This window comes from Moschus berezovskii, chromosome X, assembly GCF_049115385.1.
Source record: "Moschus berezovskii isolate FMDL1 chromosome X, NW_MosBer_1.0, whole genome shotgun sequence".
Lineage (NCBI taxonomy): Eukaryota > Metazoa > Chordata > Mammalia > Artiodactyla > Moschidae > Moschus > Moschus berezovskii.
Window position 1 is genome coordinate 53,717,132 of NC_142488.1, and position 144,179 is coordinate 53,861,310.

Below are 144,179 nucleotides of genomic sequence, written 5' to 3' on the forward strand. Positions count from 1 at the left end.
CCCACAGGAGACTGAGCCCACAGGAGGCTGAGCCAGACTGGCCAGTGAGTGTCCAGGAGTCTACGACAGAGGCGTGGGTTGACAGTGGCCTTCTGTGGGGTCAGGGACACTGAATAAAACAGTGCTGGCATAGTCCTTTTAAGGGAGGTCGCCATTAACAAATACCCCTACCAAAGTTTGGCCTCAGACCAAACAACAGGCAGGGAAGACAGCCCTACCCATCAAGAGAAAATTGGATTAAAGATTTACTGAGCATGGCCGCACCCATCAGAGCAAGACTCACATTCCCCCACAGCCAGTCCCTCCCATCAGGAAGTTCCTATAAGCCTCTTACCCTTATTCATCAGAGGCCAGACAGAATGGAAACCACATATTACAGAAAACTAACGAAACTGATCACTTGGATCATAGCCTTGTCTAACTCAATGAAATTATGACCGTGCCATGTAGGGCCACCCAAGACGGACGGGTCACTGTGGAGAGTTCTGACACAATGTCGTCTACTGGAGAAGGGAATGGCAAGCCATTTTAGTATTCTTGCCTTGAGAACCCCATGAATAGAATGAAAAGGCAAAAAGATATGACACTGAAAGATGAATTCCCCAGGTCAGTAGGTGCTCAATATGCTGCTGGCGGAAGAGTGAAGAAATAACTCTGGAAAGAATGAAAAGATGGAGCCAAAACTTGTGGATGTGACTGGTGATGGAAGTAAGCTCAATGCTGTAAAGAACAATATTACATAGGAATCTGGAATGTTAGGTCCATGAATCAAGGTAAATTGGAAGTGGTCAATCAGGAGATGGCAAGAGTGAACATCAACATTTAAGAAATCACTGAAATAAAATGGACTGGAATGGGAGAATTTAATTCAGACGACCATTATATATACTACTGTGGGAAAGAATCCTTTAGAAGAAACTGAGTAGCCCTCATAATCAATAAAAGAATCCGAAATGCAGTACTTGGGTGCAATCTCAAAAATGACAGAGTGATCTCTGTTCGTTTCCAAGGCAAATCATCAATATCACAGTCACCCAAATCTATGCCCCAATCACTAATGCTGAAGAAGCTGAAGTTGAACAGTTCTATGATGACCTACAAAACCTTCTAGAACTAACAGCAAAAAAAGATGTCCTTTTCACCATAGGGGACAGGAAAAAGAAGGAAGTCAAAAGATACCTAGAGTAACAGGCAAGTTTGGCCTTGGAGTACAGAATGAAGCAGAGCAAAGGCTAACAGAGTTTTGTCAAGAGAACGCACTGGTCATAGAAAACACCCTCTTCCAAGAATAAAAGAGATGACTCTACGTGTGGAAATCACTAGATGGTCAACACTGAAATCAGACTGACTATATTCTTTGCAGCTGAAGATGGACAAGCTCTATACAGTCAGCAAAACAAGACCAGGAGCTGACTGTGGTTCAGATTATGAACTCCCTATTGCAAAATTCAGACTTAAATTGAAGAAAGTAGGGAAAACCACTAGACTACTCAGTTATGAACTAAATCATATCCCTTAAGATTATACAGTGGAAGTGACAAATAGATTTAAATGATTAGATCTGATAGAATGCCTGAAGAACTATGGACAGAGGTTTGAAACACTGTACAGGAGGCAGTGATCAAAACCATCCTCAAGAAGAAGAAATGCCAAAAGGCAAAATGATTGTCTAAGTAGATCTTACAAACAGCTGAGAAAAGAAGAGAAGCTAAAGGCAAATGAAAAAAGGAAAAATACACCCATCTGAATGCAGAGTTCCAAAGAATAGCAAGGAGAGATAAGAAAGCCTTCCTCAGCAATCAATGCAAAGAAATAGAGAAAGACAATAGAATGGGAAAGACTAGACATCTCTTCAAGAAAATTAGAGATACCAAGGGAACACTTCATGAAAAGATGGGCTCAATAAAAGACAGAAATGGTATGGACCTAACAGAAGCAGAAGATATTAAGAAGAGGTGGCAAGAATACACAGAAGAACTATACAAAAAAGATCTTCATGACAAAGATAATCACAATGGTGTGATCACTCACCTAGAGCCAGACATCTTGGAGTTCGAAGTCAAGTGGGCCTTAGGAAGCATCACTACGAATAAAGCTAGCAGCGGTGACGGAATTCCAGATGAGCTATTTCAAATCCTAAAAGTTGATGCTGTGAAAGTCCTGCATTCAATAAGCCAGCAAATTTGGAAAACTCAGCAGTGGCCACAGGACTGGAAAAGATCAGTTTTCATTCCAATCCCAAAGACAGGCAATGCCAAAGAATGCTCAAACTATGGCACAATTGCACTCATCTCACACGCTAGCAAAGTAATGCTCAAAATCCTCCAAGACAGGCTTCAGCAGTACAAGAATTTCCAGATGTTGAAGCTGGATTTAGAAAAGTCAGAAGAACGAGAGATCAAATTGCCAACACCCGTGGGATCATAGAAAAAGCAAGGGAGTTCCAGAAAAACATCTACTTCTGCTTTATTGACATGCCGAAGCCTTTGACTGTGTGGATCACAACATTCTGTAGAAAATTCTTCAAGAGACTGGAAAACAAGACCACCTTACCTGCCTCCTGAGAAATGTGTATCAGGAAGCAACAGTTAGAATCAAACATGGAACAATGGAATGGTTCCAAATTGGGGAAGGACTACGTCAAGGCTGTATATTGTCACCTTGCTTATTTAACTTATATGCAGAGTACATCAAGTGAAATGCCAGACTGGATGAAGCAGAAGCTGGAACCAAGACTGCCCGGAGAAATATCAATAACCTCAGATATGCAGATGCCACCACCCTTATGGCAGAAAGCCAAGAGGAACTAAAGAGTCTCTTGATGACACTTAGAGAGGAGAGAAGAGTTTTTCTGGCTTAAAACTCAAAATTGAAAAAAAAAAACAAAGATCATGGCATCCAGTCCCATCACTTCAGGGCAAATAGATGGAGAAACAGTGGAAACAATGACAGACTTTATTTTCTTATGCTCCAAAATCACTGCAGATGGTGACTGCAGGCTTGAAATTAAAAGATGCTTGTTCCTTGGAAGAAAATCTATGACCAACCTAGATAGCATATTAAAAAGCAGAGGCGTTACTTTACTGACAAAGGTCCACCTAGTCAAAGCTATGGTTTTTCCAGTAGTCATGTATGGATGTGAGAGATGGTCCAAGACCATATAAAAAAGCTGAGCACCAAAAAATTGATGCTTTTGAACTGTGGCTTTGGAGAAGACTCTTGAGAGTCCCTTGGACTTCAAGCACATCAAACCAGTCAATCCTAAAGGAAATCAGACCTGAATATTCCTTGGAAGGACTGATGCTGAAGGTCCAACACTTTGGCCACCTGATGTGAACAATTGACTCATTGGAAAAGACCCTGATGCTGGGAAATATTGAAGGCAGGAGGAGACTGGGACGACAGAGGATGAGATGGTTGGATAGCATCACCACCATCAACCAATCACCATCCACTCGATGGACTTGAGTTTGAGCAAGCTCTGGGAGTTGGTGATGGACAGGGAAGCCTGGCATGCTGTAGCCCATGGGGTTGCAAGGATTCGGACATGACTGACCGACTGAACTGAACTGATGAAGAAATTCCTTTAGCAATTCTTTTTCACAGGGTTTGCTTGCTATGAATTTTCTTAGTTTTCCTCTATTTAAAATTGTGTTTTAAATTTTACCTTCATTCCTGAGGGATATTTTCTTGCTGTATATCTGAACTTTTAAATCTTTCAACACTTGAAAAACTGTTGCTTCTTTGTGATCTAGAGTTTCTGATGAGAAATATGCAGTCATTCAAATAGTTGTTCCCCTATGTATAATTCATGATTTCCCTCTAAATGTTTTCAAGATTCTTTTCTTTATTTTTTGGCGACTTTCTTATGATGAATTTATATGTGTTTCTTTTGGCTTATCCTGGTTGGAATTTACTCATTTCCTTGAATCTATAGTTTGGAGTCTTTCACCAAACTTGGGAATTTTTCAAGCCACTGTTTCCTCAAAGACTTTTTTTTTTCCAGCACCACTTCTTTCTCCTTTCATGGGTCTCCAGTGGGCTTGATGATAGACCTTTTATCACTGTCCTATGTGTCCCTAAAGTCCTGTTTATTTTTCTAACCTTTTTTCTGTTGTTCATAGTGCATAATTTTTATTTACCTATTTTAAAGTCTACTGATTCGACAAAGACATACTGTATATTAATGCGTATATATGGATTTTAGAAAGATGGTACTGACACTGTAAAAGCAGTGTTAAGGGGAAGGTTCAGAGCAATACAGGCTTACCTCTAGAAACAAGAAAAAAGTCAAATAAATAACCTAACTCTACAAGAATTGATGCTTTTGAACTGTGGTGCTGGAGAAGACTCTTGAGAGTCACTTGGACTGCAAGGAGATCCAACCAGTCCATTCTAAAGGAGATCAATCCTGGGTGTTCACTGGAAGGACTGATGCTAAAGCTGAAACTCCAATACTTTGGCCACCTCATGCGACGAGTTGACTCACTGGAAAAGACTCTGATGCTAGGAGGGATTGGGGGTGGGAGGAGACGGGGACGACAGAGAATGAGATGGCTGGATGGCATCACCGACTCGATGGACATGAGTTTGAGTGAACTCCGGGAGTTGGTGATGGACAGGGAGGCCTGGCGTGCTGTGATTCATGGGGTTGCAAAGGGTCGGACACTACTGAGCAACTGAACTGAACTGAACTGAACACCAAAAACAACTAGAAAAGGAAGAAATGAAGAGCCCCAGGGTTAGTAGAAGGATAGAAATCTTAAAAATTAGGGCAGAAATAAATGCAAAAGAAACAAAGGAGACCATAGGAAAAATCAACAAAGCTAAAAGCTGGTTCTTTGAGAAGAGAAATAAAATAGACAAACCATTAGCCAGACTAATCAAGAAACAAAGGGAGAAGAATCAAATCAACAAAATTAGAAATGAAAATGGAGAAATCACAACAAACAACACAGAAATACAAAGGATCATAAGAGACTACCATCAGCAACTAAATACCAATAAAATGGACAACTTGGAAGAAATGGACAAATTCTAAGAAAAGTAAAATTTTCCAAAACTGAACCAGGAAGAAATAGAAGATCTTAACAGATCCATCACAAGCACGGAAATCGAAACTGTAATCAGAAATCTTCCAGAAAACAAAAGCCCAGGGCCAGATGTCTTCACAGCTGAATTCTACCAAAAATTTAGAGAAGAGCTAACACCTATCTTACTCAAACTCTTCCAGTAAATTGCAGAGGAAAGTAAACTTCCAAATTCTTTCTGTGAGGCCACCATCACCCTAATGCCAAAACCAGACAAAGATGCCACAAAAAAAGAAAACTACAGGCCAATATCACTGATGAACATAGATGCAAAAATCCTTAACAAAATTCTAGCAAACAGAATCCAACAACACATTAAAAAGATCATACATCATGACCAAGTGCACTTTATCCCAGGGATGCAAGGATTCTTCAATGTTCACAAATCAATCAATGTGATACACCACATTAACAAATTAAAAGATAAAACTATATGATTATCTCAATAGATGCAGAGAAAGCCTGCATCCATTTATGATAAAATCCCTCCAGAAAGCGGGCATAGAAGGAACATACCTCAACATAAGAAAAGCTATATATGGCAAACCCACAGCAAATATTATCCTCAATGGTGAAAAATTGAAAGCATTTCCCCTAAAGTCAGGAACAAGACAAGGGTGCCCACTCTCGTCACTACTATTCAACATAGTTTTGGAAGTTTTGGCCACAGCAATCAGAGCAGAAAAAGAAATAAAAGGAATCCAAATTGGAAAAGAAGTAAAACTCTCACTGCTTGCAGATGGCATGATCCTCTACACAGAAAACCCTAAAGACTCTATCAGAAAATTACTAGAGCTAATCAATGAGTATAGTAAAGTCACAGGATATAAAATTAACACACAGAAATCCCTTGCATTCCTATACACTAACAATGAGAAAACAGAAAGAGAAATTAATGAAACAATTCCATTCACCATTGCAACGAAAAGAATAAAATACTTAGGAATATATCCACCTAAAGAAACAAAAGACCTGTATATAGAAAACTATAAAACACTGATGAAAGAAATCAAAGAGGACAAAAATAGATAGAGAAATATACCATATTCATGGATTGGAAGACTCAATACAGTGAAAATGAGTATACTACCCAAAGCAGTCTATAGATCCAATGCAATCCCTATCAAGCTACCAACGGTATTTTTCACAGAACAAAAAATTTCACTATTTGTATGGAAATACAAAAAACCTGGAATAGCCAAAGCAATCTTGAGAAAGAAGAATGGAACTGGAGGAATCAACCTGCCGGACTTGAGGCTCTACTACAAAGTTACAGTCATCAAGACAGTATGGTACTGGCACAAAGACAGAAATATAGATCAATGGAACAAAACAGAAAGCCCAGAGATAAATCCATGCACCTATGGACACCTTATCTTTGACAAAGGAGGCAAGAATATACAACAGAGAAAAGACAATCTCTTTAACAAGTGGTGCTGGGAAAACTGGTCAACCACTTGTAAAAGAATGAAACTAGAACACTTTCTAACACCATACACAAAAATAAACTCAAAATGGATTAAAGATCTAAATGCAAGACCAGAAACTATAAAACTCTTAGAGGAAAACATAGGCAAAACACTGACATAAATCACAGTAGGATCCTCTATGAACCACCTCCCAGAGTAATAGAAATAAAAGCAAAAATAAATAAATGGGACCTAATTAAACTTACTTTTGCACAACGAAGGAAACTATAAGCAAAGTGAAAAGACAGTCTTTAGAATGGGAGAAAATAATAGCAAATGAAGCAATTGACAAAGAATTAATCTCAAAAATATACAAGCAACTCCTCCAGCTCAATTCCAGAAAATAAATGACCCAGTCAAAAAATGGGCCAAAGAACTAAACAGACATTGCTCCAAAGAAGACATACAGATGGCTAACAAGCACATGAAAAGATGCTCAACATCACTCATTATCAGAGAAATGAAATCAAAACCACAATGAGGTACCATCTCACGCTGGTCAGAATGGCTGCTATCCAAACATCTACAAACAATAAATGCTGGAGAGGGTGTGGAGAGAAGGGAACCCTCTTACACTGTTGGTGGGAATGCAAACTAGCACAGCCACTATGGATAACAGTGTGGAGATTCCTTATAAAACTGGAAATAGAACTGCCATTTGACCCAGCAATCCCACTGCTGGGCATACACACTGAGGAAACCAGAATCGAAAGAGACACGTGTACCCCAATGTTCATCGCAGCACTGTTTATAATAGCCAGGACATGGAAGCAACCTAGATGTCCATCTGCAGACGAATGGATAAGAAAGCTTTGGTACATATACACAATGGAGTATTACTCAGCCATTAAAATAAATGCATTTGAACCAGTTCTAATGAGGTGGATGAAACTGGAGCCTATTATCCCAAGTGAAGTAAGCCAGAAAGAACACCACCAATACAGTATACTTACACATATATATGGAATTTAGAAAGATAGTAATGATAACCCTATATGCGAGACAGAAAAAGAGACGGATGTACAAAACAATCTTTTGGACTCTGTGGGAGAAGGTGAGGGTGGGATGATCTGAGAGAATAGCATTGAAACATCTATATTATCATATGTGAAACACATGGCCAGTCCAGGCTCGATGCATGAGATAGGGTGCTCAGGGCTGGTGCAGTGGGATGATCCAGAGGGATGGGATGGGGAGGGAGGTGAGAGGGGGTTCAGGATGGGGGACACATGCAAACCCATGGCTGATTCATATCAATATATGGGAAAAACCACTACAATATTGTAAATTAATTAGCCTCCAACTAAAAAAAAATAATTTTTTTTAAAAAGAAGAAAGATGGTACTGATGGTTCTACATGTAAGGCAGCAAAAGAGACACAGACATGAAGAACGGACTTTTGGACTCAGTGGGAGAAGGCGAGGTTGGAATGATTTGAGAGAATAACATTGAAACATGTATATTACCATATGTAAAATAGATGACCAGTGCCAGTTCGTTACATGAAGCAGGGCACTCAAATCAGGTGTCTTGGACAACCCAGAGGAATAGGGTAGGGAAGGAGGTGGTAGGGGGTTTCAGCACTGGGAAAGACACATCACAATATTATAAAGTAATTATTCTCTAATTAAAATAAATAAATTAAAAAAATTAAGTCTACTGACTCTTTCCTCTGACATTTTACTTCTATTAAGCCCATCTGGTGAATTTTTTTTAGTGTCAATTATTGTATTTTTCAGGCTTCCCTAGTGGCTGAGTGGTAAGAAAAAAAATCTGCCTGCCATTTCAGGAGACACAGGTTTGATCCCTGAATCAGGAAGATCCCCTGGAGAAGGAAATGGCAACCCACTTCAGTATTCTTGCCTGGGAAATCCCATGGACAGAGGATCCTGGGGGTCTACAGTCCATGGTGTTGCAAAGGAGTCAGACACAACTTAGCAACTAAACAACAACTGCATTTTTCAATTCTGAAGTTGTCACCTCGTTTCTACTCCTTTATATCTTTTATTTATCTGATTAGGCTTTGTATTTTAACATTTGTTCCAAGAATGTGCTATCCATTTGAATCTTTAATAGCTAAGTGACAAAGTCTTTTTCAGTTAAGTGCAACATCTGCATCCTTTGGTTGTGGCTGTTTTTTTTTTATTATTTTTTTAATTGTAAATGTATTTATTTGCCATGCAACTTGAAATCATTGTGGTTTTTTCTATGCCTGATAATTCTGGAGTATATCCTGGACATTTTAGATATTACGTTATAAAACTCTAAGTATGGAAAGCATTTATATTTTTGCTTTAGCAGTTAATCTGATTAGATTCAGGACATATGTTCTTACAAGCCTGCTGTTTGCTGATGGTCCAATGTCAGTTCAGTTTTCAAATGTTAACTCAGATTTGTCTGGTATGTGTCACTAAGTGGTCAGTCTGGAATCTAGATAAAAGTCAGTTATCTCAGTTCTTTGGTATGTTCATTGGGATCTAATCAACATAGGCAAGGGTTAGTGGTGGGTATCCAGGAGCTCATTAACAAAAAACATTATGGGGTCACTTTCCTGAACTCCTACCTCTCCACAATCTCACCAGTGCTACCCTGGGATTTCCCTTTCAGGCCTCCAGTTGGAAATTGTTCACTTCTGCAATTGTGCCACATCTGGAAACAAGCAGTGGGAAAACAGAGAGATAAAAAAAAGCAACAGTAAGTGTTTCTGCTCTCATGGCCACAGCTTCATCAAACAGAGACTAAGGGTTCCCCTCTCCAAAAGTATTGGTTCCTGACAGCTTCACTGCTGCCTCTGTGGCTGCCACTGCATGATTGCCCGAGGGCTGGGACTTTCCCCCTTCTCTCACTTCTCAAACAAGAACTAGAGGGCTTCTCCTGGAACTCTGACTGTACTACAGTAATCACTTTCACGTTTCCAAATGGATTAAGTTCAGGTTGAAGAATGGGGTAGAGGGAGTGGGAAACTCACCACTGGTTTGTTGGATTCTCAAATTCTGATGTTCTTTAATCTTCCCACAGCTATTTACTTTTCAGTATTCTCAAACAGCTGTGTCGTGAATTCTGTCCAGGTTTTATGACTGTGTTCAGTGATGGACAAAGAATAGCAAGTACTTAACCATCTTACCCAGAACTATAATCTAGAATTGGATTTTAAATAAATCACTTTGGTGATTATATGGAAGGTGAATTTGAAGGGAACAACACTAAAGATAGGGAGATCAGTTAGGAAAGTACTATATTAATCTAGATAATAGATGAGATCTCAAATCTGGGCAGTTGGTAATAGAGATGATGATGAGAATGCCAATTCAAGAAATATTTGGGAGGTAAAACTGATTAAGACTCAAAGAGGTGACCCTCTTACAAGGCCATAATTGAAACATGTAAGAAATTCAAAGTGGTCAAGACTTTTTAATGGCTCCATTAAGAAATACTTAGGAATAAATATAACAATAGAAATATAAAAATTATACTCTGACAACTGTAAAACACTGTTGAAAAGAACTACTTCAATAAATGGAAAGACATATCATGTTGCAGTCCTGACATTTGGATTTTCTCTTTTTTGTAATGCAAATGTCTGACTTAAGCCTTGATTGCCCAGACATCCACTTCAAAGAGTCACCCACTTCAAAGATGGCAACCTCAAAAAACACATTGCTAGCCACCCCCACCCCAGTTCCTATTCCTTTGTTACAGCAATCTTGTTTGATTTGATAACTGACCATTTGGACTGCGTATTTTTTTCTCTTCTCTGGCTTCAAATTCCACTCCTGCATTTTAAAATTAACCAATAATAAGAGAGACCCAGAAACCCTAGGTTCCCACCTTCATTCTCTGTCTCTGTCTATGTGTGTCACTCTATCTCCCTCTCTCTCTCCTCTCCTTCTCTCTCCCCAAACCCTTGATCTTTCTGTGTGGCCCCAGGTGTGATGTGTATTTTCCAGGTGGTGGTGGTGGTTTAGTTGCTAAGCTGTATCCAACTCTTGTGACCCCATGGACTGTAGCCCACCACTACTCCTCTGTCCGTGGGATTTCCCAAGTAAGCATACAGGAGTGGGTTCCCATTTCCTTCTCCAGGGGATCTTCCCAACCCAATTGCCATGACAACCATCAGAAAAACCCATACAAGGACTAAAAAGAAGTATTGCCTCAGTTCTGGTGCAAACCACACCCCGGATCTAAGGTAAGTCAAGAATATCCCTCCCTCTCTTACCAATTACCCACCTTTTACATTGAACTTTTAATATATATGATGTCTCTGCCCAAAGCAGGTTGAGAAGTTGATTTGCAAGCTAAATTCCTGCTTCTCCATTATTCAGCCATCAGATAAAGCTTGTGCTGTTCTAGTCTTGGGGCTTCCCCATTGGCTCAGACGGTAAAGAATCTGCCTGCAATGTGGGAGACCAGTTTCAATCCCTGGGTCAGGAAGATCTCCTGGAGAAGGTAATGGCTACCTACTCAAGTATTGCCTGGAGAATCCCATGGACAGAGGAGCCTGGCAGGCAATAATCCAAAGGGTCGCAAGGAGTCAGACATGACCTAATAACTAAACAGCAGCAGCAGCAGTTCTAGTCTCAGAATTGGTTTCATTATTAGCTGTGCAAATCTAATCAGAAAAAGAACCTCTCTGGCCAAGACAACAGGTCTGAGCCCAGGCTAGGACCCAACCATGGGCCCAGGCAACCAATTCGGTCACATGTCCACATGCAGGAAAATGAAACTGGATTCCTATATCACACCATATACAAAAATTAATTCAAAATTGATTTAAGACCTAAATATAAGAACTAAAACTATAAAACTCCCAAGAAGAAATAATGCAGGTAAATCTTCATGACCTTGACAGGCCATGGTTTCTTGGATAAATTTAGACTTCAACAAAATTAAAAACTTTTATGCTTCAATTAACACAATCAAGAATGTGAAAAGACAATTCATAGAATTAGAGAAAATATTTGAAATCATAAATATAATCCCAGATTATGTAAAGAATTCTTACCATTCAATAATATAGAAGTAAATAAGCCAAATAAGAATGGGCAAAGAATTTGGACTGATATCTCCCCAAAGAGGATACATAAATGGCAAATAAGCACAAGATAAAAACGTCCAACATCTTTAGTTTTTATCTTTTTTTTTTTTAAACTGGAGGTTAATTATTTTACATTATTGTATTGGTTTTGCCATACACTGACATGAATCTGCCCCGGGTGTACATGTGTTTCCCATCTTGAACCCCCCTCCCACCTCCCTCCCCATCCCATCCCTCTGGTTCATCCCAGTGCACCAGCCCCGAGCATCCTGTATCATGCATTGAACTTGGACTGGCGATTCGTTTCACTTTAGCCATTAGGGAAAATCAAAATCATAAGAAGATACCACTTTCATGCCCACAAGAATGGCTATGATAAAGATAGATAATAAAAAGTGTTGCAGAGGATGTAATGAAATTGGAACCCTCATACACTGCTGATGGTAATGTAAAGCAGTAACATGGTCCAGCAATTTCCCTCTTCAGTAAATATCCATGAATAATGAAGACATATGTGCACACCAAAACTTGTACATGAATATTCAAAGAAAATATGCTGTATCTATACAATGGAATGGGCTTCCCTGGTGGCTCAGATGGTAAAGAATCCGCCTGCAATGCAGGAGACCTGGGTTCGATCCCCAGGTTGGGAAGATCCTCTGGAGGAGGGCATGGCAACCCACTCCAGTATTCTTGCCTGGAGAATCCCCATGGACAGAGGAGGCCTGGTTGGCTACAGTCCACAGGGTCACAAAGAGTCAGACATGACTGAGCACAGCACATGCAATGGCATATTTTTCATCAATAAAAGGAAATGAAATACACGTGATACAACACTGATGAATCTTATGTTAAATGAAAGAAGTTAAACATAAAGGACTACACACTGTAAGATTTAATTCATATGAAATGTCCAGAACAGGTAAATATACAGAGACAGAAAGTAAATCAATGGCTGACTAGTGTTAGGGGGTAGGGATGGAGTGGGATGGGGACTGACTGCTAATGGGTATGGGGTTTCTTTTGGGATGATGAAAATGTTCCAAAATTTGACTGTGATGATAGATGTACAACTCTGTGAATATACTAAAAACTATAGAATTGTACACTGTAAGTGGGTGAATTATATGTCAATAAAACTGTTGAAAATGCATAAGGTTCAAAGAAAATCAGTTATATTGAACCAGAGGAATCAAAAGATTAACAAAAAATCTTGATAAAGAAATAGATGTGATTCTTTAGTAAGGCATTAAATAACAAGATCCAAGTCTAAGAGCTAACTTACTTTTGAAGTAGTGATGAGTGTAAAATAAATTTTGAGACATGTGCAACAACTACAACAAAAATGATTGACAGTTTCATTAGCATCATTAAAGAACAACAGAGGTGGAAAAAAGGAGGGAAAGTAAAACAGTCAATTGTTTCCCCTGATGAAGCTGCAGGATTAAAAAGTGCATACAGACCAGAGATTTCCTTTTAGTGAGGCTGGAGATTTGCAAGACGGCGTCCAGCCTAGTGCTTTTAACATGTTTACACAAAATTGGCTGTACCAGCTAAATCACTGCCAAGCAGCTTGGACCTCTCTGGCTGTACCCTTCAGTCACTCTGCAAGGCAGTGGGAGGGGACAGGTGTAAACCTAATGATACTTGGTCACCAAAACAAAGCAAGCTGGGACACAGAATGGAAAATTAACACAATGGGTAAGAAAGCACTAAGGTAAGAAAGCATCTAAGGCATGACATGCTCTCCCTCCTGTGTCCAACTCATCAGAGAAGGAGACGTGACCAGACTAGCCTGGGGACTCGGGTGAGAATTGGAGAGACTTCAGTGACTTCCCCTCTACCAGATACCTACCTCCAGGACTAAATTTCAAAATATTTGACAAGTGATAATCGGCCACAGAGCAATCACAACAATTGCCAGTCACAATACTAGAACAGAGCCTTGGAGGTCTCTTGCTATGACAGACATTACCTGATTCAGTTGCTAGATTGTGGAGAGGTCCTAGAAGTCCTACAGGCAAGACAGGCAGTGGCTCTTCATCAACTGGCACAGACGATGTCCAAGTCCTCTGTTAGTAACTGAAGTGGCAGATTCTTTATCATCTGAGCCAGCAAGGAAGTGCCATATCAGTATACCTCACCACAAACATAGGATAGAGAGAGCAGAACCTCCTGAAAGCTTTATGAAGGAAGGATTGAGCAAGTGGTTGATGCTTCCATTCAAGGGACATCTTGCAGATTTCACCAGTGGAAATCTCTCCTCTTGACTGAAGGACCAAAAGAGATTTCAGTGTACCACACCAAGATTTTTTTTCAAATTTAGACTCTAGAAAGTCACCTAACTGCAAAAGTAGGGGTTCATTTCAGTGAAAATTCTTATCCCTACCTTTTCCTCATGTAGGAAGAAGCAAAGAAAGCAGGCAACCTTAAAAGGGAACTGATGGATATTGGGCCACACATCCTGTTGCCCCAGATCTGAACACTGAGGCCTGTCTGTGTGTAAGGGGTCTCTCTCTCTCTGGACTGCCTCTCCCAGCACCAGGGTGCTCCTTCTACAGACTCATCCATCAATGTACACCTAGCTCAATTCCTCTTCCTTTGAACAGAAGGCCTTCAAATAGAGAGGGAAACTAGATAAGCCAGACCCTGAGGCACAGCCTTTACTAGGCAGGGGAAAATATATCTGTGGGCTACGTTTGGGGCTCCTGAGCAATAAAGGGGAAGTGAGTCATTTTAACAACAACAACCATCATTTTTATTAAAGTTATAATGAAATATTACAACAACTTCTTTTCTTTTGTAAAATAAAAACTTAAACAAAAACTTAAATATTTACAACATTATCAGTTTGGGAAAAGACAAACAGTATAAAAATGAGGAAAAGTGATGAAAAGACAAATCCAAAGACAGAATAAATACAGCCTATTTATGCACCTGCCCAGCCCTGGTGGCTGCTGCCAGAGTACCAGACCCTCGGCCTCAGAATTAGCAACACCTCAAAATTTTGTCCAGTGTCAACATGTCCAAGGGTGGGATTTTGGTGACTTCAAAGAAGATCCTGCAAAAGGAAGAGGGGTTTGCTCAGTGTGAAATAGGCCAAAGCAAGGAGGCTCCATGGAATAAGTGGGACACTGGCCCTTGATTCCCTATCTTGCTTTAACTCTGGAACAGAAAATAAGGTTAAAAAAGTACCTGAATCCTTCCTTCCCCTTAAGTGAGGTTAGTCTGGGCCTCCCCATGATGAAGCATAAACCCAACCTCAACTGGAGACTAATACTTACTCGTGTGAATACTTGGAACGTACAGTCTTGAGCCTATTGCAAGACTGAAAAGTCAGTAGGATGTTCAGTTGCCTGACCAAGGCGTGAAGATCAGAAATCTTGTAGCCACTGTAATACTCCAGGATAGGAGCCTGGAAGAAGCAACATGAACAGTGACATTTATGACAGGAAGCAGACCGTTCCTGTCTCCAACACCCAAGTCCAAACCTTCTAACCATAGTACAGGCAGGGAAGATAGTCAAACAATTCAGACTCATACAGTACAGATACCGGCCAATAATTATAGGGTTCTACCTACAAAAATATGTTCTATCTGCAAGCTAGTGGAATGGCTATATCCATATGTACCAGATGGATACAAGGCCCAGTCATAGGTATTTAAACTGAAATCCACTAAGAATTCAAGGAACAGGACAGACTGTAACTTATGCACTATCAGGTTAAGAGCCAATGGCTAGGCAAACCTCAGGACAAACTTGAGGTACCAACAAAACAGTCAACAGGAATTTAAGGTTGTTCTTCCTCTCTGGCTCGAGCAGCTATCATTTCATGCATTTATTTTCTCATTCAACTTTTAAGGATGCCTAGCATGTGGCAAAAGGAGTATAGCGGAGTGTTTAAGACCAAAGATTCTGCAGGCAAGCTGCTAGAGTTCAGATTCCAGCTCCACTTACAACATGACCTTGAACCAGTTACTTAACTTCTTGGTACTGCTGTTTCTAAATCTGCCAAATGGGGATCATCACAGTAATTACATAATAGGATTAAATGAGTTAATATACATAAAGCACATGAAATAGAGTCCAGCATATGCCCATACCATATGAGCTAGGATTAATATTAACCAAGCCTCATATACAATGCTGGGAATACAAGGATGACTAAGGCTCTTGCCCTTGAGGAGTCTGTAGTCTAGTGGGAGAGACAGACATTTACACAGAGAATTACAAAATGTGTGGAAAGTGCTACCAGGGAAGGGAACATGGAACACTAGAGGAAGAGAGCTGTAGGACCCATGACTTTTGTCTGGGAGAGCCACAGAAAGCTTTGTAGAGAAGCATACATCTACAATAGGTGCTAAAAGTCTAATGGAAGTTCCACAGGTAGAGAAAGGAAGATTTATTATTCTGCAAAGCAGGAGTTTTCTTAAAACGTCTTAAATTATTCTCCCTGAACTCATTTTTTTTTTCAAATATCTTACCTGGAATTGGGGGCAGGGGATAAGAAGTCCACCAATTTGGATCCCTTTCCCTTTTACATGCCCCTGAGATACTTCTGCAGGAATCTCAGGGCTCTACTGAATATTGGAAACCACTGCGACAGGCAAAGGGCAGTCACTGGAATGCTGCTTTCACCTCTCACCATTCCCTGTTAATATGTTCCCTGCTCTATCCATAGGAAATATCTTATCTGCCTCCCCAAAATCACACTGTTTCCTTATTGTCTTCACGTCTTTTCAATCATTCTTCCCTCTGCCTAGAATGTCCCTTCTCACATGTTCCTACTCATCTTTCAAGACCCAACTCAAAAGTAACATTCTGTGTGGAGCCTTTCTCATCTATAGCAGTATGTATATATATTACACACACACACACACACATACACCTTTCTCATCTATAGCAGTATGTATATATATTACACACACACACACACACACTGTAGAGGACTGTCACACACACACACACACACACACAGACACACACACTGTAGAGGACTGTGAAGCCAGACTACCTGGGTTCAGATCAGGACTGACATTTAGCTGATGTTAGTACATCCACATCAAATATTAAAATACAGAAATATTTCTATGCTGGTTGGCAAGCAGTTTGCTGCCCTGAGCCTCTCAACCGTCCTCCCTGAAGACTACCAACCTTCCCCAGGATCCAAAGCCTGGGTCAGCATAGGGCCTCCAGGATCATGACTCCAGAGCTATGGCCATAACCATTCTGATTGTAGAGTAGGTATATACTTTGAACAGACTCATAGTTCTCAAAGTCTAGCTCTGCCTCTCATTAGCCAAACATGGGAACTTATTTCTTATCTGTCCAATAGGGATAATACCGTTGATTTCATAGGGTTGTTGTAAAGATTAAGTGAGTTAATACATAAAGTGTTTAGACCACCATCTAAGCATTCAATAAATGTTAACCATTATTACATATTCTTTTTCATCATCATCACTGCCATTTACTGAATGTTTTCTCTGTCTGTCATTTCAGGGCCTTGTCCAAGTTCACACAACCGCTTTTAGGGTTCTTTCTCAGCACACAGAGGTTCTTCCATCAGCAGTGGTGCTAGAATTTCTAAGCTGGAGGGGCCTAGGGGAGGTTGGGAAGAGTATGCTCATTTGTGAACACACTCTTCTACTTGGATTTCATTTACATCGCAAAAAGTTCATAGTTTTCTAAAGTTGTTTTTATTCACAATTTTTCATAAAATTAAGAAAGCATCAAATATACATTTTGTTTGTATTGGGGAAGGAGGCTGTGGAGGCCTTCCCCTTCAGAGAAGAGTACTACAGTATATGTCTGAGTCCCCTGTTATGTACACAGACAGTTACTTTCACTGCTCTATTCTCTGGGTCAGTACTTGCCAAATCCTGTTCCAATGAGCTCTCCTGTAGGGGGCCAACCTTGCTGAGAGGACTGCAAAGAGCAGGGGTGGCGTAGGGTAAGGCAAGAAGTGGGTCTACCCCACCCCCTGCCATAATCAAAATAATTTCACATTAGTCTGTTTTGTGATATTGGGCTTTTAGGTAAGCTGTCTTTAGAACAAATGGTACTGTGACAAAGAAAAATGAAATAAAATACTTCAAAACCAGGGCTACAGAAAAACTTTAGGCAGCCAGGCCTCTAAGAGGTCAAGATGTTAAAGGATTCATAATAGCACATATGCAGCAGTTTTGTCACAGAGTTTCCCACAACCCTAACTTATACCTTCCTCCAGAGCTGACCCTGTGCTTTTAAATCCCTACCCGGTCTTCCCCACTGCCCACAAGTGCTTACCCAGTGTCCGAGCTGGTTCATGCAGAGGGCCAGGAAGAAGGAGGCAGCAGCGAGCTTGGAAGCCCTCTCTTGGACATAGTCATATTCCAGCAGGGTCAACTCACAGATGAAGCGGGACAAGGTCAGTGTCTTCATGCTGGCATAGACACACTAAAGGCAGGAAGAAGACTGACTCAGCAATCAATTCAGAACACTGGCACCAAGCAGATGACCCCTGCACTCACTCCAGTTATCCTACCTTGGGTCTAAATGGTTCTCTGCCTGAGCGATGTACTTCTGCCACCATGATTCACACTAAGGACCCTGTCCCTAAAGCACAGAATCTTTAGGAGGGGGGATTCTGAAATCAGCAATGGTATTTGCCATCTTTAGGGTCTTAAGCCAAAATACCAACTGTGCTTGTGGTACACTCCCACCTCCCCTTTCTGTATATGCCATCCTTTGAAAAGCCAAAGGCCTCCAACTACAATCTTTGCACCAGGTTCCAGGCTAGAAATCTTTTCTTGTTTGAATCTACACACACACACACGTATAATACATACATATATATTATATACATACACACACACACATATACACACATATATATATTTATGGGCTTCCATGGTAGCTCAGATGCCATGATCTTGGTTTTCTGAATGTTGAGCTTCAAGCCAACCTTTTCACTCTCCTCTTTCACTTTCATCAAGAGGCTTTTGAGTTCCTCTTCACTTTCTGCCATAAGGGTAGTGTCATCTGCATATCTGAGGTGCTTGATATTTCTCCCAGCAATCTTGATTCCAGCTTGTGCTTCTTCCAGACCAGCGTTCCTCATGATGTACTCTGCATATAAGTTAAATAAGCAAGGTGACAATATACAGCCTTGATGCACTCCTTTTCCTATTTGGAACCAGTCAGTTGTTCCATGTCCAGTTCTGACTGTTGCTTCCTGATCTGCATACAGGTTTCTCAAGAGGCAGGTCAGGTGGTCTGGTATTCCCATCTCTTGAAGAATTTTCCACAGTTTATTGTGATCCACACAGTCAAAGGCTTTGGCATAGTCAATGAAGCAGAAATAGATGCTCTTCTGGAACTCTCTTGCTTTCTCCATGATCCAGCGGATGTTGGCAATTTGATCTCTGGTGCCTCTGCCTTTTCTAAAACCTGCTTGAACATCTGGGAGTTCACAGTTCACATATTGCTGAAGCCTGGCTTGGAGAATTTTGAGCATGACTTTACTAGCATGTAAGATGAATGCAATTGTGCGGTAGTTTGAGCATTCTTTGGCATTGCCTTTCTTTGGGATTGGAATGAAGACTGACCTCTTCCAGTCCTGTGGCCACTGCTGAGTTTTCCAAATTTGCTGGCATATTGAGTGCAGCACTTTCACAGCATCATCTTTCAAGATTTGAAATAGCTCAACTGGAATTCCATCACCTCCACTAGCTTTGTTCGTAGTGATGCTTTCTAAGGCTCACTTGACTTCACATTCCAAGATGTCTGGCTCTAGGTCAGTGATCACGTTATTGTGACTATCTTGGTCGTGAAGATCTTTTTTGTCCAGTTCTTCTGTGTATTCTTGACACCTCTTCTAAATATCTTATGCTTCTGTTAGGTTCATACCATTTCTGTCCTTTATCGAGCCCATCAAAGATCATGGCATCTGGTCCCATCACTTCATGGGAAATAGATGGAAAAACAGTGGAAACAGTGTCAGACTTTGTTTTTGGGGGCTCCAAAATCACTGCAGATGCTGATTGCAGCCATGAAATTAAAAGACGCTTGCTCCTTGGAAGGAAAGTTATGACCAACCTTGTTAGTATAGTAAAAAGCAGAGACATTACTTTGCCAACCAAGGTCCGTCTAGTCAAGGCTATGGTTTTTCCCGTGGTCATGTATGGATGTGAGAGTTGGACTGTGAAGAAAGCTGATCGCTGAAAAATTGATGCTTTTGAACTGTGGTGTGGGAGAAGACTCTTGAGAGTCCCTTGGACTGCAAGGAGATCCAACCAGTCCATTCTAGAGGAGATCAATCCTGGGTGTTCATTGGAAGGATGCTAAAACTGAAACTGCAATACTTTGGCCACCTCATGCGACGAGTTGACTCACTGGAAAAGACTCTGATGCTAGGAAAGGTTGGGGGCGGGAGGAGAAGGGGACGACAGAGAATGAGATGGCTGGATGGCATCACCGACTCTGTGGACATGAGTTTGAGTGAACTCCGGGAGTTGGTGATGGACAGGGAGGCCTGGCGTGCTGTGATTCATGGGGTCGCGGAGAGTCGGACACGACTGAGCGACTGAAATGAACTGATGGTGGCTCAGACAGTAAACAATCTGCCTGCAATGCGGGAGACCTAGGTTCAGTCCCTGGATTGGCTCCTTGAGAAAGGAATGGCAACCCACTCTAGTATTCTTGCCTGGAGAAATGCAAGGACAGAGGAGCCTGGTAGGCTAAGTCCATGAGGTCACAAAGAGTTGGACACAGCTGAGTGACTAACACTTTTCATGTATATTTATATGTACATACATACACACAAATCCTACTGCAAAACACACTTGTAGAATAAGTGAATAATTACAAAGTGACTTTCCTTGTAAGCAATATTCAGGTGAAGGAAGAGAACTTTGCTAGCATCTCCTCTAAACTTCCCATGTGTCCCTTCCTGATTAAAGAATCTTCTTCCCCTCCCCTACTCTGCCCTCACCTCAAAACTTTACAGGCATACCATGGAAATCTGCAATTTTCTCTGCCCACCACCACCACCACCCTCCATAAAGATCGCCATTCTAGGAGGGTATCTTGAAGAAACTCCCCTATCCTCAGTTGTCCCTTTCCGTACCACTCAGGGAACCACTCTGGGAGTGGAGGGGACTAACTCAGCAGTGGGAAAATGAAGATGTGCTTCCTCCCTCTTACCCTAGCATATCTGCGCAGAAAATGATAGGCGATGGGAATGTTGATATCAAATTTGAGGATTTTCAGGATGCTGGCTTCCATGGCGAGCAACTCTTCTCTCTTATAAATATCATCGCAGATGTACAGGAAGTCATTCACACTAGGTGGAGAGTGCTCCTATGGATGGAGAGGAGAGGCAGTCACAACCAGGCAAAGACAACCCATTCCTCCCTGCTTGGAGATGAAAGGCAGGGGAAGAAGGGGTGAATGATAGGAGGTAATATAACATTCCCTGGAATAAACGTTCAGGGTAGCTCTGAGAGCCAGCATCTGGTTGATGTGAGCAGTCCATCTGAAAAACAAAATCAAAGACATAAGAGGAGAGAGGACAAGGCCTTTTGGGGTAGATTCTTACAGCACTGGAAGTGGCACAGCACAGCACATGGACTGGAAGCACTGATCTCTCTTCTGATGAGTGAGAGCCAGGAATGGGAAATCTAAGGCCTGCTCTGAGGGCAATGGAAGGAAAGAGACCACAAAAAGGGGAGCGAGAGATGGAAAATAAGCCCACACTTTGTTTCCTAGTCTAAGAAATGAATAAGGATGTTTGGGAGGGGGCACTGTTGGGGTAATAGGCACCGAAACAGAGACAGAGAGATGGGCACAGAGGGAACCCAAGCAGAGACTGAAGGTGGTGGGAGGATATGCAAGGGGGGCTAGGCTGGGAAGATGCAGGGCAGATGGAGGGTGAGAACAACACCTCTCTCCCCATTCAGGAGCACTTTCCCATGTCCTGCCCTCTGCAGGTTGAAATTTAGCTTTGGGGTGAGGAAGAGGAGGTAGGAAGACCCCTGAATCTTTTCTCCAGCTGCACCTCACTGCCCACTCCAGCATTCTTCTCACAACTTTCTCTATATTCAGATCACAAACTGGACCAATCCTCTGGGTTTGCAGACAAGGAAAATGAGGCCCAGAGAGAGAAAGAGACTTGCTTGAGGTCACACAAGCACCTAGTGACAAGTCCAGAACAAGAAATTCTCCCTTCCACTGCTCTACTTACCAGTGGCTCCTTCCTTTTTCTCTTCTCATGGCATCTCCTTACCTCCCCTTGCAAAAGTCTTTCTGTACTTCTCAATCTTGTGAGGGGAAGGCACTTCTGCTCCAAAAAACCTAGTGGGGGTCCTTTGTTTTGACAACCAAAAGACAGGTACTCCTGGTTCCAAAATTTTATAACAAGAGCACTTTGCACTTTCCTCCTCCCTCCTGTGCTTGGCTGGCCAGGGGTCCCTAGCTTCTTTTTAACCCTCTTGAGGCTGAGGCAGGGAATACTTGCTCAATCCACAAGGACATCCCTAGGTAGGCAGAGGGAGGAGGAGGGAGAGAGAGAAGGAAAAAGAGAGAGGAGGGGGAGCAAGGGAATGAACCAGGAAGCCAGTGAGCAGGGAAGGGAATGAGCTAGCGAGGGAAGCAGGGAACAAGGGAGAGAGTGAGAGAGGAGGAAGGGAAAGAGGAAGAAAAGCAAGAAGGTTAGGAAGCAAGAGTAGGAAGGAGGGTGGGGTAGGAATGAGGGAAAGAGCCAGGGAAAGAAGAGGCCAGGGAGGAAAAGAGGATGGAGTGGAACAAGGAACAAACCTGAGTGAGAGGGAGTTGAGCAGAGAGGGAGCAAGAAGAGAGGGGGAATAAGGGAACCAGGGAGTAAGAGAGTAGGGAAGGAAATGAGCCAGAGAGAAAAAACATCAGGAGAACGAGGGAGGGAGGTAGAAGAGAGAAAAGGAAGAAAAAGAAAGCAAACAGGGAAGGAGGGTGGGAGGAAGTTAAGGTGGTGGCGGGGGGGGTGGGGCAGTCATGATGCCAGGGTACCATGGAGCAAGGATGGGAGATAGGAAGGGAAGGAGCAAGTGGGGAGGGGAGACAAGGAACCAGCAGAAAAAGAAGGGGGAGAAGAGAAAGGGGTAAGAGGGGAAGGGGGAGGGGAGAAAGAGGGAGGGGAGCAGGCACCAGCAGAGTGACAGGAAGGAGAGAGAAGGAAGAGCAAGAGAAAGAATGTGTGACAGAAGGAAGAGAGTTAGCTAGGGAAGGAGAGGAGAGTGAACAAAGGAAAGGGAGGGAGGGTGGAGCATACGATGGAGGGAGAAACTGGGTGGGTAGGAGGGTGGGAAGGTGGTAGGAGGGAGGGAGGCATGGAGGAGTGAGGGATAGAACCAGGGTAGGAAGCAGAGGATCATGGAAGGAGGGAGCAAGTGAGGAGGGGAGGGAGTAATTGAGAGATAGAGAAAAGGAGGGCTGGAAAGAGCAAGAGAGTGGGAGGGTAGATGCAGGGAGGGAGGGAGCTCAGCATGGAGTGAGTGTTCAGAGCATGGACTGAGGGATCAAGGAAGGAATTGAAAGAAGGCTGGAGGGAGGAAGGGAGCTATGGAGCAAGGGCGGAAGTATAATGAGCACAGAAGCAGAGTAAGGGCGGAAATGGAGTGAGAGGCAGGAGCGGGGATGTGGGCCAGAACTGGCACAAGAAGGAAGCAAGTAAGGAGCAAAGGAGGGAGAGTTCGAATTAGAGAGGGAGGTACTGATCGAGGTAGGAGCTACAAGTGAAGAAGAGAGTGAAGAAGGGATGGGAAAGCTACTTAGGGATACAGCTGAGGAGGGAACACAAAAACAAATCCACAGTTCTAAAGGTTTTTGCACTCAGTAGAAGTTACTACTTCTCTGTTCCTAAACCATAAGGTTTTATACTATTAGCCTATCTGAAGGAAAAATGAGAGTTGAACAAGACCATTTAGTACCTGAGGAAGAGGAAAGAATCAGATAAAGTAGTTAGATGGATTATGGCCAGCTACTTGCTTTTATAATACTACTTCAAAAGTAATTTACATGGACTCACTACCATCTACGGTAGGCCATTTTCTCTTAAATGCTTCCAGCACCTAGATTTGGAAATGCTTCCTTATACATGTAATTCAAGTCTCCACCAGAAGGAGATGGAGTTGCTGGAAGAAGAAAAGGGGACAACGACACAAAATTATGGTCCAGAAGAAAGCTTTAAAAAGAACAACTTATTTAACTAGGAATATGTCCACATACACACATTTTCAAAGAGGAAAAGAAACAGGAGACTTTGTTGATGCCAGAAAACAAATACACCACCATTTGCACCCAACACCAGCTTCCCTGCTATGGAAGACAGACAAAAATTTGATAGGAAAACTTAATTGTGTTCATGAATATAATTGTATACACACAGAGATACACATATATGCAAATGTACATACATGCATACATGTGATATACATATATATAGTATATATACACATGCATGTTATATACATACACACATACATACATATGTAAATGTACATATATACATACATACATGGCTTGGACAGAAATTGATTAATTTTCTCCAAGTCCCATGGATTTGGGCTCACCTCAAATTTTGCTGCAATCAGAAAAGCAGTGGAACCAAGGAGTTGTAACTTGTCCTTCTCGCATATTACCTTCATAAGGTAGTGATCTACCAGCTTCACTGCCAAGTACAGGGTCTCATGATTCATCTCAAAGGCCATCTGGAGGAATACATAAACAAGGCAGGAATCTGCAATGTTGTCCAACTCCAAAGCCATATCCAGATGGATCTAACTACCTGGTCTGTGGTATTGAGGACATTGTAACTACAAGGCCTAGCCAGCTGAAACTGCTATGAGTGCAAGACATGCTTCAGCTAGGTGCCTGGCTGTATCTCTAGTGCCTCTGAGGACCCTGGCAATACCTATCCCTACACATTTGGGTAAACGACAAATCTTACATCAGAGGGAGATGCTCTGCCTTCTCTATGAGCACCCTGAGTGAACACACCCTCTCTCTTCCATCTCCAAAACTTAGATTCTTGCTCTCCGCATTTGCTAATTTATAGTGTAAACCCTAAGCATTGACGTTTTGTAATGCCAGCGCCTGGCTTAAGTTTTGATTGCCAAAGTATCCACTTCAAAGAGACATCTACTTCAAGAATGGCTATGTCCAATGAATACACTGCCAGCCACAAGATGAGATAATGTGCCAGGCCACCTTCCCCACTGAGGCTTCTTTGTTTTAGAGATCTTGGTTGGTTTTGATAACTGACCATTTGGAATGATTTTTTTTTTCTCTTCCCAGGCTTTAAATTCTTGCTCTTATGTTTTAAATTTGCCAATAAGGAGTGAGCACCAGAAACCCTAGGCCCCCACCTCTGACCCAGTAAAAGCAGAACCCCCTGGCCTGCATGTTTACGTGTGTGTTGTTTCTTTCTCTCCTTCCCTCCAACCTCAACCTCAGCATGTGGACCCAGCTGTGCTGTGTAATTTCCAAGTCCTGTAAGTAATAAACCTGTATTTTTTCAAAGTTTCCTATGGTTATTGCTGAAGGGTGTTTCGCTATCATAATACGAACCACAGAGGGTAGTCCAGCCATGACATTAGTTATTGATAGGCTGAGACCAACACAGAAAACACTATTACCTCATACAATGAATTCCCAAAAGAGATGTTTATTTAGCTCTGAAATAAAGGGACTTGTTTATTAGTTTATTCATTGATTAATTTCTCTTCCCAACTAGATATGCGATTAGAATACATGGACTGGGAGCAAGTACCAATAGCACAGTTTGTAAGTGAGCTGAGGGGCTAAAGAAGCCAGAAAGAGATTAAAGCATTAGTAGCATAACCTTCCTTTCCTTCTTTCTCTTATTTATCCTTATTCTTGCCTTCACCAACTCCAAGAATCTGTCTCCTACAGGCCTAGTCCCACAGTTAGTGCTAGCCCATATGGCATCTTTGTGCAAATTAGAAAAAAGGTGTCTCTCTGGGTGAATGCAGCCCTACAGGCACACATCAAGTAGACAATATTTTTATATAAATTAGCAAAAGGTGCCCTTGCCACAGGGCATAGCAACCCCATAGTCAGAATGCACAGCTTAGCAAATAAGGATATTAGCTGGATTCCATGCCTGCTTTTACCTTGCCTGGAAGCTGTGTGTAGGCACAATTTGCACTCATGGTGGTCCTACACAATCCTCACTGAGGCTTCTTCCTCACAATACCTTGGGTTCTTAGGATTCGAAAATAATACAATCTATACTAGCCCTGTAATACGGAATAACAAATCTGACTCCATGTTGGGTCTGTTTCTTTTACTTTAACCTTTGTATTCTATTCCTTATTCTACAAGTTGATTAACTTGTAACTTGTTAAGAGATGTTGCCTATAGCTTAAAGTATACATAATGGCCCATCTCCAGGAATCCTGCAGCCCTCCCAGGCCTGAATGTTGAACTAAAATAAATTCAGCTCAAAGGAAACATCCTGACTCAGCCCACCTGTGAATGACCACCAGAAAGAAGAAATTAACATATCCCACCCCCCACCCCGGGCAGAAACCAGGAAATATTTGCAACATCTTATGGCCTTTTACTTTACCTCTCACCTCCCCCACTTATGGCCTTCTACTTTATCTCTCACCTCACCTACTCTTTGTTTTATAAAAGAAATTAGCATCCAGACCCTGGCAAGATGGTTCAGACTTTCAGCCTTCTGAATAAAGGTCACTATTTCTTGCCCCAACACCTCATCTCCCGATTTACTGTATTGTGCAGCAAGCAGAATGAGCTTGGACTTGGTAACAGTCTAACACCTTAATCAATGTGTGAATCCCCTCTAACAGTTTCTCCACCAAATAGTTACTCAGTTTCTGCCACAGAACCTCCAAATATAACCTGGCTTTAACAGAAACCAGAACCTGGTTTTAACAGAAAATTCTTTCTACTGAGTAGAAATCGCCCTTAATGTAAGCTTCCTTACTTCTTTGGGCCTCCTTTTTCATTGGCTAATATTATTGACAGGAGGCTAGATAACCAACTGGAGGTCCATAAAAAGCACTGGAGAAATGGATGTATAACTGGATGGGCAAATAATTACCAGATAATGGCTGAATACATTGGTTCAGCGATAGATACATTACATTTCTGAATAACAGAAATACCATGAAGCTTTTCTTATTGTTCCTGGGATATGGCCTGGATGTTCTCAGAAATCTGGCTTTATTAGTTTCCAACTGCTTCTGCAATAAATTATCACACTTAGATGGTAAATAATCCACCTGCAATGAGGGAGACCTGGGTTCGATCCTTGCATTGGGAAGATCCACTGGATTAGGGATAGGCTACCCAATCCAGTATTCTTGGGCTTCCCTGTGACTCAACTGGTAAAGAATCCGCCCGCAATGCAGGATACCTGGATTCAATCCCTGGGTTGAGAAGATCCCCTGGAGAAGGGAAAGGCTACCGACTCCAGTATTCTGGCCTAGAAAATTGGACACGACTGAGCAAGTTTCACCAGTGGCTTAAAACAATACAGATTCATTACCCTACAGATCTGGTGGTCATAAGTCCATTGGGCTTGCTGGACTAAAAAAATCAAACTGCAAAGTGGGGCAATATGTTTCATTCTGAAGGTTCTAGTAGAGAATTTTTTTGAGCTTCTAGAAACTGCGCATATTCCTTTGTTTGTGGCCCCTTCCATCTTCAAAGCCAGCAGTGGCCAGCGGAGTCTTTCTCATATTGCATCACTCTCTTCCTCTCTCTTCCACATTTAAGAACACTTGTGATTATAATTGGGCCCACTTGGATAATCTAGTATAGTCGCCCTACCTTAAATTCAGCTGATTATAATCTTAATTCCATAGTCTCATTTCCCATTGCCATATAAGGTAACATACTCAGATTCTGAGGGTTAGGATGCAGGCATTTTATTCTGCCTACTACATTTTCTGAAGGAACATATAAGAAAGGGATGGGGAAAGTTCATGCAGATGAAAAGTAATGACTATCACCTCTAAGTGTCAAGAAATTGAGGTCAAATAATTACAGGAAAAAAAGTGTAAAAATGAAAAACAGCAATTCTCTGAGGATGCCTTTGTGAGCAAACAGCAAAGCTAGTGGATGCATAGCCTCCTTGCAGTACCTCACATAGGCACCTGGCCACCCATCCAGTACATCATTATCAAATGATAACATCAAAGAGTAGGTAGTATCTGAATGAATTGTTGAAATGTGGACTCAATAAATATTTAAATTAGCAGCTGTGTCAGTTACAGCACTCTTGCTTCCTTGAATGTGAGACAAGACTCTTCTAACATAACTCTACCACTTGGGACTACATGGAACAAGTCCCTTCTTGTGACAGCCCCTCAGCTACTGTTTTAGTTATTATGTTTCCTATACATCTTCATTCTAGACCAAATAACGACTTCATTTTTCACATGATACGATTTTTCTGACTGCTCAGAATCAGGCTTCAAATCAGGAGCCAAACTTTGTGCCAGTTAGAGAAGAGTGGGTAATTCCAACCAGCTATACAAAATGAGGACAAGAAGTGTTTCATCATAGGAGCAAGGTTCTCTCCCTCACAACTGCCTTTGTCAGGCATTTCCTTCCAATTCTTCAAAAACAACTCTTTTCCATATATGGAAATGGATATGAAGAATCAAAAGGAAGTGATAAATCAATCAAAACTAGAAAATACAAAGATTACTCTTAACGTTGAACTTAATATATGTTTAAAATATGTGTGTATACATTCATATATGTGAGGAAGCATAAATTCATCCCAAGTTCCAAAACTCAAACACCACCTTCTATAAAATGAATAAACAGAGAAAATCTACCAGATATATGAAAAAGAACAAGTAATTTTTCAAAGAGAAGTGCTTTGAGGAACCAGAGCAAGTGTCTATCTATTGAAATCTTTTCACTCCAAAGATATAGAATAAACTTTTTAAAAGTAAACTCTCAGTGCACCAGCCCTGAGCACCCTGTCTCATGCATCAAACCTGGACTGGCGATCTATTTCACATAGGGTAATATACACGTTTCAATGCTATTCTCTCAAATCATCCCACCCTCACCTTCTACCACCAGTTTGTTGTTTACATCTGTGTCTCTTGCTGTCTCGCACTGGGATGACCCTGAGGAATGGGATGGGGAAGGATGTGGGAGGGAGGTTCAGGACGGGGAACACATGTACACCCATGGCTGATTCATGTGAATGTATGGCAAAAACCACCACAATACTGTAAAGCAATTAGCCTCCAATTTAAATAAGTTAATTTTTTTAAAAAGTAAACTCTCAACTAGATCTGAGAGGACACTGAATCTATGAAAAGAGAATACTCCAGAATCTATAAAAACTAATTTCTAATGAAAAAGTAGCTACATAAATAAAATGCAATAGAGGCAGTGAACAGTATATTAGATTATGATAAAAACCAAATCAATGATTCAAAGGTCATTTATAAATTCTTTAAGAAATTCTCCCAGAACTGAGAGGTAAAAGAAAGTTGAGGATAATGAATAAAAACTTGAGACTCAAGGAGAACAGATTTTGGAGAGACACATACACACACACGGGAAATTAAAATGAGAGAAAAATAATAAACAGAATTTTCTCTGAGCCAAAGAAAGACTGAAACTTTAGAGCGAAAGGACCCACAATATACCAGATAAAATTAAGGAAAACATATCTACATATAGACATGTAAAAATGATTATTTATAGGGAAGGTAATATATTAAATAATCATCTGAATCTAAAAGTCTAGACTGCTTTGACTAAAGACAGGAGAAGAAATAAACTAAAAGTATACAGGTTATCTTATCTTTCTTGAGGGTCAATTAACAGATCAGGTCCAAAGGAGCTGGTTAAGTAAGCAACAACAATATCCATATGGTAGAATATTATCTAGCAGTTTAAAAGAATGAGGTAGGTCTATACTTATATGGGAAGATCATTAAGACTTATTAAGAGAAAAAAGCGAGTGGCACATGACCTATTCACGCAACAAAAGATACCAAAAAACCCACACTCAGTAAAAAGCTATATTTTTATATATGCATGTATGTATTATTCATGTATTATTCATATAATTCAACATTTTTAAAGAAAGGATAGTCAAAAACTTAATAGAAGTGATAAGACAAAAAAGATACATTCTAAGTTATTGTTATCTCTGAGAAATAAGGATAGAGTAAAACAGTTGTTTTTGTACATACACAAACATATGAATACACACATATTTTAAACATGTATTAAATTTGTAGCTTAAAAAATTGTATAGAACAGAGTGGTTAAGGTAAGATGGAGGGGGTGAAGAAACGCCAGGATAAATTAATTAAACAATGATTATGGGTGGTTATCACATTGCTCTTAGACTTTGATAAGTTAAGCAGAAAAAAATAAATTAGCATATAAATTATACAATAATAATGAAGCCAAAATTAATTGATATAATGATTCTTGTACCCTAAAGAGAATACATATTTTCTTCAAACATCAGTGAACTATTTACAAAAACCCATTATATCTGAAGCAATGAAGAAAATCTCATTAACTAAAAAAAAGCAGAAATTATCATTCAGGTCACATACTCAATACAATAAATCTAGAGATTGGCAATAAAAGGATAAACCAAACAAACTAAAGACAAGCAATGTATTTGAAAAAATCATAAGCATTATTCTTAAAGAAAAAAGCCTGGCTCAAAGGGAAAATAAAAATTGCAAATTATTGAGAAAAAACAAGATAGCTACAATACTATCTTTCAAAACTGGTAGGATATAGTCAGAACTTTATTTAGAAAAAAATATATAGTTTTGGGCTTTTATTATGAAGTCAGAAAAAATTAAATTAGACCAAGCACTCAATTTAAGATGCCAGGGAAAAACAGCAAATAAAACTTAATAAAATAAGAATAAAATACAAAAGATGAAAGCAGATGGTAATGAATTTCATTAAAAAGAAAGAGTTATATATTTATCCATGAGCTGGTTATTTGACCAGAGGACTGAATCAATCTTTTTTGAGGAAAACTGAGGAAAAGGCATGGAAATACATGGGAGAGAGATAACACATCACACACATTTTGAATGAGAAAAGAAATAATTACAAAGGATTGTAAAAAAATACTGTGTGCAATCTATAGTAATATCTGTGAAAATATCCATGAAATCAATGATTTTTAAGGAAATATAAACTACAGAAATGACTCAAGAAGAGTAATAAGACCTTAGGTGTGCAACTTTCAAGATGGCAGAGGAGGAAGATGGGGAAATCACCATCCCCCCCACAAATGTATCAAAATTACATGTGCACATGAAACAACTCATACAGAACACCTTCTGAATGCTGGCAGAAGACCCCAGACTTCCAAAAAGGCAAGCCAATCTCCTCAGAATGAGGTAGGGCAAAAGATAAGATAAAAAGAGACAAAGGAGTTTGGAACAGGGACCTGTACCCAGGGAGGGAGCCATGAAGGAGGAGAAGTTTCTGCACATTTGGACACCCCAGCATGGGTGGGGATGGGGGGAGCTTCAGACCCTCAAGGGGAATGCAGCAATAGGTGCTCAGAAGGCAAAACAAAGAGAATTCACCACAGAGATGTTGCCAGCCAGCACTTCCCAGCCAAGAAGCAGCTTGTACACCCACCATGGCAAGAGAGGGGTTGGGTGCTGAGGTTCAGGTTTCAGGCACCAGGGAGAGAACTGGGGTTGACTGCTATGCAGATACTCTGAGGGGCTAGTACAACACAGCTGAGGGAGTCTAGGAAAAAGCCTGGGCCTCCCAGAGAGGCAAGAGTTTGTTGCCGCAAGAACCCCTAACTCCCCAAGCTCACAGATCCCAGGAACCCCCCTCCGAGAATGCCATAGGTGGGATAAGCAAGGGCTGTGAGCTGCCTGACCCCAGAGGAAGGTGTGCCTGGCTGCCACCAAAGTATCCCAAGCCAGCAAGAGTGCCAGAGGTGGAACTAGATGTGACTGCAATTTACAATCCCAGAGGGAGAATGCAAGCTGACTGGCCACTAACAAAGCCTCAAAGCCAGGGGGAGTGCCTGAGACAGGGACTAAATGCCACCACTGTGGTCCTGACCACAGAGGTAGTAGCTGCCACCAAGCCATAAGCAGGCAAAGGTTACGGCCCACACCTTCCAGGGAGCCTAAACAGCTTGGCTTTGCCAAGGGACATACAACTCAAGGCCAATTCCTGTGGGAGAGCACATGACCCGCCTCAGACTTTAGCAACTTCCTGCAGGCCTAAGTCCCAGCAAACACTCCCCAAACACCCCAACTGTGGCTTCCATAACCCTGCCTCTCCATAGCCCAACTGAGCAAACGAGCCCTAAAAAGCTGCTACCTTTGCCCCCACTAATTTGGGTGAGGCACAGACACAACAGGGAGGCCTACAAGCAGAGGCAGGTCTAAAATCAAAGCGGAGCACCAGGGGCTGTATGAGCAAAGAGGAGGGAGGGAATAAACTCCTGCAGTCACAGCTGCAGCGGATTCAGTTCAGTTCAGTCACTCAGTTGTGACCGACTCTTTGCGACCCCATGAATCACAGCAGCCAGGCTTCCCTGTCCATCACCAACTCCTGGAGTTCACTCAAACTCATGTCTACAGAGTCGGTGATGCCATCCAGCCATCTCATTCTCGGTCGTCCCCTTCTCCTCCCGCCCCCAACCTTTCCCAGCATCAGAGTCTTTTCCAGTGAGTCAACTCGTCGCATGAGGTGGCCAAAGTATTGGAGTTTCAGCTTCAGCATCAGTCCTTCCAATGAACACCCAGGATTGATCTCCTCTAGAATGGAATGGTTGGATCTCCTTGCAGTCCAAGGGACTCTCAAGAGTCTTCTCCAGCACCACAGTTCATGGACGCAATTAAACTAAGACTGTGGAATTTGCAGGCAATTGTGGACTTTGGGAGTAAGCACAACCTAGAGTAAGGCCAGATCTGAGACTGAACTGACCGCACAGCAGGTCCAGAGACCTTCCTAGAAATATTGGAGGACTTCCTCAGTACATAGACTGGCTGGTGTTCACTGTGTGGAGAGGACAATGGAGGAATTAGAGCACATTCTTCTTATTACCCGCCCCCTATATATATACATATATACACACACACACACATATATATATGTGTATATATTCTTTTTTATTGTTCTAATGTTGTTCTTTATTATTCCTTTAATTATTATTTTTATCTTTTTCCTTTTAAAAACATCTTATATTTAAATACTTATTTTATTTTTTCCTTTTTTTGCAGTACTCTTTTATTTTGCACTTTTTCCATCTTTTTGATTTTATATTTTTGCTAGCCTAGTTTTTAGTATTCTTTTTCACTTATGGGTTTGTTTATTGGCTTTGATTGCTCTCTCCTTTTTTGATTCCTGTTTTTATTCTTTTTTTCTCTTTTCTCTTTATAAGGGAAGTTTATAGCAATACAAGCCTACGTCAAGAAACAAGAAAAACATTAAATAAACAACTTATACCTAAAGCAACTAGAAAAAGAAAATAACCCAAAGTTAGTAGAAGGAAAGAAATCATAAAGATCGGAGCAGAAATAAAAAGAAATGAAGGAGACAACAGCAAAGATCAGTAAAACTAAAAGCTGGTTGAGAAGATAAACAAAACTGACAAACCATTAGCCAGACTCATCAAGAAAAAAAAGGGAGAAGACAAATTAGAAATGAAAAAGGGGAAGTTACAACAGACAATGCAGAAATACAAAGGATCGAAAGAGACTACTATGAGCAACTATATGCCAATAAAATGGACAACCTGGAAGAAATGGACAAATTCTTAGAAAAGTATAATCTTCCAAAATGATTCACAAAAAAATAGACAACATGAAGAGAACATAAGCACAGAAACTGAAACTAATCAAAAATCTTCCAACAAACAAAAGCTTCACAGACAAATACTACCAAAGTTTAGAGAAGAGCTAACATCTATCCTGCTCAAATCTTCCAGAAAATTGCAGAAGAAGGAAAACTTCCAAACTTATTCCACGACACCACCACCACCCTGATACCAAAACCAGACAAAAATACCACAAAAAAAGAAAATTACAGGTCAATATCACTGATGAATATAGATGCAAAAATCCTCAACAAAATTCTAGCAAACAGAATCCAACAACACATTAAAAGGATCATACATCAAGTAGGCTTTATCCCAGGGATGCAAGGATTTTTCAATATTTGCAAATCAATCAATGTGATACACTGTATCAACAAACTGAAAGACAAAAACCATACGATCATCTCAATAGATGCAGGGAAAGCTTTAGATAAAATTCAACACCCATTTATGATCAAAACTCTCCAGAAAGTAAACATAGAAGGAAAATATCTCAACATAATACAGGCTATATATGACAAAGTCACAGCAAACATTATTCTCAGTGGTGAAAAACTGAAAGCATTTCCTCTAATATCAGGAACAAGACAAGGGTGCCCACTTTCATCACTGTTATTCAACACAGTTTAGGAAGTCCTAGCCACAGCAATCAGAGAAGAAAAAGAAATAAAAGGAATCCAGTTTGGAAAACAAGTAAAATTCTCACTATTTGCACATGATACGATACTATACATAGAAAACCCTAAAGATGCCACCAGAAAATTATTAAAGCTAATCAGTAAATATAGTAAACTCACAAGATATAAAAATACACAGAAATCCCTTGCATTCCTATACACTAACAGTAAAAAATCAGAAAGAGAAATTAAGGAAACAATCACATTCACCATAGCAACAAAAAGAATAAAATATCTAAGAATAAACCTACCTAAAGTGAGAAAAGAGCTGTTCTCAGAAAACTATAAGACACTAATGAAAAAAATCAAAAGATGACACAGAGAGATATAACATGTTCTTGGATTGGAAGAATCAATATTGTGAATATGACTATACCACTCAAAGCAATCTACAGATTCAGTGCAATCCCTACAAACTACCAATGGTATAGTTCACACTAGAACAAAAAATTTCACAATTTGTATGGAAACACAAAAGACCCTGAATAACCAGAGCAATCTTGACAAAGAAAAACAGAGCTGGAGGAATCAATTTTTCTGACTTCAGACTATACTATGAAGCTACAGTCATCAAGACAGTATGGTACTAGAACAAAAACAGATATATACACCAATGGAGCAAGACAGAAAGTCCAGAAATAAACCCACGCACTTACGGGCCATCTTATCTTTGACAAAGGAGGCAAGAATATACAACGGAGAAAAGACAGCTTCTTCAATAAGTGGTGCTGGGAAAACTGGACAGCTATGTATAAAAGAATGAAATTAGAACACTTCCCAACATCATACACAAAAATAAACTCAAAATGGATTAAAGACATAAATGTAAGGCCATAAACTATAAGGCTCTTAGAGGAAAATATAGTCGGTACATTCTTTCGACATACATCACAGCAAGATCCTCTTTGACCCACCTCCTAGAGTAGTGGAAAGAAAAACAAAAATAAACAAATGGGACCTAATTAAACTTAAAAGTTTTTGCACAGCAAAAGAAATAAGAAACAAGTTAAAAGACATCCTTCAGAATAGGAGAAAATAATTGCAAATGAAACAACTGAAAAAGGATTAATCTCCAAAATATATAAGCAGCTCATAAAGCTCAATATCAGAAAAACAAACAGTCCAATAAAAAAATGGGCAGAAGACCAAAACAAACATTTCTCCAAAGACGACATGCAGACAGTCAATGAACACATGAAAAAATACTCAACATTACTAATTATTAGAGACATGCAGATCAAAACTACAATGAGGGATCACCTCACACCAGTCAGAATGGCCATAATAATAATAAAAAAAAACTACAAACAATAAATGCTGGAGAGGGTATGGAGAAAAGGGAACGCTCTTGAACTGTTGGTGGGAACATGAATTGACACAGCCATTATGGAGAATAACATGGAGAGTCCTTAAAAAACTAGGAATAAATCTACCAAATGATCCAGTAATCCCACTACTGGGCATATACCCTGAGAAAGCTACAATTATAAAAGATACATGTACCCCAATGTTCACTGCAGCAGTATTTACAACTGCAGCAGTATTCCCAGATATGGAAGCAACCTAGATGTTCACTGACAAATGAATGAATAAAGAAGATGTGGTACATGTATACAATAGAGTATTATTCAGCATTAAAAAAAAGAATTTGATTCAGTTGTAGTGAGGTAGATGAACCTAGAGCCTGTTACACAGACTGAAGTAAGTCAGAAGAACAAATATTGTATATTAATGCATATATATGGAATCCAGAAAAATGGTATTGATGAACCTATTTGCAGAGAAGGAATGGAGGCATTGATATAGAGAATGGACTTGTTGACACAGTCAGGGAAAGAGAGAGTGGGACAAATGGAAAAAGTAACAGACATATATACACTACCATGGGTAAAACAGATAGCTAGTAAGAAGTTGTTATACAACACAGGGAGCTCAGCCTGGTACCCTGTGATGACCTAGAGGGGTGGGATGGGGGAGGGGAGAGAGGCTTAAGAGGGAAGTGATATATGTACAACTATGACTGATTTGCATTTTTGTATGGCAGAAACCAACACAACATTGTAAAGCAATTTTCCTCCAGTTAAAAAATAAAACCTTAGGAGGCCAATAACCATCAATGTTATTAGAAAAAGTTATCAAAGAGTGACACACACAAATGGCATCACACCTCAATGAGTTCATGAGCAAGTTCTTCAAGGAAAATGTAACTCCTCTGTTAAATTTAATACTGTAGGAAAATTTCCCTAATTAATTAATTTCCCTTATTAATTAGTAAGCTAGAGTGATCCTGGTACCAAAACTGAATACAGATAGCATCCTTTACACCAAAAACTTATAAAGGAATCTCTAGGTGGCGGTAGTGGTAAAAAAAACCCCTGCCAATGCAGGGGACATAAGAGACGTGGCTTTGATCCCTGGATCGGGAAGATCCCCTGGAGAAGAGAATGGCAACCCACTCCAGTTATTCTGGCTAGGAGAATCCCATGGACAGAGGAGCCTGGCAGGCTGCAGTCCAGAGGGTCACACAGAGTCGGACATGACTGAAGCAACTTAGCATGCATATATGTGTGATTATAGAAGCAAAATTCTAAATGAAGTATAAGTACATCAAATCCAAGAGTAAATTAAATAAACCATGACTAAGATCAGCAGAGTAGATGAACACAAAAAAAATGTAGAAAAAATTAATTTCTTTCTTAATTTGCTAGCAATAAATTTTTTAATTAAGGAAAAAAAGATAGGAATTCCCTGGCAGTACAGTGGTTAAGAAGCCACCTGCTCCAACCAAAAGACAAAGACTGGCTGAATGGATACAGAAATAAGACCCCTATATATGTTTTCTATAAGAGACTCACCTCAAAACAAGGGACACATACAGACTGAAAGTGAAGGGCTGGAAAAAGATATTCCACGCAAATAGAGACCAAAAGAAAGCAGGAGTATTCATATCAGATACTCATATCAGATAAAATAGACTTTAAGACAAAGGCTGTGAAAAGAGACAAAGAAGGACACTACATAATGATCAAAGGATCAATACAAGAAGAAGATATAACAATTATAAACATATACGCACCCAACATAGGAGCACCGCAATATGTAAGACAACTGCTAACAAGTATGAAAGGGGAAATTAACAATAACACAATAATAATGGGAGACTTTATTATCACACTCACATCTATGGATAGATCAACTAAACAGAAAATTAACAAGGAAACACAAACGTTAAAAGATACAATAGGCCAGTTAGACCTAATCGATATCTATAGGACATTTCACCCCAAAACAATGAATTTCACCTTCTTCTCAAGCTAACACGGAACCTTCTCCGGGACAGATCACATCCTGGGCCATAAATCTAGCCTTGGTAAATTCAAAAAAATTGAAATCATTCCAAGCATCTTTTCTGACCACAATACAGTAAGATTAGATCTCAATGACAGGAGAAAAACCATTAAAAATGCCAACATATGGAGGCTGAACAACATACTTGAATAACCAACAAATCATAGAAGAAATCAAAATATGCATAGAAACGAATGAAAATGAAAAGACAACAACCCAAAACCTCTGGGACACTGTAAAAGCAGTGCTAAGGGGAAGGTTCATAGCAATACAAGCATACTTCAAGAAACAAGAAAAAAGTCAACTAAATAACCTAACTCTACACCTAAAGAAACTAGAAAAGGAAGAAATGAACTCCAGGGTGAGTAGAAGGAAAGAAATCTTAAAAATTAGGGCATAAAAAATGCAAAAGAAATAAAAGAGACCATAGCAAAAATCAACAAAGCCAAAAGCTGGTTCCTTGAGAGGGTAAATAAAATTGACAAACCACTAGCCAGACTCATCAAGAAACAAACTGAGAAGAACCAAATCAATAAAATTAGAAAGGAAAAGGGAGAGATCACAACAGACAACACAGAAATACAAAGGATCATAAGAGACTTACTATCGGCAATTATATGCCAATAAAATGGACAACTTGGAAGAAATGGACAAATACATAGAAAAGTACAACTTTGCAAAACTGAACCAGGAAGAAATAGAAAATCTTAACAGACCCATCACAAACACGGAAATTGAAGCTATAATCAGAAATCTTCCAAACAAAAGCCCAGGTCCAGACGGCTTTACAGCTGAATTCTACCAAAACTTTAGAGAAGAGCTAACACCTATCCTACTCAAACTCTTCCAGAAAATTGCAGAGGAAAGTAAACTTCCAAACTCATTCTATGAGGCTACCATCACCCTAATACCAAAACCTGACAAAGATGCCACAAAAAAAGAGAACTACAGGCCAAGATCACTGATAAACATAGATGCAAAAATCCTTAACAAAATTCTAGCAATCAGAATCCAACAACACATTAAAAAGATCATACATCATGACCAAGTGGGCTTTATCCCAGGGATGCAAGTCTTCAATAACCGCAAATCAATCAATGTAATACACCACATTAACAAACTGAAAAATAAAAACCACATGATTATCTCAATAGATGCTGAGAAAGCCTTTGACAAAATTTAACATCCATTTATGGTCAAAACCCTCCAGAAGGTGCGAATAGAAGGAACACTCCTCAACATAATAAAAGCTATATATGACAAACCCACAGCAAACATTATCCTCAATGATGAAAAATTGAAACCGTTTCCCCTAAAGTCAGGAACAAGACAAGAGTGCCCACTCTCACCACTACTATTCAACATAGTTATGGAAGTTTTGGCCACAGCAATCAGAGCAGAAAAAGACATAAAAGGAATCCAAATTGGAAAAGAAGAAGTAAAACTCTCACTGTTTGCAGATGACATGATCCTCTACACAGAAAAGCCTAAAGACTCTACCAGAAAATTACTACAGCTAATCAATGAATACAGTAAAGTGGCAGGATATAAAATCAACACACCGAAATCCCTTGCATTCCTATACACTAATAATGAGAAAACAGAAAGAGGAATTAAGGAAACAATTCCATTCACCGTTGCAATGAAAAGAATAAAATACTTAGGAATATATCTACCTAAAGAAACAAAAGACCTATAAACAGAAAACTATAAAACACTGGTGAAAGAAATCAAACAGGACACTAATAGATGGAGAAATATACTGTGTTCATGGATTGGAAGAATAAATATTGTGAAAATGAGTATACTCCCCAAAGTAATTTATACATTCAATGCAATCCCTATCAAGCAACCAATGGTATTTTTCACAGAGCTAGAACAAATAATTTCACAATTTGTATGGAAATACAGAAAACCTCGAATAGCCAAAGCAATCTTGACGAAGAAGAATGGAACTGGGGGAATCAACCTGCAGGATTCAGGCTCTACTACAAAGCGACAGTCATCAGGAGAGTATAGTGCTGGCATAAGGACAGAAATATAGATCAATGGAACAAAATAGAAAGCCCAGAGATAAATCCACGCACCTAGGGACACCGTATCTTTGAGAAAGGAGGCAAGAATATTCAATGGAGAAAAGACAATCTCTTTAACAAGTGGTGCTGGGAAAACTGGTCAGCCACTTGTAAAAGAATGAAACTAGAACACTTTCTAATGCCATACACAAAAATAAACTCCAAATGGATTAAGGATCTAAATGTAAGACCAGAAACTATAAAACTCCTAGAGGAGAACATAGGCAAAACACTCTCCGCCATAAATCACAGCAGGATCCTCCATGACCCACCTCCCAGAATATTGGAAATAAAAGCAAAAATAAACAAATGGGACCTAATTAAAATTAAAAGTTTCTGCACAGCAAAGGAAACTATAAGCAAGGTGAAAAGACAGCCTTCAGAATGGGAGAAAATAATAGCAAATGAAGCAATGGACAAAGGATTAATCTCAAAAATATACAAGCAACTCCTGCAGCTCAATTCCAGAAAAATAAACGACCCAATCAAAAAATGGGCCAAAGAACTAAACAGACATTGCTCCAAAGAAGACATACAGATGGCTAACAAACACATGAAAAGATGCTCAATATCCCTCATAATCAGAGAAATGCAAATCAAAACCACAATGAGGTACCATTTCACGCCAGTCAGAATGGCTGCTATCCAAAAGTCTACAAGCAATAAATGCTGGAGAGGGTGTGGAGAAAAGGGAACCCTCTTACACTGTTGGTGGGAATGCAAACTAGTACAGCCACTATGGAGAACAGTCTGGAGATTCCTCAAAAAACTGGAAATAGAACTGCCATACAACCCAGCAATCGCACTCCTGGGCATGCACACCGAGGAAACCAGAATTGAAAGAGACACATGTACTCCAATGTTCATTGAAGCACTGTTTATAATAGCCAGGACCTGGAAGCAACCTAGATGTCCATCTGCAGACGAATGGATAAGAAAGCTTTGGTACATATACACAATGGAGTATTACTCAGCCATTAAAAAGAATACATTTAAATAAGTTCTAATGAGGTGGATGAAACTGGAGCCTATTATCCAGAGTGAAATAAGCCAGAAAGAAAAACACCAATACAGTATACTAACACATATATATGGAATTTAGAAAGATGATAACGATAACCCTGTATACGAGACAGCAAAAGAGACACAGATGTATAGAACAGTCTTTTGGACTCTGTGGGAGAGGGTGAGTGTGGGATGGTTTGGGAGAATGGCATTGAAACACGTATATTATCATATGTGAAACGAATCGCCAGTTCAGGGTCGATGCATGTTACAGGATGCTCGGGGCTGGTATGCGCGGATGACCCAGAGGGAGGATAAGGGGAGGAGCGAGGTGGGATGGGGGGTCAGGAGGGGGAACTCATGTACACCCGGGGCGGATTCATGTCAATGTATGACAAAACCAACCAATATTGTAAAATAATTAGCCTCCAATAAAAATAAAAATTAAAAAAAAAAGATTAACCCCCCAAAAAATGTAAATCAAAACAAATTCCACTGGCAGTCTTCTAGAAATCTCTTTCTTGTTTGGTAATGATCAGCAATATTTATGATCAATTTTACTTATGTAAGATCTACTCAGATTCTACTTTATCTAATTTACAATTTTTCATCATTTCCATAGAATGATATTTTCATGCTTTGCTGATGTTCAAATATACCATGTTTACCACATTTCCCTGGTTTGTAACTCCAAAGTGCTCTAGTATTTAAAGGATACTTAATAATATTACCTTTTCTTCTGCTGACCACAGACTATGCCTTTTATTTCCTTGCAAACTCCAGAGCAACCCCTTTAATTCTATTCATTCAACAAATATTCACTGACACCTACAACATCCAGGTACTATCACACCTTCATTAGTATAAAGTAATATTTAAGTATTTAAAACAATATTCCCTCAACAGTCAACTCTGAACTAACAGCCATCTGCCCTGTTTGGGGCTATACTGTCCTTCCTATTACTCATCCCATCCAAAGCTTGAAAGACTTTGTCACTGACCCTTATCCAATCACTACATATACTTTTACAAGATTTTGAGAATGACTGAACTACCATACCATGATTACCTTTTCTAGGAATCTCTCTCCTTCCACTGGGTTCTCATAGTGTCTTATTAATAGCATTCTTATATTACTTAGTATATTCTACTTTGTATTATTCTTATCTGCCTGCATGTCTTATCTTGTCCCCTAGGTCATAAGCTTCCTGAGGGCAGGAATCCTCACTTATTCAGCTCTGGAGACCCAGTAAATTTTTACTGTGTTTGAGATCTGGCAATGCTGAGTGAATAATCAATAAAGACAATAGCAGCCCCTTAAGGCAGCAGTTGTCAGGCTTACCTGCACCTCCACCATCCAGTCCACAAGAATGGCCCTCATGTCACTGGTGATATCAGTCTGCCTGGTCATATATTTTTTAAGTATAAACTTTTCCTGGCAGAAAGAAAGAAATATTAACAGATAAACTCTTCCTGTCGTTCAAAATTATAACTTAGGAAAAACTATATGCAACTAATATCTAAAAACAAATTATACCTCAACATAAGTAATTTCTTCACAGTTCTAACTCACTATTTTTAGCTGGTATCAGATAGAGGCAGAGCAAAGTATCCTTTCCCAGACAAGGTCAGTTATCCTTGGGAAATGAACACACATGATATTCAAGTGTCAGGGTAGATATTGAGGAGTCTAGCAGAATATGAAATATAGGCAGGAATACACATATGACTGTAGATGAATACCAACAAGATTCGGCCCCTTCTTTGTAATTCAATCAAAAGCACGATACCATGCTGTATAGAGAAGTCCTTCTCAAACTTTAACATACATATTTGAAAGATACTTGAGGATCTTTAAAATTTAGAAAATCTGGGGTGAGCCTCAGTTCAGTTCAGTCGCTCAATCGTGTCTGACTCTTTGCAACCCCATGAATCACAGCACGCCAGGCTTCCCTGTCCAACACCAACTCCCGGAGTTCACTCAAACTCATGTCCATCGAGTCGGTGATGTCATCCAGCCATCTCATTCTCTGTCGTCCCAGTCTCCTCCCACCCCCAATCCCTCCCAGCATCTGAGTCTTTTCCAGTGAGTCAACTCGTCGCATGAGGTGGCCAAAGTATTGGAGCTTCAGCTTTAGCATCAGTCCTTCCAATGAACACCCAGGATTGATCTCCTTTAGAATGGACTGGTTGGATCTCCTTGCAGTCCAAGGGACTTTCAAGAGTCTTCTCCAGCACCACAGTTCAAAAGCATCAATTCTTCGGCGATCAGCTTTCTTCACAGTCTAACTCTCACATCCATACATGACCACAGGAAAAACCATAGCCTTGACTAGACGGACCTTGGTTGGCAAAGTAATGTCTCTGCTTTTTAATATGCTATCTAGGTTGGTCATAACTTTCCTTCCAAGGAGTAAGCGTCTTTTAATTTCATGGCTGCAATCAGCACCTGCAGTGATTTTGGAGCCCCAAAAAATAAAGTCTGACACTGTTTCCACTGTTTCCCCATCTATTTCCCATGAAGTGATGGGACCAGATGCCATGATCTTCGTTTTCTGAATGTTGAGCTTCAAGCCAACCTTTTCACTCTCCTCTTTCACTTTCATCAAGAGGCTTTTGAGTTCCTCTTCACTTTCTGCCATAAGGGTAGTGTCATCTGCATATCTGAGGTTATTGATATTTCTCCCGGCAATCTTGATTCCAGCTTGTGCTTCCTCCAGCCCAGCATTCCTCATGATGTACTCTGCATATAAGTAAATAAGCAGGGTGACAATATACAACCTTGACGTACTCCTTTTCCTATTTGGAACCAGTCTGTTATTCCATGTCCAGTTCTAACTATTGCTTCCTGACCTGCATACAGGTTTCTCAAGAGGCAGGTCAGGTGGTCTGGTATTCCCATCTCTTTCAGAATTTTCCACAGTTTATTGTGATCCACACAGTCAATGGCTTTGGCATAGTCAATGAAGCAGAAATAGATGTTTTGGTTTCTGCGTTTCTAACAAGATCTTAAGTGAAACCAATACTGCTGAGCTAAGGCCCACACTTTCAGTATAGCAAAATTATCTCTTGCTTCTTCCAAGATATACTAGACAAAGTACAGGTTCTGGAGTCAGTTCGTCTATTACCATGTCTCTAGAGAGAAGATGAGACATTCATCATTCCTCTTATGAATGGCCTGCTAAAATTCTAGTTAGTACATAAACCTGGTCCCATCTGTTCCACTGAGAGAGAGAAGAAAATCTGGAATTGATGAACATTAGTGGTAAAGGAGACTGGCAGATTTGAAAGGAGAAAGAAAATTTCACCAGGTTGTAGAGCTGGAACAGAGTCTGGTTTTATATGCAATGCCAGAAAACTGCATAGAGAAGGGGAAAGATCTCTAAGAGGAGTCACTCAGAAAGAGCTCGCTTGACAATGTTTGTGTCTGAGATTACCTCCTAAACAATTAGAGGTGTGGGCTTATGGTAATCAGTCTAAGGTAATCAAACTAGTTCATATCCCCAGATCTACTACACACTAGTTGTTTTGACTGAGTAGTTTCCCCCAACTATAAAAAGGAGAAAATAATACCTACCATCATGAAGCTATTGGGAGAATTAAACAAGATAATGTTTATAAATCCTTTAGCACAATGTTTAACTCAGAGTATGCTACCAGGAGACGTCAGTTGCTACTGTTATTATTTTCCTCATCATTATTTTCTCCCCCTTTAAAACTGCATTTGAAGGATGTATGGTAAGGAAACAAGAACTGGAAAATCATTTCCCCTCACCCCCATCCCCTACATACCTCTCTTTTCTTCATGTAACTGAAGATATCCTTAGCATATACTGAGCTGAAAAATGGGTCACTGTGGTCTATGTCAGTATCCCCCAGTGGGATCATCTGCTTGGAAATCATCAAAAAGACATATTAGGAGAAAGATTCCTAGAGAAGCTTAGTACACACACATAAAAAATTACTCCTTTTTCCCACTTTTATCTTCAGCTCAAGCCTTTGCCCTGTAATTCTCATACTGTTGAGTAACCAAGAAATACTTAATCCTTATACACACCTGCTCTGCCCTAAGAACCAGGCACTATTATTACAGGTAAGCACAAGATTCTCCAAGAAAGACATTGTGATCTTACAGTCTTCCAGCTTATGTCACCTGTTATGTTTCAATGTTTTGATTGGGCCCAGTTCATCTTTTTGTTAGCCTTTTCCTCCATTCTATACCTTTAACCAGGTTATTTTGCCTACATCCAGGTTGTTTCTCCTCCCAGATACCAAATCTCATCTCATTTTCCTTCTAATTTACAACTTATAAGCCATCTTCCTCGGAAGATGCCTCTGTGAATTTAACTCATCTTTAGCTAAGATCCTATGTAATGCAGATTGCAATTACTAAGAAAGGCAATTTCCTGAAATTGTCTAACCACTACTGAAATACACACACACAGAGTATTCCAGACCCTTGAGGGTGTCCCTGGAATAAATACTTTCTATTCCAATCATGAAGTCAAGAGACTCTACAAGGCCAGTTTGGTTTAATATCACTTACTATATACAACTCAATTGCTTAGGAAGGCAAAAAAATCTCTGCTAGCCACCACCTCCAGGACAACAAAGAACACTTCATCTAATTTAAGAAGAAAGAAAGCAGAATACCTCCTGCTGTGATCTCTTGTTGCAAGATGAGAAAGGTTTATTGGAATTGGATTCACAAGTACTGGACTTGCTTATGGTACTGCACGACATGGTGATGGTGTTGAACAAGCCTGTTCCAGATTCAGAGGTGGTGGTGGACACATCTGGGTTGGTTTCAATTTGGAGGGTGAAATCTTTGAGAAAGGTGTCTTCTTTGTGAGTGAGAGTCTTTTGCAAGGCCAATGGCTCCTTCCAGACAGCCTCCTTCTCAATCATGGAATTCTCCTGCAAGGCCAAGGACTCCCTCAGAATGGTCTCCTTTTCAATGTTGGGCTTCTCCTGCAAGGCCTGTGGCTGCTTAATAATGCACTCCTCTTCACTGGTGATGTTCTCTTGCAAGGTTGACTGCTTTTTCAAGAGGAACACCTCCCCCTGAGCAGTGGGCTGCTTCTTAAAAGATGATTGTCTCTCTATGCTGGCTGCTGCCTCAGGGGAGAGCTTTTCCTTCAGAACCAATGGTTTCTCAAAAAAGAATTTCTCTTCAGTGGTGCTTTTCTTCTGCAAAGCCAACGGAATCTTCAAGAAGTCCACTTCCGTATCAGTCTTCTGCAAGACCAAGGACTTCTCCATGGTCAACAGTTCCTTGATATATGATTCTTTAGTGGCGATATTCTCCTGTAAGGTCAATGGCTTCTTTGAGAGGGACGCCTGTTGCAGAGAGGTATGTTTCTCTTTCAATACAGATGGATCCTGGAAGAGGAGCCTCTCTTCAGTTGTAGACTTTTTTTTTAAGGGCAACGACTTCTTAAAGAGTGACTTCTCTTCAGAGGTGGTTTTCTCTATGACCATGTTCCACTGAGTGATTTGCCTCATTTTTGGAGATAATGGTGTCTTGGTAAGAACTGCCTCATCAGTTGAAGACTTCTTCCTAGATGATACTGGCATCATAAAGGAATCCTTACCTTCACCAATCATATTCTGCAAACCCAACAGTTCTTGGTAGATAGACATTATTTGAGTGGCACACATTTGCTTCATTAAAGATGACTCCTCGGTAGAGACTGCCACATTTGTGGTGTGTGTCTTCCTAAATGATAGTGGTTCCATAAGAAATTCATCTTTACTGTCTATTCTCTCCTGTAATGCCCATGGCTTTTTCAAGGGGGCCACATCCCCCTGAGTGGTGTGCTTCTCTTGCAGTGCAGATGGTTCCTTCAAGAGGGACTCCACCTCAGTGGTAGGCTCCTTAATGAGTGATTTCTCTTCAGAAATGGTCTGCAATACTAGTGGCTTGGTCAAACAGGACTTACCCTGAGTGGGACATTTCTTCTTTAAAGATAACAGCATATTGGTGGAGGGTGCCTCCCCAATGGTAAACTTCCTAAAAGTCAAAGTCTCCTTTTCAAGTGATTCCTCCTCAGTTGGAGTCTTTTGCAAGACCAAGGGCTTCTTCAAGATGGATGCCTCCTCTAGAATGGTATGCTTCTCTTGCAATGCTGATGGCTCTTGGAAAAGGGATTCCTTAGTGGTAGGTGGCTTCTTAAAGGGTAATGGCTCCTTAACAAGTGACTTCTCTTCAGATGTGACCTTCTGCAATACTAGTGACTTCTTCAAGTGGTACAACTTCCTCTGAGTAGTACGCTTCCTCTTTAAAGGTAGTGGCTTCTTGGGAAGTGTTGCCTCCTTAGTAGTATGAGTCTTCCTAAAGGAAAGTGGCTCCGTAAGAAAATCATCTTCACCATCTTTCTTATGCAATGCCCATGGCTTCTTCAAAAGTGTCACTGCTTCATCAGTGGTATGCTCCTCTTGCAACACTGAGAGGTCCTGGAAGAGGGACTCCTCCTTAGAGGTAGGCTTCTTTTTAAAGGACAGGAACTGGCTAATGAGTGCCTTCTCTCCAGAGGTGGTCTTCTCCAATACTAATGGCTTATTCAAGTAGGCCATCTTCCTCTTCCTCTGAGTAGTACACTTTTCCTTTAAAGGTAATGGCCTCATGGTGAAGGTTGTCTCCTCAGTGGTAGATTGCTTCTTCAAAGCCAATGGTTCCTTAAAAAGTGATTTCTCTTCAGTGTCAATCTTCTCCTGAAAGCCCAATGATTTCATCAAGATGGATAGTTCTTGTTCAGAGGTGTACTTCTCTTGCAATGCAGGTGGTTCCTGGAAAAAGGACTCCTTCTCAGCAGTAGGCTTTCTCTTAAAAGACTCCTTAGTGAGTGGCTTTTCTTCACAGGTGGTCTTCTGCAGTACTAGAGGATTTTTCCTACAGGACATCTTCCTCTGAGTGGTATACTTTTTCTTTAAAGATGATAATGGGCTGGTGGAGGTTGCTTCCTCAGTTTTGGGCTTCTTCCTAACATTCTGGAGCTCCATAAAGGAAGAATCCTCTTCAACACTGACATCCTGCAAGGCCAACTCCTCCCCCAAGCAGGACTGCTTTCCCTGATATGGGCACATATTCTTTAAGGATAATGTCCTGTTGGTGATGGCTGCCTCCTCGGTTTTACGCTTCTTGCCAAAAGTCACTGGCTGTACAACATCACATTCACTCTTTCCCTGCAAGGACAGTGGCTCCTGCAAGAGGGACATCACCCCCTTATTTGTGCACTTCTTTGAAGGTAATGACCTCTTCGTGAGGACTGCATTCTCAGAAGTGGGATCCTCTTTTAAAATGAAAGGCTTTTTGAAAAGAGATGCTTCTTCAGTATTGGGTGTCTTGGAGCTGGTAGACATATCCAGAGTGAGCAATTCATCTATAATGTTTGGCGCCATGGTGGTTAAGACTACTACTGGTGAGAGTTCTGCCTTGTATCTGCAAAGAAAACAATGTCTGGGTGAGAAGAATGTAGTTCCTAGAATCCTTACCTATCATTTCATTTTGTCACTACACTTACTAAATATATGGAAAGGGAAAGGACTGCAACCCCAGGAGACAGACTAGAGGGTAAAAAATCAATGGGTAACATAGTAAATCTACTAAGTAGCATAGTGTATAGTTTCTATGATCTAGGTCCTCACATTTTTCTAAAAAAATTCCCCCTGAAATCCTTATCTTGCTTTTTCATATATGACTTATTACCTTTATTTATATAAAAAGGCTTTCATTATAATACTTAGCACATCGTATGAGTGATTTGCTTATGTGTCAGTCTCTCTCACTAGCTGCATTTGTCTTTGTCTATCACCACTAGGCATCTGGTGAAACTCAGATTGAAATTAATATTGTTTGAAGCTTATGAGAGAGGATTATAAGAGACAGGCTTATAAAAGGCTTATGAAAGCTTATAAGAGAAAGCTGGTCTGGTACTTAATGTTCATGGTATCTAATCATATTCCCTTCACCCTAGGCTATTCACAAGATGCTTTCCCAGTGAAGATAATAAAAAGATAATAAATAAAAAATAAACATTTGTTGACATGTGTCAGATGCAAAGCTTTGTTTTGAATAGACTGCACTTCAATTAGAATGATTAACCTGGTGTGACCAAATCACTGAATGACTAGAAATCAGAACAAGAAAAGAGAATTATTGGTAAATATGATCGATCTAAACAAAAGTACCTCAAAAAAACTAGATATTATGATTCCATTTATATGAATCATCCAGAGGAGACATATCCACAGAGGTATATCCATAACAAATAGTAGACTGGTGGGTGTCTGGAGCTGGGAGGGGGTGGGGAAGAAGATGGAAAGGGGGACTTAGAAATCTATTCTTCCTAAAAGAAGTAATTCCCACTGGAATGAGGAGAGGATATAGAAAGGTCTTACTCCACTTTCTAACTCTTCTTCCAATAAAAGTTTTCCTAGGAGTAAATCCTTTTCCCAAATCCTAGGTGAGAATACTCATATCTACTTGCAGAACCTGTAATCAGTTCCCTAAAAACAGCTGGAAAACAAATTTTTGGCCTAGTTCAGTCGCTCAGTCGTGTCCGACTCTTTGCAACCCCATGAATCACAGCACGCCAGGCCTCCCTGTCCATCACCAACTCCCAGAGTTCACTCAAACTCATGTCCATAGAGTCGGTGATGCCATCCAGCCATCTCATTCTCTGTCGTCCCCGTTTCCTCCCATCCCCAATCCTTCCTAGCATCAGACTCTTTTCCAGTGAGTCAATTAGTTGCAGGCCTAAGGAGACAGTAATTTCTCTAGAGTAACAAGAAACAAGCCTTCCCTAAGGCTTCTTATGGGATAAGCAGACTGGCAAGCTATTAATCAGCTGCTGAGAATCCCCTGAAAACTGGCTCCACACTCTCAAGCCCAGACTTGCTCAATCAGGGACTGAATCACCAAGAGAGAGAAAATATGAACACAAGATCTCTTGGCAAATTCCTCAATGACAATAGCTCTTTCAATATGCACACAACATGGTGGTGAGGGGCAGAGGGAGGGAGGGAAGGAGGGGCAGAGGAGGGAGAGACAAGAGGCCTGGAATTCTTTAGCAACTTAGACCATCTAAGCACCCAGGGTTAATATAGTACTCACCACTGTGGCTCACTAACAGTTCTCAATGGGGACAAAAGGCAGTCGAAAGGATGTCACTCCCTCTCCTTTACCATCTAAAGCAATGCCATCTGAGTTCCCTGTACTCACCTTTTTATATCCATCTTATTGTTTTCAGGCAACCTATCAGCGAATGTGTTCCTGTTTCTCTTCTTGGAAGTATCTTTAACAAACTCATTATTGGCTTCCTTCTTGGGCTGGACAGGTTGACTTTGAGGAGCCTGGAAAAAAAAGGGGGGGGGTGGTCAGGAGAAGGAAGCAAGGAAATGGAGAGAGAAAACCTCAAATTACTCAAAAAGTGGTTCTTATAGGAAAGTCCTGACCCACGTCCTCACCCTGGACGCCTTGTTTGAGTGTTTTCAGAAACACCAATCAAAATCTCTCTCAACCAGTATGGTACTGGTGCCAACTAATCATGATGGAAGCTAGCAGTACAGTAGTCCTGGTATATATTAGCTAAATAGAAGCCCTTGGTGATTTCAAGATACATAGGATATAGTGTTGATCTCCATACTGGCTGGCAAATTCCCAAAAAGATATTTTGTAAACGTCACATTCCATTTTGACTCCATAAGATGTTCAGAGGGGGAAAAAGACCATAAAACTTGCTTTGCTGCCTGAGAATGCCAAGATCAACTAGTGTTTCAGGGTAGACCTCTAACACATCACTATCTGTGATACATCTATCCCATCTCACTGAGGGGATATTTATTTAACATGGGGCTCTGGGGAGCTCCACCAAAAACGCTAATCATAACTAATTCTATTAAACAGTAGAAGAAATCATGGAACTGTGAAAAACATCAATAAAAAAATCATTTAAAAGGTTATGCCTTTAAAATAAAACAAACTGAATCTAATTATATTCCAAATAAATACCATAACCACATTGAAGGAGAAAAGAAAGAAAACAGAATACAAGAAACAGCTAATCCAAGTAAACACAGGCTATATACCCTCAGTATATACATCCTCAATCAGGATGGGTTTGTGGTGTGGTAGGGAATATCACAAATAAATCTGGAACTCTTTTTAATAGGTGTGTTTATTATGGTAGTGTGGAAGAAGTAATTCTGAAACTTTTAGATATAGTATTGAGTAAATATGTTGATGATCTTGGGAACCATGGTTCTCACTGTAAAGAAGGAACATGCAAATATGGATCGAGGAATATAAGAAAGAATCCTGTGCATTGGAATGGGAGCTGTATAGACTCATGATTTCTTACACAGGTGTATGTATATATACATCTGAATATATAGGAGTGTGTGTTACTTGTATCTATAGAAATATATGTGTGTACATATATCTTTAAGTATAGATATGTGTGTATGTATAATGTATATGTGGACTTCTCTGGTGGCTCAGTAGTAAAGAATCCGCCTGCCAATGCAGGAGTCCCAGTTTCATCCCTGTGTCAGGAAGATCCCCTAAAGAAGGAAATGGCAACCCACTCCAGTTTTCTTGCCTGGAGAATCCCATGGACAGAGAAGCCTGGCAGGCTACAGTCCATGGAGTCACAAAGAGTTGAACATGAATTAGTGACTAAAAGAACAACAAATATATGTATTACATCCAGATACTTCCTAACTCTGTCTGCAGAAAGGGCAGAAAAAGCAGATACCCCAGTAGCACACCTAGAACTGAGATCTTGGTCTCTAGTACTATTCCCCACTCAAAGGAGCAGGAATTCTTTGGAAAAACAGTTGACTCCCTGTCTGAGATAAAAATAGGCACATGATGAGTCTGAGACATCCTGTTATGCTGGAACGAAAATGCTCAAAAAAATGATGAGAGTATGTCACAAAGACACAATAATTAGATTCAAGGGGACCCTAGTGGCCAAATCTGGGACAATTTGAACACCAAAATAATATAATAATGAACAACAAACCACTGAAAAATAAAAATTCATAAGTCTATATTAATAATAAGTAGGGAAGAAAGAAAGGCTCTGCTTACAGAATGCCAAGAGCGGATTGGTAAATGGGGAGCAAGAGCTACAGCTAGAAAAATCACCATAAAGACTGGGCTAGGCAAAAATCATCAATGGATACTAAATCTAGGGGGCATGTTGATGAAGAGCAGTTATTTGCAGGCTCTTAGGAGTGTGTCCCACAGACTGTTTGTTAGTTCCAAGAGGGAAAAAAACAGTCATTATACAGCAGAGAAACCAGACAACATCTTGACTGGGTGATCAAAATTAACCTCACCAATGAATGACAGATGGACATTGTATGCCTCCAGCTGTGATACCCTAAGGACAGACCATCACTTATACAGTACTCCAGTCAAGTATATATAACACCAATCTAATCCCATGGAAACACTAGAAAAATATAAAATTAGGAATGTTCTATTTTTAAAAGGGGGGTTGAGTGGGACTTTATTCTTCAAAATGTCATAAAAAACAAAGAGAAGCTATAGAAGCATTCCACACTAAAAGAAGCTAGAGACATGACAATTAAACAACCCTAGACTGGATCCTTCCCTAGAGGGGGAAATATGCTTATAACATTGACTTTACAAAGTCAGTGGGAAGAATGGGAATATGGGCAATAAATTACATAAAACATTACATCAGTGTAAACTTATGAAGTTGACTGCACTATGGTTATATAAGACTACTTCTCTGAGGAAATATACACTGAAGTACTTAGGGGTAAAGGGCCATGATGTATGTATGTAAGAAGATGGGATAAAATGTTAATAATAGGTGAACCTAAGTAAAAGGTATATGTGTGTTCTTGTTATTATTCTTTTTGCAACTTATTATAAATTTGAAATTATTTCCAAATGTAATATAAAAAATTATGCCTTTGTATCATCATATAATAAGCTACTACAGTCCAGCAGGGAATTCTTTCTTAGGCCCTCAGGTTGCTGTCCACTTCTGCTCTTCAAAGAGTTTGTTACAGTTTGAATTTGGATTTCACCTAAAGATTTACAAACTCCTTCTGTGTCCAGCCAAGATCCACAATTGGAAAAGATGTGCATTCTTAGCAGGGGAGAGGTGGAGACTCTAATTCCCAGAGTGAAACTTTCTACTTGCCATATGTGAAGGTTCAAAGCACTAATATTTTCAGATCTAAGCACAAGGGGTCCTTTACCAACATTTCCCCATAATTCTTTCACAGAGAAATAGGAAAATAGAGATAAAAACCCTACTGACAAAACATAATTTAGGAAATAGATCTTATCTCCTCATCCAATGGCTCAGGATCAGCTCTAACAAATCAAAAGTCCTTCCCATGCTAGAAGGATAAAGGAGAGGGAAAAAAGAAAACTCACAGCAGACTAAATAACTAAAACAAATCAGCTCCTTTGGCCATGTTACACATGTTGTAATTTGCGTGGGGGAAAGACTGGTTTAACACAAAAGTGGTCACATGGCATCTAAAGAGCAGAGATATAAAGGAGAGAACTTTGCCAATGCTTATCCAACCCTGCCCAAGGCAGTAAAATATTATCTAGCAAATGTAAGAATTCTGGTAGCCACAAAAGAACACTCTATCATAGAGGGCAGGACAGGCCTCACTACGGTTCTCTGTATCCTTGATGAAACGGACTTCAAAACCAACATTAGCCATGTCTTCATCTGTAAGGGGTTATAGTTTTAGTGTCTGCCTCATAGGATCTTATGAGTATTAAGTGGGTGGATACATGGGACAATGCTTAGAATAGTGCCTAGCATGTGGTAAACACTCAGGAGGTATCAGTTATTACTGATTTCTAAGACCAAAGGTTCCGTTCCGTTGCTCAGTCGTGTCCGACTCTTTGCGACCCCGTGGACTGTAGCCTACCAGGCTTCTCCGTCCATGGGATTCTCCAGGCAAGAATACTGGAGTGGGTTACCATTTCCTTCTCCAGGGATCTTCCCGACCCAGGGATTGAACCCGAGTCTCCCGCATTGGAGGCAGATGCTTTAACCTCTGAGCCACCAGGGAAGACCAAAGGTTACCTATATTCAATTAGTAACATTCTAACTATTAAATTTTATTTTTTGCTAGTACCTTAATAATACCAGAAGGGAGGTAACTTGGAAGTAAACTCAAGAATTCTAGTCACAATTGAGTTTCTAGATATCCTTAGTCGAAAACCAGATCATGGAACTGCGGTCATCAATGGTTCTGTACATCGGAAGGCAGTTTTCATTGTCACTATGACTGGGATGCTGCTGGAACTTAATGCCAGGGGCCAGGAATGCTGGTTGAATGACTGGGAGTTGCAAGGTGGTGCAATTCCAAGTCATTCAGTCCTACACAGTAGAAAAACTGTCCTATTCAAAAATGCCCATAGTGCCTGAACTGATAAACACTGCTCTAGACTACAATGAATCCACCATAGTATTGACATTTGCCTCCAAGGCCGAGGCAGCCAGTCGAACCATCTCTGGACTTTACCTAAATGCAAGATTCCATAGTTCTCTTATCTGTCTACAATTTCACATCTGATCATCATTCTGTCTGAGGTTTTCAGAGAGCTCCACCAATTAATACAGATGGTATGTGCCAGCAGAAAAGCCCCTACAGTTTCTGAAATTGGGTGCTTGATTCCAAATAAAATTGGAATTGGCTCTCAGCCAGTAAAATTGGCTTTCAGCTTCTACAGAGGGTCAGGGTTTGGTAAACTAGAAAGGTCCCTCAAGGAAGAGGTTGTTTGAACCTTATGCAACACCACAGGATTAGACTAGCATACTCACATTGGTGAGATCTTCAAAAGCTGATCTCTTTTTGAGTGGTCCCTGAGGTGAAGATGGAGATATCTTTGCTTGGTACTTCTCATCTTTCTAAAAAAGTAAGAAAGATAAATGAGTATATCCAATTGTGAACAGTCTTTTCAGGGACTTCAGGTCATCTTTGGAGTTCAATAGGGAAATGCCTGAATCTCCAAGCAATTGGGAATGCCTATAATAAACCCTAATAAATTACAACAAAAGAAAGTTTTGGCACTCACTGCTGCTTAGAGTTCCTGAAGGAGGTAATAACCATTGATGATGGTGACAAGGCTGTGAGGAGACAGGACAACCTTCAGTGTAACTCTTAAAATGAGCAAAATAGCTTGGTGAAGCTAATTTTCTCTCTCTTATTCCTCTCATATCAATGGCCATCCTAGCCAAGATTAATCATGACCATCACCACCACCTTGCAACTCCCATTCATTTAATATGGACGTTCCCAGGTAAATTAGCTCAATAATTCAACAAAATTTAAGTGTCTCTTATGTTAAGTAGTTGATTTAAGACATTCTCAATAAGGATAATCACACACATACCTAGATACTGATCCAGGATCAGTCCTTTACTAGCTATTGACCTTGGAAAAGTCACTTAATTTCTGAACCTCAAACTTCTCATCAGCAAAACTGGAAAGATGACCTACCTTATTTGAGGATCAAATAAGAGAACACATGTTTTTTAAAAGTCTTGTAAACTGTAAATGGGCAGAAATAGTATTTTAAAAATATATGGTCCAATGTGATGGACAGGGAGGCCTGGCGTGCTGTGATCCATGGGGTCGCAAAGAGTGACTGAACTGAACTGAATGTGATTTTAAACCTCATAAGGAAAATTCTGTATTTTAAGAAAGGAGTTTGGTAATTCATATTTATCCCTTTTAGTGTATACAAGGGAGGAATGGGGTAAAGGAGGCAGGGTGAATATTTTGGAGCAAAGGGAGCTTTCTTTCTAGCTAGTTTTTATCTGAAATGCCTTATCCCACTACCAAATGAGCAAGACTATCTCTATAGGGTTAAAGGTTAAGGTAAATCACACTGTAGGGTTTCTCTATTCCCTAACAGTTTTTGTTTGGTGAAAGTATCCTATGTATCAGATTTCCTTTATGAACTGAGAACTCTGCCTTACCTATGTCAGAGAATTGTTATAATGTGAAAAAGAACACTGAGGTCAGATCATTTATTTTCTCTGTTTCTCTCTTTACATTATGTACAGTTAGTACATGACACAGTAAGTGATTAGAAACTTAGAGAATTGGATTCATACTACAATAGACCAATTCTAGTTCAGTGGAGCAATTCTGAAAGAGCTGAGAAGAATTACTTCTGTTAACTGTTTAAGCTAAGAAATAACTATTAGTCTTTCATCTAGTTCATGATAAATAATCAATGGAAATAATTAGCAAAGAATAAATTATTATTTTCTCACAAATTAGCTAAGAAATTAACTATGGTCTGTTATCCCACTCCTACTTAATAACCAGCCCCAAATAAAATTAATGGTGAAACTGAATCCTATAAAATTTATATTTGCAAAATACACCCTGAGAAAGTTGGATTTGGAAAAATAACTGCCACAAAAGAAAATGTACAGTGGCACAACTCTAATCATAAAATTTGATATGAACAAAAATTTGATCAATATATCAAATCCTTCTTGCCAAATTTACATAGGAAAAATATACTTGTTTTCCCTAACCTCCGAGAAAACCATTTTAGTGAGACAAAAATGAAAATGATTAGAAAGTGTTTATCTGTGCTGAGAGAAAACCAATCAAGGAAATTAAATTGGCCTAACGATGTTTGCACCAAGAAACACTTTCTTAGCAACAATTCATCAGTGTTAGTAAAATTCTGATTAAAATATGACTGATGGCAAACAAAGAACATCACAAGCTCGGAATGTCAATATCAAACTATTCACAAGGTCAAAACAGCAGGCTCAAAATGGACCCATTCTTCAAATTTAACAGCTGTAAAAAGCATTATAATACATTTGTTGACCTAATCATCATACTCTCCCCAGGATGTACTAAGCAGCCACCTGGCAAGATGCTTTGAGCCTCTCAAAGAAAATAAGAGTTTAAATGGGATCACAAATGAGAACTAAGTATTGTTTGCTTTTGAAAGTTGTGGAGGACACCCTTCATCCTAGCCATGCACTGATGGGAAAGAAGAGTTTATGCTTTCTCCTCAAGTTATAATTTGCTGGTCTCCTCCAACTACAAGGTTTGCCATGCCTTCTCACTTTCTCAGATTAACCACACATATTCCAAAAGATATAGAGGGGAGGATAGGGACTAAGCCAACACAGAAAAGAGGCTAAATGCGACACTATTGGGAGGGGCAGCTTGCTCTAACCTTTTCAGATGGTTCACGATCACTGGGCACAATGCTGGACTGAGATTTCCTAGTTTCACGTTTGGAGTGTTGGGGTGGTAGTGGCAGCGGCATTTCTTACAGATTCAGCAGCGATCTATCCAAGGCAGAGCTGCAATCAGAAAAAGACTCTTTAAAACTTTCACCAGAAACATTACCGATTCTCTGGAGATCCTTGAGAAAACCCAGTCTCTCCCTAGGAGAAAACAGACTTTGATGTTAGCAGATCTGGGATCAAATCTTGGTTGTACCATACTTAACCAGGGGCAAGTGACTTAACTTCTGGGCAAGATGGAGGTAAGCATACATATCTTTGCAGAGCACTGTTCAAATTAAATGAGATACTCTGTGTAAAAAGCCAAGCACAGTGCCTGCCACCCCCTGTGGGTACTGGGACTGTGGCCTAGCCCCTAGCTTAGGCCTAGGAACACTAGAGGAAAATAAAATAATCATGAACATGACAAATCATATAGTATGGAGGCTCACTGGTAGGGTTAGTGTTCTTTAAAAGGAATGGGGTCCTGGCCCCAGCAATAATGATGCTACAGAGAAGGCAAAAGAATGCACTGCACACACACGCATGCAGAACAGGCCAGAGGGTATTCTAGGCTGCATTCAATCAAGAAACTGCAGTCCAGTTCCAAACATCTAGTAAAAAAAAAATCAAATCAAGATAATACTGATGAAAAAATAAAAGATAATAGCAAAAGGAACTTACTTGGTGAAAATCATTTGACATAAAAATTTTAACAGTCATTACAGAACTTAGGAGAGTCCTACCTTCAACCCACCTCAATGTGGGACCCCATTCTATACTCCTTAAGGTTCTTTTAGCTTGTGAGTTCTCAAACTAAAATAAGAACTCACTACCATAACTTATGATTTACTTAAGTGTCTTATGTTATGATACACTTAAGTGTCTTACAAGCACAGTAGGAGGAAACAGTTCTTGAATATAAAAGAGACCCTTCCCACTCAGATACAACTGCCCTTCTGAACCACCCATATTCAGTCTCCAAATTCAACGACATTTGACAAAGAACAGTCTTCCATAAGAGAGACCCTAAAGGCAATGCAACAAATTTATATACAAGATACATCAGGCAATGGAGACAAACACAAATAAATCATGGATCTTATCCTAGAAGTATTCACAGGCACAGCTATAACAGCAACATATAAATGTGATAAATGATTTAATAACAATAAACACAAAGCACTTTAGAAACATAATGCAAAGTCAGTAATCTTGTGGGAGACAGGCGGTGGAGGAAGGCTTCACAGAGGAGACTATATTTGATCTGGACTTAATATGATAAAAAGGTTCCCAAGTAGACAGGTGAGCTTTCCAGGCAAACAAAGTCAGAGCCCAGGCAGAGGCTTGAACGTGTAGAGCACAGCAGGTCTGGAAACATCCAAGTTGCCCAGAGTGTGAAGTATGATGTGTTGGGAGGAGTTAGAAAGAGGCTGAGAGTTAGACTGGGACCATGCTGTGAAGACTGCAAAGAAGATTGCAGTGTGAGAGAAAGGTTGAAGAAGAGAAAGGCTAACTTGGGTTTTGCTTTGGATGGACAATATTAAACATTTTGTTGGCGAGGAAAAGTCAGTACAAATAGGAAGGAGACAGGAACATGGCGGAGGAATAGGACAGGGAGACCACTTTTTCCTCTACAAATTCATCAAAAGAACATTTGAATGCTGAGTAAATCCCACAAAACAACTTCTGAATGCCTGCAGAGGACATCAGGCACTGAGAAAAGCAGCCCATTGTCTTTGAAAGGAGCATGACTGAACAGGTGAGCCTAAAAAAGTGTCCACCACCACCCCTCTGTGTCAGGATGGGAATTAGACACTGAAGAGACCGGCAAACAGAAGCTTAAACAGAAGGAACTGCCTTGGAGGTGACAGATGGAGAAGTCTTGAGCGTACTGCAAGAATAAGACTGAAAACCAGAGGCAGAGGCTTAAGTCCAAATCCTGAGAACACCAGAGAACTCCTGTTCCAGGGAACATTAATCGATCAGAGCTCATCAAATGCCTCCATACCCACACTGAAACCAGGCACCGCCCAAGGGTCAACAAGTCTCAGAGAAAGACAGACTACGCAAATTCTCCAGCAACACAGGAGAATAGCCCTGAGTTTCAATATACAGGCTGCCCAAAGCCACTGCAAACCCATTGACATCTCATAACTCATTACTGGACACTTCATTGCACTCCAGAGAGAAGAAAACCAGCTCCACCCACCAGAACACCGACACAAACTTCCCTAACCAGGGAACCTTGAGAAGCCACCCGTCCAACCCCACACACAGCGAGGAATCTACACAGTAAAGAGAACTCCACAAACTGCCAGAAGACGGAAAGGCCACCCCAAACACAGCAATATACGCAAGATGAAGAGGCAGAGAAATACCCAGCAAGTAAAGGAACAGGATAAATGCCCACCAACCCAAACAAAAGAGGAAGACATAGGGAATCTACCTGATAAAGCTGTAAAGAGCAATACTGCATAGGAACCTGGAATGTAGGGTCCATGAATCAAGGCAAATTGGAAGTGGTCAAACAGGAGATGGCAAGAGTGAACGTCGACATTCTAGGAATCAGTGAACTAAAATGGACTGGAATGGGTGAATTTAACTCAGATGACCATTATATCTACTACTGTGGGCAAGAATCTCTTAGAAGAAATGGAGTAGCCATCATGGTGAACAAGAGTCCAAAATGCAGTACTTGGATGCAATCTTAAAAATGACAGAATGATTTCTCTTCGTTTCCAAGGCAAACCATTCAATATTACAGTAATCCAGGCCGATGCCCCAACCAGTAACGCTGAAGAAGCCGAAGTTGAACGGTTCTATGAAGACCTACAAGACCTTTTAGAACTAACACCCCAAAAAGATGTCCTTTTCATTATAGGGGACTGGAATGCAAATGTAGGAAGTCAAGAAACACCTGGAGTAACAGGCAAATTTGGCCTTGGAGCACGGAATGAAGCAGGGCAAAGGCTAATAGAGTTTTGCCAAAGGAATGCACTGGTCATAGCAAACACCCTCTTCCAACAACACAAAAGAAGACTCTACACATGGTCAACACCGAAATCAGATTGATTATATTCTTTGCAGCCAAAGATGGAGAAGCTCTATACAGTTAGCAAAAACAAGACCAGGAGTTCACTGTGGCTCAGATCATGAACTCCTTATTGCCAAATTCAGACTTAAATTGAAGAAAGTAGGGAAAACCACTAGACCACTCTGGTATGACCTAAATCAAATCCCTTATGATCATACAGTGGAAGTAAGAAATAGATTTAAGGGACTAGATCTGATAGAGTGCCTGATGAACTATGGACGGAGGTTCGTGACACTGTACAGGAGACAGGAACCAAGACCATCCCCATGGAAAAGAAATGCAAAAAAGCAAAATGGCTGCCTGAGGAGGCCTTACAAATAGCTGTGAAAACAAGAGAAGTGAAAAGCAAAGGAGAAAAGGAAAGATAGAAGCATCTGAATGCAGAGTTCCAAAGAATACCAAGGAGAGATAAGAAAGCCTTCCTCAGTGATCAATGCAAAGAAATAGAGGAAAACAACAGAATAGGAAAAGCAAGAGATCTCTTCAAGAAAATTAGAGACATCAAGGGAACATTTCATGCAAAAATGGGATCGATAAAGGACAGAAATGGTATGGACCTAACAGAAGCAGAAGATATTAAGAAGAGGTGGCAAGAAAACACAGAAGAACTGTACAAAAAAGATCTTCACAACCAAGATAATCACGATGGCGTGATCTCTCACCTGGAGCCAGACATCTTGGAATGTGAAGTCAAGTGGGTCTTGGAGAGCATCACTACGAACAAAGCTAGTATCCAATTGAGCTATTTCAAATACTGAAAGATGATGCTGTGAAAGTGCTGCACTCAATATTCCAGCAAATTTGGAAAACTCAGCAGTGGCCACAGGACTGGAAAAGATCAGTCTTCACTACAATCCCAAAGAAAGGCAATGCCAAAGAATGTTCAAACTACCACGCAATTGCACTCATCTCACACGCTAGTAAAGTCATGCTCAAAATTCTCCAAGCCAGGCTTCAGCAATATGTGAACCATGAACTTCCAGATGTTCAAGCTGGTTTTAGAAAAGGCAGAGGAACCAGAGATCAAATTGCCAACATCCGCTGGATCATGGAGAAAGCAAGAGAGTTCCAGAAAAATATCTCTTTCTGCTTCATTGACTATACCAAAGCCTTTGACTGTGTGGATCACAATAAACTGTGAAAAATTCTGAAAGAGATGGGAAAACCAGACCACAACACCTGCCTCTTGAGAAACCTGTATGCAGGTCACGAAGCAACAGTTAGAACTGGACACGGAACAACAGACTGGTTCCAAACAGGAAAAGGAGTACGTCAAGGTTGTATATTGTCACCCTGCTTATTTAACTTATATGCAGAGTACATCACGAGGAATGCTGGGCTGGAAGAAGCACAAGCTGGAATCAAGATTGTCGGGAGAAATATCAATAACCTCAGATATGCAGATGACACCACCCTTAAGGCATAAAGTGAAGAGGAACTCAAAAGCCTCTTGATGAAAGTGAAAGAGGAGAGTGAAAAGGTTGGCTTGACGCTCAGCATTCAGAAAAGTAAGATCATGGCATCTGGTCCCATCACTTCATGGGAAATAGATGGGGAAACAGTGGAAACAGTGTCAGACTTTATTTTTGGGGGCTCCAAAATCACTGCAGATTCTGACAGCAGCCATGAAATTACAAGACACTTACTCCTTGGAGGGAAAGTTATGACCAACCTAGATAGCATATTAAAAAGCAGAGACATTACTTTGCCAACCAAGGTCCGTCTAGTCAAGGCTATGGTTTTTCCCGTGGTCATGTATGGATGTGAGAGTTGGACTGTGAAGAAAGCTGATCGCCAAAGAATTGATGCTTTTGAACTGTGGTGCTGGAGAAGATTCTTGAGAGTCCCTTGGACTGCAAGGAGATCCAACCAGTCCATTCTAAAGGATATCGATCCTGGGTGTTCACTGGAAGAACCGTTGCTAAAGCTGAAACTCCAATATTTTGGCCACCTCATGCAATGAGTTGACTCACTTGAAAAAACTCTGATGCTGGGAGGGATTGGGGGGTGGGAGGAGATGGGGACGACAGAGAATGAGAAGGCTGGATGGCATCACCGACTCGATGGACAAGAGTCTGAGTGAACTCTGAGAGTTGGTGATGAACAGGGAGGCCTGGCATGCTGTGATTCATGGGGTCGCAAAGAGATGGACCCGACTGAGCGACTGAACTGAACCCGATAAAGAATTTCAAATATTGATAGTGAAAATAATTCAAAATCTTGAAAACAAACTGGAGTTACAGATAAATAACCTGGAGACAAGGATCGAGAAGATGTAAAAAAGGTTTAACAAGGATCTAGAGGAAATAAAAAAGAGTCAATATGCAATGAATAATGCAGTAGATGAGATCAGAAACACTCTGGAGGGAACAAACAGTAGAATAATGGAGGCAGAAGATAGGATAAGCAAGCTAGAAGATAGAATTGTAGAAATAAATGAAACAGAGAGGAAAAAAGAAAAACGAATTAAAAGAAATGAGGAAAATCTCAGAGACCTCTGGGACAATGTTAAACGCTCCAACATTCGAATCATAGGAGTCCCAGAAGAAGAAGACTTTTGAGAGACCATGAGAGAATACTTGAGGAGATAACAGTTGAAAACTTCCCTAAAATGGGAAAGGAAATAATCACCCAAGTCCAAGAAACCCAGAGAGTCCCTAACAGGATAAACCCAAGGCAAAATACTCCAAGACACATATTAATCAAATTAACAAAGATCAAACACAAAGGACAAATATTAAAAGCAGCAAGGGAAAAGCAACAAATAACACACAAGGGGATTCCCGTAAGAATAACAGCTGATCTTTCAACAGAAACTCTTCAGGCCAGGAGGGAATGGCAAGACATACTTAAAGAGATGAAAGAAAATAACCTACAGCCCAGATTACTATATCCAGCAAGGATCTCATTCAAACATGAAGGAGAAATCAAAAGTTTTATAGACAAGCAAAAGCTGAGAGAATTCAGCATTAGCAAACCAGCTCTCCAACAAATGCTAAAGGATCTACTCTAGACAGGAAACACAGAAATGGTGTATAAACTCGAACCCCCAAAAATAAAGAAAATGGCAACGGGATCATGCTGCTGCTGCTACTGAGTCACTTCAGTCGTGTCCAACTCTGTGTGACCCCACAGACAGAAGCCCACCAGGCTCCCCCTTTCCTGGGATTCTCCAGGCAAGAACACTGGAGTGGATTGCCATTTCCTTCTCCAATGTGTGAAAGTGAAAAGTGAAAGTGAAGTTGCTCAGTCGTGTCCGACCCTTGGCGACCCTATGGACTGCAGCCTACCAGGCTGCTCCATCCATTGGATTTTCCAGGCAAGAGTACTGGAGTGGCTTGCCATTACCTTCTCCGCAATGGGATCATACTTATCAATAATTACCTTAAATGTAAATGGGTTGAATGCCCCAACCAAAAGACAAGACTGGCTGAATGGATGCAAAAACAAGATCCCTATATATGTTGTCTACAAGAGACCCACCTCAAAACGAGGGACACATACAGACTGAAAGTGAAGGGCTGGAAAAAGATATTCCACGCAAATAGAGACCAAAAGAAAGCAGGAATATTCATATCAGATACTCATATCAGATAAAATAGACTTTAAAACAAAGGCTGTGAAAAGAGACAAAGAAGGACACTACATAATGATCAAAGGATCAATCCAAGAAGAAGATATAACAATTATAAATATATATGCACCCAACATAGGAGCACCGCAATATGTAAGACAATTACTAACAAGTATGAAAGGGGAAATTAACAACAATGCAATAATAGTAGGAGACTTTAATACCCCACTCACACCTATGGATAGATCAACTAAACAGAAAATTGACAAGGAAACACAAACTTTAAATGATACAATAGACCAGTTAGACCTAATAGATATCTGTAGGACATTTCACCCCAAAACAAGGAATTTCACCTTTTTCTCAAGTGCACACGGAACCTTCTCCAGGACAGATCACATCCTGGGCCATAAATCTAGCCTTGGTAAATTAAAAAAAAAAAAAGAAATCATTTCAAGCATCTTTTCTGACCACAATGCAGTAAGACTAGATCTCAATTACAGGAGAAAAACTATTAAAAATTCCAACATATGGAGGCTGAACAACACGCTGCTGAATAACCAACAAATCAGAGAAGAAATCAAAATATGCATAGAAATGAATGAAAATGAAAACACAACAACCCAAAACCTCTGGGACACTGTAAAAGCAGCGCTAATAGAGCAATACAGGCTTACCTCAAGAAACAAGAAAAAAGTCAACTAAATAACCTAACTCTACACCTAAAGAAACTAGAAAAGGAAGAAATGAAGAAGCCCAGGGTTAGTAGAAGGAAAGAAATCTTAAAAACTAGGGCAGAAATAAATGCAAAAGAAATAAAAGAGACCATAGCAAAAATCAACAATGCCAAAAGCTGGTTCTTTGAGAGGGTAAATAAAATTGACAAACCACTAGCTAGACTCATCAAGAAACAAAGGGAGAAAAACCAAATCAAAAAAATTAGAAATGAAAATGGAGAAATCACAACAGACAACACAGAAATACAAAGGATCATAAGAGATTACTATCAGCAATTATATGCCAATAAAATGGACAACTTGGAAGAAATGGACAAATTCTTAGAAAAGTACAACTTCCCAAAATTGAACCAGGAAGAAATAGAAAATCTTTAGAGACCCATCACAAGTACAGAACTAGAGGAAGTAATCAGAAATCTTCCAGCAAACAAAAGCCCAGGTCCAGATGGCTTCACAGCTGAATTCTACCAAAAATTTAGAGAAGAGCTAACACCCATCCTACTCAAACTCTTCCAGAAAATTGCTGAGGAAGGGAAACTCCCAAACTCATTCTATGAGGCCACCATCAATCTAATCCCAAAACCTGGTAAAGATCCCACAAAAAAAGAGAACTATAGGCCAATATCACTGATGAACATAGATGCAAAATTCCTTAACAAAATCCTAGCAATCAGAATCCAACAACACATTAAGAAGATCATACATCATGACCAAGTGGGCTTTATTCCAGGAATGCAAGGATTCTTCAATATCCACAAATCAATCAATATAATATACCACATTAACAAACTGAAAAATAAAATCCATATGATTATCTCAATAGACGCAGAGAAAGCCTTTGACAAAATTCAACATCCATTTATGATAAAAACCCTCCAGAAAGTGGGAATAGAAGGAACATACCTCAACATAATAAAAGCTATATATGACAAACCCATAGCAAACATTATCCTCAATGGTGAAAAATTGAAAGCATTTCCCCTAAAGTCAGGAACAACACAAGGGTGCCCACTCTCACCACTACTATTCAACATAGTACTGGAAGTTTTGGCCACAGCAATCTGAATAGAAAAAGACATAAAAGGAATCCAAATTGGAAAAGAAGAAGTAAAACTCTCACTGTTCACCAATGACATGATCGTTTACACAGAAAACCCTAAAGACTCTACCAGAAAATTACTAGAGTTGATCAATGAATACAGTAAAGTGGCAGGATATAAAATCAACAAACAGAAATCCCTTGCATTCCTATACACTAATAATGAGAAAATAGAAAGAGAAATTAAGGAAACTATTCCATTCACTGTTGCAACGAAAAGAATAAAATACTTAGGAATATATCTACCTAAAGAAACAAAAGACCTGTACATAGAAAACTATAAAACACTAGTGAAAGTAATCAAAGAGGACACTAATAGATGGAGAAATATACCGTGTTCGTGGATTGGAAGAATAAATATTGTGAAAATGAATATATTACCCAAAGTAATTTACACATTCAATGCAATCCCTATGAAGCTACCAACGATATTTTTCACAGAACTAGAACAAATAATCTCACAATTTGTATGGAAATACAAAAAACCTCGAATAGCCAAAGCAATCTTGAGGAAGAAGAATGGAACTGGGGGAATCAACCTGCGGGACTTCAGGCTCTACTACAAAGCCACAGTCATCAAGACAGTATGGTACTGGCATAAAGACAGAAATATAGATCAAAGGAACAAAATAGAAAGCCCAGAGATAAATCCAGGCACTTATGGACACCTTATCTTTGACAAAGGAGGCAAGAATATAAAATGGAGAAAAGACAGTCTCTTTAACAAGTGGTGCTGGGAAAACTGGTCAGCCACTTGTAAAAGAATGAAACTAGAACACTCCCTAACACCATACACAAAAATAAACTCAAAATGGATTAAAGATCTAAATGTAAGACCAGAAACTATAAAACTCCCAGAGGAGAACATAGGCAAAACACTCTGACATAAATCACAGCAGGATCCTCCATGACCCACCTCCCAGAATATTGGAAATAAAAGCAAAAATAAACAAATGGTACCTAATTAAAATTAAAAGCTTCTGCACAGCAAAGGAAACTATAAACAAGGTGAAAAGACAGCCTTCAGAATGGGAGAAAATAATAGCAAATTAAACAACTGATAAAGAATTAATCTCCAAAATATACAAGCAGCACCTTTAGCTCAATTCCAGAAAAATAAACGACCCAATCAAAAAATGGGCCAAAGAACTAAACAGACATTTCTCCAAGGAAGACATGCAGATGGTTGACAAACACATGAAAAGATGCTCAACATCCCTCATAATCAGAGCAATTCAAATCAAAACGACAATGAGGTACCAAATCACACCAGTCAGAACGGCTGCTATCAAAAAGTCTACAAGCAATAAATGCTGGAGAGGGTGTGGAGAGAAGGGAACCCTCTTACACTGTTGGTGGGAATGCAAACTAGTACAGCCACTATGGAGAACAGTGTGGAGATTCCTCAAAAAACTGGAAAAAGAACTGCCATACGACCCAGCAATCCCACTCCTGGGCATACACACCGAGGAAACCAGAATTGAAAGAGACACATGTACTCCAGTGTTCATTGCAGCACCGGTTATAATAGCCAGGACATGGAAGCAACCTAGTTGTCCATCTGCAGACGAATGGATAAGAAAGCTTTGGTACATATACACAATGGAGTATTACTCAGCTATTAAAAAGAATACATTTGAATCAGTTCTAATGAGGTGGATGAAACTGGAGCCTATTATCCAGAGTGAAGTAAGCAAGAAAGCAAAACACCAATACAGTATACTAACGCATATATATGGAATTTAGAAAGATGGTAACGATATCCCTGTACACGAGACAGCAAAAGAGACACAGATGTATAGAACAGTCTTTTGGACTCTGTGGGAGAGGGCGAGGGTGGGATGATTTGGGAGAATGGCATTGAAACATGTATATTATCATATGTGAAATGAATCACCAGTCCAGGTTCGACGCATGATACAGGATGCTCGGGGCTGGGGCACAGGGATGACCCGGAGGGAGGATAAGGGGAGGAGGGAGGTGGGAGGGGGGTTCAGGATGGGGAACACATGTACACCTGGGGTGGATACATGTCAATGTATGGCAAAACCAATATAATATTGTAAAGTAATTAGCCTCCAATAAAAAAATAAAATAAAATAGGAACAAAAAACAAATAAGTGCCTTCACATTTATTATGTCAGTTAATCCTCCCCAAGCTGTGAGGATAAGCAGGGCCAAGTACAACTCTTTCCACTTCATAGTCTCTGATGAGTTAAAAGTTATTTACTACTCAGGACAAACTATTAAGCAACATAGATCACCCAGCTCTTTCCAGGGCTCTTTTCTAAAATACCATGAAGTCTCTCTGATTGTATTTGAAAAAGATTCCAGAACAGCCCACAGAACAAGGTGAAAGGCCACAGAGTGGTAGTATGAGGAGTAATGAGGAGTTAGAACGACCAGACTTCTTTTAAAGAAGCAATTGGGCTTCTAAATCAGCCAATTTAGCATCTTTGAGCCTCAGATTCCTCATTTGCAAAAGAGCTATGTACCACCTCTTACTTGCAGAGGTATCATATGGCTCAAATGTAAATTTGCTCGTGCAAAGCTTAACCTGGTATGTCCTGAGAATAAATGGTGCGTCTTACTCTCCTTCTCTTCCTCCAAATCCAAACCCATTTTCTATCTCATCCCTCAAAACTCAGCCAAGCAGAAATAAAGCTAAACTGAGTGAACCCAGCCTTAACCTGACTGTATGAAAACCACTCACTCCACTATTACTGTTCACACCTCATACAATTCTTTATGGATGACTAAAGACTCAGGTTCTGAAATCTTTATCTTTCAAATGGAAAGAAAAAAATCGAACTGGAGTCAACAGGCCAGAAAACTTTTGGCTGATGACATCACAGCATGACTAAACCTCAGAGAAAATCAGTTTTCAGATGATGGTCATTTATCACTTTCATTATCATGAACAATAACCTGGCTTAAGTAACTAATTTCCCTGCCACTAGGAGAGGGGAGGGGAATGACACCACCAAGGGCATGTTTTCATAAAAGGACACTCTGCAGAACACTCTCAACTTCTACTACCTACAGAACCTTAGCCTTACTTAGACAAGAAAATTAGAATCCTCTCCACCTTCCAGACTTTCCTTCTCCACTACATACACACTGATGAGTGTTAAAGGCTCTATCCCAGGGCTGGTGTTGAAACCCACAAAGGGACAAGTTGGCTTGTTCAGAAGCCCAATTGCTCAGAGTCCAAAACTGTAGATCAGGACAGTCTCAGGAAACAGTAGCAACTTCTTTTTATATACAAAGGCAGATTACAGACGGCAAGACACTGAGGAAAGAAAGCAGCATGATGTCAATGAAAGCAGCACTGAGCTGGGAAGGATGCCTAAAAGTGTAGTTCTGATCCTGTCCCTAGCTGGCTGAGTGATGGTCCCTTTACCATCTCCAGGCTTCCTTCCTTCACCTAAGAAAATGAAATAGCGAGACCAGAGCCTCTTGGACATTTAACCATCGTCAATGGGCCAGCAATATTGGCATCACCTGGGAGCTTGTTAGCAGTTTAAAATCTCACTACCCAAGCTGCTGCTGCTGCTAAGTCGCTTCCATCGTGTCTGACTTTGTACGACCCCATAGACGGCAGCCCACCAGGCTCCCCCATCCCTGTAATTCTCCAGGCAAGAACACTGGAGTGGGTTGCCATTTCCTTCTCCAATGCATGAAAGTGAAAAGTGAAAGTGAAGTCGCTCAGTCCTGTTCGAATCTTCACCAGGCTCCTCTGCCCATGGGATTTTCCAGGCAAGGGTACTGGAATGGGTTGCCATTGCCTTCTCCCACTCCCCAAGCTGCTGCTGCTGCTGCTAAGTCACTTCAGTCGTGTCCGACTCTGTGTGACCCCATAGACGGAAGCCCACCAGGCTCCCCCTTTCCTGGGATTCTCCAGGCAAGAACACTGGAGTGGGCTGCCATTTCCTTCTCCAATGCATGAAAGTGAAAAGTGAAGTCGCTCAGTCGTGTCCGACCCTTAGCAACCCCACGGACTGCAGCCTACCAGGCTCCTCCATCCATGGGATTTTCTAGGCAAGAGTACTGGAGTGGCTTGCCATTGCCTTCTCGGCTCCCCAAGCTAGGCTTTACCAAATCTGAAAGTGGAAGTTAACTTCCCCTGGTGATTTGTATGCACTTTAAAGTTTAAGAAGTATTGTTCTTGGATCCCTTCAACCTCTGACATTCTAGGATTCCAGGAGGACCACAGCAGACAGCCGTGGCAAAGCCAGAGCGGGATGAGACTGAAGGTGAAAATCTTAAGTCTCATTAACTCTCTTCTATCACTAGCTAGTGGAGACAACGGTGCTTCCCAGGTGGCGCAGTGGTGAGACACAAGAGACTTGGGTTCGATCCCTGGGTCGGGAAGATCCCCGAGAGGAGGAAATGGCAACCCACTCCAGTATTCTTGCATGGAAAATTACACGGATAGAGGAGCCTGGTGGGCTAAAGTCCATGGCGTCGCAAAGAGTCGAACACGACTGAGCACACAACTGACGGACTGACTGGAGACAAGGGAGAAAAGACACGTTTCCATCCCCCTTCATATCCCTCAACCTGTAGTTTAAGATATCCCTCACGTTGCATTCTCTAACTTAAGTACGTTTTGTAGGTTAAATGGATCCTGTACAGCTTCACTTGTGAAAAGACTACAAAAATGTACTCTGTTTCAGGAATGTGCAGCGGTAGTTCCATTTAAAAGCTCCCTTTAAAAGCCGGGAATCAGTTTGGGTTTTGTTTGTTCGGCCGTCTCACCGTCTAATACACACTCCCTGCCCAACCTCGGACAGGACTCTCTCCGCAGACTGCTGACTGACAGGAGAAAGCAAAGTTTTCGTGGCATGACGCATTCCGGCAAAAGTTACCGGGACTGGAGTGAGCCTCAAGGACCCACCCGCGGGCGACAGAGCCGGACATTCGAGTCAGTAGTACAAGTTCAAAGGCGCCTACCTCATATCGAGATTGAGGGCAGAATAGGAAATATCACAGACGCACCCCTAGGCCAGGTGAGGCCAGAGAAATGACCGGAACTCCGCGTTGCAGCAACCGGCGTCCGTCTCAATTTATCCAAGCGAATTTTGAAAAGTACAGCCCAGGAGGAAGAGCAGTGCTGATTGGCCATCAGGGGCCAATCAGCGTGCCGTTGAATCGCGCCAGCCAAGCAAGGAGGGGCGGGCTGTATATTTTCAAAGTGAACTCTGAGGCTAATAGACTTCCCAATGGGGCGTGGTTTCGAGTACCATTGGTTGGACCGCACTAGACTGACAAAGGGAGTACTGGGTCCCTTTAAAGACGTGGTTTTATTTAAATAACCCTGCCGGAGGATGGAGAGAGTGGCTGCCTTACGTGCGTGGTGAAGTCCAGAGCAATTAAAATATTAATAAGCTTTGGAGAATTGCCTGGCGATCCAGTGGGTTAAGACTCGCTGCTTTCTCTGCCCTGGCTCAGGTTCAATCCCTGGTGGGGGAACCAAGATCCCAAAAACCGCAGGGCGGCCAAATAGTAACAATAATAATAAGCTTTTATAGAGTCAAACGTTAACTCTTGCTGTCTTCACAAATGGCCTTGTGATGGAAGCAGAGCAGAAATTATTGCCCCTATTTTATGGATAGCACCCATAGTGCAGATAGCTAATAGTAGCTAACATTAATTGAGCACTAGCTCTTGCTGCAGAGAAGGCAATGGCACCCCAATCCAGTAGTCTTGCCTGGAAAATCCCATGGATGGAGCAGCCTGGTAGGCTGCAGTCCATGGGGTCGCGAAGAGTCGGACACGACTGAGCGCCTTCACTTTCACTTTTCACTTTCATGCATTGGAGAAGGAAACGGCAACCCACTCCAGTGTTCTTGCCTGGAGAATCCCAGGGATGGCAGAGCCTGGTGGGCTGCCGTCTATGGGGTCTCACAGAGTCGGACACGACTGAAGTGACTTAGCAGCAGCAGCAGCAGCTCTTGCTGATTGCTATAACTTTTTAAACTGTTTTAAACATTGTCCCATAAGGTAGGTGCTTTTATTATTGCCATTTTACAGACACAAGAAAACTGTAGCTTGCTAATTGCATGCGTGCTAAGTCACTTCAGTCGTATCCGACTCTTTGTGACCCTATGGACTGTAGTCTGCCAGGCTCCTCTGTCCACGGGATTCTCCAGCCAAGAATACTGGAGTGGGTTGCCATGCCCTCCTCCAGGGGATCTTTCCGACCCAGGGATTGAACTCGTGTCTCCTGCAGCTCCTGCACTGCAGCCAGATTCTTTACCTCTGAGGCACCGGTGAAGCCCCATGCTTGCTAACTGCCCAATATCAAAATGCTGCATTGTGGCAAAGCAGGTACTACCACTGATATTTCCATTTATTTCATTAGTACATTAATTAATTCATTCAACATTTATTGAGCACCTGCTTTGGTCCAAGAGCTAGAAAAAATATATAAGTAACTGATAAAAGACTTGAAGAGTTTATCACCCTGCTCTATGTTCTGAGGAGGGAAAGAAAAAAGTGGAGATGCCAGGAATAAAATCTAAGAACTCCTGCATATACAGATACTCTACTACTAAACTACATTTTTATCTTTATTATTAGTCCATTCTCCTTTTACTGATAGTATCTCATAGCTTTTACATTAAAGGGAAAATAGTCACATGATCCCAGGCCCTTGTCTCTTTTTAATCTCCCTAGGTTATCACACATAAATCCATGACTTTAAATATCACCTAAAAGCTGGCCCTGAACTCCAGACTCATAAATCCAACAGATTATTCCACATCTCCACTTAGATGTCTAATAGATATCTCAAACTCAACATATTCACAGCCTCACCAAATCCGATCCTTCCTCCAATGCCCCCCATTTCAGAAACTGGTACTATATCAAACCCGTTAACCAAGCCAGAAACCTGGGTATCATCCTTGATTCTACTCTTTTCCACCACTTTAACCTCCCAAATCCAATCCTTCAGCAAGTCCTGTTGATTCTACCTCAAAAATATATTTTATATCCATCCATTTCTCTCCATCTCCACTACCACCATGATCTCTCAATGGGACCACTGTCAAAAGCCTCCAAGCTGTTCTACCCCTTTCCAATCTGGCTCTTCTCTAATGCAAATACAATACAATGATGTGATCAACCTTTTTAAAACACAAAAAACAAAAATCATGTCCCTCTCCTGCTTTTGTAGTTACCCACAGAATTAAAATCCAAACTCCTTACCCTGGACTACAGGTCCCACCTATCTCACCAACCTCATTTCATACCACTCTCTTTCTCATTTACTCTATTCCAGCAATAATGATCTTCTTCCCAAACTTTGAATATACAGAAAATCACACTCCTCGGGATCTTCACAAATGATGTTCCCACTGTCAGAAATATTCTTCCCTCTCTTCTTTAAATCACTTGTTTGTTGTTTTTTTTCTCATGCTTTAAAATCTCAGCTTAACTAGCCTCTCTTCAGAGAGGCCTTCCTTGATCATGTTATCTAGAGTAGGACTCTTCTCCTACTCGCTTATACTTTATCTCAACCCTTACATTTCTTTTATTTTTTTTATTTTTTTAAGTAATTAATTTATTTTTTATTGGAGGCAAATTATTTTACAATATTATATTGGTTGGTTTTACCATATATTGACATGAATTCGCCCCGGGTCTACATAAGTTCCCCCTCCTGAACCCCCCTCCCACCTCCCTCCTCCCTCTGGGTCATAATTTTTGAACCTACCTCATCACTCAAGAATGCAAGCTCCACAACTGCAAAGACCACAGGCATTGTGTTCTATCTTCAGTGATTAGCATTAAGAAGAGTTCACATTTATCAACTGCTTACTGTATGTGTAACACTGTTTTGACACTCACAACAATTCAATGAATTGTTACTGTTTCTGCTTTGCAGAAGGGCTTCCCTGGTAGCTCTGCTGGTAAAGAATCCACCTGCAATGCAGGAGACCTGGGTTCCATCCCTGGGTTTGGAAGATCCCCTGGAGGAGGGCATGGCAACCACACTCCAGTATTCTTGCCTGGAGAATCCCCATGGACAGAGGAGCCTGGCGGGCTATAGCCCATGGGGTCACAAAGAGTCGAACACAACTGAGCAACTAAGCACACAGCACATTGTGCAGAAGAGGAGCTTGTAGTAACTTGCCCAAGATCACACAGCTAGTAAGCTATTAGACTGGGATTTAAACCCAAGCAGTCTGATTCCAGAGACCAAAGACAAAGCCCTACACCATACCTGTTTCCTGGACAGATGACTGAAAGATATTTGTTAACCAAGTAAGTGGGTTATCTTCCTTTAAGGGTCATCGCTGTGGACAAGCATCCTACTGGGACGCACTATAAAGGAAATATAGTATTAACACAAGTCACTACAAATCTTCTTTAGTCAAAAGAGGAAAAGGTACATCCACCAAAACAACAGTAACACAAAAATCACAAAATGAGAAATTTATTTTTACTATTTCCTTCCAGTTTTTCACAAAAATAAAAAAGTTATTGAGTAAAAATTATAATTTTTCCAAAAATTAAAAAAAATTATCTCAACTTTCAAACCTCCAGTTGACTTAACCTTTCCTTTGGGCAGCACTCAGAGAGAATACTAAGAAAAGAGGAGACAGCACTTTGACACTGCCATTTTCCAATACTTCCTTCCAACCTAGGCATACAAAATTGTCATGAACTCTCCTTTCCCCTCCCCACTACATTCCTGTATGAAAACCTGGTAGGAAACATCTGCTCTTATCTACTTCACTTTAACATGAAAATATATTTCATATGGATCCAACATTTAATTGTGAAAATGAAACCATGGAAATATTAGATAAAGTATAAAAAATATTTTTATAATCTTGAATAAAGAAAACCTTGCTAAACAGGACAAAAATTTAGAGATTTTTGAGCAAAAGTCTCAATAACATTAGTATTTGGCAAAACAAGTAAACAAAAACAAGGTTAAAAAATCTAACAACAAACTGGCTAAAATCATTGTCAACACAAATGAAAAAGGAATAATTTCCAAAATGTACAAAGAGAACTTCATGATCAACAAGAAAAAGATGAACTATCCATCAAAAAAACTGACAAGGAAATGAACAATTAGAGAAGAAATACAAGTGGTCAATAAACATAAAAATATGCTCAGTTTCACTAAAAATACATGTAGATTAAAACAGTAATGCATTGTTTTGTTTAGGATATTGGCAAAATTTTAATAGATTAATAATAACTTCTGTTGGTAAAGAGGTGAGTAAACAGGCACTTGCATTGTCAGTAGAAATAAAAACTGCTCCCAACTTTAGGAGCGTTATTTGAAAATATATGGTGACTTTTAAAAGTGTGAACCATTTTACCCAGAGATTCTACTTCTGGTAATCTTTTCTACAAAAATATTTATTCCAAGAAATAAGGCTGAAAGTTTTCCAAAATTGAGAGAGACATAAACCTACATTCAAGAAAGTAAGTAAACCCCAAAGAGGATAAACGCAAAGAAATTCAAACAAAAACATCATAATCAAACTTCTGAAAACTAAAGACAAAAAAAAAAAAACCTTGAAAGCAGCAAGAGAGAAATGATACCTTTCTAATAGAGCAAAATTTTGTCAAATGACAATAGAAACCACGCAGGCCAGAAGAAGGTGGCAATGTTTTTCCAGTACTAAGAGGAAAGAGCTGTCAGTTGGCAACTGAGAATTCTATATCCAAGGAAAATATCCTTCAGAAGTGAAGGGGAAATGAAGTCATTCTCAGATGCTCCTCTTAAAAGAACAGAAAGTTTACAAGGTAGAAAAAATAATCATGGAAGGAATCTTGTATTAATAACATAAGGGAGAAAGAACTGTGGAAAGAGTAAAAATACAGGTAGATACAATTGACCCTCCTTCTGATACTGCTTTCTCAATTATGTCTGAGAGTTATAGCAAAATGTATAACACTATCTGATGCAGTTCTCAATATATGTAAATGTTTAAAACAATAATATCAATATAGGAGGATAAAGGAGGGAAAAGTTTTACACTCCTGCAAACTGGTAAAATGTCAACTGCAGTAGACTGTGATATGTTGTGCATATATAATGGAATAATTAGAACATGCACTGAAAAAGGGGAAATGCAGATGGACAATGGGTATATGAAAAGATGCTCAACACTGTTAATCATCAGGGAAATGTAAATCAAAACCCCAATGAGATAGCACCTCACATCTGTCAAAATGGCCATCATCAAAAAGACAATACATAACAAAGTGTTTGTGAGGATGTTGAGAAAAGGAAACCATAGTACAATGTTGGTGGGAATGTAAATTGGTACAGCCACTCTGGAAAAGAGTATGGAAGGTTCTCAAAAAAACTGAAAACAGAACTACCATATGACCCAGCAATTCCACTTCTGGGTATATATCTGAAAAACAAAACTAACTCAAAAAGATAAGATACATGTACCTTGATGTTGCTAGGACCATTATTTACAAATTGTCAAGGTATGGAAGCAACCTAAGTGTCTATCAACAGGTAAATGGATAAAGATGATGTGAGATACACATACATACACATACAATGGAATACTATTCAGGAATAAAAAATGAAATTTTGCTCTTTGCAGCAACATGGTTGGACCTGGAGGGTATTATGTTAAGTAAAATAAGTCAGACAGAGAAGGACAAATACTGTATGTGATTCACTTATATGTGAAATCTAAAAAAAAAAAAAAAGAAAGAAACAATAAATATAACAAAAATGAAGCAGGCTCAGAGATATAGAAAACAAACTAGTGGTTATCAATGGGGATAGGGAAGGGAGAGGGGCAATATAGGGGTAGGGAATTGAGTCACAAAACTATCATATATGAAATAAGCTATAAGGATCTCTTCAAGAAAAATGGAGATATCAAAGGAACATTTCATACTAGGATGGGCAAGATAAAGGACAAAAACAGTAAGGACCTAACAGAGGCAGAAGAGATTAAGAGGAGGTGGCAAGAATGCACAGAAGAACTGTACAAAAAAAGATCTTAATGAGCTGGATAACCACAATAATGTGGTCACTCACCTACAGCCAGATATCCTAGAGTATGAAGTCAAGTGGCCTTAAAAAGTATCACTACAAATAAAGCTACTGGAGGTGATAGAATCCCAGCTAAGCTATTTCAAATTGTAAAAGATGATGCTGTTAAAGTGCTGCACTCAATATGTCAGCAAACTTGGAAACCCCAGCAGTGGCCACAGGGCTGGAAAAGGTCAGTTTCCATTCTAATCCCAAAGAAGGGCAGTGCTAAAGAATGTTCAAACTACTGGACAAATGTGCTCACTTCCCATACTAGTAAGGTTATGCTCAAAATTCTTCAAGCTAGGCTTCAGCAGTACAAGAACTGAGAACTTCCAAATGTACAAACTGGATTTATAAAAGGTAGAGGAATCAGAGATCAAATTGCCAACATTTGTTGGATTATAGAGAAAGCAAGGGAACTCCAGAAAAACATCTACTTCTTCTTCATTGACTACACTAAAGCCTTTGATTGTGTGGATCACAACAAATGTAGAAAATTCTTAAAGAGACGGGAATACCAGATCATCTTACCTGTCTCCCAAGAAACTTGTATGTGGGTCAAGAAGCAACAGTTAGAACAACGGACTGGTTCAAAATTGGGAAAGGAGTAGGACAAGGCTGTATATTGTCACTCTGTTCATTTAACTTATACGCAGAGTACATTATGTGAAATGCCAGGCTGGATGAGTTACAAGCTGGAATCAAGATTGCCGGGAGAAATAACAACCTCAGATAGGTAGATGATACCACTCTAATGACAGAAAGTGAAGAGGAACTAAAGAGCCTCTTGATGAGGGCAAAAAAGGAGAGTGAAAAAGCTGGCTTAAAACTCAACATTAAAAAATCTAAGATCATGGCATCCAGTCCCATCACTTCCTGGCAAATAGAAGGGGGAAAAGTGAAAGCAGTGACAGATTTTCTCTTCTTGGGCTCCAAAAACACTGGATGGTGACTGCAGCCATGAAATGAGAAGACACTTGCTCCTTGGAAGGAAAGCTATGACAAACCTATACAGTGTATTAAAAAGTAGAGACATTACTTTGCCAACAAAGGTCCGTATAGTCAAAGCTATGATAGTTCCAGTAGTCATGTATGGATGTGAGAATTGGACCATAAAGAAGGCTGAGTGCCGAAAAACTGGTGATTTCAAACTGTGGTGCTGGAGAAGACTCTTGAGAGTTCCTTGAATAGCCAGGAAATCAACAGTCAGTCCTAAAGGAAATCAAGCCTGAATACTCATTGGAAGGACTGATGCTGAAGTAAGGTGAAGATCCAATACTTTAGCCACCTGATGCAAAAAGCCCACTCATTGGAAAAGAACCTGATGCTGGGAAAGATTGAAGGCAAAAGGAGAATAGGGCAGCAGAGGATGAGATGGCTGGATAGCATCACCAATTCAATGGACATGAACTTGGGCAAACTCTGGGAGATAGTGAGGGACAGGGAGGCCTGGCGTCCTGAAGTCCATGGGGTCAAAAAGAATCGGACACAACTTAGCAACTAAACAACACACCAATATAAGGATATATAGTACAATAAAGGGAATATAGTCAATATTTTATAATAACTACAAATGGACTGCTGCTGCTGCTGCTGCTAAGTCGCATCAGTAGTGTCCGACTCTGTGCGACCCCATAGACGGCAGCCCACCAGGCTCCCCATCCCTGGGACTCTCCAGGCAAGAACACTGGAGTGGGTTGCCATTCCCTTCTCCAATAAATGGACTATAACCTTTAAAATGGTGAATCACTATATTATACATCTGTATAATGTAATATTGTAGATCAACTATACTTCAATTTTTAAAAATCCATATAATCCACCATATTAACAAGCTAATAAATCCACACACACACAAAGAAAACTATTAAAGCTAACACATGAGCTCAAGGTTGTAGGATACGAGATCAATATACAACTCAGTTGTATTTCCATACACTTGCAAGGAACAATCTGAAAATGAATACAATGGTGTCAAAAAGAATAAAATAGTCCAAAATAAATTTATCAAAAGAAGTACAAGACTTGCACATTGAAAACCACAAAACATCTTTGAAAGAAATTAAAGACTTAAATGTAAAGACACCCCATGTTCATTGGTTGGTATACTTAATATTGTTAAGATGGCACATCCCCTCAAAATGATCAATGCAATCCCTATCAAAATCTGTGTAGAAAAGAGTTAATATAACAGGCCTGAGAATGTTATCATTTGAAAATCCTGTTGGTAAGTTTGGCCCTTGGCTAGGATCTGGGAACTTGGATTTGGGGAGGGTTCCCACCACCTTAATTGACAAGAATAGCTCACTATACTTTCACTGTTTGTGCAAACAACATGGTTTCTGATGAACACCATCTTTCCTCCTGGGACTCTGGAGTTTCGGTGTGTGCTAGGCAGAGGGTGCCTGCATGACCAGCCCCCAGTAAAATTCCTTGATACCAAGTCTCTAATAAGCTTCCTTCCTTCATGAACAACATTTCACACATGTTGTCACAACTCTTTACCGGAAAAAAGTTATGCTAAGTGAAGGAAGTCAGTTACAAAAGACCACATACTGTATGATTCCACATATTAAATGTTCAAAACAGGCAAATCTATAGAGACAGAAATTAGAATGGTGGCTGTCTAAAGCTGAGGAGGTACAGGGTTGGAGGAACTGAGCTGTGATAGCTAAAAGGTACAAGGTTATTTTGGTGATGAAAATGTTCTAAAATGTATTACAGTGATATTTGCACAACTCTGTCAGTCCTAAAAATCAATGAATTGTACACTTACATGAAGTATGTGGTATCTAAATTACATTTCAATAAAGCTGTTATAAACATAACAGTGGCTAATAAAATATGTTGGTTCTTTTTTTTCATGTTTCTTTCTTTTATTTTAATTTATTTATTTTAATTGGAGGCTAATTACTTTGGTTCTTTAAAAAAATATTTTATTGAAGAGTGGAAGGAAACACTCAGTGGAACTAGTTAGGAAGGTATTGAAATAAGTCAGGCATTTTGGACCAACATGATCCAGTATTTTTGGCCGTGGCCAGGCACTTCTGTCTGGTTCTGGGCATAGCAGTTCTTGAACAACTATTACCAATGGTTGTCTTTCTTTCCTTATTGAAAAAGAATTAACATATAACATTAGTTTCAGGTATACACACTAATGTTCAATTATGTAAATATCCTTAAGCACTCACTAATATAAACCAGCCTAGTGCTATCTCTTGTAGTGTAAATGAAAATGAGTAAAACACAGTCATTCTCCTGAAGCATTTCTGTATTTGGAAAGATAAAGATCCTAATGAAATAACTAGAACACAAGGCAGAGTGTGATAAGCCCCAAAGCAAGCTGAATATAAAACTAAAAAAGGCTTCAGAGGACACATGCTGAGTGATTATTGTAATACATAATCACTACTGTCAAAATCACTCTGATATCACCAAGAGTGATTACTGAATGGCTAAGTACGTGAGGCCCTGTTAGTTTCTCTACAGAGTTGAACAGTCGCTGTTTCCTTGAACCTATCATCTTTATGATGGGGCCATTAAGGACACGTATAAATATATACAACATATACAAATAGTTTTTAGGGTGGGGAGTGAGTCTAGCAGGGAGGGACTCACCAATTTGGGAAACTCACCAATGCGGGAGACCTGGGTTCGATCCCGGGATTGGGAAGATCCCCTGGAGAAGGAAATGGCTACCCACTCCAGTATTCTGGCCTGGAGAATTCCATGGACTACAGTCCATGGGGTAGCGAAGAGTCGGACAAGACTGAGCGACTTTCACTTTGAGGGCTTCCCTGATAGCTCAGTTGGTAAAGAATCTGCCTGCAATGAGGGCGACCTGGGTTTGATCCCTGCGTTGGGAAGATCTGCTGGAGAAGGGATAGGCTACCCACTCCAATATTCTTGGGCTTCCCTGTGGCTCAGCTGGTAAGAATCCGCCCACAGTGAGGGAGACCTGGGTTCGATCCCTGGGTTGGGAAGATCCCCTGGAGAAGGAAAAGGCTATCTACTCCAGTATTCTGACCTGGAGAATTCCAAGGACTGTATAGTCCATGAATGGCAAGCCACTCCAGTACTCTTGCCTGGAAAATCCCATGGATGGAGGAGCCTGGTGGGCTGCAGTCCATGGGATCGCTAGGGGTCGGACACGACTGAGCGACTTCACTTTCACTTTTCACTTTAACACATTGGAGAAGGAAATGGCAACCCACTCCAGTGTTCTTGCCTGGAGAATCCCAGGGACGGGGGAGCCTGGTGGGCTTCCGTCTATGGGTCACACAAAGTCGGACACGACTTAAGTGACTTAGCAGCAGCAGCAGCAGTATAGTCCATGGGGTCGCAAAGAGTCGCAAAGCCATGACTGAGCGACTTTCACTTCACTTGGCAAAGCAGGCTTGTGTACAAACACGTTTTCCAAGCAGCTGAGACCCCCTAGTGGTCACATGAACTCATTACCCTCTTTGTCATCTTGATTTGAAAAAGAGGCAAAAGAAGGTCTAAGCCTGATAGCCCTGAGGGGCCACACTACACGCGCAAAACAGAATACTAAGGTAGACTTCATCCTATTTTAATGATCCTTAAGTGTGCGTGTTGGGGGAGGAGGGAACCCCCTACAGGGTCTGTGAGGGAACCTGAGAGGCTTCGTGCTCCAAGATGCTGTTTCTCTCCTCCAAGGTCTTTGTTTAAAACATTCACTCGCTGATAATGACACCATATGGAGGGAAGGATAAAAACTCTGTCACCAGTTAATACTATATTTTTAGTATTTTTTGTCAGATGTCCGAGACAAGTTTGTGGGTTTGACAGAGAAAAAAATCCGATTAACAGCCGAATTCCCTCAGCCACATCTCCAGCTCTGACACAGGATATAATTATATATTTATTTGTTTATATATACATGCATGTGTGTGTATATATATATATATATATATATATATGGCAAAAGACTCTTAATACCTAGAAAAATATGTTTACCTTTAACATGTCACAGGGGGACTGGAATAAATGCTTTACATTGAATAGGAGCTCCCCATCAATCAGAAACGAAAACAGAAAACAAACAAACAAAACCCAGAAAAGAGGCAGAGAGTGGGGGATGCTGCTGCTGCTGCGTCACTTCAGTCGTGTCCGACTCTGCGTGAACCCATAGACAGAAGCCCACCAGGGTCCCCCGTCCCCGGGATTCTCCAGGCAAGAACACTGGAGTGGGTTGCCATTTCCTTCTCCAATGTGTGAAAGTGAAAAGTGAAAGTGAAGTCGCTCAGTCGTGTCCGACCCTTAGCGACCCCACGGACTGCAGCCTACCAGGCTCCTCCATCCATGGGATTTTCCAGGCAAGAGTACTGATACTAACCGCTTAATCGCCTCGGAACAACCGCCTCAGCAGAACCTCTTCAGAAAATACCGCCTCAGGAAAACCGTTATCCGAGGTCTTCTGACAGACCCCACCATTCTCACCAGCAGGGGGAGCAGTATTTGGTTCAGTCAAACCTGAAACCACCAGATGGGGCCAAAAGATCAGAATAGGTACCCTTCATACTTTTTTCAAGGGAATTTCTCTTCCGCATCTTGGACCTGAGAATAATGAAAAGCATACGAATCTCTGTGCACACACAGACACCCACGTCCGAGATGATGGTGTGAGACCACCACCACAATGGCCGTTTCTTTCTTCTCAGGTCCAAGATACAGAAGAGAAATTCCCTGAGAAAAAGTATGAAGGGTACCTACTTCAGAAGGTTGTGTGAGAATTTAATGAGATAGTAGATGCAAAACACAGTACAGGGCAATTTTCAGGCCTCATTCCTGACCTGCAGAATTAGAAACTCTGGGATAGGGCCCAACTATCAGTTTGTTTGTTTAACTTTACTGATATGTGTGTGTGTGTGTGTGCGTGTGCGCGTGTGCACGCTAAGTCATCAGTCATGTCTGACCCTTTGCTACCCAATGAACCGTAGCCCGCTGGGTTCCTCTGTCCATGTGGTTCTCGAGGCAAGAACACCGGAGTGGATTGCCCTTACCCTCCTCCAGGGGATTTTTCCAATCCAGGGATCCAACCGGCGTCTCATGTCTCCTGCATTAGCAGGCGGGTTCTTCACCACTAGCACCACCTGGGAAGCCCTTACTGGTGTTTACTGGTTTATAACTCAGGAATAGCCAAAAGTAGGGATGTAAAAGGCAAGATATGGGGTGGGGGTAGGTGTAGGTAGAACCTTCATGCCCTTTTCACCTACCTTACCCTCTTGATCCTGGGAGCTCCCCAACTGTCTATTTCAAGCCCTCCAGGTGATTCTGAGGCACACTCAAGAGTAAGAATTATTACTCTAAGAAGAAGGCTGCCCCCTCCAATAACTAACCAAGATTTTTGTCATTATTACAGATTTCATGACTATATGGCTTCTGGCTTGTTTCCTGCCTGAAATTCAAAGCCATCATTTGTTTCTTGAGCCTAGCTGTGTGCCCAGTATTGTGATAGAAGCAGTGAGAAAGAGACAGAGAAACTGCCCTCCAGGCTTTCAATGTAGGTGATCCAGGAGTAGGGAAAGTTAATTAACTCTACAAGGCCAGATCTAGTCAATGTCAGATGAATTATACAGACAATAAACAAATGTTCTAGGAAATCACAGGAGGGAAATTTCACAATTATAAGGGGGAGGGCCTGACTAGAAATGGTCACTGCCAAGCCAAGCCCACTCCTCAAAATAGCTGTAAGTAATTTTCTACAAGGCAATAGAACAGATCTTAGCTGCCTAATTAAGCCCCTGCCTAAAAGAAAATCACAAGATATCTAAGAGTCTGCTTTCCTTTAACAGCTGCCCCTTGAAATTAAAATAATGAGAATGTTTATAGCTTTTAAAGTCTTTTATTTTCTCCCTCCACTGCTTCAATAACTCATAGGAAAGGACAGACAGATATCCACAGTACAGACATAAATGCTTGACAGAAGTAATTATGCAGCACCATTGCAAGATGTCAAAATGACTATCTAATTTTTCATTGTAGTATGTTTGCATGAAGCGGCTCTAAATGACATTGTGTATTTTCATGGTTGGAAAACAATTCAGGAGAAAAAGAAGTGGATTTTCCATTTGTATTGGTCCACAGTAAACAATGTCTGATAATCATTAGCATCATGGCCCATTCTCCAAATGGTCACAGTGTCATCACATAAGCTAAATTAAGTAGGCTAAATCTAAGTCTGGAAGATCCTTAGTGGTACTAACAGGCAGACAGTGATTTCATAAAGGCTGATTGTTCAGCTTACTTAAATTTCATTTTGCCATTATTCATAATAATTACATTACAGGCACAGGTCCCATTTTTATTATCTTAATAGCTCTTTCAAACCAAATGCAAACTGAAAGCATATTTAAAGTGTTGACTTGTATAATTATTCATAACTTTGTGCGGAAGAGATGTTTGGGTAGAATAAATAAGGTTAGAAAACAGATGATGATGATTGGGGGAGAGAATGATAACCAAAGATTGTGTGCTTAGCATCTCTATGTTCGATTATTAAAGTCTAACCTAAGTGTATACTACTTCAGACATACTCTCACACTAACACAGCATATTCCTTCTTTTGACTGAGTATCCCTTCTCCCCCATCTATCCCCATCTCTAGTCAGTACAGGCCAGTCTGAGAGCTTCAGCAACTTGAGAGAAGCTTTTGTTGGATATACTGTAACCTATGACTAAACTTCCTTACGTTTCATTACTGGTTTCCCATCCCATCCAAATGCTGTTCTTGTTTGTTCCTGGTTAGCCTCCAAGATAACAGGATTGGGATGCCAAGGGACAGGCCTCTAATTATCCATAATAGTTCCCTCTTTGTCAGTTAGGTGATTTCATCAGACATTTTCCAGACAGAGATCAAAGTTGTTTTCTTCTGGGCTGCGAGGGGTGTTTTATAGCTTTGTGTGTGTGTGTGTGTGTGTGTGTGTGTCTGTTGTCTGTTTGTTTTTATGTTAGGGTATACATTCTTGTGATTGAAGAATAAATAAACATTTTCTTTCTTTGCTTCTTTTTCCACAGACATGAGCCAGGCACAGGAGCTCCAACTTTTTATTTAATCATCAAAAGTTCCCCTGACCAAAGAGTGGTATAGGAAAAACAAGTCCTGTATTAAGTATTCTAACCCATTACCATTGACAAAGATGCCTTCCTTGACCCAAACTTATTTTTTAGTAAAAGTTGTATATATTAAAGGTATATAACATGATGGTTTGATATAGTCAGGCTCCTCTGAGCTGCCTTCTCAACTAGGCCTCAACCTTGGCCTAGAAAGAACTATAACCTTCAGCACAATTTCATCCACTCTCTACATTAAGGGACTTGAACAAACACCAGCATAGTTTCTATCAATTCAAGGCCATGCCACTAGGATGATGATACCAACCTCTTTAAAATGCCTGTCTGAGAAAGTTCAAAAGTGCCCAAAGAATTTACTGTTTATTTCAGCCAAAACCTGACTATAGCCCCCCTGATCTTCCTTTTCTCAGAAATTTACTTTAGAAAACTTGTGATTGCAAATCTTTTCTCTGTCCCTTTGAAATGTATCTTCTATAACCCAGGAAAATGTTTCTCAAAGGCCTGGGAGTCATCCTTTTGAAATGTAATCATCAAGAAAGATAGGGCCACTGTCTCCCAGTCTCTATGGAAGGGTAGGAATCTAACTTTGATAAGCACCAGTTAGCAAACACAGATGTCCTGATCACATTGATTAACCTCCCATCCCACAGATTTTCCTCAGCACTCCTCTGTCCATGGAAATTTCCAGGCTAGAATACTGGAGTGGGTAGCTATTTCCTTCTCCAGGGGATCTTCCTGACCCAGGGGTCGAACCCACATCTCCTGCATCTCCTGCACTGGCAGGCAGATTCCTTACCACTGCGCCACCAAGATTTTACTTCCTCTAGCACTTCCCAGCATTTTAAAGGCCTTTTGTTTCAGTGTATTGAGTTCTATTCATCTGAATTATCTCCCTTACTTCAGTAGCCTGAATAAAATAGGTTTTGCCACCTCAAACAAAGGTCAAGCTCTGTTGGTCTCTGATGCAATAAACTGACAAGATCAAAATTGTACAGAAGGGTTAAGACATGTAATTTGAGGTAACAGATAACAGAAGAAATGAAGGTAGAACCAAGGATTTGAAACTCTATGATTTAGGTGTTCATCTTAACTGATTTTTAATTTAGATACATTTGTTCCCATGAGGTTAAGGTGAAGGCTGGTGGAGAAAGGACAAGGAAAAAACAAGATAAGACTTGGGCACAATAAGAGGATTTGGTTACGGGCTAATGTTTCCAAACTGGGGCGAACCTGAAGGCATCTCAAAGTGTAATGGATATTGCTTTAAGAAATACTGTAGCCAGCAATCTGTCACTGACCATAATGGAAAAGAATAAGTGAGGCTCAGGTCTTTTCATGGGTTGAGGAGTATGTGAAGAGCTGACCCTGACCCAAGTGGATTGGCTTTGGGGAGTGGGGGCTAATTACATCTCATTAAGAAAGGTTAAAGCTTGCTGGACCAAGTAGACACTAGAATCCTAAGGACAAAGTCCCTGACTGTGCTGTCACTGTTCTCCATGAAAACAGTGATGTCATGAAGTTCTGGTACCAAATGGCAATCAAGTCTTTAGAAGAGTATGGAGAGTTGAGGAAAGCATCAACATCTTGAGCCAAACTGAAAGGGTCATCACAACATCCAAATTTAAAAGAAAAAGCCATTCCAATGTCCTACAAAATAGCCTATTCTGATACTACAAAGGTAAGAGCATCTTCTTCCTTCTTTTTGACTAGCTACTGGGATGTCTTAATCTTGAGGTGAAACTTGGGAAGGGGCTAAGGCGGCCTCAAATTTTCTTTCATATTTTTATTCAGGATACCCAGAAAGGACTTTAACATTTCTCTATTTCTACATAAATCCAAAGATTTATTGCCACATAACTCTGAATTGCTTATTTCCAAAGGGAAATAAGCTATGAAAATTAATACTGTTTTGCTCAAAGAGACTGGTGGTCATTCTGTATATGAAAAATACAGACCCCACCACACTGGTAACTAATATGACTAGATGGTTCCCCATGAGAAAGGGGATCTTAAGGCATTGTGAACATGAAGGGAGGCATTAAGGATCTGTGAATGTGAAGGGAAATCTTAAGTAGTTGTGAGTAGGACAAAATATAAAAGAAATATGTGTACCCTTCTGGACAGAACAGAAAAAGATGTGTTGTACTGTAGACAGCCTGATATGCTTTTGACATGGAGGGCTACTGAGTTTTCCAGCCTGCCCAGCCTCTGCTGGGTTGCTATGGTTTCAGGCATTATGATTCAACAAACCCTGATGTCACACGCCAGGGTCAGAAGCAGCAGGGAAGAGCCTGGCTCCCTCAGTCTCATCCAACAGCTGACCGGGGTGGCAGCCAGCTGCACGTGCCCAAGAACTTGGCACTGCCCAGTTCCATCTCAAGGGGCACATCTCCCTTCTAGGTGGCACATTTTCAGCCTAAGTCTACAATAACTTCATTACCAAGGTAATGAGTTCATAAATTTATTTTTTACAGGTTTTTTTGTTTGTTTGTTTTTCTTAGGATTTAGACTTAGGCTATATCCAAATCATGAGGGACCTCTGTGCCTCCCCCTTCTTCTTGAAGGGAGAGTCCAAGATCTTAAGGGAATGAGATGGAGGGGATTAGGGAGAATGGCAAAGGGTTGAAATGTAGTAGTATCCTGTGAAAGGCTAGCCATCAGAAGATAGTTATTAAAATGTTGAGACTGAGAGAGGCAGAGGGAAGGAGAGAGAGGGAGGGAGGGAGGATGGGAAAGGAGAAAGTGGGGAGGAGGGAGGAAGGAGAAGAGAAGGAGGAAAGGAGAGAAGGTGGAAGGGAGGAAGAGAAAGAGGAGGAAAGGAGGGAGAGAGAAGTGTGGGAGGTGTCAAGGGGCTTGAAGGAAGTTGGCAGAGTTTATTCTCTCTTTCAACAGTAAAATTAAACTTTGTCCTATGGGATCAGGGTCTGATCTTCCCTCAGACATTTGTCTCTTAGTTATACTTATAGCTATTAGATTGAGTGGTCTCAATGTTCAGAAACTTGTTCCATATGTTGAAATCTTTATTCACTTTACTAGCATTGACCTTAGTCTTCTCCAGTGGCCCTGTGTGGTAAGTATTATAGCTGTTAACCTAAGATGTGGGTTAGACTGCTGCTGCTGCTGCTAAGTAGCTTCAGTCGTGTCCGACTCTGTGCGACCTCATAGACGGCAGCCGACCAGGCTCCCCCGTCCCTGGGATTCTCCAGGCAAGAACACTGGAGTGGGGTGCCATTTCCTTCTCCAGTGGGTTAGACTAGGTTTAGCTAAAATTCAGTTAAAGGGAATGAGGTGAACTTGACTCCCCTACAGTGTGTAGACCCCCTTTTAAATTTGTTTCCCAGGCTGTCATTTTTCCTGACTGGCATTTTCCCAGGTCAATATGATACTCCCTTAGTTTCAAATAGTTGGTGTGGGGAATCTAAATTAAAGAAGACCGTGGACTGAGCTAAAAGATAATGATCTTGATCTTCAGGTCCAAACATTTCAGAGTGTCCTTCCCCCATGGCTTACCCTATCACTTCCCAACCTAAACCTTATATGAAACACAGATGGGTTTTAGAAAGCCCTCCAGGGATTCTTAACCAATTCAGTTTCTTAAAATCATATATTAGACTTTCAGATTTACTTTATTTCTCTTTCCAGATGTCTGATGGTATTGACTGGTTACACAGCCCCAGGGGCGTGTGCAAGGTTGATCTCTACAGCCCAACAGGACAATAAGATCAGCACCGGAAAGTGGTAAGACACAAAAATGACTCCTACCAAGGAGTGGAAAGGATTGGTGTTTGGGGATAGATATTCTGGAGCCCAGGATAGGCTAATGGATAGTGACCTATCCAAGGATTCAAGCTCAGTAAGGTCTGTGGGGGATCAGTGTGGTCATGGATCACACAGTGACAATTTAAGGGCGGATGAGTGATGTAAAGGATCTGGGCGGGGGGAGCAGGCTGGGGAGGGAGGCTGAGGGGAGTGAGGGGTGGTGGTTGCCTAGTTACCAGCCTTTATTACCTCACACCTCTGAAGTCATAATGATGTCTCCTAGCTACCAGTAAGTTGCCCCAAAACTGGACTCCCTCAGGGGGTCAAAATACTTCACGCTATGTTTCCCAAATTAAGAGTGCTTTACATAGTACTTCATATTTTTTATCACATTCAAGCGCCACTCATACTGTTATTTAATATGTATTTCTACAATGTATTTTTAAATTTATTTTAATTGGAGGCGAATTAAATTACAATATTGTAGTGGGTTTTGCCATTCATTCACATGAATCAGCCATGGGTATACATGTGTCCCCCATCCTGAACCCCCCTCTCACCTCCCTCCCCATTCCATCCCTTTGGGTCATCCCAGTGCAGTCACCCTGAGCACTTGTCTCAAGCATCGAACCTAGACTGGCGATCTGTTTCATATATGATAATATGCATGTTTCATTGGTATTCTCTCAGATCATTCCACCCTCGCCCTCTCCCACAGAGTCCAAAAGACTATTCTATACATCAGTGTCTCTTTCACTGTACTACATATAGGGTTATCGTTACCATCTTTCTAAATTCCATATATATGTGTTAGTATACTGTATTGGTGTCTTTCTTTCTGGCTTACTTCACTCTGTATAATAGGCTCCAGTTTCATCCACTTCATTAGAACTGATTCAAATGTATTCTTTTTAATGGCTGAGTAATACTCCATTGTGTATATGTACCACAGCTTTCTTATCCATTCATCTGCTGATGGACATCTAGGTTGCCTCCATGTCCTGGCTATTGTAAACAGTGCTGCGGTGAACACTAGGGTACACCTGTCTCTTTCAATTCTGGTTTCCTCGGTGTGTATGCCCAGCAGTGGGATTGCTGGGTCATATGGCAGTTCTGTTTCTAGTTTTTTGAGGAATCTCCACACTGTTCTCCATAGTGGCTGTACTAGTTTGCATTCCCACCCTTTAACAGTGTTAAAGAGTTCCCTTTTCTCCACACTCTCTCCAGCATCTATTGTTTGTAGATTTTTGGATAGCAGCCATTCTGACTGGCATGAGATGGTACCTCATTGTGTTTTGATTTGCATTTCTCTGATAATGAGTGATGCTGAGCATCTTTTCATGTGTTTGTTAGCCATCTGTATGTCTTCCCTTGAGAAATGTCTATTTAGTTCTTTGGCCCATTTTTTGATTGGGTCATTTATTCTTCTGGAATTGAGCTGCAGGAGCTGCTTATATATTTTTGAGATTAATTATTTGTCAGCTGCTTCATTTGCTATTTTTTTCTCCCATTCTGAAGGCTGTCTTTTCACCTTGCTTAGAGTTTGCTTCATTGTGCAAAAGCTTTTAAGTTTAATTAAGTCCCATTTGTTTATTTTTGCTTTTATTTCCATTACTCTGGGAGGTGGTTCATAGAGGATCCTGCTGTGATTTACGTCAGAAAGTGTTTTGCCTATGTTTTCCTTTATGAGTTTTATAGTTTCTGGTCCTACAATTAGATATTTAACCCTTTTGAGTTCATTTTCGTGTATGGTGTTAGAAAGTGTTCTAGTTTCATTCTTTTTAACATTTTTTTCAGTTTTTCTTATTTAGTTTTTACTTTACAATATTGTTTTGGTTTTGCCATACATTAACATGAATCCACCATGGGTGTACATGTGTTCCCATCCTGTTGACCAGTTTTCCCAGCACCATTTGTTAAAGAGATTGTCTTTTCTCCATTGTATATTCTTGCCTCCTTTCTCAAAGATACGGTGTCCATAGGTGTGTGGATTGATCTCTGCGCTTTCTATTTTGTTCCATTGATCTATATTTCTGTCTTTGTGCCAGTACCATACTGTCTTGATGACTGTAGCTTTGTAGTATAGCCTGAAGTCAGGCAGGTTGATTCCTCCAGTTCCATTCTTCTTTCTCTAGACTGCTTTGGCTTTTCGAGTTTTTTTGTATTTCCATACAAATTGTGAAATTATTTGTTCTAGTTCTGTGAAAAATACTGTTGGTAGCTTGATAGGGATTGCATTGAATCTATAGACTGCTTTGGAGCATATACTCATTTTCACTATATTGATTCTTCCAAACCATGAACATGGTATATTTCTCCATCTATTTATGTCCTCTTTGATTTCTTTCATCAGTGTTTTATAGTTTTCTATATATATAGGTCTTTTGTTTCTTTAGGTAGATATATTCCTAAGTATTTTATTCTTTTCATTGAAATGGTGAATGGAATTGTTTCCTTAATTTAATTTCTCTTTCTGTTTTCTCATTGTTAGTATATAGGAATGCAAGGGATTTCTGTGTGTTAATTTTGTATCCTGCAACTTTACTATATTCATTGATTCAGTTCAGTTCAGTTCATTGATTAGCTCTAGTAATTTTCTGGTAGAGTCTTTAGGGTTTTCTATATAGAGGATCATGTCATCTGCAAACAGTGAGAGTTTTACTTCTTTTCCAATCTGGATTCTTTTTATTTCTTTTTCTGCTCTGATTGCTATGGCCAAAACTTCCAAAACTATGTTGAATAGTAGTGATAAGAGTGGGCACCCTTGTCTTGTTCCTGACTTTAGGGGAAATGCTTTCAATTTTTCACCATTGAGGATAATGTTTACTGTGGGTTTATCATATATAGCTTTTATTATGTTGAGGTATGTTCCTTCTAGTCCTGATTTTTGGAGAGTTTTTATCATAAATGGATGTTGAATTTTGTCAAAGGCTTTCTCTGCATCTATTGAGATAATCATATGGTTTTTATCTTTCATTTTGTTAATGTGGTGTATTACATTGATTGATTTGTGGATATTGAAGAATCCTTGCATTCTTGGGATAAAGCCCACTTGGTCATGATGTATGATCTTTTTAATATGTTGTTGGATTCTGTTTGCTAGAATTTTGTTAAGGATTTTTGCATCTATGTTCATCAGTGATATTGGCCTGTAGTTTTCTTTTTTTGTGGCATCTTTGTCTGGTTTTGGTATTAGGGTGATGGTGGCCTTATAGAAAGAGTTTGGACGTTTACCTTCCTCTGCAATTTTCTGGCAGAGTTCGAGTAGGATAGGTGTTAGCTCTTCTCTAAATTTTTGGTAGAATTCAGCTGTGAAGCTGCCTGGTCCTGGGCTTTTGTTTGCTGGAAGATTTCTGATTACAGTTTCAATTTTCGTGCTTGTGATGGGTCTGTTAAGATTTTCTCTTTCTTCCTGGTTCAATTTCAGAAAGTTATACTTTTCTAAGAATTTGACCATTTCTTCCAAGTTGTTCATTTTATTGGCATATGGTTGCTGATAGTAGTCTCTTATGATCCTTTGTATTTCTATGTTGTCTGTTGTGATTTCTCCATTTTCATTTCTAATTTTGTTGATTTGATTCTTCTCCCTTGTTTTTTGAAGAGTCTGGCTAATGGTTTGTCTATTTTATTTATCTTCTTGAAGAACCAGCTTTTAGATTTGTTGATTTTTGCTATGGTCTCCTCTGTTTCTTTTGCATTTATTTCTGCCCTAATTTTTAAGATTTCTTTCCTTCTACTAACCCTAGGGTTCTTCATTTCTTCATTTTCTAGTTGCATTAGGTGTAGAGTCAGGTTGTTTATTTGACTTTTTTCTTGTTTCTTGAGGTAAGCCTGTATTGCTATGAACCTTCCCCCTAGCACTGCTTTTACAGTGTCCCATAGGTTTTGGGTTGTTGTGTTTTCATTTTCATTCATTTCTATGCATAGTTTGATTTCTTCTGTGATTTGTTGGTTATTCCAAAGCATGTTCTTGATCCTCCATATGTTGGAATTTTTAATAGTTTTTCTCCTGTAATTGACATCTAATCTTACTGCATTGTGGTCAAAGAAGATGCTTGGAATGATTTCAATTCTTTTTAATTTACCAAGGCTAGATTTATGGCCCAGGATGTGATCTATCCTGGAGAAGGTTCTGTGTGCACTTGAGAAAAAGGTGAAACTCATTGTTTTGGGGTGAAATGTCCTATAGATATCAATTAGGTTTAACTGGTCCATTGTATCATTTAAAGCTTGTGTTCCTTATTTATTTTCTGTTTAGTTGATCTATCCATAGATGTGAGTGGTGTATTAAAGTCTCCCACTTTTATTGTGTTGTTAATTTCCCCTTTCATACTTGTTAGCATTTGCCTTACATATTGTGGTGCTCCTATGTAGGGTGCATATATATTTATAATTGTTATAGCTTCTTCTTGGCTTGATCCTTTGATTATTATGTAGTGTTCTTCTTTGTCCCTTTTCACAGCCTTTGTTTTAAAGTCTATGATATGAGTATTGCTACTCCTGCTTTTTTTTGTTGTCCATTTGCATGAAATATCTTTTTCCAGCCCTTCACTTTTAGTCTGTATGTGTCCCTTGCTTTGAGGTGCGTCTCTTGTAGACAACATATATAGGGGTCTTGTTTTTGTATCCATTCAGCCAGTATTTGTCTTTTGATTGGGGCATTCAACCCATTTACATTTAAGGTAATTATTGATAAGTATGATCCCATTGCCATTTACTTTGTTGTTTTGGGTTCAAATTTATACATCCTTTCTGTGTTTCCTGTCTAAAGAATATCCTTTAGCATTTGTTGAAGAGCTGGTTTGGTGATGCTGAATTCTCTCAGCTTTTGCTTGTCTGTAAAGCTTTTGATTTCTCCTTCATATTTGAATGAGATACTTGCTAGGTACAGTAATCTGGGGTGTAGGTTTTTCTCTTTCATCACTTTAAGTATGTCCTGCCATTCCCTTCTGGCCTGAAGTGTTTCTATTGAAAGATCAGCTGTTATCTTTATGGGAATCCATTTGTGTGTTATTTGTTGTTTTTCCCTTGCTGCCTTTAATATTTGTTCTTTGTGATTGATCTTTGTTAATTTGATTAATATGTGTCTTGGGGTGTTTCTCCTTGGGTTTATCCTGTTTGGGACTCTCTGGGTTTCTTGGACTTGGGTGACTATTTCCTTCCCCATTTTAGGGAAGTTTTCAACTATTATCTCCTCAAGTATTTCCTCTTGGCCTTTCTTTTTGTCTTCTTCTGGGACTCCTATGATTCAAATGTTGGGGCATTTAACATGGTCCCGGAGGTTGTCCTCATTTCTTTTCATTCTTTTTTCTTTTTTCCTCTCTGCTTCATTTATTTCTACCATTCTATCTTCTACCTCACTTATCCTGTTTTCTGCCTTTGTTATTCTACTGTTGGTTCTCTCCAGAATGTTTTTTATCTCATTTATTGCATTATTCATTATTGATTGACTCTTTTTTATTTCTTCTAGGTCCTTGTTAAACCTTTCTTGCATCTTCTCAATGCTTGTCTCCAGGCTATTTATCTGTAACTCCATTTTGTTTTCAAGATTTTGGATCATCTTTAGTATCATTATTCTGCATTCTTTTTCAGTTATACTCCATATCTCCTCCTCTTTTGTTTGGTTTGGTGGGCATTTACCATGTTCCTTTACCTGCTGAGTATTTCTCTGCCTTTTCATCTTGTTTAGATTTCTGCATTTGGGGGTGGCCTTTCTGTATTCTGGCAGTTTGTGGTTTCTCTTTATTGTTGAGGTTCCTCCCTGTGGGTGGGGTTGGACTAGTGGCTTGTCAAGGTTTTCTGGTTTGGGAAGCTTGCCTAGGTGTTCTGGTGGGTGGAGCTGGATTTCTTCTCTCTGGAGTGCAATAAGGTGTCCAGTAGTGACTTTTGAGATGTCAATGGGTTTGGTGTGACTTTGGGCAGCCTGTATACCGAAGCTCAGGGCTACGTTCCTGCATTGCTGGAGAATTTGCGTGGCATGTCTTGCTCTGGAACTTGTTGGCTCTTGGGTGATTCTTGGTTTCAATGTAGGTGTGGAGGCTTTTGGATGATCTCTTATCCATTAATGTTTCCTGGAGTCAGGAGTTCTCTGGTGTTCTCAGGTTTTGGATTTAAGCCTCCTGCCTCTGGTTTTCAGTCTTGTTCTTACAGTAGCCTCAAGACTTCTCCATCCATACAGCACCAATGATAAAACATCTAGGTTAATGGTGAAAAGATTCTCCACAGTGAGGGACACCCATAGAGGTTCACAGAGTTACAAGGAGAAGAGAAGAGGGAGGAGGCAGATAGAGGTGACCAGGAGGAGCAGAGGGAATCAAAGGGGGAGAGAGCAATCTAGCCAGTAATTAATTCCCCATGTGCTCTCCACAATCCAGAACCCTCTGAGAGGTTCATGGAGTTACATAGAGAAGAGAAGAGGGAGGAAGGAGATAGAGGTGACCAGGAGGAGAAAAGGGGGAATCAAAAGGAGAGAGACAGATCTAGGCAGTAATCAGTGGCCTAAGTGTTCTCCACAGCCTGGAACACCCACAGAGATTCACAGGGTTGGGTAGAGAAGAGAAGGAGGAGAGAGCAGATAGAAGTGACCTGGGGGAGAAAAAGAAGAGTCAAAAGGGGGAGAGGGCAATCAAGTCAGTAATCACACTTCTAAGTAAAACTGGGTACTCAAGATTGGATTCTTTTTTTTTTCTTTTTTAATTTAATTTTATTTATTTTTTTTAATCTTTATTTTATTTTATTTTAAATGAGGCTTTTAATTAATGTTTGACAGAGCTGATTCAAGTTGAACAGACTAAATTTCTTTAAACAAACTTACTTATACTCCAGAGTCCTTTAAAAACTTAATAGCATTTATACATTGAAGGTATTTGATTTTCTTGTAACTAGCACTTCAAATGCAACAAGCATTTGAAGCAACAAGCATTTGACCCAACAAGTAAAACTTTCTACAGTTCATAACTTTTATAAATAAAATAAATTAAATGTACAGTGAATAAGTTCTCTGAAATATTTCAATATTTCTGCAGGTTTAGTAACATCGTAAAATACATTTCAACTAAAATTCACAAATCTAAAAGCCTGTTAGGCATTTTTAGGCGTTTTAAGTTGGAAATGAAGACCAATGTTACATCGTAATATGCCAATTACAAATAGTACTTCAAATAGCAAATACTACAGTTTGTCCCAAACTTTAAAAACTGTTCATGAACTCAACACTGAACTATTGATGGCTATGAGAATTGTTTCCTAGCCTTTTTGAAAATTTCAACCCATTTACGTTTAAGGTAATTATTGATAGGTATGATCCTGTAGCCATTTTCTTTATTGCTTTGGGTTCAAGTTTATACACTCTTTCTGTGTTTCCTGTCTAGAGAAGATCCTTTAGCATTTGTTGGAGAGCTGGTTTGGTGATGCTGAATTCCCTCAGCTTTTGCTTGTCTGTAAATCTTTTGATTTCTCCTTCATATTTGAATGAGATCCTTGCTGGGTATAGTAATCTAGGCTGTAGGGTATTTTCTTTCATCACTTTAAGTATGTCTTGCCACTCCCTTCTGGCCTGAAGAGCTTCTGTTGAAAGATCAGCTGTTATCCTTATGGGAATCCCCTTATGTGTTCAGTTCAGTTCAGTTCAGTTCAGTCGCTCAGTCGTGTCCGACTCTCCGCGACCCCATGAATCACAGCACGCCAGGCCTCCCTGTCCATCACCAACTCCCGGAGTACACTCAAACTCATGTCCACAGAGTCGGTGATGCCATCCAGCCATCTCATTCTCCGTCGCCCCCTTCTCCTCCCGCCCCCAACCTTTCCCAGCATCAGAGTCCTTTCCAGTGAGTCAACTCGTCGCATGAGGTGGCCAAAGTATCGCAGTTTCAGCTTTAGCATCAGTCCCTCCAATGAACATCCAGGATTGATCTCCTTTAGAATGGACTGGTTGGATCTCCTTGCAGTATAAGGGACTCTCAAGAGTCTTCTCCAACACCCCAGTTCAAAAGCATCGATTCTTCGGCGATCAGCTTTCTTCACAGTCCAACTCTCACATCCATACATGACCACGGGAAAAACCATTGCCTTGACTAGACGGACCTTGGTTGGCAAAGTAATGTCTCTGCTTTTTAATATACTATCAAGGTTGGTCATAACTTTCCTTCCAAGGAGCAAGCGTCTTTTAATTTCATGGCTGCAATCAGCATCTGCAGTGATTTTGGAGCCCAAAAAAACAAAGTCTGACACTGTTTCCACTGTTTTTCCATCTATTTCTCATGAAGTGATGGGACCAGATGCCATGATCTTTGTTTTCTGAATGTTGAGCTTCAAGCCAACCTTTTCACTCTCCTCTTTCACTTTCATCAAGAGGCTTTTGAGTTCCTCTTCACTTTCTGCCATAAGGGTAGTGTCATCTGCATATATGAGGTTATTGATATTTCTCCCAGCAATCTTGATTCCAGCTTGTGCTTCTTCCAGCCCAGCGTTCCTCATGATGTACTCTGCATATAAGTTAAATAAGCAAGGTGACAATATACAGCCTTGACGTACACCTTTTCCTATTTGGAACCAGTCTGTTGTTCCATGTCCGGTTCTAACTGTTGCTTCCTGACCTGCATACAGGTTTCTCAAGAGGCAGGTCAGGTGGTCTGGTATTCCCATCTCTTTCAGAATGTTCCACAGTTTATTGTGATCCACACAGTCAAAGGCTTTGGCATAGTCAATGAAGCAGAAATAGATGTTTTTCTGAAACTCTCTTGCTTTCTCCATGATCCAGCGGATGTTGGCAATTTGATCTCTGGTGCCTCTGCCTTTTCTAAAACCTGCTTGAACATCTGGGAGTTCACGGTTTACATACTGCTGAAGCCTGGCTTGGAGAATTTTGAGCATGACTTTACTAGCGTGTGAGATGAATGCAATTGTGCGGTAGTTTGAGCATTCTTTGGCATTCCCTTTCTTTGGGATTGGAATGAAGACTGACCTCTTCCAGTCCTGTGGCCACTGCTGAGTTTTCCAAATCTGCTGGCATATTGAGTGCAGCACTTTCACAGCATCATCTTTCAAGACTTGAAATAGCTCAACTGGAATTCCATCACCTCCACTAGCTTTGTTCGTAGTGATGCTTTCTAAGGCCCACTTGATTTCACATTCCAAGATGTCTGGCTCTAGGTCAGTGATCACATTATCGTGACTATCTTGGTCGTGAAGATCTTTTTTGTACAGTTCTTCTGTGTATTCCTGCCACCTCTTCTTAATATCTTCTGCTTCTGTTAGGTCCATACCATTTCTGTCCTTTATCGAGCCCATCTTTGCATGAAATGTTCCCTTGGAATCTCTAATTTTCTTGAAGAGGTCTCTTGTTTTTCCTATTCTGTTGTTTTCCTCTATTTCTTTGCATTGATCACTGAGGAAGGCTTTCTTATCTCTCCTTGCTATTCTTTGGAACTCTGCATTCAGATGCTTATATCTTTCCTTTTCTCCTTTGCTTTTCGCCTCTCTTCTTTTCACAGCTATTTGTAAGGCCTCCTCAGACAGCCATTTCGCTCTTTTGCATTTCTTTTCCATGGGGATGGTCTTGGTCCCTGTCTCCTGTACAATGTCACGAACCTCCGTCCAGAGTTCATCAGGCACTCTATCAATCAGATCTAGTCCCTTAAATCTATTTCTCACTTCCACTGCATAATCATAAGGGATTTGATTGAGGTCATATCTGAATGGTCTAGTGGTTTTCCCTACTTTCTTCAATTTAAGTCTGAACTTCGCAATAAGGAGTTCATGATCTGAGCCACAGTCATCTCCTGGTCTTGTTTTTGCTAACTGTATACAGCTTCTCCATCTTTGGTTGCAAAGAATATAATCAATCTGATTTCGGTGTTGACCATCTGGTGATGTCCATGTGTAGAGTCTTCTCTTGTGTTGTTGGAAGAGGGTGTTTGCTATGACCAGTGCATTCTCTTGGCAAAACTCTATTAGCCTTTGCCCTGCTTCATTCTGTGCTCCAAGGCCAAATTTGCCAGTTACTCCAGGTGTTTCTTGACTTCCTACTTTTGCATTCCAGTCCCCTAGAATGAAAATGACATCTTTTTTGGGTGTTAGTTCTAAAAGGTCTTGTAGGTCTTCATAGAACCGATTAACTTCGGCTTCTTCAGCATTACTGGTTGGGGCATAGGCCTGGATTACTGTAATATTGAATGGTTTGCCTTGGAAATGAACAGAAATCATCCTGTCATTTTTAAGATTGCATCCAAGTACTGCATTTCGCACTCTTGTTGACCATGATGGCTACTCCATTTCTTCTAAGGGATTCCTGCCCACAGTAGTAGATATAATGGTCATCCGAGTTAAATTCACCCATTCCAGTCCATTTTAATTCACTGATTCCTAGAATGTCGACGTTCACTCTTGCCATCTCCTGTTTGACCACTTCCAATTTGCCTTGATTCATGGACCTAACATTCCAGGTTCCTATGCAATATTGCTCTTTACAGCACCGGACCTTGTTTCTATCATTGGTCACATCCACAACTGGGTATTGGTTTTGCTTTTGCTCCATCCCCTTATTCCTTCTAGAGTTATTTCTCCACTGAGCTCCAGTAGCATACTGGGCACCTACCAACCTGGGGAATTCCTCATTCAGTATCCTATCATTTTGCCCTTTGTTACTGTTCATGGGGTTCTCAAGGCAAGTATACTGAAGTGGTTTGCCATTCCCTTCTCCAGGGGACCACATTTGGCTGTGGCCCATGTGATCAGATCAGCTAGTTTCCTGTGATTATGATTTAAGTTTGTCTGCCCTCTGGTGCCCACTAGCAATACCTACTGTCTTATTTGGGTTTCTCTTACCTTGGTCGTGGAAAATCTCTTCACAGCCGCTCCAGCAAAGTGCAGCCGCTGTACCTTACCTTGGACGAGGGGTATCTCCTCAAGGCCGCCCCTCCTGACCTTGAACACGGAGTAGCTCCTCTCGGCCCTCCTGCGCCCGCGCAGCCACCGCCTGTTGGACGTGGGGTAGCTCCTCTCGGCCGCCGGCCCTGGCCTCAGGCATGGGGTAGCTCCTCACGGCCGCACCTCTTTGCATGGTTCGTTGCGCCCAGGCCGGCGTCTCTCACGATGTGTTATTTGCTGCTTTTCCCTTGCTGCTTTTAATATTTGTTCTTTGTGTTTGATCTTTGTTAATTTGATTAATATGTGTCTTGGAGTATTTCGCCTTGGGTTTATCCTGTTGGGGACTCTCTGGGTTTCTTGGACTTGGGTGATTATTTCTTTCCCTATTTTAGGGAAGTTTTCAACTATTATCTCCTCAAGTATTCTCTCATGGTCTTTCGTTTTGTCTTCTTCTTCTGGGACTCCTATGATTCGAATGTTGGAGCGTTTAACATTGTCCCAGAGGTCTCTAATATTGTCCTCATTTCTTTTAATTCGTTTTTCTTTTTTCCTCTCTGTTTCATTTATTTCTACAATTCTATCTTCTAGCTCGCTTATCCTGTCTTCTGCCTCTGTTATTCTACTGTTTGTTCCCTCCAGAGTGTTTCTGATCTCATCTATTGCATTATTCATTGTATATTGACTCTTTTTTATTTCTTCTAAGTCCTTATTAAATCTTTCTTCCATCTTCTCAATCCTTTTCTCCAGGTTATTTATCTGTAACTCCATTTTGCTTTCAAGATTTTCAATCATTTTCACCATCATAATTTGAAATTCTTTATCAGGTAAATTCCCTATATCTTCTTCTTTTGTTTGTGTTGGTGGGCAATTATCTTGTTCCTTTACTTGCTGGGTATTTCTCTGCCTCTTCATCTTGCTTATATTGCTTTGCTTGGGGTGGCCTTTCCCTCTTCTTGCAGTTTGTGGAGTTCTCTTTATTATGTAGTTTCTTCGCTGTGTGTGGGGTTGGACGGGTGACTTGTCCGGGTTCCCTGGTTAGGGAAGCATGTGTCGGTGTTCTGGTGGGTGGAGCTGGATTTCTTCTCTCTCCTTTAGAAGACAATGGGCTGCTTTTCTGGGAGCCTGATGTCCTCTGCCAGTATTCAGAAGTTGTTTTGTGGACTTTACTCCGCGTTCAAATGTTCTTTTGATGAATTTGTGGGGGAGAAAGTGGTCTCGCTGTCTTATCCCTCCACCATCTTGTTCCTTCCTCCCCAGAACACTGGATTCTTATATTCCACTTGGTCGTGGAGTATCTCTTCCCAGCTGCTCCAGCAAGGTGCAGCCACTGTACCTTACCTTGGCCGAGGGGTATCTCCTCAAGGCCGCCCCTCCTGCTTTGAATGTGGATCAGCTCCTCTCGGCCCTCCAGTGCCCAAGCAGCCACCGCCTCCTGGACATGGTACAGCTCCTCTCGGCCACCGCCCTAAACCTGGCGCAGGGTAGCTCTTCTCAGCCACGATTCTGCACGTGGTCGGTAGCGCCGGAGCCAGGCGTCTCTCGCGTCTGCGCCGCCGGAGCCGGGCGTCTCTCGCGTCTGCGCCACTGGAGCCGGGCGTCTCTCGTGTCTGTGCCGCCGGCCCCCAAGATTGGATTCTTAAAGGTTCAAATTTGATAACAAATACCACAAAGCAAATATTAAAAATCTAAAGTAGAGGTTACACTCTCAAAAATACAATATTAAAAAAACAAGAGACTATCACAAAAATTATAAAAAATATATATGAAGTTTGCCTTAAAAATAGGGTCTTTTTTTTTCTTTTGCAAGGTGATAGTAGGTTATAAAAATGAAAATTAAAGGAGTAATAGAGGACTCCTAAATTTTTTTAATTACAAAAATGATAATAGTAAAAATATATCTAGAAATTTCTCTGGAGCTGTTGTGGGCAGTGTGGGGTCAGTTCAGTTTCAGATAGTTCCTTTTTCCAGCTTATACTTCTCAAGATCTGTAGGCCCCTTCCAATGTAGTCGGTGTTAACTACAGGGTTTTAGTCTGTTGCACCTGTCACTTCCAAGGCGATTCCCTCTGTTTATTTTGGCTTCTTCTGTTTGTAGGTCTCTTCAGTGTCTAATTTCCGCCCTGACACAAGGGGGTGAAGGTCGTCACTTATTTAGTCTCACTTGTTCAGTTGTGCTGTGGGGAGGGAGGAACACTGCAAACAAATCTCACTGGCATGTGTGGGGAGTGCTCACAGTGTCTCGGTCACACTGGGCTTGCGCCCGCTCACAGCGTGTGTGCTTTTCCAGTCTACACTGCTCAGGCTTCAGGTTGCTCTGCTGTGAACTGTCTGAGGCAGGCCCTGGGTTGCGTGCACTTCCCAGGTCTAAGTCGCTCAGGTTCAGGTTCTCGGGTCCTCCACAAAGGCACAGTCTTGGTTGGGCCTGCGTTTTGTTCCCTTCCCAAGTCCGAGTAGCTCAGGTGACCAGGTGCTTGGCGAGCGCACTCTCCCCAGGTGCGGTGTGTCTTATTGCCTCCCTGGTCCCAGCCACTGGATTTCCTGGGTGGCAGTTGGCGCACCCTCTCAGGTGTGCTGTGTGTCTCTTCTGGGGAGCTGATCTCTGGCTGCAACCCTCCCAGCAGATGTTAACCATCCAGAATCCCAAGAAGTCTTGGTTGGCTATTGGAAGCCTGCTTGCAGTTTGGTAGAGGATGCCTCGGCCCCTTTCCGGCTCTGTCTGCCGCCCACCTGTCTCCCTGCCTCTGGTGGGGGATGGGCCGGTTCACAGCCCTCCTCTGGTATTCACTCAGTCCTTTGTTCTCTTTTCCAAGACAATGGGCTGCCTTTCTGGGTGCCTGTTTTGTGGAATTTGCTCAGCGTTCAAATGGTCTTTCAATGAATTTGTTGGGGAGAAAGTGGTCTCCCCGTCCTACTCCTCCACCATCTTAGGACCAACTCCTCCACAATGTTTTAAAAATTGACTTACATTTAAAAATTACCTTCATTCTAAACACTGTTATCCATAATATGATCCTAATGAATAACAATTAAAAAGTACCTATTAAACACAAAAATGTTTATCCATGGGCCACCTAAAATCTATGTTATCAATAGTAAAAACACCACATTTTGGCAACAGTAGAAAGTGCTCCGAACTGGGAGCCAGTTATAATACAAGTTCTACCTTTGAGTTTATGTCAGTTGGGCAAATCATCTCTCTTTTTGGTTTTCTCAGTAAATGTGGGTACTGTATTTTGAACTCTCTCTCTTTCACAAGTAAGTATTCTCACTTAGGAAATGTAGTAACATTAAGATTCTGTCTGCCTAATAAAAATCAATTGTCTGTTGTTTATTGCATATTTTACTATATCCAGGCACTCTCCTAAAAGCTTTACACACACTATCTCAATCAATTCTCACAAGAACTGATAAAGTAGGTGCTACTATCATCTTCCAGGGAAAATAAGGCCTTTTCTCTGGAACTTTTTAAAATTAACCCTCCTAATTTGATGCAGATATGCTTTGTCGATGTGTCTACCCTGAGCATGGAAGATAAAGATTCTCAGGTGGATACCCTCTGCTCCCCTCAGTTGGAATGGGCAGGAAGCTGCCGAGAAGGGTTATCAGTGACAGCATGAGAAAGGGAAAGGTTGTGGCAGAGGGTGGAAAGGTGGGGGTGACTGAGGTGGGAAGCCATCATTCTTGCTTTGAAGTAGTAGCCTAGGAGGCCAGATTGAAGAAATCTCAAAAAAGCAACTTTTCACAAGAATCTTATCTCAATTCCATAGGATGCTGCTGGTTGTAGTTCAGGAGGTGACTTAAACCTGGAGAATCTAGAAGAAAAATAAATTATTGTGATCAAGGATACTGAGAAGCAAGACCAGTCTAAGGTATAGACAGCCTCTGAGTGTGGCCTTTCTCATTCCCAGAGCTCAGTGCTGAATCTGAGGGCTCTGGTTCAGAGATAGTAAGAGAACTATTGTCAAATAACCCCCAAATTTTAATACTATGACATTCTAGAGGACACATGCCTAAGTTCAGAGTCACGGTAAGTTCAATGCCCACAGTAAGTTCACAGTATCTCACAATGACACTAATCACAGAGGCTCAGAATGCCCTTTCTTGATTTCAAGTAGCTCCTGCAAACAGAATCTTTCTGTGCTTTTCTTAACAAAGATACAGGCTTATAAGCAAGATCATTTGCAATGTTCTTTGCTGGTCTGTAATGGACTTGTGTGTCCCACATTGCCCAGTGTCCAAAACAATAGAGAAGATATGGAAAAGAGAATCCACAACAATCGAACACTGTAATTGCCTGGTCTCCACCCTGTTGTCTAAGAGATTACCTAGGCTAGTGGGTACCATAAAAGTTTGAATCAATTACATTTGCACACCACTATCACATATGGAATTCTTTTGTTTTTGTATAAATATCCCAAATTATACCTGGTAAGCTGGTTTGGGGTAGGCATTAGCGCACATGATAATTCTCACAGTCCTAGAAGCCTAGAGTAGCTGATAATTGGAGCAAGATATTTGGTTTCAGTGCAAAAGAGTTAAATATTCCTTGTTCTGTGTTCCTAGGCTCTTATTATGATCAGAAACATCATTTCTGACCCCAGATGCCTTTGAAGCATTTTTTTTACATGTATTATGATGAAAGGGGACTGTAAGGAAGGGAAAACCAGTTATAAAATATCCTCCAAAGAGTTTTGGGTTCAGTTAGGGGTGGCCAACTTCACTTTGGGGTCTTAATAGAAGGATACACCTGGTGTTTGTTTTTAAAAGAGGAGCCCATATTTACAAAATACAGTGTAGGTCTCCTTGATTGTAACTTAAGCTACATGTGGCAGTGACAAGCATATTAAGAGACACACTGATATACATAAATATTTTTACATTCACATATATGTACTGAATATTCATACTACCATGCACATGCTAGCCTATACAGATGACATAATATAATGGGTATGATGTCAGCACATTATGACACATGCTTACACACAGTGACATCACACATGTGTACTGACACACATACACACACACATACACACAGGCACATTTTCACACACAATATCAACTGACACATTCACACTCATGACTTGATATATTAATGTGCATATACACATACAACAATCTCTAAGCCAGGCTTCAGCAATATGTGAACCGTGAACTCCCAGATGTTCAAGCAGGTTTTAGAAAAGGCAGAGGCACCAGAGATCAAATTGCCAACATCCACTGGATCATGGAGAAAGCAAGAGAGTTCCAGGAAAACATCTATTTCTGCTTCATTGACTATGCCAAAGCCTTTGACTGTGTGGATCACAATAAACTGTGGAACATTCTGAAAGAGATGGGAATACCAGACCACCTGACCTGCCTCTTGAGAAACCTGCATGCAGGTCAGGAAGCAACAGTCAGAACTGGACATGGAACAACAGACTGGTTCCAAATAGGAAAAGGAGTACGTCAAGACTGTATATTGTCACCTTGCTTATTTAACTTATATGCAGAGTACATCATGAGGAACGCTGGGCTAGAAGAAGCACAAGCTGGAATCAAGGTTGCTGGGAGAAATATCAATAACCTCAGATATGCAGATGACACTACCCTTATGGCAGAAAGTGAAGAGGAACTCAAAAGCCTCTTGATGAAAGTGAAAGAGGAGAGTGAAAAGGTTGGCTTGAAGCTCAACATTCAGAAAACAAAGATCATGGCATCTGGTCCCATCACTTCATGGGAAATAGATGGGGAAAAAGTGGAAACAGTGTCAGACTTTATTTTTTGGGGCTCCAAAATCACTGCAGATGCTGATTGCAGCCATGAAATTAAAAGACGCTTGCTCCTTGGAAGGAAAGTTATGACCAACCTAGATAGTATATTAAAAAGCAGAGACATTACTTTGCCAACCAAGGTCCGTCTAGTCAAGGCAATGGTTTTTCCCGTGGTCATGTATGGACTGTGAAGAAAGCTGATCGCTGAAGAATTGATGCTTTTGAACTGTGGTGTTGGAGAAGACTCTTGAGAGTCTCTTGGACTGCATGCAAGGAGATCCAACCAGTCCATTCTGAAGGAGATCAGTCCTGGGTGTTCATTGGAAGGACTGATGCTAAAGCTGAAACTGCAATACTTTGGCCACCTCATGTGACGAGTTGACTCACTGGAAAAGACTCTGATTCTGGGAAAGGTTGGGAGCGGGAGGAGAGGGGGACGACAGAGAATGAGATGGCTGGATGGCATCACCGACTCTGTGGACATGAGTTTGAGTGAACTCTGGGAGTTGGTGATGGACAGGGAGGCCTGGCGTGCTGTGATTCATGGAGTTGCAGAGAGTCGGACATGACTGAGCGACTGAACTGAACTGAACTGAACACATACAACAGAGACGCTGACACATTTTTGACATATATTATGATAAGTTCACATACTCAAATGAAATTGAGAATATACTGATAACACTTATATGTAGTTAAATGTACAAATGTATATACCCTAAGCTTTTGTCACTGCCACTTGTGCTTGAATGTGTCCTAATGGATATAATTGTGTGTTATGTGCCCATAAAAATTCTAAAGGCCAAATCCTTAATCTGTGCAACTTCAGAGATATATTTTCTAAATAGGGGAAAGAAGTACCTATCCAAACTCTTATGGATGGGTGTTGTTCTTTTTTTAGACGGAGGGGTCAGTGTGCCTTTTCAAACAAGCTCCTCCTGATCCTTTAAGTGTCCTCAATTGGCTTCTGAATCATCTTCAAAAGTATGCCCTGGGTTTCCAACATGCACTGAGCCCCTCAGCCTCCAGTTGTAAACATAAAGTAGGAGAGACAGAGGGAAACTGTCAAAAATTGCCTTCTGGGAACTACTACAGCGTCTATGCCGATCACCTGAACATGGATTATGTGAACAACGAACCTCAGAGCCTACATCTGCAAATGACAACAGCCAAAAACACCAACAATAACCAGAGTCGTCCTTCTCCTCCAGGCAAATCTGCTAGTAATCAGAGGGCAGTTATCTCCCCTGATGGAGACTGTTCTATGGATGATCTCTCCTTCTATGTCAATCAATTATCTTCTCTGGTAATCCAGATGGCCCTTAAGGAAATCAAGGAGAAATTAGAAGGTGGGAGCAAATGTCTTCATCATTTGATCTATCCACCCAATGGGGACAAAGGGAAAAACAGCCCTCGTGGTGCTGTGAGCAAGATCGCTTCTGAAATGGCCCATGATGCTGTAGAAGTGACCTCTGCAGAAATGTGGGGCACTGGGGAGGAAAGTAGGGATGGTGGTCGAGAAACCTTTCTGTATGGTGAATTATCCAACAAGAACAAAGGCGGAGACAAACAGATGTGCCAAAAAGACAGCAAAGAATTTGTAGATTCCATCAGCAAAGGACTCATGGTTTATGCCAATCAAGTGGCATCTGATATGATGGTTTCTGTTATGAAAACCTTGAAAGTTCATAGGTTTGGGAAACCAATTCCAGCTTGTGTGGTCCTGAAGAGGGTGCTATTGAAATATACCAAAGAAATTGTGTCAAATTTGATTGACTCCTGCATGAAGAACCTACATAACATCACTGGGGTCCTGATGACCGACTCAGACTTTGTCTCAGCTGTCAAGAGGAATCTGTTCCATCATGGGAAACAAAACGCTGCTGATATCATGGAGGCTATGCTGAAACGTTTGGTCAGTGCTCTTCTTGGTGAAAAAAAGGAAACTAAGTCTCAGTGTTTGTCATATACATCCTTGAAAGCCGGATCCCATGATGCCAAATGCAAGAACCAAAGTCTTGAATTTTCAGCTATGAAGGCTGAGATGAAGAGAAAGGACAAGTGTAAGGTGAAACAAGAGGAATGCAAGTCTTTGACCAGTGCTGAGAAAGTCAGTGAACATATCCTCAAGGAGAGCCTGACTATGTGGAACCAAAAGCAGTGTAATCAAGGCAAGATGCCTAGTAAAACCTGTCCCCATAAGGAGGAAAAGAGAGAGAAGATCAGCCCTTCCACAGATTCACTGGCAAAGGACTTGATTGTCTCTGCCCTTATTCTGATCCAGTACCATCTGACCCAGCAGGCCAAGGGCAAAGAGGAATGTGAAGATGACTGTCCACCTGGTACCATGAGCTATATGACCCAGAGTGCCCAATATGAAAAGTGTGGAGGTAGCCAAAGTGCCAAGGCGCTTTCAATGAAACATCTAGAAACTCGTGGAGCACCTGGACCATCCACCTCTCTGAAGGACAATCAACATCTGGATTCCCCGAAGCTGGATATGTCAAACATGGTTCTATCACTTATTCAAAAACTGCTTAATGAGAGCTGCTTCAGTTGTGAAGATCTATGTGAAGGTGAGAACAAACATTCCGAGATCAGGACAAACAAATCAACCTCCGTGTTCAAGAAGACTGACAGAGAGGAAGAACAAGGCCAGGACAATCGAGAAGTTGACTTTTATCAGTGTGATGAAGCAAGTGAACCGACAATTTATAGATCAACTCGTAGAATCTGTGATGAAGCTGTGCCTTATCATGGCTAAGTATAGCAACAACGAGGCAGCCCTTACTGATTTGGAAGAGCAAGCATCCTCATCCAACAACTCTAATTTTTCCCAGGCCAGTGGCCCCAGATATAGTCACGAAGCTGGGATGTGTCAGAGCTACCAAGACTCTCATGGACCTGAAGTCATCGTCAATAATCAGTGCTCAACAAGCAGCTTGCAAAAGCAGCTCCAGGCTGTCCTGCAGTGGATTGCAGCCTCACAATTTAACGTACCCATGCTCTACTTCATGGGAGACAATGATGGACAACTGGAGAAGGTAAGCGATAGTGACAGAACAAGGAACAAGAAGAAAGGGGGCTGGAATGGGTAGGGACAGGGAGGTAGTATTGTACTCAGAGCAGTCCATTCTTTCTTCAGTCTATCTTTTCAGCCTTTAATCCAAGAATCATAGGCAGAAAGATAGGTGGGGTGTAGGTGACCTTCTCCCTCTGGGTCCTGGCTCTAAAAACATCACATGATTCAAGCTATCTCTGCTCTCTCGCAGCTTCCTGAAGTTTCGGCTAAGGCAGCAGAGAAGGGGTACAGTGTAGGAGATCTTCTTCAAGAGGTCATGAAGTTTGCCAAGGAACAACAACTGGATGAAGCCATGGGAAACATGGCTAGAAAACAACTGCTAGACTGGCTGCTCACTAACCTGTGAGCCAACAACTCCTTTGCCTCCTCTCCCTCTCCATTTACTCCCTGCCCCCAGCAGCATTCCATCCCAGCTGAAACACCCCCTACCATCAAGCCAGTGAACTGCACTCTACGTGATTGTATTTCCCAATACATCAGCAGTTGGACTGTGCAAATGTAGGGTGTCCCAACAAGCTGGGCAAGAAAGTGAATTAAAAAAAAAAAAGTAAGTGGTGCCAGTGTTTTCTTGGTCAGATATATCTAAGGCTATTAAGTCCAGTTTCAAGGAATGGTGATAGTGTTGGACTTGTGTCCATATCTCACCCTGGTTTATTTTCTAAGCAACCAAGACACAGGGGTATAACCCATGTCCAAGTTCCTAAGTCATTTGGCTTATCCAAATCTCAGTCCACAAGTTATTTAGAGGTTTGCCACCATGGCCTCCCTGTTCTTCCAGAATTATGTACATAACTTGATAATCCCCCTTATAATCCCAAGAATGCAGATTTCTTGGTCACTTTTAAGAGTTTGAAGATGGGAGCCTAGATGAAAAACAAACTTCAGAAAGTATATTACTCATGCACACACATACACTCCCAGGGTCCACTACACATGGCTAAACACCACCCAGAACTACATCAGGATCCAATCCTTCCCCACACACAAAGCTTCCTTATAAGTCATTTCCTTCAACTGAGGAGATTTCCCAGCAGTTTGAGAAAAATTTGCAGAGAACAAAGCTATAGAATGATAAATTCTTCACAACCACCCTATGTGAATCCGAATATCTCCTTTGAGACTAGCACTAAATTCCTAGATTTCTTGTATACTTCTCAGAAGTCCATCACAATGCTATGCCGCTGCTGCTGCTGCTAAGTCGCTTCAGTCTTGTCCGACTCAGTGCGACCCCATAGATGGCAGCCCACCAGGCTCCCCCGTCCATGGGATTCTCCAGGCAAGAACACTGGAGTGGGTTGCCGTTTCCTTCTCTAATGCATGAAAGTGAAAAGTGAAAGTGAAGTCGCTCAGTCATGTCCAACTCTTAGCGACCTCATGGACTGCAGTCCTGTCCATGGGATTTTTCAGGCAAGAGTCACAATGCTGTAATTCATTACAAATCAGATCAAGACAGTGTTTCCAGCCCTGTGGTCCTCTGTTGGATAGTTTGCATCATTCTGGACTCAAAAGTTAAAGCTTTGGACTCTTACTAGTTTCATGGCTTTAGAATCATCTAGGTAGACTCTGAGCCTTTTTATTTACCTGTAAAATGTAGACAGGGCTTCCCAGATGGCTCAGACAGTAAAGAATCTGCCTGCAGTGCAGAAGACTGGGGTTCAATCCCTGGGCCGGGAAGATCCCATGGAGAAGGAAATGGCAACCCACTCCAGTATTCTTGCCTGGAGAATCCCATGGACAGAGAAGCCTGGCAGGCTATAGTCCATAGGGTTGCAAAGAGTCAGACACGACTGAGAGACTAATACACACATGCACACACGCACACACACAAAACGTAGACAAAGTTACCTTCCCTGTTTAAACTAGAGGAATAGATGTGATGATGCTCTGTAAGAATCTTTTTTTTTTTTTCTGACGAAGCAAGAGACTATTGAGAAGGGGTGCCTGGGCAGAGAGCAGGAGGGTAAGGGAACCTAGGAAAACCGCTCTGCCACATGGTTCACAGTCTCCAGTTTTACAGTGATGGGATTAGTTTCTGGGTTGTCTCTGACAAATCATTCTGACTCAGGGTCTTTCCTGATAGCACATGCATTGCTCAGCCAAGATGGATGCCAGCAAGAATTCTGGGAGGTCAGTAGGACATGTGGCATCTCCTTTTGACCTTTCCCAAATTCTTCCAGTTGATGGCGGCTTCCAGTTGGTGTTCCTTACCAAGACTTCCTGTTGAAAATAACTCATGCAAATAGTTACTATGGTACCTGGCCAGGGCAGATGATTTGAGTCAGTTTCCCCTCACAACTCCCCATGAGAGGCTTTATACTCAAGATAAGTGAAAGTCACTCAGTCATGTCCAACTCTTTGTGAGCCCATGGATTATACAGTCCATGGAATTCTCCAGACCAGAATACTGGAGTTGTTGTAGGAAGGGGGACCCCTTCCAAGGCCCGAAACTGGGCTCTTGTCTAACACTCGGAAATGAATTGTCTGAGGAGACACATATGCTGACAAAGCAAGAGATTTTATTGGGAAAGGGTGCCTGGGTGGAGAGCAGTAGGGTAAGGGAACCCAGGAGAACTGCTCTGCCACATGGCTCACAGTCTCAAGTTTTATGGCGATAGGATTATTTTCTGGGTTGTCTTTAACCAATCATTCTGACTCAGAGTCCTTCCTGGTGATGAAGGACTTGCTCAGCCAAGATGGATGCCAGCGAGAAGGATCCTGGGAGGTGGTCAGACATGTGGTATCTCCTTTTGAACTTTCCAGAACTCTTCCGGTTGGTGGTGGCTTCTTTCCCTGTTCCTTACCAGGACCTCCTGTCATGTAAAACAACTCATGCAAATGGTTCCTATGGTGTCTGGCCAGGGTGGACGGTTTTAGTCAGTGTGCCTCCCCTAACAGAGTGGGTAGCCTTTCCCTTCTCCAGGGAATCTTCCCAGCCCAGGGATCAAATTCAGCTCTCCCACGTCGTGGGCAATTCTTTACCAGCTGAGCCATAAGGGAAGCCCTATACTCAAGATACTTCTTGGGAATTGGGGCAGAGGGCTGGTTCTCCTGTAATTACATTCAGCTGATAGTGGGCATACGTAGTCCTGCCTAGTAAAGCAGAAGTCTCTCTCCACTGACTTAATCAGAGGAAATGGTAACCCACTCCAGTACTCTTGCCTGGAGAATCCCATGGACGGAGGAGCCTGGTAGGCTACAGTCCACGGGGTCGCAAAGAGTTGGACACGACTGAGCGACTTCACTTCACTTATGTGCCTAAAACCAACATTCACCTCATAGTAAGAACAATTTAGCCTGAAACTGTTGGACCCTGTCAGAGATGAAACAGATAGGGGCCAAACAGGAGGCCTAACAGAATGGTCATCACCGGGCCCCAGAAAAGGAAGGCAAAATTTGGCATGAGGGCTGCAGGGTATGACTTTCTTCTGAATGGTTGGTGGTGAAGTAATAGGGTGGTGGTTTAGTCGCTAAGCTGTGTCTGACTCTTAGCCATCCCATGGACTTATAGCCCACCACGCTCCTCTATCCATGGGATTTTCCAGGAACGAATACTGGAGTGGTTTGCCATTTCCTTCTCCAGTGGATCTTATAGTGTGTTCTGGGAATCTAGCATTCAGCTTGAAGTTTCCATCCTCCACCTGGGTGGGGTCCCAGTTCTACATAACTCAAAGATATTGTTATGCATATTCCTTGATTGAGAACTAGGATCCTGCCCCAAGGCTGTAACACCACTTGACTGCTCCTCCCCTGTTTCTGTATCCCCTCCCTTCTCTGATTAGCAACTGTTTGAATCTGCCCTTTGGAACTCAGGGAAGGTCAAGAGGTTGAATGAAGCCTATATCCTACAAAAAAAAACTGGGGACACAGAAAGTATTTGTAGTCCAGAGCCCCAGAGTCTTGCTCAGTTTTAATTCATGGAACTGGGCAACTATGGCTCTGGCAACTTCCTGTCAAGATGGAGCATAGTGCTGGCTCAATTTGGAGAACAGACATTGAATTGAACGTATTTCTGATTTCCAAGTGCTGGATCTGAGTCTTGTATGATTAAAATCTCAATCCCATGACTGCGATTGTGGTGTAACAGACCAAATTACAAATAGTTGGAAGAATGACAAGTGGAATTTTAATAGACAAATTTCATTTCGTTTCAGGAGAATAAGCCTGAAACCCAGTCTGGACCTGGTGCTTTGGGGAGACTTGTAGCCAGGTAGCCAGTTTTCTAGTCTTATGAGTAGGTTTTAACTTTTAATGGAGTATTAACATATAGATTATAGGTGCTATGGGGTCACAGAGAGTAGACAAGGCTTAGGATGAAACCACCACCAAAAACAGGGTCTATTGGTCATCATACACCTCTCTTCCCTCTGTTAATGTATGATCTAAGGCAATTTCCTTGTCTAGAAATGTAATAGTTACAAGAGGAAACCTTTAAAAAGTAAGGTTGCAATGACTAGCTTCCAGCAGACATTGTTTTGAGAATGTTGGTGGCATCCAGTGGCATTCAAATAGAACACAGCTCAGAAAATTCAAGTTCTTAGCAATACAAGGACTTGCCTGAAATTACATGCATAGTGTTACCTAGTTATTTCCTTGGATGTCTGAACCATAACTACACAATTTTGACTTTTAGTTGTAATATTCTCCTCAATAGCCAAAGCAGATGTCACTGTTAACCATGTGAGTATTTCTCTAGGTATGAGAAGTCGTAAGAATCGGGACTCATGAAATCTTCTCCTGAAAATGTCTAACTCTCCGAAGAGTGCCTCATTTTTTATCTCCACCCTGAACTCTTTTCAGGGGGTCCTGAAGATCAGCAGCTACAGTGGCCAGGATTTAATCTTTGCAGAGGCAGATGACGAGGGCCACTTCATGGCAATACATTTGACCATGGTTTGTGGGGAGATGGGAGGGGGCACATTTCATGACCATTTCATCCCACAGTGCTGGGAATGTTCTTTCCCAGGTGTAGCAAGGGTAACTTAATGTACTATTAGTGGACTAGGCCATAAAACAATATCCAAAATTCTCTGGACCACCTGCCTATATAAGCCTCTTCTGGCCTAGGAAAATATTTCCTCTTATTGTTCCCAAATCTACAGTTACACTGTTACAATCACTGATCTCATATGGAACTATATATTATTGTATCAGAGGCTCAGTAACACATTTGGTAATGTAAGAAAGATCAATTTTATAAAACAGGTGAAATATAAATAATATAGCTAGCAGTATTAGTAAAATTATAAGTAATAATTAAGTCAAGAGCTTCCATTAGGTCCATCCCAGTAATATCCCACATCATCTTACTTGATCTATTCTGCTCCAATCTTGATCTTCCAGAGAAATTATATATTGGCATTGTTCACAATGCACATAGCCCAGTTTCTTAGTGTTACTAGACTGATTGGGCTTCTCTGGTGGCTCAGATGGTAAAGAATCTGCCTGCAATGTGGGAGACCTGGGTTCGATCCCTGGGTTGGGAAGATCCCCTGGAGAAGGGCCTGGCAATAAATTCCAAGATTCTTGGCTGTAGAATCCCCATGGACAGAGGGTCCTGGCAGGCTACAGTCCATGGGGTCGTAAAGAGTTGGACATGACTGAAACTAAGCACTAGACTGGTTACGCTTAGTATTATTTAATTGCTCCAAATACAGAGATTTTTAAACTTAAATTACCATGGCTTGGTGTTATCTACATAAATCCATCCCGTAATTTGGGAGATTTTATTCCTTGGCTGAAACTTTGCTTGTTGCTTTGATTGAGTCAGAGCAGGCATTAATTGGCCAGGTGAGGGAATTCCATCTGGTGATATTGGAAGCAACAGTTAGAACTGGACATGGAACAACAGACTGGTTCCAAATAGGAAAAGGAGTACGTCAAGGTTGTATATTGTCACCCTGCTAATTTAACTTATATGCAGAGTACATCATGAGGAACGCTGGGCTGGAAGAAGCACAAGCTGGAATCAAGACTGCCGGGAGAAATATCAATAACCTCAGATATGCAGATGACACTACCCTTATGGCAGAAAGTGAAGAGGAACTCAAAAGCCTCTTGATGAAAGTGAAAGAGGAGAGTGAAAAGTTTGGCTTGAAGCTCAACATTCAGAAAACAAAGATCATGGCATCTGGTCCCATCACTTCATGGGAAATAGATGGAAAAACAGTGGAAAGAGTGTCAGACTTTATTTTTTGGGGCTCCAAAATCACTGCGGATGCTGATTGCAGCCATGAAATTAAAAGACACTTACTCCTTGGAAGGAACGTTATGACCAACCTAGACAGCATATTAAAAAGCAGAGACATTACTTTGCCAACCAAGGTCCGTCTAGTCAAGGCTATGGTTTTTCCAATGGTTATGTATGGATGTGAGAGTTGGACTGTGAAGAAAGCTGATCACCGAAGAATTGATGCTTTTGAACTGTGGTGTTGGAGAAGACTCTTGAGAGTCCCTTGGACTGCAAGGAGATCCAACCAGTCCATCCTACAGAGATCAGTCCTGGATGTTCATTGGAAGGAGTGATGCTAAAGCTGAAACTCCAATACTTTGGCCACCTCATGCGAAGAGTTGACTCACTGGAAAAGACTCTGATGCTGGGAGGGATTGGGGGCAGGAGGAGAAGGGGATGACAGAGAATGAGATGGCTGGATGGCATCACCGACTTGAAGGACATGAGTTTGAGTGAACTCTGAGAGTTGGTGATGGACAGGGAGGCCTGGCGTGCTGTGATTCATGGAGTTGCAAAGAGTCAGACACGACTGAATGACTGAACTGAACTGACTGAACTGAATATCAACAGTGATCTGAACATAACTATAATTTTCCTTTTAAGGTAAATTTTCTCAGGGCCAACCAATTAGAGCCTTGGAGTACAGGAATTCACCAAGATAACCCAGAAGGACTAGACACAGGTTAATTGGCCACAAACCCAACAGTTGGATTGATTTCTAAAAATTGTTTAGGATCACGCCTATGATAGAAAACCATTTGATTCATATGCAAATGTCCAAGAAATCAAGAAAACATAAATGATCATACAAGTCACAAGTTGAGGATCTTGGGCAAGCTGTCTATTTCTGATATTGTTTTCTTCTTTTCCTGGTGTGAGGATAGTTTCTCCTCTGTTTGAGAGTCATTTCCTCTCCATATTTCAGTCCAGTGCGGGGGCCCTTTGTGAGTGGAAATTAATTCAAGAGTCAATTTCCGTCAGTTTCACTGTACTTAGATGGTTAAGAGTGCCTGAAAAGGATCCTTACATTCTGGTTAGAGATAGTCCTTTAAATTATGTCTTTTTGCTGTTGCTGTTTAGTCTGACTCTTTTGCACCCCCATGGACTGTATCCTCCAAACTCCTCTCCTTATGGGAGTTCCCAGGCAAGAGTACTAGAGTGGGTTGCCATTTCCTTCTCCAGGGGATCTTCCTGACCCAGGGATTGAGCCCATGTATCCTGTGTTGGCAAGTGGATTATTTACCACTGAGCCACCAGGGAAGCCCTGTCTTTTTCAGTATGCGTAATCCCCTGGTTGTCAGTCATGAGGTATCTGATCCAGTTCAGAAAGTTCTTTCTATAAATCTTTGCAAGAAGAATCTTATTACAAATGAGGTATGGAATGGAAGCTGTACCTCTCACAGCCCATTTTAACACAGTTGCAAGAGCTCTTAATACATTCCAAAACTGAAAGCAAGATTCTCTGAGTGTGGGACCTAGGAAAGCACATTTTGAGGGAGGTAAGAAGCCCAGAGACTAACTTTGACAACTTCTTCACAATGCCTGGACCAGTCAGAAGTAAAGGCAGGCCTCTTCAAAGCAGGACTTAAAAAACTCCCCAGCCCTGATAAAGTTAATCAAATGTTTTCCAGTCGTATCTCCACTCCATGAAAAGTTTTGGAGTTGAGCCACCACAGATCCTTCTCTTTGTCCTTGAAGAAAATCCTTAATAAACAAATCCTGGGACCAGGGCTACATTTCTGATGACTCAATCCTCCCTGAGCACAGCTGGGTCCCATAGTAATTTACTTTATTGATTAACTTGGCTCTTGACTTACTCTTGATTTTTATTATGAGGCAGCCTTGGGGATTCTTTGGAACATGGAAATAGAGCAAAGGAAGCTATATGTTCTGTTAAATGAGGTGCATTGGGGCAAAATGGTCTCTAAAGGCCCTTCCAACTCTGATATTTGAGGATTCTAAGAGTTTCTCTTCCATAATTTCTCAGGGAAACTTGTGTGGATGAGGTAAGATCAGGGTGAGGAAACTTGATTTTTGCCAGAGCTGACAGACTCCAGCAGAGAAAGGAATGCTTTGGGCCAGAAAGGGCCCTGACAAGAGTCTGGAGGAGCTCAACAATCCTTGAGTTTATTCCTGGAGGGTGAGACCCTGGCCTTTCACCTCTCTAAATGGAGAAGTGATCCCAGGCATCCTATTAGCAATGTGGCTGTGCTCAGTGTCAGCAGCTAGAAAAGGACAAGGGCTTCTGCTGAGCTGAAAGCCTAGCAAATAGTAGGAGAGGGATGACAGGAGTAGGAGAAGGAAAACATGATTATTTCCTGGCAGACAGCATCACTGGTTTGATATTTCTCACAGTTTTAGTCTATCTGGCCTCCATTTCACAATGTTGTGAGCAGAACTCATCTGAGAGGTTACCACAGGGCCAGGCCCAGGCTGAGGTGAGGCAAAGAGAGGCATTTGCCTCAGGGGCAAAATTTGAGGGGGGCACCAAAAAAAAAAAACTCAGTAATCAAAATGTTCTTTTAAAAAAAAATTATTGGAGTTCATTTACAATGTTGTGTTAATTTCTGCTGTACAGCAAAGTGACTCAGATTGGGCTTCTCGGATAGCTCAGCTGGTAAAGAATCAGCTTCCAATGCAGGAGACCCTGGTTCAATCCCTGGGTTGGGAAGTTTCCCTAGAGAAGAGGTAGGCTACCCACTCCAGTATTCTTGGGCTTCCCTGGTGGCTCAGATGGTAAAGAATCTGCCCGCAGTGTGGGAGACCTGAGTTCAATGCCTGGGAAGGGAAAATCCCCTGGAGGAGGGCATGGCAACCCACTCCAGTATTCTTGCCTGGAGAATCCCCATGGACAGTGGAGCCTGGTGGGCTATAGTCCATGGCATCGCAAAGACTTGGGCATGACTGAGAGACTAAGCACACACGCGCACACACACACACACACACATATATACATATATATTCTTTTTCATGTTCTTTTCCGTTATGGTTTATCACAGGACATTGAATATAGTTCCCTGTGCTGTACAGTAAGACCTTGTTGTTTGTTCATCCTGTATATAATCGTTTGCCTCTGCTAATCCCAAATTCCCTAAATCAATAATTTTAATGCATCATTTAAAAATCACAATTAATGTAGGGCATCAAAATATCAAAAACTGTGATACGAAGGATTAGTAATAATGCCAGGCCAAAACATAATGAACATGAGGTAAAAGAAAAAACTGGTAAGACATTTTATGGGGGGGACCACTTTATGAGAGATTGCCAAGGCAGTATTTAGAGAATGTATAGCCCTGAAAGCCTGCATCAGTACAAAAAAACAACAATGAATTACTGCCTAAAGAACTTAGGGAGGGAACAAATAACATATCAAACAAGTTTAGGAAAGGAGAAATAAAATTTGGAGCTAGAACAAAAAATCTGAAAGGCAAAGTTTCACTTAAACCTTTAAAAAAAAATCAAGGATGAGGAAAGGGGTATTGCATGTTCTCTCTCTTGCTTAACTTGAGTATATCTTTCCAAGGTCTTCTCTGGTGGCTCAGTGGTAAAGAATCTACCTGCCAATGCAAGAGACAGGAGATGCGGGTTCGATCCCTGGGTCAGGAAGATCCCTTGGAGAAGGAAATGGTAACCCACTCCAGTATTCTTGCCTGGAAAATTCCACAGACAGAGGACCCTGGTGGGCTACAGTCCAATGGGGTCACAAAAGAGTTGGACACATCTTAGCGACTAAACAACAATATCATATCTATCCAAACAAAAGCTCAAATTAGATTAATCCTGGTTAAAAACAGGAAGCACATGATTGCCCTGATTAAAATTCTAGTTTAAAATAGTTCGGATAATGAAAGAAGAAAAATAAGTAAAAAGTAGAAATATAGGGGCAGTAGAAATAAAAATGACACATTAGCAAAGGATGTTTGTACATCCATGAAAATCAAATCCCCAAATACAAGAGGTAATGAATGAGCTTTGAAAAGGTATAGGATAGAAAACACTTGTGAGCTGTAAGAGTTTGCCATCAACTATAAAACAATTCCAGTTGCTTTCCTCCCCACTGATTTGAAGACATATAAAACGTCCAGCAGCTCCCCTGCACTAAGGTCTCTGTGGTGTCAGAACATGAAAAAATCTGAAAGAATTGATTGAATTTCTACATCCTAGAGCCACCCAGCCAGAAAGAAGAAAGGCTAATTACCATAGTGACAATAATATTAAACTCCTAGGTATTAAAGAAGGAAAGAAATGATATTTACAGAGCACTTATTGAGTGCCAGATACTACTTTTAAAAACCTTGTGAGATGGTTTGTTATTAGTTTTTTTATACAGCTGTGAAATTAGCAGGTCAGGTTTAAAGACCCTTTTAAAAGTCATACAATCAGTAAGCAGGAGTGTGGGGGTTCAAATCCAGGTTTGCCTCATGCCAAATCCTATGTTTTTTCCTTTCCATTACACTCTTCCCACTAATTCCGAATCCATGTTTATTAAACAACTATAATACTTGAATGAGACACAGAAAGGAAAATAGATAGTTAGATAAATAGAAAACTAGGCCATGCTCCTGACTAGTAAAACTAAGTTAAAACAAAACACTTTCTAATTCAATATATGTTTCATATAATGCTAATTTTAATCTTTTTGGGATGATCTCAAAGTATCTCCCCCAAGATAGCTATTACTTGCCAAGGGGAAAGAGCAACTTTCCAATGGATGAGCCTACCAGTAACACCTTAATTATGTGATCGAGGTTAACATTATCAGTGAAGGCATGTTTATATCATGCACCTCCAGATATAACGTCAATAGACGGGCATGTCACCTCTGTAGCATTCTTGCCAAAAACCCATAACAGAAATCTAATTATGAGAAACTACCATATAAACCTTAATTGAGGAACAGTCTACAAAATAGCTGACCAGATGACCACAATTGATTCCAAAGGTTCATGAGGGAACATTTTAGAGTTATGGAAATGTCAACGATATATCTTGATAGGAGATACGTATACATTTAACGCAGGTGTATGTATTTCTCAAGACTGATCAAATTGCACACTTAAAATTAGTGAACATTATTCTATCTAAATTAAATCAATAATTTATTTTAAAATATATATCGTTGTTCAGTCGCTCAGTTGTATCCAACTCTTTGCAATCCCATGGACTGCAACATACCAGGCTTCCCTGTACTTCACTATCTCCTGGAGTTTGCTCAAACTCATGTCCATTGAGACGGTGATGCCATCCAACCATCTCATCCTCTGTCATCCCCTTCTCCTCCTGCCTTCAATCTTGCCTCCTCCTCCTGCTTGTTGTGATCCACACAGTCAAAAGATTTAGTATAATCAGTGAAGAAGATGTTTCTCTGGAATTCTCTTGCTTTTTCTATGATCCAGCAGATGTTGGCTATTTGATCTCTGACTCCTCTGCCTTTTCTAAACACAGCTTGTACATCTGAAAGTTCTCAGTTCACGTATTTTTGAAGCCTAACTTGAAGGATTTTGAGAATCATCTTGCTAGCATGTGAAATGAGTGCAATTGTGCAATAGTTTGAATGTTTTTGGCATTGCCCTTCTTTGGGATTATAACAAAAACTGACCTTTTCCACTCCTGTGGCCACTGCTGAGTTTTCCAAATTTGCTGGCATATTGAGTGCAGCACTTTCACAGCATCATCATTTAGGATTTGAAATAGCATAGCTGGAATCCCATCACCTCCACTAGCTTTGTTCATAATGATGCTTCCTAATATATAGATAATGCTTCCTAATATATATAAATAAATATTATATATATATATATATATTTTAAAAAATATAAGTAAGTAAGTGTCAGTCACTTAGTCATGTCTGACTCTTGCGACCCCATGGATTGTAGCCCACCAGGCTCTTCTGTCCATGGGATTTCCCGGCAAGAATACTGCAGTGAGTTGCCATGCCCTCCTCCAAGGGACCTTCCTGGCCTAGGGATCAAACCTGGGTCTCCAGCATTGGAACCAGCTTCTTTACTGTCTGAGCCACCAGAGAATTATATTTTTAAATATATCTAATCTTAATACCTTAGGGAAAAAATTCCCTTTCCACTGTTCACAAGTTTTTCGCTCTTCTGCCTCTTTCCAGAAAGTTTCCAATTCAGCAAGTCTTTCTGACTTCAGACTATCAGTTTAGTTCAGTTCAGTCGCTCAGTCATGTCCAACTCTTTGCGACCCCATAGACTGCAGCACACCAGGCCTCCCTGTCCATCACCACCTCCCGGCGTTTACTCAAACTCATGTCCATTGAGTCGGTGATGCCATCTAACCATCTCATCCTCTGTCGTCCCCTTCTCCTCCCACCTTCAATCTTTCCCAGCATCAGGGTCTTTTCAAATAAGTCATCTCTTCTCATCAGGTAGCCAAAGTATTGGAGTTTCAGCTTCAACACCAGTCCTTCCAATGAATATTCAGTACTGATTTCCTTTAGGATGGCTTGCAGCCCAAGGGACTCTCAAGAGTCTTCTCCAACATCACAGTTCAAAAGCATCAATTCATCTGCGCTCAGCTTTCTTCACAGTCCAACTCTCACATCCATACCTGACCACGGGAAAAACCATAGCCTTGACCAGACGGACCTTTGTTGGCAAAGTAATGTCTCTGCTTTTTAATATGCTATCTAGGTTGGTCATAACTTTCCTTCCAAGGAGCAAGCATCTTTTAATTTCATGGCTGCAATCACAGAGATTTTGGAGCCCCAAAAAATAAAGTCAGCCACTCTTTCCACTGTTTCTCCATCTATTTCCCATGAAGTGATGGGACCAGATGCCATGATCTTCGTTTTCTGAATGTTGAGCTTTAAGCCAACTTTTTCACTCTCCTCTTTCACTTTCATCAAGAGACTCTTTAGTTCCTCTTCACTTTCTGCCATAAGGGTGGTGTCATCTGCATATCTGAGGTTATTGATATTTCTCCCAGCAATCTTGATTCCAGCTTGTGCTTCCTCCAGCCCAGTGTTCCTCATGATGTACTCTGCATATAAGTTAAATAAGCAGGGTGACAATATATAACCTTGACGTACTCCCTTTCCTATTTGGAACCAGTCTGTTGTTCCATCCAGTTCTGTTGCTTCTTGACCTGCATACAGATTTCTCAAGAGGCAGGTCAGGTGGTCTGGTATTCCCATCTCTTTCAGAATTTTCCTCAGTTTATTGTGATCCACACAGTCAAAGGCTTTGGCATAGTCAATGGAGCAGAAATAGATGTTTTTCTGGAACTCTCTTGCTTTTTCTATGATCCAGTGGATGTTGGCAATTTGATCTCTGGTTCCTCTGCCTTTTCTAAAACCAGCTTGAACATATGGAAGTTCATGGTTCATGTACTGTTGAATGGCTTGGAGAATTTTGAGCATGACTTTACTAGTGTGTGAGATGAGTGCAATTGTGCGGTAGTTTGAGCATTCTTTGGCATTGCCTGTCTTTGGGATTGGACTGAAGACTGACCTTTTCCAGTCCTGTGGCCACTGATGAGTTTTCCAAATTTACTAGCATACTGAGTGCAGCACTTTCACAGCATCATCTTTTAGGATTTGAAATAGCTCAACTGGAATTCCATCACCTCCACTAGCTTTGTTCATAGTGATGCTTCCTAAGGCCCACTTGACTTCACATTCCAGGATGTCAGGCTCTAGGTGAGTGATCACACCATCGTGATTATCTGGGTCGTGAAGATCTTTTTTGTATTGTTCTTTTGTGTATTCTTGCCACCTCTTCTTAATATCTTCTGCTTCTGTTAGGTCCATACCATTTCTGTCCTTTATTGATCCCATCTTTGCATAAAACGTTCCCTTGGTGTCTCTAATTTTCTTGAGATCTCTAGTCTTTCCCATTCTATTGTTTACCTTTAACGAGCTACCTTTAAAGAGCAGCCCTCCCTGCTGTTCCTTCTACTTGTCTGTCGTGGCTCAGAGCAGAACTTTGGAAGCTCTCTTTTTATCAGAACTTCCCTCCCAGATCCCAGCTACATATCCAAAGGGAGAAAGTTTTTCAGCTCACCTCTTTCTTGTCATAAAAGTCTCCTTCTCAGAAAAGCCTTCCTCCACCACCCTGTCTCCCACAGTTACTCTTTATTATATGACTCTGTTTTATTTTCCTCACACTAATTGATACATCCTTTTCATCATTATTTATTTGCCTATTGACTGTCTCTTCCCACCAGAACACTAACACCAGGAGCACAGGGTACTACCTGTTTTGTTCACTACTGTATTCTCAGCTCCCAGCACTGTGCCTGGTACATAGCAGCCATTCAATACATATTTTTGTATTTTTATTTATTTATTTTTGATTGCACTGGGTTTTCGTTGCTGCATATGGCCTTTCTCTAGTTGGGGCAAGCAGGGGTTACTCTTCATTGCAGTGCACGGGCTTCTCAATGTGATGCCTTCTCTTGTTGCAGAGCACAGGCTCTAGGTGCACAGGCTTCAGTAGTTTCAGCACACGGGGCTCAGTAGCTATGGCACACAGGCTTAGTTGCTCTGTGGCAGGTGGAATATTTCTGGACCAGGGATCAAACCCCTGTCCCCTGCCTTAGCAGATGGATTCTTATCCACTGCACTACCAGGGAAGTCCTTTATTTTCTTAAAAATTTTTTTGGAAATAAATTTTCCAAATTCATTTCAGAAATTGAAGCATAGTTGCTTTACAATGCTGTATTAGTTTCTACTCTACAGCAAAATTAATCAACTATACAGATATCCCTCCGTTTTGGACTTCCTTCCCATTCAGGTCACCACAGTGCATTAGGTAGAGTTCCCTGTGCTATATAGTATAACTATCTCATTAGTTGTCTATTTTATACGTTGCATCAACAGTGTATATGTGTCAATCCCAATCTGCCAAGTCTTCCCACCTACCCCCACTTTCCTCTTTGGTGTCTATGCATTTGTTCTCTATGTCTGTATCTCTTCAATAAACATTTCTTGAATGAATAGCAACCTACCTATTTCAGTGTTCCCTGATGGGGACAAATAACTAATTGGGGAATCAGAAAATGTGTCATTAACCATGGCCACTTAATATCACTTCATAACTAAATACAGTAGATAAGTATCAATTTCCTCATCCCAAAAATCGAGATGCTAACCAATACCTTTCAATATTTACCTCTCTGGAGCTGTTGAACAGATCAAAGAGTCAACAAACAAGGTGAAAATGTTGAAAAATATACCTAAATGTGCTCATTAAATTTTCCATGCAAAATAATAAATACCTGACATTTACTGAACTTTTACTGTGTGCCAGGCATTCAGCTAAGTGGTTTCCACTATGTTTTCCTTTAGTCCTCCCAATGACCTTATGAGTTGGGTACTCTTATTATCCCATTTTAAAGATGAGACAACTGAGACCCAGAGAATCTGAAGAACTTGCTCAAGTTTACACAGTTAGGAGTGGTAGAGTTGGTATTCAAACACAGATAATCCTGGCTCCTAAACCCCCATTCTGTTCTGCTTCATAGAATACCAAGACCTTGCCCATTATGCCACATGTCAGGATAAGTCCCAGCATAGCGCAGAATGGAGTAGACACATCTAGGAGGTGACAGGAACCTCTGGTGTGGAGTGGATGATTGGCTGGAAGGAATCCAAGCTGGTGGATCGGCAGAGATTTCTAAAGGGTATTGCAGGCATAAGCCAAGGTCCACAAGAAGGTCAAAAGACACCCCAAAGCAGCAGGCATCTCAACAAACAAGCAGACAAAACTCCTGGGACTTGTGGAACAGGCAATACCCCTAAGTTCAGAGGAGATACTCAAAATGCATCCTCAGGGGACAGACCGGTAATTCACATTTGTTCACAGTCCCCAAACCCACTACTTGGGGGTGGGTCCTGAGGGATGGGGGAGAAACCAGAGTGAAACAACTCAAGACAATTTGGCATGCATGTGCTCTTTGGGGAACAAGGGTGGTCCCTGATGGTGTCCATTCAATGTTCCCAAGAGTCAGACTGTATGAGGCAGATGGGGAGGAGGCATTATGAACAAGAACACTTGGGGTGCTTAGGGCCTTTGCCAATGAGTATGAAATTTATTTCAATATTTTAACAGCTAACAGGGTAGTTCAGTTCAGTCCAGTTCAGTCGCTTAGTCGTATCCGACTCTTTGCGACCCCATGAATCACAGCACGCCAGGCCTCCCTGTCCACCACCAACTCCCGGAGTTCACTCAAACTCATGTCCATCGAGTCGGTGATGCCATCCAGCCATCTCATTCTCTGTCATCCCCATCTCCTCCCACCCCCAATCCCTCCTAGCATCAGGCTCTTTTCCAGTGAGTCAACTCGTCGCATGAGGTGGCCAAAGTATTGGAGTTTCAGCTTTAGCACCAGTCCTTCCAATGAACACCCAGGATTGATCTCCTTTAGAATGGACTGGTAGAATACCAGTGCCTAAAGTCTGAATGCCAGCCCTAGGTTTGAAATTCTTTTCTTTCTCCTGTCTTCCTCAAGCCTCAGGGCCTGGCTGAAAACTGAATTTGAGATATCATCTGACTTGAATCCAGCTGAGGAAAGAGTGGAAGGGAAGGAACCCATGAGTTGCTCCTTGTGGCTCACAGAGCTCTATCCTCACTTTGATCATGCTGTATTATAACATCCTGTTTACATGTCTGTCTTTCCTCTAGACTGGAAGTAGCATGTAATAATAAATGGATGAAAAGGGCCCCTCACTTCATGGGCAGTTGGCCAATCGATGTTCTGTTGAGTAACAAATAATGTGGATTGTGTGCTGCTTCTGTGCCAGGTTTCTCATCTGACCCTCGTGGCACCCCTATTGGATACCCCATTTTGCAACTGAAGAAATGAAGGCAAAGAAAATCAGAAACTTGCCCACAACAGGCAGCCTGATTCTGGAGTTTGTACCCTTAACTGTTGTGCTTGGTTTAAGTGACTGGTAGGTGGCCGTACATGTGCAAAAGTTCAGAGATGAATAGAATGTGGCTTGTTTAGGAACTGGGGAGACATATGTAGCTGGAATGCAGAGTGTGTGAAGGGGAGTTGATGGGTGATCAAGCTAGAAAAGTCAGCTGGCATCTAATTGCAAAGGGCCTTGTATATCTTGTTTGAAATTTTGGACTCACTTCTAAGGTCACTGTGAAACCATTTGAAAGGTTGGAGCCCGGCAGTTTCAGGGTGAGATTTATGTTCTGGAATGTTCACTTGGTCTGCTGTGGGACGGATGTATTAGACGGAGTGCTGCTCAGCTGTTATTTACTTCCTTTGTTTATTTCTGGTTGTTCCTCCCTTTCATTTTTCATTTTTAAAATGCCAACTTCACTGGACTTTCCGTTCCGTTCCGTCACTCAGTCGTGTCCGACTCTTTGCGACCCTGTGGACTGTAGCCTACCAGGCTTCTCCGTCCATGGGATTCTCCAGGCAAGAATACTGGAGTGGGTTACCGTTTCCTTCTCCAGGGGTCACTGGACTTTACTGATGGTTAAAAGGATTTATCCACACCCAGGCCAACACATCCCTTGTAAGGCAGAGGTAAGGATGACTGACAGGAAAACCTCTGCTGTGATGGAGCCAACTGGTAAAGGGAAGAGTGGTAGATTTTAACTTGCCTTCCCTATGGCTGCACTTTGTTCACTGTATTTCACACTCTCACTCTCACCAGATGCTAGGAACGAACAGTCAACTCTAGATTCCATGCCCCCCACCCCCAAATGACAAATGGGTGTATTTTTTCTGACCCCGAAGGGGTTTCACACAACACTTCCCAGAAACTATAAATCCTGTTCCAAACTCAGCAGGAGGGAGAAGCAAAGTCAAACACCCTGACCTGCAAATCTTCCCCTCGAGGCGTTTGATAGCATTTGTCTTCCAGAAACCTTGCTTTTGAAAAAAGAGATTTCTCCTGTCTGAGATCTCAGGTGCCTGTCAGCCAGCCCTGTGAGGGTGGGGGCAGGGGGAACTGTCTGATGTAGGGAAGAAGGGGCTTGCCAGGAAAATCTCTTCTGGCAACAAAGGGCCCACTTCTGCACTGATACAGAAACTTCTCACCCTGATGCTTCTTGTAGAGCAGGCACTCCTAGAATTTGCCATGTATCTTTATCCACCTTTGAGTATGTTCTTCGGGTTTTCATCCTATTTCCCTGGCCTTCCTTCTCAGGAAGGAAGTAGCCTTCTCAGTAGCCCTCTTTATCTACTCCTGTGATGAATGCTGGAGTACACAGAGACCCACCCTCACCTCTTCTCACCACTCCCACTCCCTAGCTGCACCCGCTTTGCAAAGGGCTGGAGGAAGGCCCAGCTGTAACATTGCCAAACAGAACTTGGTTTAAGGTTTGCCAAACAAACCTTAGTGTTGAGGTTTGGGTCCTGAAGGAAACCAAGAGCCAGAAGAGGTAGAGGTGGGTCTGAGATGAAGTTCCTCTATGGTGCTTCTTTTCTGGGGAGAGGGGGATCCCAGAACTTTTAAAATGCAGATTCCTAGATCCCACCCAGGGAAAGTCTTCATTCCTCAGTTAGAACTGCAACACAGGCATATTTGTTTTGAAAAAATCTTCAAGAGTTGGTCTATCACTCCTCCTTATTTTGAAAAAAAAATGAAAACCTGCAGAAAGTTATAAAATTAGCACAAGTACCCTTTATCCAGTTTCACCAACTATTAATGTTTTGCCATCTTGCTCGTCTATCTAGCACACAACTGACTGAAATGATGAATGTGTAATTATTATCATATAACATAATATCTATTATCTTGCTGAACTGTTTGAAAGTTAGTTGCAAACATTAGGCTATTCAAGTACTGTAGTGTGTATCTCCTAGGAACAAGGACATTCTTTCACATATAGTTCATATACAGTTTTCCTTAAATATCCTAATAATGGCCTCTTCAGACATTCTCCTCTACCCCCTCCAAAATCCACATATTGCATGGAGTTATCCTTTAGTCTCCTGTCATCTAGAGCAGTTCCCCCAGCCTTTTCACTAGTCTTTCATAACACTGACATTTTTTGAGTTCAGGCCAGTAGTTTCGAAGAATGTCTGAGAGATTTTGACATACAGCCAAGGTAAAGAGCAGCTTAGAGACTAGTTTGGAGTGATCACAGTTAATGAACTGAAGGGCAGGCCTAGAGCCAAAACAGAGACCCAGGAACTGCATGAAAACTGAAAGGAGGTCAGAAGTGTAGTGAAGAAGGGTGGTGGCTGGGCAGATTGAATAGCTTAAAAATAAAAGGTCACAGCAGCTCTTCTTCTCAGGATTACAAACACTGAAATACACCCAACAGTGATTCACCTGGTGATTTCTTGAGTCCTCTCACCTGACTCCTGTGCCCCAGGGCCTTATGTTGATTGGTCATGGCATTCATTGAACATATGCCGTGTGTCAGGCACTGTTCTAAGCACATTTACCTCATTACACTTTTACCACAACAGACTCTCTGGAAGGCAAGAACTGTGATTGTCCCTATTTTTATTTTTTTTAATTGGAGTATAGTTGATTTACAAGATTATGTTAGTTTCAGCTGTACAACAAAGTGATTCAGCTTTAAACACATACATATATAGCAGATTCTTTCCTATTATAAGTTACTACAAGATATTGAATATATTTTCCTATGCTGTGTAGTTAACTTTTATTGTTTATCTACTTTATATATAGCGGTGTGGATCCCTTAATCCCAAACTCCTAATTTATTAAATTAGGAATGATTGTCCCTATTTAATGAATGAGGAAACTTGAAGCCCAGTGGCGTGGTAACTTGTTTAGGGTTACACAGCTAGTATGTAGGGTTCCAGAATTTGAACTCAGGAAGTCTGGCTCCAGGGCCTTCACTTTTATTTTTTCATTTTATGTTTAAAACTATTATTCATTTGATTTTTGGTTCTAGGATACAGAAAAGTTCTGTCATCCCCCTAAACACCTTGGTGCTCTCCCTTTATAGTCACCCCACCTCACTCCCTCCTATGAATAATGTTGTCGTTTTTGTTTTGTTCCTTCTGGAGGCTGTATTTCCAACTTCAGTTAGGGTTTTTTAAATTGTGCACCGCTAAGTGGGTCTTTCCTATGTATTCGCCAACCAATAGTCATTTGGGCCTTCACAAAGTACTGTTAGTTCAGTTTTCCATCTGCATTATGCTAATTGGGAGCAGTTAAAATGCACCCAGAGGTCCAGAGTAAACAGCTTTATTGGCAGCTTTCCTGAGTTCCAGTACTTCCTAGTTTCCCAGGCTTCCATGTTTGCTTCTCATGGTTTCTTCATGGCTAGAAAGAACCCATGTCCAGAATTGTGCTGGGACTAGGAGGGGACAAGGAAGGAGTAGACAGAGACTAAAAAAGAAAGCCCTGGGTTTGGGCCCCTCCCTCTTAGAGCTGCAGGTGTATTGAACAGAGAGGAAAGTTCTTCAGAATTCTGGCTTCTGCCATTTCCCGTTTCCAGCTGCTCCTTGCCTCTGCCTCCACCTCCACTGTGGGACTACCTGGTGACTGGGGCACTAGAGAACTGAAAAAAGGGGAGGGGGAGAAAGCACCTGTGTATGTCCTGCACTCTGTCTGGAGCTTAGGATTTCCCTTTGCTGCTCCTCCATGCAAAACTAGCGACTTGCTCCTGGATCTCCTTTTGCATCACTGTGCTCACCTCCAGTTTTTAGAATTTGTTGAGTTTGTGGTGGGAGATGCTTGGAGGAACAAAAGTGGTAAACTCTCCACCAGTTTGGTGTTACTTTTATTTCTATGGTTCTCTGATCTGTCTGCTGATGTATATTGAGTTCTCAAAGAGTTGCTCATGTATTCTGTACAAGTTTTAGAGTCAAGTTAAGTGGCAGATAAAGAGGTGTGTGTTTATTACATTATATCCAGAATCAAAAATCAACCCTCACTTTTAAACCCTATGCCACACCGCCTCTCCACATAAATGTTCCATAGACCTTATGAGCTCATTATGTGTTTCTCCCTCCTTGTGGCTCAGCTGGTAAAGAATCTGCCTGCAAAGCAGGAGACCTGGGTTCAATCCCTGGGTTGGGAAGATCCCCTGGAGAAGGGAAAGACTACCCACTCCAGTATTCCAGCCTGGAGAATTCCATGAACTGTATAGTCCATGGGGTCGCAAAGAGTAGGACACGACTGAATGCCTTTCACTCACTCTTCTTTCTTATTTCCACAGTCTTAAATTATTCAGGCCATTATTCTTTACCACCTGGATTATTGCTATAGTCAGCTAATTGGTGTGACAAGCCATTTTTTTTAATTAAACTTTCTACTTTTTATTGGCTGTATACACAGAAACACAAAATTATTAGCCAATATATTATTTTTATGCATTTTATGGAAGTAAAATTACAAAGTTGTATTCATTTCAACTGTATAGCAAAGTTTTATATATATATATATACATATATATTCTTTTTTCAGATTCTTTTTATTATACGTTATTATAAAATATTGACTATAGTTCCCTATGCTATACAGTAGGTCCTTGTTGTTTTTCCTATTTTATATATAGTAGTGTGTATTTGTTAATCCAAAACTCCTGATTTAGCTCTCCCCCTCCCTGATATCCCCTTTGGTAACCATAAGTTTGTTTTCTATGACTGTGACTCTGTTTCTATTTTGAAAATAAGTCCTTTGCAACTCTATGGACTGTAGCCTGCCAGGCTCCTCTGTCTATGGGATTTTTCATGCAAGAATACTGGAGTGGGTTGCCATTTTCTCCTCTAGGAGATCTTCCTGACACAGGGATCCAACCCATATCTCCTGTGTCTCCTGCATTGTAGGCGAATTCTTTATCTGTTGAGCCATCAGGGAAGCTCTTTATTATATGTAATGTGTATATGTTAATCCCAAACTCCAGATTTATCTCTCCCCCTCCCCACTATCCCCTTTGGCAATGGTAGGTTTGTTTCCTATGACTGTGATTCTGTTTCTATTTGGTAAATAAGTTCATTTGTATCATTTCTTTTTAGATTCCACATATAAGTGATATCATATGATATTTGTCTTTCTCTGTCTGACTTAGTTCACTTAACACATGACAGTCTCCAGGTCCATCCATGTTGCTGCAAATGGCATTATTTCATTTTTTTTAACAGCTGAGTAATACTCCATTGTATATATGTACCACTTCTTTATCTATTCATCCGCTGATGGATATTTAGAGTGTTTCCATGTCTTAAGCCCAATGTATTACTGATGTTATCACAAGCTGAACTTACCCTGGTCAAGAAACAGAACATTACCAGCATCCAAAAGCTCCTCTTTTGTGCTTCCTCTAAAATACTACCCCTTCCCTTCTTCCTGTAGGTGACCACTATTCCGACTCTCAACACCACAGCTTGTCTATGCCATTTAAAAAACTTTACGTATAAATAAAATCATACTGTATAATTTTTTTGTGTCTAATTTCCTTAGCTCAACATTATGAGAGTCAATCATGTTGCACATTGTTTTATTCTCACTGCTGTATAATATTCCATTGTATGTTATATCATCTACTTTATGGTTGATAAACATTGCAGTTGTTTTCAGTGTGGATTATTAAGAATATTGCTGCTACAGCTTCCCACGCAGTGTCGTCCTTGGCCACTGAGACTGCGCCCACTTCTGGCTCTTGTGCCTCATCATGGCTGCTTTGGGTGTCCTGAGGCTGCACTGAAGCCCCGAGGCTCACATGGACAGCCAGCGGCAACTCCAGCAGGGCCTTGCTGCCTGCCCCTCTGGCTACCTGCCCCTTACGGAGCTCCCAGAGTGATCTTAGGCAGATGACCACCCTTCTCCTCCAGTGAAAGGCCAGCTTTGAAGACAAACTCAAAGGGAAAAGTTTGCGAGATGAGTTGTACTGCTGTCACAGGACATGGATGCTGGATTACAGGCATGGCAGCTCAGGCAGCAGGAGAAGTTGCAGAAAGAAGACAGGAAGCAGCAGAATGCTCTAAAACCCACTGCGGAACCCACAACAAAGTCAGTAAAAAAGTGACTCCTGTCCCCCTTCAAAAAAAAACACAATAGTGCTGCTACAAATACTCCACTCCTATACATGTCTTTTGGTGGCCATAAGCATTCATTTATACTTGCTATATACCTAATGATGATATTTCTGACGTGTATATGTTCATCTTTAATAGATATTGTAAAATTATTTACCAGAGAGGTTGTACTAGTTTAAACCTCTACCAGTGATACATGAGAGTTCCTGTTGCTCTATAGTTGGATAATACTTTAAGAGGTTAATATGTTTGTGTTTACTTTTCTCTCCATATATTCCTCCTTTTATTTTCTTCATTTAAGCAGGTAGCTGGTTCTGGTCCTCTTGGCCACCAGGAGGTTTGTAGAAGGGCAGAAAATTGACATTTCCCACACATTTCATGACTTTTGTTCACAAGAGCTTTGAGCCCCAGAGGAAGGGGAAAAATTGCCAGTAAAGAAAAAACATCTTAGAAGAAATAGAAAGGAAAGAGGCTTTTTTCAGATCAAAAACAAAAGATTTCTCCAGTGTAAGGGAAGAAGATAAAGAGATCTGTGAATTCCAGAGTGGCAGAGCCTGGCCTCGCTTCTAGGCAGTGTATGGGGAAGGCCCTAGTGAGAAGTCATGAGGTAGGGAATCTGGGAAGTTGGAACCAGAAGCAAAAGTTTTTCACAAAAGCATCAGAGTGATGCTGGACCTGAAGGGCCCTGGTGTTGATGATTTAGTCACTAAGTCGTGTTCAACTTTTGTGACCCCTTGGATTGTAGCCTGCCAGGCTCCTCTGTCTATGGGATTCTCCAGGCAAGAATACTGGAGTGGGTTGCCATTTCCTTCTCCAGGGGATCTTTCCCACCAGGACAGGGGTCAATGGATATCTCAACATTTACCAGTGTGAGCAAATGGCTTGATGACTGGAGGGCCATACTGCCATATGCTTGTGTGTATAAAATTCTAGAACTGATGTACAACTATGAGTCAGGGGTCCCAAAAATAACAGGTTGAGTTTCCCTCTGTACTTATGGGATTGGGAGTTCAAAATGGAATTAACTCTGATGTACAAAGAAATGTGATATTTCTTATCCCTCAGAGTTGTGGAATGATGTTTGTACCTCTAACACTGAGCTGGTATTCCCCAGGGCTACTCCTAGCACATACAGCATCTTTATGAAACCAGTTAAGGGCTTCCCTTGTGGCTCAGATGGTAAACAATCTGCCTGCAATGTGGGAGACCCAGGTTCCATCCCTGGGTCAAGAAGATCCCCTGGAGAAAGGAATGGCAATTCACTCCAGTATCCTTGCCTGGAGAATTCCATGGACAGAGGAGCCTGAAAGGTTACAGTCCATGGGTTGTAAAATGTTGGACACAACTGTCTGACTTTGCTTACAGGTTTACATTCCCATAAAACCATGGAGTCCCAGCCTACAGCTCAGGATGGCTGCCCATGGACACCACTGGCTGCTTCTTCTCTGCCCTTGCTCAGCTGTCCCAAGAATCCAAAAGGTCTGGTTAGGAGGGGATCCTCAATATTCTTAGGGCCCCTCTCTTCAGGTTTAGGGATTTCCATGAACTCTCTGGAATTAGGTTGTCTCATCAGCAAAAAATGCATTTATGGAATGATTCTACCAAGTTATAGGTAGACACAGAGAAAGTACACAAATAAAACAGCAGAAGCACATCAGTCTCATTAGATCTCTCTTCAACACACACTCTCACTTTTCTTACTCACACACTCACACTTTTAAACATCATCATTCTAAAAACAACCTACCAGCAACATTAAAGAGGAGTTGTGGAAGAAATCATCTCAAGTGATTTAATAGAAAGGCTGTAGAATGTGTCAGACCTGGGTTCCACTTCTGGCTTTGCTATGTGGCCTTGAGCAAGATAACCTCTTTCTGAACCTTTGGATAAACTGTTGAGCCTCCTCCATTCCTTCAATTCTCCCCCATGTATTCAACCACTTGGCCCTGTTTCTTTGGATTGTTCCACAAACCCAGGCATTCAACTTGCTTTTCTTTCCTTTGGGAGCTGTCAGCCTTTGCTCTTTGCCTTGGGATTCAGCTTTTCCAGAATTGACTGAGATATGGAATCCAGGCCTGCAGGCTCCCCTTCTTTGCTGCCCCCAGAGATAAGGGGCCATGGCCTGGTACCTTGGAAACTTTTACTAATCTGATATTTATGATTTTCATTCAAAGATTTTGCTGTCAGCCCCTTCAGGAAACAGAAAGGGATTAACAAAAATTACTACAACTGGAATATTGATAAAATTTCTAGAGTCATAGAAAGTGCTCTGAGTCCCTATACCTGTTGTTTTGTCCCTAGGTCTCTTGCTAGATGCTTCCTTGAAGCCCCAGACACCTTCTGTTCCTTTTTATTTCTCAGGATAGAGCTCTAGAATCCTCTCATTTGTCACTAACTAGTGCTATAATTTTGAGCAGATCATTTACCCTGAGTTTCAGTGGATGTAATATCTCCTACTAATATTTCCCCTCACACTTTCTTCTTCCTTTTAATCTTTCTTTCTCTCATTGTTCCCCTCACCTGGAGCACTCTCCCAACCCCCACCCCAGGCTTTGCACTGTTGGAAGCTTAATGTTTAGGTCTCAGCTGAGGTAATCCCTCCTGAGAGAGGCCATCTCTGTGTACCAAATTTGAAGTAGGCCATCTGCCCATTACTTTCTCTTGATATTTCTTCTTCCTGGTTGAGATCACAATTTTAAATTATGTATTTAATTTTCTGCTTGTTTACTATCTGTCTCATCCCTAGATTGGGAGCCTTAGGAAGGCTGGCACCATATACCTTGCTTCCTGTCTGAGTACCTACATAGATTGTGTGTGTTCAGTCAAGTGCAACTCTTTGCAACCCTATGGCCTGCAGCTCACCAGGCTCCTCTGTCCATGGGATTTTCCAGGCAAGAATATTGGAGCAGATTGCCATTTCTTACTCCAGGGGCTCTTCTTAACCCAGGGATTGAGCTCATGTCCTTTTTATCTTCTGCATTGGCAGGCAGATTCTTTACCAACTGTGCCACCTGGGAAGTCCACAACTACATAGAAATGGTATTAATAATTCACGTAAAACCACTGTGGCTGAACTCTGCGTGTGGTGGGGGGAGGGCATGTTCATTTTGTATTACATATGCTCTCTCTGGTTCCCACAAGCAATCCAGTTGCATAAAGACTTTTATTTTTTAAAAATCAGAGGCAGAGGGATTTCCCTGGTGGTCCAGTGTTAAAAATTTCACCTTCTAATGCAGGAGGTGCAGGTTCCATCCCTGGTTAAGGAGCTAAGATCCCACATGCTGTGTGGCCAAAAAATGAAACATAAAACAAGAAGTAATATTGTAACAAATTTAATAAAGACTTTAAAAATGGTCCAAATAAAAAAAAATCTTTAAAAAATAAATCAGAGGCGGAGAGTCGACTCTACTGAAGATGTAGAGAGACTAAGGGAAGGGTCATACTTTCCTGTCTCTCCCTTCCTGCTTCTCTCCAAAGCCCTGTCCTGTGTTTTCCCCACACTACAAATTCCTCTCTCTCTACTATTGGAATTGCCCTCTCTCCTCCACCTTTGCCTCAGTTTGATGCCTTCAGGAGGCTTTCTTTTCCACCAGGTAATTAAAGTATGCATAAAAGAACATTACTGAGAAGGTTAAACAAAGGCTCCTTTGTTGCTGCCCCAACTCCATCCCATTTTTCTCAACTCCCACCAAAGACTAATGATATTATAAATTTAACACATAAAGTTTTGATTCAAGTTTGTGACCTTCCTGAGGACAATGACTCTACTCTTTCATCCTCCAGATCCTCTGCTCCAAGCACACAGCTCAGTAGGTATCTGAGAAACACCACTCAGTAAGGGAGGGGTGGACTTTCTGTTCTGTCTTGAACACTAAGTATCAATTCACCTCCCATGGAGGGGGAGCTGTCCTGTGAGGGACACAAGGTCAGTATCTGTCCTTCAGGTACTTGTGATCTGAAGGAGGAGAGAAAAGAATGCATAAGACAGCATATTCTCCAGGCCAAATGAAAGAACCAACTAGCTTTGTTGGAGTTCAGAGAAAAGACTGCCCTAGAGGCCTCAGAGCTAAGGTAAGATTTAAGTTGAGTGGTAAAGAAAGGAAGGTCTTAATTAATCAGAGAGTGATTGGAAAGAGCATTGGGAGAAGAAAGCAACCCAGGTGAATCTGTGGGGGAAGAAATATAAATACTTGCCTGCGCACACCATTGTCTAGTAGGTTTCTTCCCGACATACCATCATCCATCAATAACTGTCAGTCTGCATCTGGGGTCCCCAAAGCAGCCTGTTATTCTAAAGCAGCTTCTCTGGTAACCTTTTGGGGGATTGTAAATGCCATCTCACAGGTTAGTAGGTTCATAAACATCCCTAAATTATATTCAGGGTATGTTATATGAATCCAATGAGTGTGTACTGAGATATATAATGGGCTGCTGCACTGCTAAGGCCTGTGCAGAAGTTTTCATAAGTGTTACTTTATATTTTATTAAACAAACATTTATATAGCATTTACAAGTGCTAGGTATTGTCCTAAGCACTTTAAATTATTAACTCATTAACAGATACCAACCTCATATTGACCTACGAGGTAAGTGCTATTATTATCCTCATTTCAGAGATGAGTAAACTGAGGTGCAGAGGGGTTAAGTCACTTACCCACAGTCACAAAGCTGATGAGTACCAGAACTGGAGTTCAATCAATCCTTATTTTGGTTTTTATAACAGCTATTGAGATATAATTCATGTGATATACAATTCACCCATTTCCAGTGAGTAAATCAGTGGTTTTCAGTACATTCACCAGGTTGTGCAACTACCATCTAGCTTCTTCACCACCTCAAAAGGAGATCCTGTCCTTCTTAGTAGTCACTCCTCATTCCCCCACCCCAGGCCCTGGCAACTGCTAATCTCTTTCTACCTACTCTGGACATTTCACATAAATGGACTCACACATTATTGCGGACTTTTGTGTCTGGTTACTTTCACTCAGCATAAAGGTTGTTTTTTTTTTTAATTGAAGTATAGTTGATTTACAATGTTTCAGGTATACAGCAAAGTGATTCAGTTATATGTGTGTGTGTGTGTGTGTATGTATGTGTGCATATTCTTTTTCAGATTCTTTCCCATTATAGGTTATTACAAGATATTGAATATAGTTCCCTGTGCTATGCAATAGGGCTTTGTTGTTAGCATAAAGTTTTTAAGGTTCATCCATGTTGTAGCTCGTGTCATAAAACTCCACTCCTTTTTATGGCTGAATAACAGACCATTGTACATATGGAACGTATTTTGTTTCTCTAGTCATCATCATGGACATTAGACATTTTTTTCGTAATCCTTTATTTGTCTATACTAATCCACTTGCCTGTTCAATAAAAATGTCTCAATAATGGAATGTTCTAGATCTGTACTATCTAATATGGGAGCCTCCAGCTACATGTGGCTACTAAGCACTTGAGATGTGGCTAGTGTGGCTGAAGAATGCCTTATTTAATTATACTTGAATTTAATTAATTCAGATGTAAATCACTCCCATGGGATGAGCCACATGGTCACGATGAAATACTGGACATGGGTCTCAGCCCTGGGTCTAGGCAATTACAAAAGGGATCCGAATTCTGGAAGAAGTCACACATTGACCCCAACCAGAAGGCCAAAGCTACTAATCATGATATTGCAACTGTAACAAACCTGAGTGGCTAAGGAGAAATGGAAACAGGTAAAATATCACTGGATTTCTGCTTTATAAATAAGATTGTCTATACCAATTCTTTCAGATTTCACATATATATTTTACTCTTTCTGACTTACTTTATTCTGTATTACAGTCTCTACAAGTGATCCAGTTTTGTTCCTTTTTATGGTTGAGTAATATTCCATTGTATACATGTAACACTTTTTCTTATTTATTCCTCTGTTGATGGACATGTATGGATACCCAGGGGAAAAGAGGAGTGGTGTCATTAATTGGGACATTGACTGTATCCTGCCAGGCTCCTCTGTGCATGGGATTTCCCAGGCAAGAAAACTGGTGTGGGTAGCCATTCCCTTCTCTTCCCATTCCACAGATGGAGTCTGGGTTTCCTGCGTTGCAGGCAGATTCTTTACCATCTGAACCACCAGGGAAGCACATTGGGATTTACAAATATACACTGTTGATACTAAGGCTTCCCTGGTGGCTGAGCTGGTAAAGAATCCACTTGCAATGTGGGAGACCTGGGTTCGATCCCTGGGTTGGGAAGATCCCCTGAAGAAGGGAACAGCTACCCACTCCAGTATTCTGCCCTGGAGAATTCCATGGACTATTCCATGGGGTCACAAAGAGTCAGACACAACTGAGTGACTTTCACTATTGATACTACGTATAAAATATATAACTAATGAGAATCTACTGTATAGCACAGGGAACTCTGCTCAATGCTCTGTGGTGACTTAAGTGTGAAGGAAACCCAAAAAGGGGGGGGGGATGCATGTATACATATAGCTGATTCACTTTGCTGTACAGTAGAAACTAACAACACTGTAAAGCAACTATACTCCAAGAAAATTTCATTTTAAAATTCACTGGATTACTTATGCCTGACAACTCCCAGCCCAGCCCAGGAATGTGGTAAGGAAATAGGCGGGTGTTCCCTTGTGTGATGAGTTACTCACATCCATTCCCACTGACAGCAGCTGCCTGTGCTCCCTCAGCATAGCAAGGGCCCCTTGGCCTGAGAGCAAGTCTGGTGGAGCTGGAACTGCTCATTCCTTAGAGATGAAGCAAACTCAGAACTGACCAAAGTGAGGCACAGATGTGCACATGAGGCCAGATCAGGGGACAATCACAGCTCGGAGAAGACAGAACAGGCCCCTTAGTGTGAACTGCCCAGGAAGCCTGGCAGCTCCTCAAGGGCCTGCCCAGCTGAAATCCAAGATACAAAGTTTTTACATAAGTTGGCACTCAAGTTCATTTGGAGGCAAAGCCCAACCCACACCACTGTGGGCAACTGTTCATGTTCTGAGGCTAAAAGTCAATGAACACAGGCTCTGCCTCAGTCCTTGCCAACACCACATACCTAAAACCCAAACAATTCTGAATTCTCTAATACTCAGCCCTGAAGGGTTTCAGGAAAGGGCCAGTATTGGGTCCTCCCAACTAAATTCAAAGCTCTCTAAAAAAGGGTTTCTTTGTTCTCCTCAGGACAGCTCCTCCCAATACCAAGAAGGAGAACTGTTTCAATGGAAGGATTTGGGAGGGGGGTGTACTCCTACGGTATCCTTGGCTTTCAGAAACTGCAGCAGGCAGGACCACCCAGACACCACAGAGGAGAATACAGGCGGAGCCCCCACATATCAACCACGGAAGATTCACCAGCGTCCATCCCACAGGTCAGAGGAGGCATCACAGTGTAATTCTTGGAACTCATAGGGTAGTGCTTCCAGGAATGTCCAGCAACACTAGGTTTACATGGAGGATAGCTTTCTTTTCAGGATGATATGATAATAAGCCTTGTTTTCTAAGTCAGGCCCCAGACACTCAATCTTCCTGAACTCTGTCAGGTGCACAGAATAAAAAGGATTTCACCTAACAGGTATCAGTAACTAGAAACAATTCTTCATTCAACAAAAATATAAGATGTGTACACTGTGTGCCAGGTACCAGGGCAGTCCGAGAACACAGGGGATCCTAGACCCTGCACTCAGAGGAAGAAACAGATGGCAGAGGCCAGGAGCCTTCATGGATGTGGTAAAGCAGCAGATGCACAGACAGTGCCTGGGGCTTGTGGGTGCAGGGTTTCCTCCCTAAGCCATTACAGGGTGTGGAGGGGCAGCATGCAGCCTGGTTGTGGGTTACTGGGGTGAAATTCTCTCTCCAGACCTTCACTCTGCTCACCTGTCTTTTTCTTGATCTCACAGAGCACACTGAAGAGAGCAAGCTTCATTGGATGGCAATTCAGAGCATGCTTTCTGGCCCGTGCCTCTCCAAGTTCTAGTTGGTGATGGCCATGATCTGCTGCAGGACATCGTCCATGTTGGATCCGGGCTGGGGCCTGGGCATGCAGCACAGAGCTGAGGATTACCACCCAGGGTGTGGGTGGGTGCTACAGGAAGGGGTGTCCATGAGTGGCAGGGCCAGATGGACGCTTAACCAGGAGCCGCCAAGCCTGGAGGGCTTGCACAGACATAGCCAACTGCTGTAATCTGTGTGCCAGGCACGCACATGCATTCATGTATGCATGTTCAGGCGCTTCAGTTCAGTCACTCAGTCATGTCCAACTCTTTGTGACCCCATGAACCGCAACACGCCAGGCCTCCCTGTCCATCACCAACTCCCGGAGTTTACCCAAACTCATGTCCATTGAGTCGGTGATGCCATCTAACCATCTCATCCTCTGTCATCCCCTTCTCCTCCTGCCTTCAATCTTTCCCAACATCAGGGTCTTTTCAAATGAGTCAGCCCCTTGCATTAGGTGGCCAAAATATTGCAGTTTCAGCTTCAACATCAGTACTTCCAATGAACACCCAGGACTGATCTCCTTTAGGATGAACTGGTTGGATCTCCTTGCAGTCCAAGGGACTCCCAAGAGTCTTCTCCAACACCACAGTTCAAAAGCATCAATTCATCTGTGCTCAGCTTTCTTTATAGTCCAACTCTCACATCCATACATGACCACTGGAAAAACCATAGCCTTGACTAGACCGACCTTTGTTGACAAAGTAATGTCTTTGCTTTTTAATATGCTGTCTAAGTTGGTCATAACTTTCCTTCCAAGGAGTAAGCGTCTTTTAATTTCATGGCTGCAATCACCATCTGCAGTCAGTTGTGTCTGGCTCTTTGCGACCTGTGGACTATAACCCTCAAGGATCCTCTGTCCATGGGATTCTCCAGGCAAGAATACTGGAGTGGGTTGCCATTTCCTTCTCCAGGGGATCTTCCCGACCCAGGAATTGAACCCATACCTCCTGCGTCTCTTGCATTTCAGGCAGGTTCTTTACCCACTGAGCCACCTAGGGAGCCCACACGGCTGCACTTGCCCTCAATCAATTCTTAACCATTATGCTCTAGTGCCTCTTTCTACAAAAATCCTGGATGGATGGCTGAATTAAGATCCTTTATTATTGTTGTTCAGTCGCTAAACAAGGTCTGACTCTTTGCAACCCCATGGACTGTAGCACACCAGGCTCCTCTGCCCTCCACTGTCTCCCAGAATTTGCTCAAATTCATGTCCATTGAGTTGGTGATGCTATCTAAGATCCTTTAAATCTCTTTAAAAGAATCTTAAGAATATTTATTTTGTTTCTTTTAAAATAAACTCTGTATTTTAGAATAATTTTAGATTTACATAGAAGTTGTAAAGATAGTACCAAAAATTCACCCAGTTTCCCCTTATGTTAGGGTGCTGCATACCTGTGACCCCTGCTTCAAAATTTAACCAATACAATATTGTGAAGTAATTAGCCTCCAATTAAATACATTTATAGTAAAAAAAATAAAAAATTAAAAACCCAAATTACTGTAAATTAAACTACAGAATTTATTTGTATTATACTCGTTTTCCCACTAATGCTCTTTTTCTCTTCTAGGATTCAGTCCAGGTTACCATTTTGTCTTTAGTCATCATGTTCTCTTAGTCCCCTCCGATCTGTCAGTTTGTCAGTCGCCTTGGTTCTCATGACCTCAACAATTTAGAATAGTACTGAACAGGTATTTTTGTAGAATGTCTTTCAGCTTGGGTTTGTCTGATGTTTTCCTTATAACTAGGCTGAGGGTGATTGGCTTGGGAGAAGAAGACCACCAAGGTGAAGTGCCCTTCTCATCTCATGGTATCAGGGAGGATGTAACAGCCACATGACATCACTGGTAATGTGAACTTCTATCACCTTTCTAAGTTAGTCTCCACCAAATTTCTCCATCAGAAAGTTACTACATTCCCATCTCTACACATGTTTCTATTCTGTACACATATTGGTTAGAAGTGAGTTATTAAGTCCAGTTCATACTCGAGGGGAAGGATGTTAAGCTCCACCACCTAGAAGGGAATATGTATATTATTTGGAATCATTCTGTAAGAAAGACTTTTTTCTTTCTCCTCTATTTATTTATTTGTTCAATCATTTATTTATATCAGTATGGAATCGTGTTTCATGCTTTTATTATTTGGATTATTATTGACTATTTAAATATATATGTATGTATCATTCCTGTACCTTTGAATGGTTATTGTGAATTTGTTTAAAGTGGGGACTATCTGAATTAAGTCTGAGGGGGGTTATGTGTGCATGCAGATGAGGAAATTGAAATTGACATTATGTAAGTTGACAATGCTTATATAGTATGTGATGGAATCTTATACAGGAATAGTGTTTATAGAATCCTAATAGTAGGTCTTCATCCTCTTGTGACATGAAGCTCATTACCTCATAAGACAGCTCTTTTAATGTTGAGTCTGCTGTACTCCTAGTGGGATTATAGTAATCCAGGTAGTGGGATTGCAAGAGAGAAAAGGAAATGGTGGCTATGGGAAGAGCAGAATATGATCACAGGAAGTAGTGACTGAGTCTAGGATGGAGAGGCTAAAAACTGATGTGTCTCACTGGATTTCAAGGAAGTAATTTGTCTACCAGGTTGACAAAATATATACAGAGAGAGAACTTGTAGTGGCCATTCCCCCAAAGTCCCAGGCCCAGCTAGCCCCTGTTTGGAATATCCTTCAGTTTTATATTATTCCTTCATCCATCTGATGGGGAGGGAGGTGGGAGGGGGCTTCAAGATGGGGAACACATGTACACCCAGGGCAGCTTAATGTCAATGTATGGCAAAACCAATACAATACTGTAAAATAATTAGCCTCCAATTAAATAAAATTTTTTAATTAAAAAAAGATTTCACTTGGAAAAAAATAAATAAACTATATTCCTTAATTTGACAAATATTTCTTGAATACCTACTATATATGCCAAGAATTATTCTAGGTACCATGGATGAGTTGGAAGGGCAATATGTGTGCATGTGTTTAGGAGGTGAATAAAGGCCTTCTATTGCTCACTGTTATTTGGATTTAGTTAAGTATTTCTCATTCCTTTTATCCTTTGAGATATAAGTCACATGTCACATACCATACAATTCACCCATTAAAAGTGTATGTACAGGCAACTCAAGAAGGCGGGTGAGAGTGATAGAGCAGTGAAGCCACTGGCACTTCTGCTGCTGCAGATGATGGAAGGGAATGGAAAGGCCCAAGAGCACTGCAGCGATTGCGAGAAGGAGGAGGACACCAGCTATAGTCAGGATGGCTTGAGTCTATCTAATGACAGTGGAGCAAAAAGGAGAAAAAGAAACCGAAAAGAAGAAGCAGAAAGAGGAAGGCAGTGAGACAGATTCAGCCGAGGATCAGTTTGTTCATCGGATGAACTGTTTGCCAGCAGAAGACCCAGGAAACACAGAAGGACACTCAGCTCTTTTTCACTGAGTCAAGGAATCTGCAAAAAACACCCTCCTGAATGAGAATTATGTGGAAGATGATGACAATATGTTCTGATTTGATTATTCCCCAGAATTTGTTTTATGGGTTCTCCAGCCACCTAGCTGGCTTTCCCAGAGGCATTGTGGGGTTCAGGTGGTCTCAAGTCAGAAATGAGTTGGATTCATCAGTGCCATCCCAGCAAACATCCGTACCTATTACACAGAGAAGAAGATGGTAGAGATCAACTTCCTGTGTGTCCACAAGAAGCTGCACTCCAAGAAGGTGGTTCCAGTCCTGATCCATGAGATAACCTGATGGGTTTACCTGGAAGGCATCTTCCAAGCTGTTTACACTGCCACAATGGTATTACCAAAGCCTGTTGGCACCTGCAGGTACTGGCATTGGTCCCTAAACCCATGGAAGCTGATTGAAGTGAAGTTCTTCCACTTGAGCAGAATTCTGACCATGCAGTGCATATGAAGCTCTACCAGCTGCCAGAGACTCCCAAGACAGCTGGGGTGTGACCACTGGGAAAAAAGACATACTAGTAGTGCACCAGTTCCTCACCCAGTGCCTGAAGCAGTTTCGGTCACAACAGTCATGAGCCAGGAGGAGGTGGAACACTGGTTCTATAGAACATTGTCGAAGTTCTATCATTTATCATTTAATCATTCAAGGAACCACCAGACTATTTTTCAAAGTGGATATACTATTTTATGTTCCCAACAACAGTGTATAAGTGTTTCTATTTCTTTTGTTTTATTGGATTGATTTGATAGCTTTATTTTTACCTTTTTCGTGTTTTCTTTTTTTTTCTTTTTTTTCTTTTTTATTGGAGGCTAATTATTTTACAATATTATATTGGTTGGTTTCGCCATACACTGACATGAATCCGCCCCGGGTGTACATGAGTTCTCCCTCCTGAACCTCCCTCCCACCTCCCTCCTCCCTTTATCCTCCCTCTGGGTCATCCCCGCACACCAGCCCCGAGCATCCTGTAACGTGCATCAACCCTGAACTGGCGATTCATTTCACATATGATAATATACATGTTTCAATGCCATTCTCCCAAATCATCCCACCCTCACCCTTTCCCACAGAGTCCCAAAGACTGTTCTATACATCTGTGTCTCTTTTGCTGTCTCGTATACAAGGTTATCATTTGCATCTTCCTAAATTCCATATATATGCGTTAGTATACTGTATTGGTGTTTTTCTTTCTGGCTTACTTCACTCTGTATAATAGGCTCCAGTTTCATCCACCTCATTAGAACTGATTCAAGTGCATTCTTTTTAATGGCTGAGTAATACTCCATTGTGTATATGTACCAAAGCTTTCTTATCCATTCGTCTGCAGATGGACATCTAGGTTGCTTCCATGTCCTGGCTATTATAAACAGTGCTGCAATGAACACTGGAGTACATGTGTCTCTTTCAATTCTGGTTTCCTCGGTGTGTATGCCGAGGAGTGCGATTGCTGGATCATATGGCAGTTCTGTTTCCAGTTTTTTGAGGAATCTCCACACTGTTCTCCATAGTGGCTGCACTTGTTTGCATTCCCACCAACAGTGTAAGAGGGTTCCCTTCTCTCCACACC

The 144,179-nt window shown here is 41.1% G+C and overlaps 2 protein-coding genes and 1 pseudogene across 3 annotated transcripts; 2 read left to right on the top strand and 1 right to left on the bottom strand.

Moving 5' to 3' along the window:
• Positions 1-14,438: 14,438 nt before the first annotated feature.
• Positions 14,439-70,427, bottom strand: CCNB3 (cyclin B3). Of its 2 annotated transcripts, none has more exons than XM_088833925.1 (12): positions 70,318-70,427; positions 56,803-56,932; positions 54,410-54,496; positions 49,798-49,928; positions 45,228-48,015; positions 44,367-44,462; positions 41,917-42,009; positions 24,183-24,320; positions 20,782-20,937; positions 17,884-18,033; positions 14,879-15,009; positions 14,439-14,655 (listed from the first exon to the last, which is right to left on the bottom strand). In XM_088833925.1, exons 2-12 carry the CDS (start codon positions 56,893-56,895, stop codon positions 14,583-14,585), a joined length of 3,936 nt encoding a protein of 1,311 aa, XP_088690051.1. In that variant the 5' UTR covers positions 56,896-56,932; positions 70,318-70,427; the 3' UTR covers positions 14,439-14,582. The 2 variants fall into 2 exon arrangements, with proteins under 2 accessions (XP_088690051.1, XP_088690050.1); XM_088833924.1 differs by having other exon boundaries at positions 44,367-44,465.
• A 17,708-nt stretch (positions 70,428-88,135) lies between these two features.
• Positions 88,136-108,409, top strand: AKAP4 (A-kinase anchoring protein 4). The gene is given in 6 exon segments (XM_055393752.2): positions 88,136-88,231; positions 102,612-102,662; positions 102,885-102,986; positions 105,775-107,550; positions 107,552-107,917; positions 108,146-108,409. Coding segments are annotated over 6 exon segments (2,547 nt in total). The 3' UTR covers positions 108,302-108,409.
• A 34,017-nt stretch (positions 108,410-142,426) lies between these two features.
• On the top strand, positions 142,427-143,353 carry LOC148773312 (glycylpeptide N-tetradecanoyltransferase 1 pseudogene; annotated as a pseudogene).
• The last annotated feature ends 826 nt before the right edge of the window (positions 143,354-144,179 follow it).

Coding starts and splice junctions, on each gene's coding strand:
- CCNB3 (XM_088833924.1), bottom strand. CDS start 56,895: ATGCCGCTGCCACTACCACCCCAACACTCCAAACGTGAAACTAGGAAA. Junction 44,466..45,227: donor ACAAGAGATCACAGCAGGAG/GTATTCTGCTTT, acceptor ATGATTTCCAAG/CAGATGATCCCACTGGGGGA. Junction 24,321..41,916: donor ACTGGATGGTGGAGGTGCAG/GTAAGCCTGACA, acceptor GTATTCCTCCAG/ATGGCCTTTGAGATGAATCA.